Source organism: Taurulus bubalis (genome assembly GCF_910589615.1).
Source record: "Taurulus bubalis genome assembly, chromosome: 7".
Lineage (NCBI taxonomy): Eukaryota > Metazoa > Chordata > Actinopteri > Perciformes > Cottidae > Taurulus > Taurulus bubalis.
This window is the reverse complement of record NC_136595.1, coordinates 9,256,598-9,373,089: the sequence shown is the minus strand read 5'-3', so window position 1 is coordinate 9,373,089 and position 116,492 is coordinate 9,256,598. Positions and strand designations below refer to the sequence as shown.

The 116,492-nt window shown below is 41.9% G+C and overlaps 3 protein-coding genes across 3 annotated transcripts in view; 1 reads left to right on the top strand and 2 right to left on the bottom strand.

Annotated features, from left to right (window-relative positions):
• The window catches only part of LOC306739328 (calcium-activated potassium channel subunit beta-2-like), a 14,940-nt gene extending 8,096 nt beyond the window's left edge, over window positions 1-6,844 (bottom strand). Inside the window, exon 1 of the mRNA XM_079221321.1 lies at window positions 6,752-6,844. Coding sequence (XP_079077447.1) covers window positions 6,752-6,801 — 50 coding nt within the window. The 5' untranslated portion in view covers window positions 6,802-6,844. The remainder of the gene's footprint in view (window positions 1-6,751) is intronic.
• A 63,832-nt stretch (window positions 6,845-70,676) lies between these two features.
• On the top strand, window positions 70,677-90,052 carry LOC306739210 (F-box-like/WD repeat-containing protein TBL1XR1). The gene is made up of 15 exons (XM_079221177.1): window positions 70,677-70,744; window positions 82,471-82,572; window positions 83,498-83,643; window positions 83,724-83,949; window positions 84,234-84,366; window positions 84,741-84,882; window positions 85,629-85,692; window positions 86,625-86,722; window positions 86,877-86,937; window positions 87,028-87,149; window positions 87,368-87,442; window positions 88,121-88,248; window positions 88,451-88,616; window positions 89,320-89,421; window positions 89,515-90,052. The coding sequence occupies exons 2-15, from the start codon at window positions 82,515-82,517 to the stop codon at window positions 89,539-89,541; spliced, it is 1,548 nt and encodes a 515-aa protein (XP_079077303.1). The 5' UTR covers window positions 70,677-70,744; window positions 82,471-82,514; the 3' UTR covers window positions 89,542-90,052.
• Window positions 90,053-98,408: 8,356 nt separating this feature from the next.
• LOC306738645 (nardilysin-like) lies at window positions 98,409-115,645 on the bottom strand (the record flags this gene model as incomplete). The annotated part of the gene is made up of 30 exons (XM_079220527.1): window positions 98,409-99,382; window positions 99,938-100,027; window positions 100,181-100,388; window positions 100,628-100,711; window positions 100,791-100,843; window positions 101,424-101,471; window positions 102,789-102,927; window positions 103,274-103,305; window positions 103,857-104,019; window positions 104,547-104,674; window positions 106,119-106,269; window positions 106,376-106,427; window positions 107,009-107,128; window positions 107,310-107,396; window positions 107,818-107,941; window positions 108,040-108,144; window positions 108,637-108,691; window positions 109,075-109,133; window positions 109,429-109,549; window positions 109,632-109,709; window positions 109,981-110,050; window positions 110,322-110,395; window positions 110,537-110,594; window positions 111,249-111,371; window positions 111,562-111,657; window positions 112,546-112,619; window positions 113,320-113,473; window positions 113,661-113,742; window positions 114,844-115,117; window positions 115,452-115,645. 30 exons carry the CDS (start codon window positions 115,643-115,645, stop codon window positions 99,170-99,172), a joined length of 3,309 nt encoding a protein of 1,102 aa, XP_079076653.1. The 3' UTR covers window positions 98,409-99,169.
• Window positions 115,646-116,492: the final 847 nt, after the last annotated feature.

The window sequence follows — 116,492 nt, the reverse complement described above, 5'->3', positions numbered from 1 at the left end:
CATATTTCCCAAAGGTTCAAACTATTCCTTCAAGGTTTGGGAAAGATTGGGGTTATAGCAAGTAAAGTATGGTTTAGTTTAGGCAACTAACACACTAAATGTTTGAGAAAGATTGTGGTTACAATTTTAAATAAAAAAACTATAACTGCTTGTGTGTCCCCACCAAAGTCCTGTCAAGTCCATCCCACATCTTGACCTCCACAACTGCACTTTCCCTTTTGTAGCATAAAAGGCATAAAAAGCAACGTGCAGATTCGTCCAATATGGATGTAATTCTCAGGGATAAAGCGATCAAACTACTGTATATGTAATACTGGAGTTCTAGAAATGAACTGGTATTGGTATAATAACGTTGCTGTGCGTCATCAGGATATTCATGGAGACAGCTGCTCGCTCACAGTTGCCCACACATCCGCTTATGTATTCTTGTGGCCAAAGATAGTGTTTTCCACATTCAAAAGCCTGGCACCGCGCTTCTGTGGTCGCAGCAGTTTGAGACGCACTGCCTTTGACCTTTTATTGGATGTGAGGTATCTGAAGCAATAGCTTTGTCTGTATGTTTATATATGAGGGTGGTGTTTTCAATGTCTAGTAGCTCCCTATTGTTCCAAAAGCTGTGCCATATATGGATTCAAACAGCATAAACAGGTGATGTAAGTTGAGCATGAATGTAAAAAGGAAGGAGAAGGAAAAGTGATTATTTCACTTTGACAGGCGTGCTGTCATGCAGACCACGTGCAAAGAGCTATTTATTCACTTTTCTTACAAGTGTTAAAAAGGTCATGGGCAGCATGTCTTGAGCTGTGAAAACCACGAGAGGAATGCTCTCTGATGTGGTCATTCATCCTACGCCACACATACACTAACGCACATACAGTCCCCAACTCTCTGACACATGAACCCCGAGGCTTTTCTGGAAGGCGAGATCGTCAGGTGGCGTGGTGACGGCACAGGTGCTGCCACTCTGTGACAGGGTTACACACACACACACACACACACACACACACGCACACACACACAGACAGAGATCTCAACATATCATTCCTTGTAGTCATATTTTGTATTTTTTTATATTATGTAGGGCAGAAGAAGCAGGGCAGCCGAGTTTTGCGCAGTGTTTTGACGTAGAAGGTTTGTGCTTTTGTAGTCAAACGGACGTGATTGACGTTGAGAAACGGTCGGGGTTAGGTTTAAAAAAATAAAAATACTTGGTTAGTGCGTTTGTTCGACCTTTCCACAATCCCTCCCTCCCTCCTTCTCCCACTCTTAGCGGGCTTTCTCGCTCTTAATAACACTTCCTTTACTCCGATAATGATGCTTATGGAGTTAGTGGAATGCCCGGTACGTCTCGTACAGACGCTACAGGTTCCTTCTGCGTTCACACACACACACACACACACACACACACACACACACACACACACACACACACACACACACACAGCTGTGATGTCATGGTTCTGTTTCTGGAAGGTTATCTGGATGGCATGCGTTTCAGTTGTCTTTCACCACCTGGCTGATTGCAGAACAGACACAGCTGTTGTGGAGAAACAAAGAGCTTGAATGCAGATTACAAAACGTGGCTGCTGTAAAATAATAGATCAATCCTGGAGATACACATGTAGGATAAAATGGACTGGATATTGCTGCTGTCGCTGTCAACACTGGTAGATATCTACGTCGACAAGGGCAAACGTGCGACAACGGACCAACACCTTTTCATGAGGAATGTGCTTTAGAAACAATGCCCATGAAAATCCAAAACTAATAGAAACATGCTGCAAAGGAAAACATTTACTGAGAAAGCCAAAACAAAGACATCTACAGCAAAGATTCTGCAAATACAGAAACTGAACCCTGATAAAATGCTCATATCCACTCGACACGACAGGCAACTGTGGCTCCATCAGAAGATCGGTGGTTCGATCCCTTTCTCCTCTAGTCCATGTCGACGTGTCCCTCGGCAAGACACTTAACCGCAAATTGCATTGGAGTGAATGAGGACGTGTGGTGTAAAAGCACTTTGAGTACGAGTCCATATACCAATTTATCATTAACATAATGAAAGGTCTCCAGGCCTCTGGGGGGAGAGCCAAGTGGAACAGCTTTGATTTTTTCAAGAGAAAGAGACTGTGTGAGAGAGTGTGTTTGTTTTTGAACGGGAAGATAAGTGGAGCAAAGAGGTGAAGGAAAAAAAAGGCACAGCTATATTTTTTGCATTTGGGCTTGGTATTCTTGACCTGACCTGCCAGATGGTTTGTTACACAGAACCATCTCAGAAGCCGTCATTAAACTCTTTTAAAAAGATCAGCGCTTTCAAAAACACATAGCAGGTGATTGGATGAACCAGTCGGGGGAAGAGCAAAAACATCTGTTTCATTGAGAAAAGCCTCCAGTGGCCGTTCTTTGTTCTTCTGTCAATGAAGAAATACTCCCCAAGTCTGATAGAACTGATGCTATTGCAGCATCCAAGCAAACCCGTTTGGGAACCGCCATTTTTGTTGAGAACCAACAGTCACCTCGCCGTGTTGTCTCACACACACACACACACACACACACACACACACACACACACACACACACACACACACACACACACACCAGGAGCTGCCAGGAGCTCCTCACAGGACGCTGATTGATCCGTGCTCTGGCTTGCCGGACACAAACGCGCTACTTGAAGCCTGACAAGATGGATTTTTGTGTGATATGTGATCCCGCAATACTCTGATTATTGTTTTAAAACAAATTACATTTTAATTTTTTTAAGTCAACAAAAAACAACAACCATGCATATTTACAACGAGGCAGTGGTAATTGCTGGATTCTCCCCCTTATTTGAGCCCTCAGCCAAATTTGTCCACTTAAATGCAAGATTCTTTTACCAGCCAATGCTGGCAACTGCTGTTCGAAAGCCAAAACTTGGTTGATTGCAATTATGACACATATTTCTGAAGAAATGTCTGTTTAATCAGTTACTATAAACACATTTGTCATAGAAAAGCTGGTGGGTATCAGAAGCTCCAGGCAAAACACTGTATAAGGAAACTGCCGTGTGTAACCACCCATCCTCTCGTGGGCTTGTTATTGCCAAGAGACAACCCATCAGCACACAACATGGTCGGTTTGATCCTGAATATGAGTTATCATAAATACTTGAAATAACAGAAAGTACATTACAGGAGTAATAATAATTTATTAAATTAGCCTAATTAAGGGGTAACGTCTGTCCATCTGGGATGGTGGAAGGGACCACTATGATATTATGTAGTATTGACACATAACACAGGTATCTTTTTGTGAAGCAAAACCTCAATGATTAATTGCCAAACTTTGTTTGAGAATAGCATAAAAATTAATGAGACTGAAACAGGTGGAACACAGGCAGAGAGTTGGGAAGACAGTATAATACGCTGTAGATTAGAGTTTGCTTGTCCGATACATATTTTGATATATGTTAGAATGAGTGCTAATGGCAGAGAGGTAGAGACAGCTGCTGTTAATGGTTCAGAGCAGACTTTGTGTCTCTCCACACTGAGATACCTTTAATGGAATGATCCAGACTGCTGGGAAGTAATTTTAGTACATGTAATTAAATTATCCGCTACAGTTTACAGTAGCTTGCTTGCTAACTGAATTAAAATTTGGAGAAACTATTTTGAGGCCTAAACAGCTATTTCTGGATTGACACATCTTGATATTTTCTTTCTGTTTTTGTTTGTAACATTGTTTTTATTTATGACGTAGATTAGTCCCAAACGGTCGACTCAAAAAGTGCTGATTTAAAACAGTAGATGACGTAATGAGCCATTTTCTACCAAAACATTTTTTTTCAAGTAAATGTCACTGATATAACACTCAATGATTAGTGAAAGCCTTCACATGTTTTGTTCTATACTTCCAGTCTCAAGGGCTCTCTATAGAGAGACAAAGTCCCGCCTCTTCCAGTGGACCAGTATGGGAACTCATTTTTTGGAAAACAAAATTGCCACAAATAAATTTGTATCCCATTTGAATTGTGACATGAGTAACACATATGCCGTTTGTCGATTTAAAAGATAACTTTGCACGTCAAGAAAGTTTCATTTTGTCATACAACTGTGGAAGTATAAGACTGTGAAAATATGTAATTTAGAAGGACTACACGCCCAAAATCAGTGTAAGCGGCGCCAATGCCATTGTGTTTCTCAACGGGATTCACTCACACGTACAACGGCTGAGTAAATTCTTGCTCGTTCTTTCAAACAAAACAACAACAACAAAATCACATGTTTGTCTCCAAAAGTTGTTGTGACACATGGATAAAGCGGCCTCTTAACACACATTGAGATAAACATGGTGGGAAAATCTGGAACATCGCCCTCATCCGAACGCTTCAAACTGCTGTGTGCCATAACTCCCTGCTCATCACTCTTAGTCTCTTGAAACGCTGGCAGGGCAACAGTTTTAAAAGGAGTGACTCGCATACACTGACATGCACGTGTGTGCGTCTCCCAAAGCAAAGAGAAGCTCGGGTTACAACACACACAGAGAGAGTGACTTCATTCTCTGCTCAGGTAGACAATACTCTTCTATATCTTTAGCAAATAGTCTCATAGCTGGACCTGGCTGAGAGTTTGGTCTGTGCGGAAACATTGTGACAACCAGCATTTAAACCACCATAATGCGGGCAAAGCCTGGATGTCAGAAATGACAACCAATATAAGACACATTGCATTGATGTTGTTTTAAACTCAGTGATCGACAAAGGCAGCCAGAATTTATGGAACTTGTGTTATCTACTCATACTAAATAATCCTGAACTGCCCAAACTTTTGGGCAATGTGGTCAAACACCTTCTCGAACACCAAAATGCCATTGAAGGACTTAGCTCCTCTAAAAAGGTTTTTCCCGCCTTTCTTCATTTTGTCAAAACTGTCTGAGCTTACCTTCAAACGCTGCTGAAGTCAAAAAGTTTCCCGGCTGCAGGTTTTCATTTTGTGGCTTAATCCCAATGCCCTCTAAACTCAGCCAACACGCTATATTCTGCCTACCGGGGACGAAGCAGCCCTCAGCATGCCTCCCATACTGCCGACTGAGGGACAGCAACGACAACACGGCCCCTCCCTGCTCACTGCAACGATCCGTGTGTTATGATGATGGTCTGTGGGATCTACTGGTGGAGGGAAAAGGGTGAAAGGGAAGGGATGAAACTTGTGGGGTAAAAACCAACAATATAGGGAAATTTAAGGACGAAATAACTAAAAGAAAACACATGATAAAGCACTTTAAAGCTGCAATAGAGAACTTTTTCTCATTGAAGCGCCTATAATAATCAAGCCTGGATAGATGACAGTTCATATTGACTGATAGCTTGTTGAATGTAATTTTAGCTCTATTTCTGGCCTCAACCATCTCCTGAGGGAGTTTAGCTGCTGAATGGTCCACTGTGTTCACCAGCATGTCGCTCAATGCGTCTGCTGTTTGGCATGTAGTGGACAGTGAGCATTTATACTGAAAACAGCTGCCGGCCGCTGGAAACAAAGTTGAGCGATGGAAGTAAAAACAAGTTGTAAAAACTATGACCTGGAATACGCTAAAATGCTTGGAGGAGCTGAAGGGAACCGCAGAGTTTTTGTCAAGTGGCCCCATAGAAATATGAATCAGTGCAGCTTTGATGTAAGAAAATACTGTCAGTTATTCAGGAAAAGAGCGCCATCACGTTTAAGGACCACCACTTAACTCCCTATATCGCTCCACTTTCTGCTTTCTGGGTTCCACCCCAAGACAAGACAAACTTTAATTTACATTAGAAGACACCAGAAGACAAAGCCACAATCTCAAACCAAAAAGACAAATGACCAGAAAAGCACAACAAAGCCATCTTCGAAGGACGGAAATAAGATAGGACACAACCGGCCTAAAGATTAAGTACCACTGTCTAATCAGCACAGGTGTTTTCACTTGTGCTGATTAGATCTCTCAGGTGTGTGTTAATAACCATAGTTCACTGACATATCTCTCACTCTCCTGCTTCCCCGTACGGCATACAGATGTACACATTCCTACGTGATCCTCTTGTGGTGTAATTTAATTTATGTTGAAGTGCCATTCTATCTCCTAATCTCTAAGTCGTTGACCTTACACATGGGTGAAGCCACACACTCTCGTGGCAGCTAGCTGGCTCCTGCAGCTAGAACACAGGCCAGAACACAGCTGAGCATTGAATTACGACATCTGAGGGCACCGTGCTGTCGGAAACCACAAATGGGATCTGTTCCGGACAAAAGACGTTTAAATAGTAGTTTGACATTATGGGACATATGCTAATCCGCTTTCGTGTCGAGAGCTCGATAAGATGATTGATGCCACTCTCGTATCTGTCGGTTGAAAATGAAGCAGGAGCCGGGAGGCAGTTATCTGAGCATAAAACCTGGAAGCCGGGCGGGGGGGGGGAGAAAACCTACCAGCACCTCTCAAGCTCAATAATTAACATGCTACTTGTTTTTTACATTTCAGTTTTTGGAGGGATTAAATTAACGTCCCTTTTCCGTTCATGCTAAACACAAAAGGGCCAAAAAGAGTGTTACAGTTCTTAAAGGACCGCTTGCAGGTTAAAAAATGTCAAGTGGATACTTTGCTCAAAACGTCTACTTTTGCCACAGAATCTCTGCCCGTATGTCTTGGAAACATTTTCAGGACAAGGTTAAGAATAAAAAACTGAACCGCAGGTTTATCTTTAAGAAAAAAGCTGTCGATGAGAGCGGTGGCTCACCCTGTGGTGCAATGGGCGCTGGCCTTTCTGAAGCTCCTCTGGTGTAGCATGCTCTGCTGGGATGTCTGATTGTCTGTGACTGAGAGAGAAAGAGAGAGTGCCACACACTAGACACACACATTAGACACACACACACACACACTAAAGGAACACAGGATGAAGTGCAATCCAAAAAACAAACAAAGAGAGAATTGAAGGAAGGGGAGGCAGGCGTTGCTGCTTTTCCTGATGGTGGCAGAGGGCAGCGGTGATCAAACTGGCTAAGTTTGAACTTTGACTTGGTGAAGGCGGTTGTTGACAGTGTTCATTGAGTTCAGACACTTGGAAAAGTCCTTTTTAACAATAACAAAAGGGCCTTTTATATTGTCATCTTTCATTCATGTAAAATGTCGCCGCATTCAAGTGTGTAATAATAATTGTTCTGTTATTTTAATTAATTAATGTGGGTTATACACGTCAACTAAGGGGCAGGGCATATTTTCTACTGTGAGACATCTCCACAATTTTCCATATCCACTTTCAAAAGTGAGTTATATTTACTCACAAAAAAATGGTGTACAGGGTTTCGCTGCCCTCTCATATCTTGTTGGGGCTGTAACAGGAAGATCTGCCAAAAACGGACTAATGACGCATTTCCACAGCGTGGCTCGCCTGGAAACGGCTGTTTTTCGGTCTTCCGTGAGTAAACATTCACCCATCCAATAGTGGCTGAGATCTCTCAGTCTGGACCAAAGGAGGGACCAACCAACAGGCCAGCGTTCCTCGAGCCACGCCACTAGCACTCTTAGATGTATGTGCATTAATTACCAGGCGACAGAATGCATTTAGAATCCTCCTAAAAAAAAAAGACGGTAAACATGAAGATACGATTCTAAAGGAGGGTGCTCTTTTTATTTTTGTAAACACTGTTCAGCTATCATAAAATAACAGGCGAGAGAAACTATGTGATAATAAGAAGGGTTAGTGAATTATTCACGCAGCGGTTTCAACCTCTCTAATTGTTGTTAGTCTACCACAATCAGGAAGAGCACAATATCCAATTTCACTATCGTTCATTTTTTTATTTTTTTATTTCATAGAAACACAGATGACAACAAGTCATCTATTATGCTGCAAAAAAGTTCCTCCAAACATGATTTATTAGGTAATGTGTCAAATCAACAGATACCGAGCCATCACCACGTGGTGGAAACAGAGAGGTGATCTGATTGGGACGTGAAAATATATTGTGGTTGTAGTCCTGAACGAGGCCCAGCAGGTGGCAGTGTGGAGTCATACATGTCAACGTGGAGGGGACGCTGTTTGTCCATAGGAGGCACTATGTCCCTTACCTTCCCTATACTCTTTCTCACACACACACACACACACACACACACACACACACACACACACACACACACACACACACACACACACACACACACACACACACACAGGCATATACAGGCGATGTCGGGTTCACTCAGGGCTTAGCTTGGCATTCTATTTTAGCACTCCACCCTTAACAGCTCTAAATGGACTTAGTGGCTCCACCCCATCCTGCTGCAGGACTGTGTGTGTGTGTGTGTGTGTGTGTGTGTGTGTGTGTGTGTGTGTGTGTGTGTGTGTGTGTGTGTGTGTGTGTGTGTGTGTGGCTTTTAATGTGTGCAGAGGTGGGAAAGAATAAAAGACGGGGGAGAAATCAAAGGACTAAGGCATGGGGAGGAAATGTAGGTCATGTTAAATAGGAGGGAGGAAGAAGTGAAGGGAATGGAGATAGAGAGAGACAAGAGGGAGGAAGAAAGAGAGGGACAAGACACTCGGCCTTCCAGTATCCCCCAAGTGTCCCTTGGCAAATGAACCGCAGAGATGGCGAGCAGCACTGGATCAGTATTCTGTGTGTGTTTGCGAGCGTGTCTTTGCACGTGTGTGTGTGCTTGCAAGTGTGTGTTCTGACCAATCAACAACCGATACATTGGGAAGCTCCTTCCCTCCTCCTTTTCTCCTTACACAAAGAGGTGACCTATATACTAAAGCCTCCAAACTGTTGGAGAAAAACTAAAGGAAGGGGAGAGAGAGAGAGAGAGAGAGAGAGAGAGAGAGAGAGAGAGAGAGAGAGAGAGAGAGACGGGGGTTATGGTAAATGTTGCATCAGTCATGAAGGCCCAGTACTGCAGCTCAGAGCTTTAGTCTCGCTTGTTGGCATGGCAACCTCTGAGTCAAACCAGGATGATCAAAGAGGGCCTGATTACCCTCTCTCTCTCTGTGTGTGTGTGTGTGTGTGTGTGTGTGTGTGTGTGTGTGTGTGCGTGTGTGTTTCTGCGTACATGTGTTTGTTTAACACGCTACTGCATACAGAATATGATGTATCAATGGTACCAAATTGCTCGAACTAGTAACTAATGAATTGCGTATCCTACTGAGTGTTTTTTTTCTATAGGTAATAATGAGCTGGGAGGTACGGGACTCTGATCTAGTCCTAAGCGACTAAAACCACTGCCCTTAAGGTTGGTGAGCGATCCCATTCATTGTTAAAATACGCCAACATTGACTGTTGCTCAGAGATAGGACACACGCTGTGCTCTCCATTACACTGTGTTTTTGTGTTCTTTGTATACATCTGTTTTCATCAATGGGATGCAGCCCTTTGACGCACACACACGGAATATTTTACGAGCATCTGCACACTGCGCCCCTGTGTACTGGTTTCAGTCTTAAAATAACTCGGTGGCTCTTTAGCGCACACCTGTGCAGCTGAGAGAAATGTGTGCAGAGCTATCTGCAGACAATCTGCACCAAGATCACAACCGACTCACGGAAACAAATCTACAGGATTAAGGTGCAGTACCCTTAATGCTCAGTCCAAGTAGAAGCCGAGGCCATTTCACATATTACTGTTCATTCGTATTGCCTTTCAATTCTAATGCTGGTTTACAGGATCACAGACGTCGTTGGCTCAGTAAATCCACCTTGCTACTTGATTTTGTAGCCATATTGGAACATGTGTTATTCTTATTCGTCTGTTCCTAAATTTCTATTTACAACAGACAACAGTCCAACCGTTAGTATTCAGGCAGCGTCTGGCTTTCGTCTCATCTCGTTCTCTCTGCGGACACACTCGGTTAATGACATAACACCAGAGAAAGTGTCCATTGGAGGGTTCACGTTGTCCTTTTTCCTCACGCGTGTAAGAAACAGAACGCCAGTGAATGTGGAATAAAATGCCTCCCTTTGAATCGTGAGGAGCACCAGCACGTACAGGTTCGACGCGTTTGTCAACTGCTGTTTTTGTGTGTGTGTGTGTGTGTGTGTGTGTGTGTGTGTGTGTGTTTTAAGTGCACGTATGCCATCATTTCTCAGAAACCACAGAGCTGGTTGCCATGGGAATGCTGCAGGGAGCTCCTCATCCTCCCACCAATGGGCTTCAGTGATTTGTTACCGCGGGAAACCTGGCTTGTTGCCTAGGAGACCAGAGGCTGTGAGTGGTTTCTGCTCGGCTGCTGCTGAAGATGAAACACTCAGTGGTGGAAATAAAAAACAGGTTTACAGAGATATATGGGTCTACTGGTGCATGGGGGCAATATGGATCTGTTAAATTAAAATTGGATATCAGTGAGCGTTGTGTATGAATTATTTATTGCAGCCTTATTGATTCTGGTTTGTGGAACAATTTGTCACTATGACTGTACACTGTCTTTGTATGATATACATATCTTAAAGGAAGAATCCGCACATACATATGGGTAAAAATATACAATGCAGTCAGAAGCATACAAATGAAAACATCCACATTAAACAGTAACGGTAGGAAGCGTTGCATTGTGTTAACTTGGTTCACCAGCCTCAGGAGTTATTTGTAATACAAAGCTTGGGATAAACCTGAAGACTATATATTGAACCTACGAGGCCTGCACAAACCACATAAAGACCGATTCACCGATGTTTTTCAGCGATGTTGTAGTCGTCACACCCAAATCACATTCATAATCCGCTTAACAGTCGCAATGTGTGTCGCCTCCTTCACCCTGATAGCTGCGTTTACAGTACAAAGCCTACACCGCTCACTGGAGGAGTCTCCTCAACATCCTTTTGGGATGTATAGACTCAAAACCAATGAATTGTAAAACCCAATTTGATCAGATGTATCCATGAATTAAATGTAAGCATTTGTTGGTGCAAAAGATCAGTAAAGAGGAGATAGATAATGTTACATATAGGCAGAGTTTAAAGGCTCTTCACAACAGCATTTACAGTAAATGTGTAGCAAAGAAACAATTTCTATGGAGTCGTGGTGATCAGTGGACTGCGATGCAAAATTGCATCGTCGACCAATTGCGAAACACTTTGACAGTGCTGACCTTTGAAAACAAGATGAATTAGCGGTGTTGAATGGTACAAATACACCTCTCGAATGAACTTTGAACGTGAGTTGCCTTCAACCGACCAAGCAATTATCCGGAGGAACAAACTCCAGCATGTTGGCAGTTAGCTGGTCAGCGTGTCGTCACTACAGCAACCAGACGATGCACAGATGAACTCTGTTGTGCACATTTCTGGTGAGAATGGGCTGTAAATCACAAATATTGAGTTGAAAAGAGTCTTACTTATGGGTGCAGATGTGCCCTGGCTGTTTGTCAGAGCTTAAAGAATAAGGCTAGGCTTATTTCATGGTTTTCTTATCGGTCTTCATGGTTGGTTTTGGTCTTTTCATGGGATTTGTTGGCAAGAAGGAAAATATAAATATAAAACCCTACCATGTGACAAGCATTCTGTATCTGTGACGATACGTTGACTGATTTAAGCGTGAAACACATGAACACAAGTGTCAGTTTTGATCTACAAGAATCGTATGATGAGCTGGTTTTGACTGATAAGTATAAGTATCCTGAAAAATTAGCTGCATTGTTTTTTTTGTTTGTGAAAAAAAACTTTGTGTTTCAAAGAGTTGTTTGACAGATTTCCTCGGGAGCATTTTACGTGAAAATTCAACATCGAGATGTTTCAGTGCAAAGAATGAAGTGCAAGAGAAAGTATTCAAAACATGATGAATTATTGATAAGTGAGCCATCTGGAGATGCAAATAACCTCCTGCTAATTCACCAAGGACATCACCTGAGCGCACGACAGCACTGCATTGCAGAGGAAAAAATGCCAAAGCATATTATATATGAATACTTGTTGACGACATGTCTACCGTGAATACAATGTGGGGACAGAAGCACCTGGGGACTTTTGTATTTCAGTGTTCTCATAAGCTCCCTTGGTGTGGCATAACTCAATATGTTGAAGTTTCTAAGGAAAATAATGCAAACACACAATGCCCTTGGACACATTGTGTATATATATATATATATATATATATATATATATATATATATATATATATATATATATATATAACTCCTTTTTCTAAACCCACCTTTTTAACAATAGTTCTGTGGCAGGATCTATTTTTTTTACTTTGAAGCTTTTTGTTATTTCCAAGAAGATTTTGAAAATAGCAGAGGAAATCACTATGAAACATTTTGTAAAGCATTTCATTTCAAAGTTCTCAAACAACCGTGTGTGTGTGTGTGTGTGTGTGTGTGTGTGTGTGTGTGTGTGTGTGTGTGTGTGTGTATGTGTGTGTGTGTGTGTGTGTGTCGCAGGTATCAAGTCACACCTGTTGATACACAAGGTCAATAAAATGCTGGATTTGAAATTGCTAGTGTTTTTGTCCATTATAAACTGAAAAACCTTTTGGCTTTACAGAGAAGTGTTTGCACCACTTCAAATAAATAAAAAAAGAGCAACACTTATCCACACCCTTTTACACGTTACGCGTTCAAAATAAAAAATGCATCATCTTTAAAGTACACTGAATTGTGAGCTTCAATGGAGAAAGGGAACTGGCCCGTGACCCTGTGTTGTGCAACGCGTATGTCAGGGCAGATTTCGGTGTGTGGTGTTTGTGGAGCGCTTATTTCTTTCAAGAGAAAGAGGTCATTCTACTCCCCTAAGTATTCACTGTGCACTGACACAGACTGACAGAGACAGGGGAACGGGGATAACAGGAAAGGAAAGGTTTTGGTAAGGCTGGATCCCAGACCGGTGCGTGAGAACGAAACCACTGAACCATCTATTCCAGAAGCTCTGTGATCAGATGGATATCCATCTGATCACAGAATAGATGCCTCTGCCTCTGGAATAGATGGTTCAGTGGTTTCGTTCTCACGCACTGGTCTGGGATCCAGCCTTACTGCTGAATGTTGGAGGTGTTTTTTTTTCTCTGCAGAGGGAAACGCTTCGTTTGCGTCTGTGTGAATGTGTATGAGGAGAATTGTCTGTTAATGAAGCCGTCAGTACACAGTGACAGAACATCATCTGACTGGTTGGAGGTAGCGCCTCTTCATACTAGAAAATACACGTTCATTTGTGTGTCAGGTGGAGATAGGACGTGTTTGGCTGTGTGTGTAAAGTGGCTTTATATAAGGAAAGGTCTCCTGACATTGTACTGCTGATATGATAGTCTTTTCCATTTTGGACGTTTAAATTTTTCTCCAACCCAGCCAGAACTTTGAAGCTGTGATTAAAAATGAGGATATCTTACTAAATAAATGCTTATCCAATCCATATATTTCTTCAACTTTCATATAAGACATTAAACCTGCAATATAATTGTCTGTGGCCACCAGTGTTTTGGTACATTTTGGAAAAAGAAAAGAATATATCAGAATCAGAACCATTTATTTACCAGGTATGTTACACATGCGAGGAATTTGTCTTGGCGGGTGGTGCATACATTAGACAAACAACAACAATCAACACAGTGCAAGAAATAGAAACATATACAATTTACAATAGAATATTAAATAAAGTGCACAGCAAAACAGATAACAGTATATATGTTTAATGAAATCTTAAATAAAGAGGTCAAGATTAAACACCAAAGTATGGTTCACATGTTGTATGTACTACCTTGTCATTTGCAAGTGCCTTCATCATTTCAAGTGTTGATTGTAAAAAGTAAATGTTATTTCTGTTATATGTTGCTGCAGATTTGGGTGATACTTCCCTATAGGTTCATCACTACCAGCGATCCCTTTCACATCGTCATTTCATACAAACCATATTGATTAAAAGTACATTTTTAAGTACATACTAATAGCTTCTGCAACCACAGCGCCCACGTCGATCTGAATCAAATATATATAATCAAATAACTGCTGTCATTCACTGGTTGCATGCCTCTGTTATTCTTTTACACACTGACAGGCTGCTATAGTTCAAGGTTACCTTGATGTGACCGGGTGGAGGCTTGGGGTGGGCTTTGATCACCCGTGTGAGATGGGATAAAGTCTACACCTCCTCCCACTAGAGGTCAATTAAGGTCATAAATGACTTAAAGCCCTTTAGACTTCACTTGAACCATTGAGACCACAACAGAGATTGGAGGCTTGAGAACGCGACTTAACAGTTGGAAACAGCTAATGATGCCTCAACAGTTTAAGAGACGTCGTGGGGAGGCTTTCCACCACTTGCCGCCTCTTCTCTCTTTGTCGACCTCCTCCTGGCTCTCCGCCTGAGTCCTGTTGAATATTTCAGGTTATCCCTAATGAAGGAAGTTATCTGTCTCTCACTGCGGCAGGAGCTTTTTATAGAACTGGAACATCAGCTCACTGCTCGTAATGTCTGTGTGTGTGTGTGTGTGTGTGTGTGTGTGTGTGTGTGTGTGTGTGTGTGTGTGTGTGTGTGTGTGTGTTACAACATGGCCTGTCGTGACAGTAAAACAGAGAGAAATGAATGACATAATTGAGCACATGTAACAGATTTAAATGTTTTGTTAAAAACTGCCCTGCAGTCTGATGATATTAACTATAAGATCAGAACAAAAAAAAGGTCTCCGAAGCTCTGCCGCATTTAAATGAAGAGGCGGCGGCTCCTGATAAATCAAGCACATATTCAGATCATCAGGGCTCAGATTAAATCCCCACAGATGAATGTGTTTCATTTTAACGCCCGGCTCTGTTGCGCCCCTGTGCTGCCGTGTGGATAATTAAACACATTGCGTGTGGCGAAAAACACTCATGTGAGGACCAGATGGAGGATCGTTATATCTGTCAATTTGATAATGTCATTGAGCATTTGTTTTTATCTCAACGGCATTATGACGATTCAGTGTGCTCTACCACTGATTTGATGGACTTGATGCAAGTTGATTTATTACATACACGTTCTTCACTGGAAAACCCAGCCGAACCTGAGGCGCATTCATTGATTATCAAAAAAATTAAGACTTGATCGGAAATGGACCTGAGGATGATTGGACCTGATCCCAAATGCAAAATGCAACCAATGCACTCAGACAAGAGTGAAATGGTAAACCCCACAGAAGCTTGCGTTCATTTTAAATCCTGACCAAATATGAAACAAACTGTAAACCCTGTTTCTCAGTCTTAACACTCAGCTTCTCTCTGTTTCTCCCTCCCTCAAGAGAGAGGGAGAGAGAGAAATAGTCTTCAGAAGTGCTCAGTATCCAACAGAGACACAAGTTGAAGAGACAGACAGACGCACTGAGCATTGCCAGCCTACAGAGATGAAGGCAGGCAGTGAAGAAAAGATGGCGAGTCTGCAACACACAGATTTCCAGAAGAGAAGTAAAGGAAAAAGAGATGATGATTAAAAGAGAAGCCTGGCTAAAGTTCAAGCTAAGTTAAGATGTCCAAGCAAAGTTCAGTGGAGCTCGGTGAACTGAGACGCCTTCATTTTTTTTTCCCCTCTTTCATACTGCGTCATAAACTCTAGCTTCACGAGCGCCACATTTAGATCGCCACTTGGTCATCGCACAGCGACTGAGAAAATGTCCTATCAGTCAGTGCAGGTCCACAGTCGACCAGTTCAATCCAGTTGGTGGCTGAACTACGCCGTATAAAGTATTAAAAGTGCCATCAGAAGGATTTAGTCAAAGCAGATCACAACAGCCACATGTGAGGACATTATTATGCACAATCTATTCTCAAGCAGCGTTTTCATGTGCATGCGTGTGTGTTTTGGGGTGTGAGCTGTGAACACCCTCGGATACATTCCTATTTATAACCGACTTTGGCAGAGTTGCATAAGGACACAACAGCACATTACACTGAGGAAGACAGTAAGGAAGATGCAGAAGGAGAACATTGGCAGCGACTGGTGAACTGGAAATGCCCCGATTCTACTTTAGCTCTGGATTGTAAAAGGAAAATGTCCAGTACTGATTTCATCCACGACGATCGGGTTTTAATTCAGCAGACATTCCTCAGTAGCACAGCAGATGTGGACATGCAGATTCCCTTTTGTAATGTGACAAGTTTGTTCCCCTAAAAGCTTGAAGCTTACAATATCTGCGTTGTAGCTGAGCAGCGACTGCTGCAACGTTCATCACTGTTATGCAACACGCTGTGTATTGAAATGTGTATGGCGGTTCCTTTTAAAGCTCCAGCAAATCAATATTTATCACATTAATGAATCAAATCCACCTAAACAAGCTATGTGACAAGATGGTGCTGCTCCATAGAACCAGTAGGCCTCCTCAGCTATGTAGTTTAGAGAATGTTATGTTATGTTTTCCAAGACAAATATGTCTTGATGTATCAATACACAGCTCAGATAGTCTACTGGTATAAACCTAAAAAACCTAAAAACCTAAAGCATCCGGCAGGAGCCGGGCAGACGAGACCAACACATTCAAGGAAATGTGTTCCTGCACTTTATCTACTCGGGCATGGAAGGTTAACAAGGAGGATCCCTCCCTCTCCTTCAAATCGCCTCCTGGTTCTGACAATCCAACAGAGAATAAACAACCAACACTGCAGCTTTGCAAAGCTGTTAGCATCGTTAGCTGCTCGCCGTCGCCATGTCGAGAGCCGGTGAGAGGTAATAGGAATGCTCCCAGTTTCGTATTCAGCACCTTTAACCATTTACAGCAATTCCAGCCAAAAATGTCAAACATTGCGGAAAAGAGTGAATATTGGATTTGACTTCATCAGGTGGACAGTGACACGAACATTTTGCTACGCTCTCATGAGCAAAGTGTGAATAATGACAGTTTAAATTTCCACTGCCTTGCTGAGTAATTGCAGATTGGCAGACAGGTGTTGTGGATGAGATGATTAAGAGACGCACACTATTGACTCCTATAGCTGCCAGAATTCAAACACTTTTTGAACTTAAATGTGTAAAACACTTCTCCTCTGTCTGAACAGTCACCCTCATTATTCAATGTCAATAAGCAATTGAGGCTATTAGCAGCAGTAGCTTGTATTGTTTCACTCTGACCTCAAATACAAATCAATCCTGAGAGTATCAAAACAGAGCGGCTACTTAAAGGAGGTAAGTGGCAAAAATTGATGGATGTGAATGCGTTGGTGACGTCTAAAAGGGTCAATAGATTTAAAATGACATGCATGATGGACTACAAGAAAATGACACAACAATTACACTCCATTCCAGGTATGAAAAGTAGCTGACCCTTAGTCTGAACCAGAGAAGACGTGAGGTGAAAGATATGGAGACGTCCTTGCTCGGTCCCATCAAGGCCTGACGGTTGTACATGTCAGCACAAACAAGGGCACTCTGAACAATAGTGGAAAGCTAATGTGTGGTAATAACTATCCGTCTGGTCTCAGTTGAGATGAAATGAAGTGAGCCACACCGGGTATTGCTCCATCAACACCTGAACTAGCGTGTCTCTAACTAAGGCCCCAATGGGAGCACAAATGAAAGGAGTCAAATTAGATATTTGCTCTGCATTCAGACGACCACAACTTCATTTGCAGTCAGCAGTCTGGCTGACTGCCGGCTTTGTGGTCGGAGAAGTGTCGGTGCTGTGAGACACAGAACACAGAGACAGGAAATGTTCAAAAATAGAAAAGAGTTCATCCTGTCAAGGTTCAACATACAAGCAGAACCACAGACTGTAAGAGGAGGAAGTAATCGTCGTGACCTCACCCATCGGTCAATGGACTGCCGTTTTGAAGTCTTGAGTTTGGCCTTTTGTCCATGGCCATCTTGGATTTTATCATCCTGGTTTATTGGAACCAGTGAAGCGACCATATTTGGACTGCAGAGGAATGACGTAGAGACACGTCTACGGCTCTGGTCAATCACAAGGTGGCCACGTCCTAAAGCGTACTCCGCTTTATGGTCGATTTGACTGTATTGAAGAAGACAAAACGATTGACACCATAAGCTCAATTTTACAATGTTTACTGAGGGAATAAATCAAGTGAGAAGTAAAGTTATTTTCTCATTGACTTTCAAACAATCGGACCTCTTTTTGCGAGCCGTGAAGGGAATACAAAATGAAGACACTTCCGGAGTGGCTTAACTTGTCAGAACCTGAGGTTGCCACCTGTGCAGGATAAAAGATTCATTTCATTCCCTGAAAGAGAAACTTACAAAGCATACTGGCGCGACAACGTGAGACCAGGATCAGAGGTTGAAGGTTCAATTGAAGCTTTGTATAACTCGACTTGGGCTTGTTTTGAGACACACTCATCGCTTGTTGACTCCAGGGAAGTGAAGAGTTTGGTTGTTACACTAGTACATCCACCATCCAGCATCCAGCAGTAAAAGGGAACAGCAGTCAATGAAAAAAGGCCAGCTGTGGATGACATGCTCGACTCAGTCCGCAGAGACCTGAAGCCCCGCCCCTGCTGCTGAACACAGTGTCCATTCAAAGTTTATTAATGTTGGTCCAAATGGACACAGAACCCCCAGCAATACACCCGCCATGTGTGAAGTAGAGCGGATCGACAGTTCTCGGGATATGCAAAGGACACACACACACACACACACACACACACACACACACACACACACACACACACACACACACACACACACACACACACACACACACACACATTAAGACAGAGATCCCTCGCTTTATACTTAAATGTTACAGTGTGATGATGAAAAGTCAGACCTTTCTGCAGATCCATTTTTGTTCATCTGTGTCTCCTTAAGCGGACTGGAAGTGTTGAATGAAGATTAGGTTAGATTAGAAAGCTTTATTAATCTCCAGCGGGGAAACTCGTTGGGCAGTCTGTCACCTGCTGTGACTCTCTCGCTCCTTTAACTCTTCATCATCAATAGTGCAGTGAACTTGTCTGAGGTTGTTTCAGCGCCCTCATTACAGGCTCTGTGACCTCGACACAGCAGCAGGTTGTTAAAAATTAAACCACCACCTTTTAAAATCCTAAGAGAAAATAAAATGTGATAGTACCGTATGTGTGTGTGTTTTTTAGTGTGAGTGCATTGCAAGCACATGTACACACCTTTCATCCTGTGTTCAGGCATTAGTGCAGCTCCACTGTTAATCCCAAAATCAATAACAAGAGCCACTCTTTCATGATCGCTTCACAGTGGCCTCGATCTGTCACGTGGCATCATGTCAGTGCCTGCTTACACACACACACACACACACACATTCCTAATTCTGAGGCAGATTTGATTCGCTATCTGTTTATTACTGTTCTTATTTACAGGTGGACTGACCAAGGTCTTTGTCAGCCTTACATTAACCTTCACTGTGATGCTGTTTCCTGTTACGACCACATCTACTATTCCTGTGCTGCAGCATCTTTAAAGGCACCTTAACCCGAAGAGAGGCGGTTACTCATTCACTTTCCATGCACACACCTTCTCTGGCAGGCTGATAATTTGTCCTGGCACCGTTGCAACTTGCCAGTTCTCCAGCGCTTACATAAAAGTATTTTTATATTCTGGCCACATGGCAGAGTACAGAGAGAAATACCACCTGGCAGGCTCCGCACTTTCATTATTTGGCTGACGACAATACAAAGAAAAAAAAACGTAATACATAAAGCTTGAGAAGCATTAGTAAAGACATCATACCGGCTCTAAACACACCAGCAATTCATTTGTCATTATAAAACAATTAAAGTGATAGTTCAACATTGTGGGAGCTTGTTCAGTCGTGTCTTGTTAGGCTACTCTGACACGATACATTAACGTAAAGTCTCCACATCTGTGACGATGTCAGGTCAAGTCAACTTTATTTGTATAGCACTTTGCAAACATAATGACACTCAACACAATGTGCTTTACATATAAAACAAATCACTGCAGAATATAGGCCAAAATATACCAAAACAACACACACACACACACACTGCTTTTACAAGTGTTCAGTGAGGAGGCTTTTCTGTCAGGTCCTCAGGCAGGACGTCCCATATTTGGGGCAAAAATACAGAAGGCAGCCTCTACTGCTTTAAAGTACGAGGGATATAGCTACAAAGCTGTGGACCAGAGGGCTCCTGGTAGGTAGCATGTTTTTATATACTGAGATGTAAGGCCATTATTGTTCAGTAATGTGCTCAAACTCTGTTTAGTTAGGAGCAGCTGCATTTTTAAATGACTGAAGTCGCTCCACTGCTGATTATGTGAGTCTGTTGAAAAGTCCATCATGATACTAGTCTCATCTGCTTGTTATGAATGCATGGGTTCTCCTCTCAGTCTGACTTAGATAGAAAGCCCCTTAGTTTTTTAATGTTTTTTAGATGGTGGAATATGCACAATACATAGAAATGACTTATATACTGGAAATACACCAAGACCGTGTCCGCTGAATTGGTTAGAGGTCTGTATAGTTTCCAATATTTAAGAAACGTTCATCATTGACTAAACGTTAATCACACGGCTCAGTCTAATTCATGTCCACACTACAACATTTCTATATTTATTTATTTATTTAAAACGCACATCTTTTGCTACGTTTGCACTGAGCCTCCACTCCAGGCCGGAGTTTTAGAGCACCGGAAACAGTTACAATTCCCTCTTAGTGTGGATGGCTACTAGATTGGGTCTTAGGAGTCACAAAATGAAACAAACAAACAACAGCCTACAAACAACAACAGCCTTGATTATCGATCGGCTACCAGGTTCATTTAACATGGATAACTGATCACAGGCGTTGCTGACCTTCTTGTGTTCATTTTGAAGTGTGTGTGTGTGTGTGTGTGTGAGAGAGAGAGAGAGAGAGAGAGAGGGAGAGAAAGAGAAAGAGAGAGAGAGAGAGAGAGATCAAGCTATACCTTTAAGTTTGAAAAATAAATATTCTAAAATTTTCCACCAAATTTGTCAGTTTGAGTCCATGCAGGAAGATTTTAGAGGAATATCTCAAGTATCAAGCACTACATTTAATTATTAAAGACTACTATAATACTGTGTCGTATTTTCTGTAACTAAGCAACAAATCCACTTGGCACCGGTATATCCAGTGTACGTGAATAGTCATGCGATATTCGTTTTTGAGTACGGACGGAAATCATTTCGCAAATGATGCTAAAAACGGAGATCGTATTTCTTTTAAAACCCCGGTTTTGAAAGAAAACGTTTTAGTGTGGATGTAACCTCAGAGGTCTGATGTCACCTGAGCTGCCAAACAGCTGCAGCAGCACTTCTCTTTTTCATCCCCCCGCCTCCAGCTTCCTCTCTCAGCGGCTGTTTCTGCATGATGACTTTTGTCAGAGGGGGAACAAAAATGGAGCTCTGGCTGTAAACTAGATGTGGCGCTTTGGTCAACAAAAGTCAACAGCTCGCATAAACATTGAGCCTCGAGCCTCGAGTCTTGTCAGATTCCCTGATATAATACAAGGACACTGCCAGAGCACGATATGAATTTCATTTGGTGACAGTTTATGTTTTTCTATCATGAGAAATACTCAAACGTCTCCCAGTTCCTGTCCTCCAACCAAACCTAGTGTTGATACAGACACTGTTGGCACTGAGCCCATCTCAACCTCCTTCACATGCTCAATCTGCTCCACACCAGCTATTTCTGGTTCTATCTGCTTCTCTCCTTCTTCCACTGTGTGTATCTCTTTCTGTGTGTGTGTGTGTGTGTGTGTGTGTGTGTGTGTGTGTGTGTGTGTGTGTGTGTGTGTGTGTGTGTGTGTGTGTGTCTCTTTCAGACTCTCTCTCTGGCCGCCTTCCTGTGCAGATTCATCATTAATTCATCCAATTTCTTAATGTTCCTCCTCTTCCTCGCCTTCACATGGCCTCAGTGTCCCCATAGCTCCTCAACCACCCACTGGCTGCTCTCCATCTGCACGACTTTTAGATTGAAGAGCTTCTCTCTACTTTATTGCCTTCCGTGTCATTGAGTTCCTCCATGAAGACCGATGACCGAGCCTCTTGTGCCTTTTGGGGAAATGAGGAAATGATGTTGGGATTCTTTTCTTTCCGCACCACATGACTCGCTGGAACAGTTCCTACTGTATATTATGCAACGAGTGGGCAGCTAATTATGTAGAAGAGAAGTCAAACATGATTTGCATATCACATGTTGATATGTGTGTATGATACTGACACAATATTTACATGGGATATGTGTTTTGACAGATATGTATTCTTCCATCAGGGGACACTGTCATCTCCTGTTCTGTTTCATCACTGACTGGATACAAGTGTGTTCATGTTTTCACCTTTCCCTCATGATGATTATTCCTGGTTCAAACATTGTCAGCCAGCTCACAATCTGACATAAAAGAGGAACTAACATGAATCTTAGCTACTAGAGTCTGCTGTCAAATTCCCCACTGAGCTAATAGTTCTATCAATACTATGAATGCACAGACAATGAGTTTGGTCATTATCAACAAATGGGGCATCTTAAAATAAAACATTTTAAAAATATCTTGAGGGAAATCCAATTAAATTATAAAAATAACAATGATAAAATAGTTTTTTTCATAGTTAATATGTTCAAATATATTATAAATGTAATTAAATATAATTTAGTCTTGTTTGGTTTTGTTGAAATAGTTTTTTTATATAGAGATTTTTATGTTTGCTAGATATATGTATTACTACAAAGAAAATTGATTCAGAAAAAAAAACAGCCAAGAGTTGCACTTCCATAATTCCATAATATATAACTTGTGTGCACTTGTATACCTTTTTTTCTGAACGCTCAAATATCCTTATCGGTATCAGCCTTCAAAGTGCTTTATAAAGGATTCAAGCATGCTGAGGGCTCAGTTGGGAACCTTTTTAAATTCATTGATACTTGCATGAACTTGCAAATCTATGATCCCACAAAAACAGAAAACAAGTGTGATACCTGAGTTATGCATAACAACAAGTTGCAGATGCTATTAAAGGAGCTGGAGTTGTATTCTTGCTTCTCTATTTATTTGGTTGTGATAACATTGTTCAAACTAAAGCATTTGCTGAGATCTCACAACAATGTAGCAAAAAACACAAGCAGTAATATTATCTTCCAGACTTTCTAAGAAAATAAATCAAAGTTGAAGAGAAATGATCTGAGCATTAGTTTTATATCGATTCTGGAAATATTTTCCTGAGATGTAGCCAAATGCAAACAGTGTAGCCTATACTTTTACAATGATGTTACTCATTGTTGTAGTTGTGGATAAACTGAGCTGTATTTGTCGGTGTCACTGTTAGACATTTAATCAGTGTAATAATACTAACAAGCACCAGCTAAAAGCCCTGGAGTATTTATTTGTGAGTCAGAGCGATCCAGCGTGAGCTGTTCCGATTGGATGGAGGGTGAGAACGTAATGTGAGACTTTGTTTTCACACCGCTCAACTGACCTTGACACTGATGATTGAATCTGCTAAGAAACAATGAGAAGAGGATGCAACACAGGAGAGGAAGGATGGATCATTGTCTCCCCTAACACAGTATCCCACCCTGTTTAATTAAGTATTGTGTTCTGCCTAACCGTCTGTCTTTGTATGGTCAATTATCACAGTAAGCCCGCCCTAAAGCGTACTCTGCTTTATGGTCTATTTGACTCTGCATGGGGCCATCATTTACTTATCATGCTGTATTGAAGAAGACTTGAACTAGAGATTGAGACCATAAACTCATGTTTACAATGTTTACTGAGGGAATAAATCAAGAGAGAAGTAGAGTCATTTTCTCATAGACTTCTATACAATCAGACTTCTTTTGACCTGCTGGTCAGAACAGAGAGTGCAAGTTTTCATCGGCTTCACTTGTCAGAACCGGAGGTTGCCTCCAACCGAGTCCAGTGTTGTTAATGTGCAGTAATGCGATATGACAGGACGACTGTGTCAAAAGTCAGAAGCCTACAAACACATGGCTTACAGATCACTGAGAGCTCAGCATGGTCTCCACACTAATCCTCTTCGGCCATTTGATCACGGCCCGAAACCACTGATACGTATTTACTCGCACTCTTGGGAGCTTCAATTGCAGTTTAATAAAAAAAAAAGGGGAGTTCACTGGAGTGTCTTCAGTTTGCAATGTTGGCATTTTTAGTAGTCTTGCTTAATACCTGCTCACGGCAACCATGGTGTTAAGTGGAGAGAAGACAAATGAGTTGTCTAACTTTTACTTTAGCACTTTAGTAGAACTTAAATGGCACTTACTTATAGCCCTTTGTAGTTTGGCTTTCTTGAAGAAATTGTACTTTCTTGATTCTTGTTGTTCTGAGTTTGTACTCATGGTTGAATGCACTTATTGTAAGTCGCTTTAGATAAAAGCGTCAGCTTAATGAAATTAAATTAAATGTAAAATGAAATGAAATAAAATTAAATTAAATGTCGGCAAACAAACAACTAAAATATTTGGTTGTAAGGTTCAGGAAATATAGCTATGGTTTACAAAAGGTCTAAAATGGGACACAACCCTATTGTTCTGTGTCAAAGTCCAACTCTGTCCTCCACACCCTAAACTGTTCTCATTGCGATACGAAGGCAACACGACTTCCTATGCCACGGAAAGTTGGCTTTATCCACCGTGAGGTGTAGAAACAGGAGGAAGCTTTAAGGAAAGACGACACAGAGAGGAGAACACTAAATATTAGAAGACTAAATCAATAGTCTGTGCTAAAATAACAAATGGAAAAATAAAGTAAAGAGCAAAATGGTACTTTACTCTGACCTATTCAGTCCAAAATCTGAGCAATTGTTGCCAATTTAATTTAATTACTTTCTGCTGCTTTACCCTTCATTATCTTCTGAAAGGCAAGGCAAGGCAAGTTTATTTGTATAGCACATTTCAACAACAAGGCGATTCAAAGTGCTTCACATAAAACCATTAAAAGCATCAAAACATAATGCAGATTTAGAAACAGTTAAGAAAACATTAAAACAGTCAAAAAGCAAAATAAAAGTAGAAAAAGCAACATAAAAAATAAAAGTTGAATAAAAGTTGCAGTGCAGTTTAAGAAATAAAATGCAGTAGTGAGATGCAGTAATTGAATCTGGTTCAATTAAAGGCAGCAGCAAACGTCTTCAATGTGGACTTAAAGGAGCTGAGGGTCTCAGCAGACCTGCAGCTTTCAGGGACCTTGTTCCAGATATGTGGAGCAGAAAAGCTGAACGCTGCTTCTCCATGTTTAGTTCTGACTCTTAGAACAGAAAGTAGACCAGTCCCAGACGACCTGAGTGGCCGGGATGGTTCAAAAGGTAGCAGTAGATCGCAAACATACTTAGGCCCTAAACCATTCAGTGCTTTATAAACCAGCAGCAGGATTTTAAAGTAAATTCTTTGTTTGACAGGAAGCCAGTGCAAAGACCTCAGAACTGGAGTGATGTGATCCACTTTCCTGGTCTTAGTGAGGACTCGAGCTGCAGCGTTCTGAATCAGCTGCAGCTTTCTGATTGACTTTTTACAGAGGCCTGTGAACACACCGTTACAGTAGTCAAGTCTACTGAAGATAAATGCATGGACAAGTTTCTCCAAATCCTGTTGAGACATAAGTCCTCTAACCCTTGATATATTCTTCAGGTGGTAGTAGGCTGATTTTGTGATTGTCTTGATATGGCTGTTCAGGTTGAGGTCTGAATCCATAACTACACCTAGATTTCTGGCTTGGTTTGAGGTTTTTAACATTAGTGATTGAAGCTGAGCACTGACTTTCAATCGTTCGTCCTTGGGACCAAAAACAATTACTTCTGTTTTATCTTGAAGAAAATTCTGGCACATCCAGTTATTGATTTCTTCAATGCATTTAGCCAGCCCTTGTATGGGACTATAGTCCCCTGGTGATATAGTTATGTAGAGTTGTGTGTCATCTGCATAATTATGATAACACACTTTGTTGTTTTTCATAATCTGAGCCAGTGGAAGCATGTAGATGTTGAACAGATGAGGCCCCAGTATTGAACCTTGGAGAACACCACATGTCATCCTAGTCAGCTCTGATGTGTAATTAGCTACCGACACAAAGTATTGTCGGTCCTTCAAGTAGGATTCAAACCAGTTAAGTGCTGCGCCAGAGAGTCCTACCCAGACTTTCAGTCTGTCTAGTAGTATGTCATGATCAACCGTGTTGAATGCATTATTTCGGGGTCTAAACTAGCCTTCTATAGAAGTGGTTTAATAACTGCAGTTTTTAGGGCTTGTGGGAAGATACCTGAGAGAAGGGATGTGTTTACAATTTGCAAAAGATCAGCGGTCATGCAGTGTGAAATATTTTTGAAAAAGTGTGTTGGTAGAATATCCAAGCAGCAGGAGGATGTGTTCAGATGTTGTTTAATGTCTTCTAGGCTTCTTTGGTTAATTGAGTGAAATTGTGTCATGATATTTGAATGGATGCTATTTAAAGATGGGGACAACACATATCCTGTGGTTGGTGTGGAGCCACCGACTGTTTGTCTAATTTTCTGAATTTTATCAACAAAATAGGAGGCAAATTGATTGCATGCCCAGGTGGATTAGAGCGTAGCCGTTACCGACACAAGAGGGTTTGTTAGCCTGTCCACGGTAGCAAATAAGGCGCGTGTATTGTTTTTGTTTTTGGTTATGATGTCAGAGAAGAAGGCCTGTCTTGCATTTCTTGCAGTTCCAAATTATAATTGTGAAGTCTCTCTTTATAGATACCACAGTGAACCTGGAGATCAGTTTTCGCCACCTGCGTTCAGCTTTCCGACGCTCTCTTTTCTCTATTCTGACCAGTGTGGCATTTCTCCAAGGGGATCTTTTCTTACCCGAGACAACCTTCACCTTAGTGGGTGCAATGGCATCAATAACATTTTTAACTTTAGAATTGAAGCCATCCACAAGCTCATTGACTGAGATGCAAGAGAGGCCTGGTGTGGAGCAGAACTTCTGAATAAATAGTTCACTGGTGTTTTCAGTGATGTAACGCTTTGTCATAACCTTGGTTTGGACATTTGTGTGCAGGGAGATTGCACTCTCAAAGAAAACACAGGAATGATCAGAGAGTGCAACATCCGTCACAGCAACCTTGGAAATGTCCAGACCTTTGGTGATGATTAGGTCTAGAGTGTGCCCCTTGTTGTGGGTGGGACCTGTTACATGCTGAGTCAGATCATAGTTATCAAGGACACCACATAGCTCTATAGACCCTCTGTCCTGGGAATTATCAACATGGATATTAAAATCACCAACAATGACAACACAATCGAAATCAATACAGATTATAGACAGCAGTTCAGTAAACTCATCAAAGAAGGTTGCACAGTATTTAGGTGGTCTGTAAATGTTGAGGAATAAAACTTGCGTGGAATTGAGAGCCACATATTCAAAGGAAGTAAAATGACCAAAAGACATCTGCTTGCATTGAAGAGACTCATTACATAAAATAGCAACTCCACCTCCTTTCTTATGCGCTCTTGTTTCACTCATGAAACTGAAGTTGGGAGGTGTTGCTTCATTAAGAACAGCTGCACTGTTATCTTGGTCTAACCAAGTTTCGGTTAAAAACAAAAAATCAAGTTTGTGCCTAATAATGAAATCATTGATTAAAAATGTTTTTCCTGACAGAGACCTGACGTTTAATGTGTTTAAAACTATATTTGCCCTATTTCATTGGGCAGGCTGACGAGGAATGAATGTTAAATTGGATAAATTTGCAGATTTACTAAGGGAAGAGAAAGACTAAATGTCCTTGAGTTATTTTTCACTATAGCTACTGCTGGACACCACTGAATACAGAATACATTATTAGTACGGACACATTACAACACAAGTACAATTACTTATCCACACTAACCATATACATAACTGATTAATCTATATTATCAATGCAGAGTAAAGCCTCGGTTCTACACACATACACAAACTGCTGCAGGCATCATGGACGTCTGGTTTTGTTTATACTGCCTGTTTGGAGGACTTCAACACAAAACTCTTTTATTACCATATATATGTATATGTAACTCAGTGGGTGGTCCAGCCTTTCCACATGCTGTCTGGCATCATTCTGTCTTAACCAGTTCAGTTCTGTAAGCAATATGGAAGACTATTCAAGGCTCACTTGTAAATGCTCACTTTACAAGTACAACACAAGTGCAACACATTCTCACACCAATGCGTCAGATACGTACAGCTTGGCTAGTGTCCCAAAGCTTCAAACTATGATGCTGAGTGACAGCGTGTCAATACATGCCCTTTAAATGTTTTTTCAAAATAAACAGGAAGTTAGGTTTAGGCAGCAAAACCTCGAGGAAACTGACAAACTGATTACCGTGTGACTAATCCTCAAGTAATTACATGCACTTGAAAGCCTGATTATAGGTACCGAAGATGTTTTATTTTTTTATAAATGTAACTATTTCAGTGTCAAATGAATACCCCCAATTAAATCTGGGTTAAAAAGGAGGACCCTGGTGGCCTTGGGGTTTAGAGTGCTGGCCATAAACTGCAAAGTCCCCAGTTCGCATTTGGCCAGCGGGCCTTTGTAACATGCCATTCACCATCCATCTCTCTATCTTCTCGCTTCTTGACAAGTCTCTACTATTGTCTATCAAAATAAATGCCAAAAGAGCAGGTTGTCATAGCCTCACCCTGGCTAGATCACACTGCTTCCAAGAGCATTGTGACTTTTGAATGTCATTACTCAGTGCGGCAAACAGTAAGACAAAAATAATAGTACAAATGGGGATCGGTGAACATATTGGGACCAATGTTACATTCTGATTTACACCCAAAAAAGTTATGCAAGTAGCCCATCTCTGCACCTCTGAGCACATTGGGCCTGATTGTCAGATTGTCTGTTGGCACTTTTTTTTTTTGACCTGAATACTTATTTACTGCATTGCATGTGCAGATATTATCTGTATGAGCAAGAGAACAAGACAGAATCTGAAAAAGCCCATCTTTTGTGTTTGACTCTCAGACTGCATTCAAAGAGGCCCCTCTTTTCTGAACTGGGTATAACGTGAGACTATATTAAGGCTGATAATAGCGCAGGTCTGCAGGTCTACAGGTCTGCAGTAATGCTGGACTTGTCTTCCTTTGCCTGTTTCCACAGATCTATAAATAGCAGTGCTGATCATGCAGCACAGCCTGCCATCACCCTGCATGTTCCTTGAAGCTCACACACACACCTACACACTTCTCCCAATGTTTCTTCTCCTATTCTCTCCTCTCCACAATTTCACACTCATTTGCTCAGACTCCTCACTCCTCCTTCCCCCACTCTTTCCTCCCTCCTCTCGTTATCTCATTTCCCTCCCTAACTATAATTTCTCAAGACTCCACAAGACTCTCTCTCTCTCTCTCTCTCTGTCTCTCTCTCTTTCTCTCTCTCTCTCTCTCACTACCCCCTGTGATACTTTCCTTCCATCTCTCCACATGGTTCCTTCTCTCTTTCTCATAAGGCTGTTAACCCAGCCTGTCGCCTCTTTCATCTTCACACACAGAGATGGATGGATGATGGGAAACGGGAAGTGGCAGTATTGACTGATTTGACAGTAAAATCTCTACAGCTTGCTGGACTCAGTTTCACTGGAACTATGTAACTTCTAATGAAACTTTCGAGCACGATAGGTGCCAATCGTGAACACAGTGTCAAATAATTGAGATATTGGGAAACAAGTCATGGAGTCTACAGACATGCTAGCAGCTTTGTGAAGCTGTAATTAGGCACAGGGCTGCTTTGAGCTGATAGACAGAGCGCAAGTTATGCCCTGGAAACAAAACCCACCAGAGCAGAAAACAATCTGTGCCGCGACCAGGGCCGGACCGCTAACAAAATGCCTGTAGCTAGCTAAAACATTAGGATTTAGCATGTAATGTAATTTTAGCACCCATGTACCAGGGCTCGTTAGTTGTACGATGATGATGGATGACGATGAAGACCATGAAGGCAGCTGTTAGAAAGCTAATGTTAGCGAAGTGTTAACAAGCTACTGTAGTTAGCGGAGGCACTTGCAAACATATTACTGCTATATATTATTCTGCTATATCCACAAAGACTGCTGTAGGGATGACAGATTTTTGTCGGCCAACCCGGAAGTTAGCATGGTTAGCTCTGGTTCCTTTGACAAAAAAACAATGATATTTTTCCAGAGGGGCATTCACTGAAGTATTTTATGTTGTAGAACAAAACGCTTGTGTTTACCACAGACCTTATTTCAGGCATTTACCAAAATAACAGAAAATATTTAAAAAAAAACATTAACTCCGAGACGAGGGAACTGGAAATGCAAAATAGCTGATTCATTTTCCGATTTTAGGACTCATTCCTGCAGCACTCGATTCCACTCTTAACACAATTTGAAACCCAGTCTCATTGCACTTCGTGAAATGGTCACAAAATTGAAATATAGTGATTTATGTACATGGACACTAATGTTCAATTTTTTCCCTGCAGGACGAAAACAATACCAAAGGTAAGTTAATTTGTATCTTTTTTAAACTCCATATGACTATGCAACGCTCGTTTTGCTGCCTAAACCATAAGTTGATCTTATTTTAAGCCCAACCATGATGTTTTTCCTTAACTAATATAAGTTGTGCAGGCATGGAAAATACTTCCAATTGGCATTTGAAAGTCTTGCTGAGCACCAAGGGGAAAAGGGGATCATTTCTGTGCATGTTGACATTATAGTTATAAACCAAATGGAAAGATACTACATTTCAGAGCATCCTGGACTAAAAAGGTAAACCGTCGACTGACGGATTGTCACTGCCATCCCTAATAGATGGATTATTTCAAAAGGCTTGCTCTTACCAAAGTGCCTTGTCCTCGAGTAATATAATTACCTGCTAAGTGTTTTCCTTTATATTAGATTCTGCAGCAACATTGAAAGTCATTTTTGACACACTTGGCCAAGATGCTTCCCAGCATCTCTAATGTGAGCTGCTTCATACTTGACCTTGAGTCATAATACGTGGAGTGTTCTCCAGTGCTGGCAGCTCCATGTGCAGCTACACTTCGGTCTGCTAGACAGAACAGCTTCTCTTTACTCTTTGAATCGACTGCATTCATTCATCTCAGTCTGGAAACTGTTCAGTTGACAGATGTTTCCTGGTTTCTGATTTTAAATCAAACTACTTTTTATTTTTTCACTTTCAGATGTCAATTTCGTGTTGATTCAGTAACCCTACCCTGTATTCGCTCAATCTGGGCAAAGATCTAGTTTGTTACCTCTAACTGTACCAGTATCTCAAAATGAATGTACTATTTTTTTAATGATGGTGAAAAAGATAAGTTACAAGCTAAGTCTCCTCAATGCCACCGTTTCTTTTCGGCCACACAAAGCTGTAACAGTTGTATTAGCTCATGTGACCTGAATGATGAGTGCACTCCAGATAATACCAGTCATGTCTTGTTGGAAGTAGTCTCTGGTCCAGGGGGACGTTATCCATTAACCCTGACCCAGCACTCAGCTGTCTGCCTTCTCTCCCTCCACTCACATCGTCCCATCCCCCCATAAGTGCTGGCAAAAAAAATGAACCAACACGGGGTTTTTTTTTCCATGTTTGGTATGTACTCGGTCTCCACTGACTGCTTCCAGGAAATAGCCACAGCCTCGCCCCCCGAGTCCAACATTGACAAAAGCTCTTATCTCGCCCCGTCCACTAACTGCTGGGGATGGAAATGGGAGCATTTAACCTTTAAACAGTGTTACAGACTCAGTCAGTACTGTGTGACAGTTTCCCTTGCTTTGAGTGGGTCGTGAGTGACTGACACATTGTCCCCTCAGGCCTTACTGTAGCTGTTTGCGCTCGCTACTGAGGTTGCTAAGTATATGCTCAATTCATCCTGACCCGTACATACTCGCTTCCCTCGAGACTTCCTGTAAATACCCAACGTCTGCCAAAGAATACCTAAGATACCGCCTAACAACGTCGGGGCTTGCTCAATTTGTTCATGTCACAGAGAAGAGATAGTCGACTCTGTGCTCATTAGCCCGCAGGTTCTATTCATGGCTACCTGTCGAGCTTGGCGAGACTCACTGCTGCAGTTTGGATAATAGTTTGAGAACTTGAAGTGCGAGTCAGTTTTGATGTATGTTTCGCCGGTTGATTTCAATGCTTTTAAGGGGAATTCCACCCTCCGGCCTAGTTGCACTGTGGGTAATTTAAGGGCCAAATGTTGATGATTGCGTGAATAATCTGCATCTGCAGCATCGTTTTGAAACTCTTTTTGTAATTGTCTGTCGGAGGGTGACTTGTTACAGATGTGCTGTGCCAAATCGCTGCTGGACTCTTGTAATTATCTCCATTCCTTATTTATGCGTCTGTCATGACGAAGGTGAGAAAAGTAGGTGGGGTTTTATCCGCTCTCTTCTTTTGCTTTTCATGTGATCAAACAAGAGCAACACAATGAATGCCTTCGAGCTATAAATGTACTGTGGTAGAAACTAGTTTATCTCAAGCACACTGACACCTTTCTATGATTTGACACATTTTTATATGTTTTACAACCTTGTTTATACTTGCGTATACATGCTCTCAACTCTCACATATTTTTTCTACCCTGGCATATTTATCTTATAGTGATATAAGCTCTAGCATAGGTCCAGTCAGGACGACTATATATGTGCACTAGGCCTCTTGTTTATATCAGGCCCCAATTAGCCTACATGTGCTACAAGGGTATATCTGTAAGGCTCATTTGAAGCAGGGATATTCAAGAAACGGAAAATGGCCGTTCAGATGTATTCAATCCCTCCGTTTCCTACGGGTATTAGATTATCCAGCCTTGTTTGATTCTTATTTGAAAACTTCATGCCCTCACAACCTACAATCCCATGCCCTGTACCATAAAAGCCCTTGACCGTCTCACTTATGTCCGTCAGGGTAAAAGGATTAAATTGGAAGGTTCTTTATTGTAGACGTCTCCATCCTATGGCACTTGACCGTTAATACAATTAAGTACAGTTGTTTGGGACTTTTAACTCAAATACACAGAGATCAGAACAGAATCAACTTTATTGGCCATGTGTGTTTACACAAAAAATGGAATTTAACTTTGGTTTCACGTAGCTCTCTCTCAGTGGCGTTTTATTCTTTTATAGTTTTATTATTTAATTGTATTATTGTTCAATTTAAAATCAAGCAAAGGGAAGTACTTCATGCCAAATCGGCACGCTCATTCGTGACGTACACAGAAGTTATTCACATCATCAAGTCTGTACGCAGTATCACGCCGGCCTCATTCAAGGGCTCTGGTCATTGCTGACCTCATCACAAACCACAATGACCATGCTCAGTTGGCATAACGGCATCTCTCTTCCACGGTGCGCCGGTGCATTCTTCTGACTGGAAATCCTGACGATGTGTCCATTTGTGGGCTTTTGAAGGAAATCCGGTGAGTGGTTCTCAGACTGCAGCCTCCCTCTACTCCGGATTTGATGTCATCTGCATCGTGTGAGATGTCTGACCACTGAAGCTCTCATGCCTGGGGCCAGCAATGGAAACACAAACGTGTCTCTCTCTCTCTCTCTCTCTCTCTCTCTCTCTCTCTCTCTCTCTCTTTCTGTGTCAGCATCCCGCAATGTGAACATTCCTCTTCAAGATCCATGCGATAGTGTCACGCCGTTAGTCGCCACTCCAGTCATCACCACAACCTTTCACGCTCGCTCTGTGCCTGACTCAGATTATACTCACTTATGCACATGACTGGTGATGGAGTTGTTTTGTACGTCACAACTACCTCACATGCTCTTTGTCCTCTATTTATTATATTGTGGCTAAGTATTCATTACTAGCCTCCTTAGTATCCTTTTGAGTCGTACTCTGGTAAGTGGGTCACTGTCAATGCAACGCGACCTCATACCCTGCATCCTGGTCTATTGTGTCCTCACACTGTTGCCATGTCTTGGATGCTTCTATTTGACCCTGTTTGGCTCGGTCTCACCGTAAAAAAGAAGTTCATTGACATTTATTGCATTTCTACCTATCGTAAGCCCAGTCATTGCATCATAGTCCCCGTGACCTCACGTGCTGGTAACTTCATTCTGTCATGAGGTTTCACATTCATTGCAGCAGCAAATTAATTGCTCCGTAATCATGCCCGCCCACATTCTGGATATATATGCATAAATGTCGTTTTGGCTCAATGGCTACTTTGCTGCAATTCTTTCTCTATTTTTGTCCATATTCATTGTTTTCTCATTTGTGGTGTCATATCGATCATATCGGGTAAGTGGTGTTATATCATCGTATCCGGTAAGTAGCGTTCTCCTATCCATGTTATTTTTTACAAATGGTTCATATTCCTGTATTCTCCTAAATGTCGTCATTAGCCGCCACATTTTCATTGCTTCTGTAATTACTCACAATCATCGTATTCTGAGAAGTGGCATCATAAACATTCTATATCTAAGTGGTGTCAGATCCATCACATTGCTACTTCTAAGGTAACTGCTGACCTCTTTTGGTTAAATCAATTCTCTGCTGAATTTCAGGCCTTCAATGTCTTGTGAGTGATGAATGATTCATTAAAAGCAGGTAACGGAGACAGACTGCTTCGCCAAATCTTTATAATGTAATGCCATGTCATTCCAAGAGACTAGTCACATTGTTCTAAGCTCAAACTGTTCCTACTCTGGTGACCGCTGTCCTCAAGAAGCTAAAAAAAAGAAAAATTAGAAATTCGTGGAGTAGTCATTGCAGCGCTGTTGTTTCTGCCTACGCATTCATGGAAAATCGCTGATTCTAATCTCTTAACCTCAAGTTTCTGTCATGCTCCTTATGCTCCATCTCTGAGCAGCAGATGCCATCCTCATCGGTCATTGTGACCCATTTCATTCCCTCTTGGGAAGTGAGCATTATTTGGGGGGATATATTAGGCTGTGGTTATGTGGGCTATATCTTGCTGCTGCTCAGGGCAGACGCCCCTCCATTACAAATCTCTCTTAGTCCAAGAGTCAAGACTTTATCATCACAGACCATCTGTCAATAAACAATGATATTGTCTTCATCTGACTTCTCTCCTGATTGAAATAGACCTCACAAACTTGAGTTTTTTTTATTTTGTAGCGTGTCCTGCTGACCTGCAGCTGCCATTTTATCGTGTAAATGCTGAACTTTGAAAAAAAAAAAAGTACTTTGTGTTCTTCACTATTATATGTCTCCACGTTCATCATTTGTTTTCATTCGCAGCCTTTTTCTTCATTCATCCGGTTAGCATTTTGGTTCTGCAAAAACCAGCTCTCCCCCCAATGGGAATCATTAAACATTCATCCAGTCTAATCCAATCCATCTAGTGCCGCTCTCTGTCACCCCTTCCCTTCTGTTGCTGTCTTTCACCCCCTTTTTCTTGTCGGCATGCATCCCCTCCACCTTCCATCATTCTTCTAGGATTTGTTTGCCGGTCTTCCCCCTCCCCACCACGCTGCTCCAGCTCTCCCCTCTCACACACACCTCCTGTTTTATTAGGCCATGCACTTAAGGGAATCACTTTCTCAGACCATTTATTCCTTCTCACCATTCCTCGAACACTAACACCACCGTCCCCACCCCATCTCATCTCACACAAACACATACAGATGCTCTTTTAGAAAATGCTCCGAGAGCACAGCAGTATGAGGACATCAGGTTTAAGATGGTTAATGTGTAAATCCCGGGTTTAAATGCATAGTTTCAAAGTATTAGTATTAGTTTCAAAGCACGTTAGTTTAAACGTTGTCTGCAGAATTTCTAGTTTTACTGACGCATCAAAAGTCCATGTTAGTTTTAGTTCTAGATGTTGCAAATAGAGTACATTTAGCTGCATGGAGCCATTCAAAATCAACAATACCTGACTGTCATATTTTTAATTGGGCAATTATTTTGTACATGCTTTTGCAAGTCTAGCATTTGTGACACTCCAATTTAATAAATGTGTCTTAAGCAAGCGTTTATCCAATTTAGTTGGCCGGCTACTGCCTTTTAAAGGCTAAACCCCCTTACACAAGAAATGTCCCATTGATAGGATATATACTTTATTCAACCCCAAGGGGAAATTTGGTTGTGGCAGCAGCAATCAGAGTTACATATAAGACATTTAAAAAAATTAAATAATAAAAGTGCAAAAACGCAAAGTATATGAAGTGTGTAAATAAATATTGTATATACAGTGAAAGCGGTGCTAGGGTTGTTGATGTTGATGTTGACGATTCAATTGACGGAGGATCTGGCCAGGGATGATTTATTATACAGTCTTATTGCAGTGGATGCTAGCAATAAATAATGTTACATATATTTTTAAACCTGGTAAGCTTAAGTTAATGGAAGTTAAAAAGTAATGTAACATTATTAAACATCTTATTGCATTTCAATATCTGGTAGTTGGTAGCGAGCACCAGGCTTTCTGGCAGCTGGCAGTACGCTGCAGGCGTGCAAGGTCACCGGGAAGGTGATAGCATGCAGGAAGAGAAATGTGCAGGCATCCAATGACAAGGAGGGGATCTGGGTTGCGTGATGTTATTCCTTTTTTGTCAAAAATGCTGTATGAAGTCACAATATAAGTCACAGCTATTGTGCATCTCGTCTTTGTCATTAGGGGGGAAAAGGTTCCAAGGTTCCAAAAAACTATTTTCGTCGCTGCTCTGCCATGTCAAGGGACATCAATGTACAAAACTATAGGCTTTCAAAACAAATCAGATCTTAGACTGGCATCATGCCAACCACATAGTTGACATACATTTGTGTCAAAAATTCTCATGACATTTTTTATTATATTAAACATTTGTGTCATAATTAGCACATTAATTCATGAGATACGGTCAAACATATCAAAATAATAATTTGAATTATTTGAAATATTCACATTAACTGAGTTGCCCTTGAAGAGTAACTACACTCAAACATGTTTTTTATTTAGCAGTCAACCTACTAATATATTTGTTATTATATAATATATTTATAGAACAAAAATGAAGGTTGCACCGGTTGCAGCCAGTGGGCTTAGTAACTGGTTAGTCTGGTTAGTAACTGGTTAGTCTGGTTAGTAACTGGTTAGTCTGGTTAGTCTGACTCAGAGACTCAGAGAGAAGCTCATAAATGTCACAGGGCACCTGTCAGCATTGGGCAGCTACCAGGCTTAATCAAATGTGGAACCAAAGGGTTTCCTTCAGCATTTCCTCAATAAAGATGTCTTGATATTTCAGTTTCTGTGTGTTGCCCTTTGTTTAGTATTGCTGTTTTCGTCTAATCCTGTGAGGCAAGTTGGCCTGAAGTGACCTCAGCCTTCCTCGTCTACCTCCTTCCCCCATCTCCAGTCAGCAATTAATTATCTGACCTAACCGAGCACACAAGCCCTGATTCATTTTTTCTCCTTCCTGCTAAACCTCCCCCACCACCACGCCTGCCTGCCTGTAATTGTTGATCGTCCTTTCCAGTTTATGCCTGCAGCCAACTCACATAGGCCCTCCCCGCCCCCCCCCCCCCCCCCCCCCCCCACACACACACACACACACACACACACACACACTGAATCTTTATCTTTTTATAGCTCTGTCTTGTTGAGCAGTGAAAGCAGATTTCTCCCCAGTGAACAGTAAGCCTCTCCTGCAGCCAAACTCCTCTGTGTTATATAACAAGGGACTTAAAAGTATGCTCGAAAAGTATGAGCAGTTCATTCAAACTCCAGTCTTATTATGTATGTTCTCTCAGGAGGAACTACATGAATGTCAATGTTATGGTTGTTTGTGCTGTTTGAGACAGATGAAACCACCAAGAGGAAGTTGTGGTGTTTGTCTGGCGGTGTTTATTTATAGCCTCTCAAGCCCGAAAGTACATGACGTATTCTCATCTGCTGGACAGAAATGAATGAGCACATAAAACCCAGTGTCTCCTAGACTAGGCAGCTGATCCAGTCAGTAAAAGTCTTGCATTTAGTTGTTCACACATTTGTTTCTTCTTTTTCTTTAATATGTGTTTACACTCATACAATATTGTGTCTCTCAGTCTCAGCCAGGAGGAATTGTGACATCAGTGATAGTCAAGCTTGTTTGTCAAGCTAGCTCAGTTTTGTCTCCGAGCAATTGCTGTCAGCTGTATGTCTCATATTGTGTATGTGGGCTTTAATAGTGAGTCAGTCAGTCAAGCAGCAATGTAATGTCTTGATGATTGAAGAACCAGCACAACGGTTGAGAAAGAAAAGGAAGTTTTGGGGTCAAAGTGAAAGGATTTAAGATTTTAACATGTACACAAAGAGGCCTGAGACTCTGTGTATTTAGTGCACATACAGACATAATTCATTATTAGACTATTAGGCCTTTTGGTCTTATAGATATAACATTATGTCATCAGCGTATAGATGTACTTTGTGTTACACAATTTACAGCAGCATTTAAACCATATACGTTATTATGATGGATGGTAGCACAAATGGTTTCAGACACAATCAGAAAGAAGTGCGGATAATGGACGTCCTTGATCCTCTTTTTGTGGTAAATACCAACTCCTCGAAACTGTTGGTGAGTAATGTTGAACTGTGACATACAGTGTTGTGTTTAAAACATAGTGAGCGTACAAGAGGACAATATATTTATTTATTTTACCAATATATAGCTAAATGCACAACTTGCATATGACATTTTCAACCCCTTTTGGCAAGCTTGGGTTTGAGAATGAGCACATGGATCCAGCTGCTGTTCTCTTTACAGCCCCATTTCAAGGCCACAGATGTGATACTTATAAATATCCCATCTTGAGAGTCCAGCAGAAACTGCTGCCTTTACTCGAAAAGTTAATCAAGTGACTTCCGTATCTTTCTCTCACTGCCCTCCCCTCCTCTTCCCACATCGATCCGCCTCTCCACCCCGCCCCCTTGGGAAAGATGGCGGGGGAGTGTAGATTATAGTTTATACGTGCTCTGCTCGACTCTGCACTGCCTCGCTCTGACAGCAAAGCCCTTTCACCTACATTCACTGAGAGCCTGCCTGCCTAGTCACACACACACACACACACACACACACACACACACACACACACGCACACACACACAGTCTGCCTGCCTGCCTGCCTGATCTTGTCATGCAGTGCAGCAGTGCTCTGCAGTCTGACATGGCTCCCTACAGGAGGGAAGTATTTACCATCTGTCTACATTTGCATACTCTCTCTCTCCCTCTCTCTTTTCTCATTTACCCGTTGTCTTCCTTTCTCTCCTTCAGCTCTCCCTCTCTCTGCAATAGATACAGGCAGTAGGAGTAAAATAAATCAGAGAAGCAGAGAGAGACGAAGGAAATGCTGTAGGAGAGAGCATGATGAAACAAAAGGAGGGGAGGCTGTGTGCATAAAGCAAAATGGTGATTATACCTGAATGTTACTGTCTAACATGCATTGTCGAGGATTACATCTAAGGAGCCAGTATTTGCTTCGCCAAAATTAATCTTTTAAGGAACATTTAAATATATAGATAATTGTAATTAATTTAATATCAATGGATTGGTCAAATGTAAAGTCTCAATTTATATATGTATATATATAGAGTTAACTCAACACAACACTCTGTGGAAATGAGCAGTAGGATGCATCATCTCTCGAAGATGAATACGAATCAGACGAGTGATGTGGCAACATTGGATTTTTTAGAACGAAAATGTGATAATGATTACCGAGGTCCAATCGCCTCCAACGTGTTTGTAAGGAGAGCTGAATGTATGCAACAAGTTTTGTTTCAGTAAAGGTTGGAGCCAACTCAGCTGTTGAAGTTAAATGTTTCTCTGTACCATATTTAGAGCATTAATATAGCAGTAAACAACTATTTGCAATGTGAAGACACAGTGGAGTGACCTGAGCAGAGAATGAAATGCTCTCCCTCTGTGTGCTGTAATCCAAGCCTCTCTGTCACTCATTGGTCTGTTGTATCCCTGAGCACTAAAATAAATACCAAACTTTTGCATTTCATAGTTACTATCATCAAATGGAAGAATCAAAAATAAACCAACGTTAATGAACGACAACACCTTGTCCTTGTAACACAAGCGCCAGCTTCCTTTTGAGTGATCATTTTCACCCGCGTGAACACAAAGCACTGTTTTTTTATTTCTGGAGGATATGAAAGCTTCTCCGCAGTGCCTCTGCTAATTAGATCCTCTGCATGTTCTTTGTGCTTTTCTTTCTTATTTAGGAATGATAAAAGTCAGTGTGTAATTTCTACCCCAGGGAACATCATCTCTGGTGTGCTGTTGCACAGATCAGAGTGTGCACAGGCCTCTGAAGTTTATACGTCTTTCTCAGAGTAGTTGAAGTGTGTATAGCTACAGTAAACTAGATCCATCGACCAATATAGCACTGCTTCTCCCCAGGTGCCTGTCGCACGAACATATTACGTCAGTTGATTGTATTGATTGGACAGAGTTGCCTTCGAGTTATAATAATAAATAAAGATAATTCAACAACCAAAACGGGTCATTTCATCGCGAAGATAAACAAACAACATACTAACAATTTTGCTATCCATGAAGCATTCAAACAGAGGAAAAATACAAAGTTTATCCTGCGGGTGATATTCAAGAAAAGGTAAATACTTTCAAAGGGAGCACTGCTCGAACATAAATATGCAAAAAAAAAAAAAAATTGGCATGCTCCCTTTTAGATTAGAATATACTTTGTGTATAATGTTGACCTTTTGACCTTAGACTGGTGCTGAGAAAGGGTTCATCCTCTTTGGAGCTTGACGCTCATTGGATTTAAAGTCAACCTGCCTTAAAGACATTGTTGTATCTTATTTAAGTGGAGCATATCTAGCTCATGAACAACATTTAGATGGCGGTTAACGTCAAAATCATTAGGCATCCTCTGGGAAACAGCAAATGTACTCTGGACAGTTGCTGTTGGCATATCTTGCTCTGGCTCAAAACGTATTTTAAATCGCTGACAAACCCTCTTTCTGATGGCGCCCGTCGACTTGGGCTTTATGTAACACATTTAGTTACTTTCTGGAGAATAAAATCCGACAATCCAATTGGCCATCGTGATTACTTGTTAAAGTCCCCATCCTGCTTTCTCTGGGTCACAAGTCTGCAGTATGTATGAACGGGTTGATCAATTAATATGAGTGACAATCTAAGTGCTGGGAGATGCTATCTGTTGTAGCGTGTCAGGTGTCAGGTCCTTCTACATAATAACCAAGTGTGATGGTGCAATTTGTAAAAAGGATCAGCCCCAACATGTCTCCCTGCAAGACAACTGATTGTTAGCTCTGTCTTCATTAGGTTCAGCTGAGACTGAAATTAGACCGTGCTGTTTTGGCCATCCTCCACATCTCACTGGCTCACACACACACCTGGCACCTTATCAATATACTAATGAGAGCACATTGCATAAATTGAAGACTATACACGGAAAGATCGCTTTACCAAGCTCTTCATGCATGCAAATTCAATTTTGTAGAAGTTGAAGGATTGCTGAAAAAAAAAAAAGATTTGGAAGTGGGTGTCAGCTATGGAATGCCATTTCATTCAATATTAAATAAGTCGATACATAAAATGAATACAAGTCTGAAATAAAATCTCCTGCAACCATTTAACTTTCAAATGTACAAAATGTCACTCCCCTAAACATGCTCTGACTGATTGTGTTCTGTGTGATATTCAGAGCAGCAGCCAACAATTATTATTGTAAAGATCTAGTGGAGTGATGTCTACCTGAACAGAGAATGTGTGGTTAGCCACTGTTGCTGTTGTTTGCACTGTTAACATTGTTAGCATTGTTGGCGCTCTTAGGTTTAAAGAAGTCAGGTGTTGTAGTTTAAAAGCGACCATGTCCGCAAAAGGGAAGACGTCAGGATGGATGGATGGGCCAACAGACAGAGGACTTTCATTCATGAGGCTGATGTTCTTGTCCCACGTGAAACGTTGTCTTATTTGACCTTACTTTTGTTATGTAAAAATAAAAACATACAGTGTTTATGTGAAATATGTTCCGCACTGCAGGGGCTTGCCTCTAGGAGCACTGATCGCTTGTGTGCTGGACAGTAAAGCACACACAACTTTTCTGTGAGGCATCATACAAACCTTTGTCTGAGCATTACTTATGAAAGTGATGTGTATTACTGTCATGCGCTCAAATAAAAAAACTAAAATAAGCAGAGGATGGAGACAGATGTGGAGCGCTGTGATAAGTCTCTTATTGGCTGACAGTATTCTCCCTTCTTCCTGTCTCCCTCTGTGTCGCTGCTAATTAAGAAACAACAGCAAATCGAGGTCAAACTAACAAGCCACAAAATCCTGATGAAAAGGTTTTGCGGAAGAAAAAAAACAGTGAATCGCCACAGAGACCAGCGGTCCACTGATATGACATGTGATTTCATACGCGTTTCGTGGCTTTAACTGTAGTGACATGATACACGTATCAGTGTTGTTCATGCAACTATTTTTGGAATAACCCTGGAGCAGAAGAAAGTACTGTACACATGTCTTTCATCCTTTTGATTCTCCTACAAATAGCAGCCTCATTCACAGCAAAGGTTGCTATAGTGTTGCCAAGGAGACTCAGGATATGTCTGTTATTGGCTCAGCTGTATCCAGGCAGCCTGCATTAGCACAGACACACACATATACACAAACACAATCATGCCCTCCCTCTTACACAAACTCTGTGCATACGCTCTGGGGATGCAGCGAAATCGACAGAATTCACAGGTCCTTTCAATTTGTTCTGCTCGTATCACATACTGAATACATTTTACATTTGACTTCTTCATGACTGCGGACACAGACCTGTTCTATCCATTTTCAATTCACAGTGTCGTCAAAGTATAATGTTTAGGCTTTTTCAGAATAAAAAATGTAGCTTTGCCTAATTTTGATGAACAAAAGCAGTAATTTACAGCTGAAATCAAATCAAATGTGGATGACAAAAACAGGGACCCTTAGCACAAGGTGAATACGTCTCTATTGTGCATTTAAAGAGAGTCATCACAAAAGTATAATATGCACAAATATGTGCTCTGTGCTGGTACTTAAATAAACGAGCATGGGCCGTTTATTGTGTAGACTGCATACTGTTAGAGGGAGTGTCTCTTCTCTCATATTTAATGCATTTAAATATACATCTGACCAACTGCCCTTCTCCAAACCGCCGTCTATCGCTCGGTGAGTTATTCCTCTTGTGTTCGGTCAATGGTGGGGTTTCAGCTAGTATCTTTGACCTTAATGATGAATAATAACCTTTACAGTTACAGTCACACAGGTCACTTCATTCCACAATAAGTCTGCAACGAGACACAGACCCCAAAAAAACAAGAGTAAGAGTCTACAAGCTAGCCCTGCTAACATCTCTGTGAGGCTGTACTTGGACCTGGCAGTGATTTGTGCTAAATGCTAAATGTCATTCGTTTTGCAGGTATTTGGTCGTAAAACAGAAATTCTGGATGCATTTCAATTTCGACCTGGCGATGGTGTTATAGGAAAAGCCATCAAAGTTGTTCCACAGTTGTCTGTTCCAAATTAGAGTTTTGGAATCCATCCATTACTTGACCAGATATTTGACCACAAACGTCATTCTGTGTACTGTGTAATATTGTTTTTTTTGTGTGTGTTATTTGAATCCACTGCTTCTAATGATGCTCCTCATGTAGCAGCCGATGGCATAAATCAAACCTTGGATAACTGGAGGACAGGTTAAAGGCATGAACAGGATTTGCTTTACCCGCAGAGCTACAAGGCAGAAGTGCGGTCTTAAAAATCCACTCGTTGATCTCGGGAGAGATGCTGTGACATTTGTCTTTCTGTCTCGAGCAAAGGCCAAACAAACTGAGTAAAAACTGATGAAAGAAAGAGACGATATTTCCTGCCTTTCCATAGGTTATCTGCTTTTCTTTTCTTTTTTAACGAGAAAACATGATATTATAATAATTGTGCCCTTTCCACTGAATGTCCCGTTATCTTAAATCCATCCTTGATCCTTGTTTCCTTTTTAGTTAGTAAATCATTACATCAGAACTAACCAGGGCAACAATAGTCCTTTTTGTTTGGCCACAACTTCACTGTCTGTTGTTTTTACAGTCTTTTTCTCGAAGGTATCTCCAAGACTGCTCTATAGGTATAACAGTGTTCTGTCTGAACAGATTGGTTGCATGCAGAGGGATCCTGAACTGGCCTTCCCGGGTTTGAAGCATCGCAGACAATCCCATTCAAGTGCCAAACGTAAACCCGAGGCTATTATTCTCCCGAAGAGACGGATCTAAAAACTTTGCCCTAATCTCCCCAGTGCTCGTAAATGATGAGCTGTTATGAAAAAGAATCTGGACCTCTCTGGAGATCCCAGGGTTTGTGATGAAACCACTGTATCGTTGCCCGGATAATCTCGCCCGATCGCATTACAGTAATGTCAGGACGCTGCAGAAGGGACGGGGGCTTGTGAGAGCGACCACGAGGAAGACGGAGTGAAATGAAAGAGGGCAGGGTGGGTGGAGCGAAGGTGGATGTTAATTTGGTTAAAGCTAAATTCATGCAGACAGGGAATGTGGGGCATCTTTGTCAGTCACACCTATTCAACCTTCACACACACACACACACACACACACACACACACACACACACACACACACACACACACACACACACACACACACAGTACTAAAAAGCTGTCAGTGTACACAAAGGGATTCTCTTGTCAAAGAGAAGGCGTTGCTGAAACACCCGAGGAGATTTCTCCTAATCTGCCTTTACAGATTTCAAATATTATTGTGTGTGTGTGTGTGTGTGTGTGTGTGTGTTTTGTGTGTGTATTCATGAAGAGGCAGCAGAAAGTGCCACGGGACAGACCTTGTCGGTGCCAGTTTGATGCTGATATTTCACATCACTCTGTCTATGTGTGTGTGTGTGTGTGTGTGTGTGTGTGTGTGTGTGTGTGTGTGTGTGTGTGTGTGTGTGTGTGTGTGAGGATGTTTTTGGCTGTATTTATGGTTATCGGAGAGTGTGTGTGTGTGTGTGTGTGTGTGTGTGTGTGTGTGTGTGTGTGTGTGTGTGTGTGTGTGAGGATGTTTTTGGCTGTATTTATGGTTATCGGAGAGTGTGTGTGTGTGTGTGTGTGTGTGTGTGTGTGTGTGTGTGTGTGTGTGTGTGTGTGTGAGAGTGTGCAAAGTGTAAATACTTTGATCTCCAGAGCTCCCTGGAGTTAAGCTCTTCTCTGCTTGAAAACAGCCTCTTTGCATAGAGCTGAGAAAGCGAGGGGGAGAGAGAGGAACGGGTGGAGTAACAGAGATCCGCTTCAGAGGGAGGGGGTTGGGGTACGAATTCAATGTCTTCTGTCAAAATAAATTGTACACGTTTAAAAACATAAAATAAAACAAAGCCAACAGGGAGGTCACAGGACAGGGTCACACTCATAACTCCCAGGGCTGGTGACAATTTAGTGTTTTGGACCTCGCCAGAGACCTCTGGTCTACATTCAATGCACCAGCATTTCCCTAAACAAGTCAAGTTTAGACTTCCTTTTAAAGTAAACCAATTGAGAGTAAGTTGTAGACTTTTGTAGACGTTTGTAGTAACGACTAAAACGAGCAGTGGAGAAGGAACGTTACGAAGAGTGAAGTCAGTGAACTCAATGCTTCAAACTTACTCGTAAACAAAGATAGCAAGGGACAGCGTTGCCATGTCTTATATTGAAATGGCTATTGCTTTAAGTTGTAAGATGTAAATCTTGGTTTATAGGGATAATCATCACAGAGCCATTAATGTAACATTTGACCCTGATCGCATAATCTGTTGTACAGTGATATACATATCCACTGACGTTTTTTCTTTGCTCTTACTGAACTGGATTTGAGAATATTCATTTACGTCCAAGGATAATAGTCCGTCAGCTTACACAATGAAAGAAAAAGAAAGACGGCTCTTTCCCAGACACGCCTTGGCGTTCTGAGTCTCACATTCTTCTCCAGGACTGTGTATTAGAGACCGAGCCTTTTGACTGAGGGAGTGTTCACACCGAGCATGTTGGAGCAGATCATATGACGGGTGACTAAGTTTGATTTGCTTGGCCAAGTGGGACGTTGGGTGGCACCAAGGACTGCAAGACTGGGAGGAACGTCTCTGTTCACTTACAAGACTGTGGTTTGTTGAAAGTGTTTATTAAACAGACATGCAAGGGTTTAGGGGTATAAGGAGACAGATGTTGATATCTGATAGTCAGGGGTTTGTCATGCTTGGAAAGTCTGGCGTTGCAAAACCCACGGAGGTTAGACCACAGTCTGGAGTCTGGGATGATGATAATTATCAGCTATTTCTTCATATCTCTTTACCTTTTAGGAACACAAGAGAGGCGAAATCCCCCTGTAATGTATGTTTACCGGGGTGTTTGGTTTAAATCTAATTGGAAAGGGTGAAGCTAACTGAATTAAATTAGCAGTGAAACTCTGCTGATGGCCTTGGTTTTGAAACAAATGCAGAGTACCATGTGCACTGCATGACTGGGCCCCTGCTCTCGGCTCACGTTGTCGAGGCAGGCAAGTTGAAAAGAAAAAAATCCATGCGCAGCAGCCCACAAGAACCACAAATCATAATGCCTGAAAAGAATCAGCTGACGTTCGTTTCCCCCAAATGAGCCACTTCTTTTTAAAGAAAGGCTTTTCTTGAAATTCCATCCAATCCAGATCCAGTACAAGGTGCTCGCTAAGGAGAACCATCTGCGACAAAAGAATGTGTGGCTTGGATAACAGGGCGAGTTTTTTTCTTCTCCTTTTTCCTTGAGAGGGTTTTATGGCGGTTCGTGTTCTGCCAAACATTCCTGCCAGCATGATTTCGAGCAAAAACATTTCCCCAGGCCGTTGGCATTTAAAGACACCTCTCTCTCTCCCTGTTTCCAACTGGTTTAGCTTTTTTTCATCCAAATATGGCAGACATTGCATAACAAAGCTGTGAATGAAGTCATAGGCGAGCCATTACCCACAGCACCGACACTTTCTACCGAGTATTGAGGCCAAGGAGGTCAAGCTTCACTGGTGCACCATGGATAAAGAAACACTAAGAAGTTAAACTGAACTGTAGTAGTTGTGCAACTATGAGGAGGACATAGGTCTATCTGTGTACTTCATTTCACAGTGTACACACACATTTGACTTTTTGAGAAATCAGAGTTAGCAACAACAAGCTAGTTTAGTCCGCTAGCATGTGCAATAGTTGGATACTCAGGGTCCAACTTCTACCGTTTTCCAGAGCTTTCAACCGCACCTCACTTTCTTTTTCATGAAGTAGGGGGGTTGGGGAATTGGGAACTGAGGCAGAGCTCATCATCAGTCTGGCAGGGACAGCTAGAGAGCTGCAAAACTAACAAGCTGGCTTGGATCTGTTTCTGAAAAGGAACATATGGCTGTCACAAAGCAAAAGGCCAATTTACTGCTAATGTAAAATATTAATCAGAGCAGCTTTTGAAAAATCCCATTAACGTGAAATGAATGGAAATGAGGAACATCACCTTCAATGAGAGGGTGACAAAAATACTTCATCCTTCAGTAAGTACAGTACTTAGCAGGCTGATGATGTTTTGCAGTGCTTCATTCAAACTCACATTTTCTTTGTAAATTAAAATCCATGTTAAATAGGCCACTGAAACAAACCTTGACCATTTGATAATACACTCATAAATGCTGTGTAACAGCTCCCCCTTTCCCTCTGTCCTCCAGGAAACACACACATGCACACACATCCTGTGTGTTGCTCAGTTCTTCCAGTTGGTCTTTCTGGGTCTATGTAGGTCACTACTCTAGGCAGGCCATCTGGGCTATCACTTGCCTGGCTGAGGTATCCGTTACTTGGCACTCTGTATATGTGAGTGTGTATGTGTGTCTGCAAGATGCTATCCTTGTAAGTAGGTGTAGGCCTATTTCTGTGACAGTATACATGACTCCATGCTGTTGTGTCTGGAGGTCTCCAGCTATTCAGTATCTTAAGGAGTGCTTCTAATATTGTCGCAGACAAATTTTTTCTCCCATGAAGGCCATGTCCAGACAATAGCACTGCTTGAGAACCGCTCAAAACAATACAAGGTTGTCCAGCAAAAAAATTGTAATCTGCTTTTGCGGCAACCATGTTCTGCCGAGTGCAGCCGATGCAGAAGTGTCTTAAACCTACATTCTCTCTACTGGCCAGCAGGGGGCGACTCCTCCGGTGGCACAAGTTAGTCAGATTGTATGGAAGTCTATGAGAAAATGACTCTACTTCTCTCTTTATTTATTACCTCAGTAAACATTGTGAACATTAGTTTCTGATCTCAATCGCTAGTTTCAAGTCTTCTTCAATACAGCACGATGTTTGGGGCTTGGAGTTAGTGCTTCTGTGTGTTTCAAGCACACATCTAGAATGTGGAAATGTTTGTCGACAGAATGAGCAGCTTCAGAGACGTTGGTACCCGCAAACAATCAGGCGACACTGATAAGCACAGGTGAATATTTGGGTTTAGTCAGGTTTAATCAGAATAAAACCATGAATCCTCTCTGTAATTGTCTCAATCCAGAAGTCAAAATGTATTAAAAAAGGATAATCGTCAATCATTTCCAAGATTCACAACATGTGTTCATCTAGCAAAATGTTCTTCTTATCCTTATTCATATTTGTTAGCGTTTAGCCTTTCTGAAACAACACTGCGGTCAAGAAACAGTTTGCTCTCCCACACACACACGTCTTAACAGGGCGGTGTGGCAGCAATCTAACGGCACCATACATTACATTTAAATAACCACAATAATACAAAATCATAATTTCCCCATTATTTTAGGGTGACAACATTGTAACATGTGACAGCAAACATTCAAAGCTTCATTCAAAAACCTCAATCAAAAAAATGACAAAAGAGCCCGAGCCTACAGTGACCCGGCCGGTACCTTTGGCTGACACAATGTCTGTATTGTTCTGTAGACTTCAGTACGGATGATTAGACAATGATTATGTGACTTGTTTTTGGTGCTGCTAAACTGCAGTCATGAGTGAGTGATTGTTGATGCATTATCGCGTGCAAATTAAGCCTGGCTGATGTTTGTGCATATCAGATAGGGCAATAGTTGAATTTTGAGGATGCTTGGGTGAGTGGGGTACTTCAGTATTTCAATATGCCTTGGAGGTTGCACAGAAAGCTGCCGGCGCTGAGAGAGAACAGAGCGGCTGCAAAATGTGTGCTCTCACAAGGTGTTTTTCTGCTAGGGCTGTACTGATTAAAGGGGCTGATACAGACCTCTTTTTAAAGATTACATCATCGGTCCAATCGGCGTCCTCATCTTCTGGCAAGATATTGTGCAGTTGGAATGATGACATGGTCTATTTATTGTATAATGTGATTTCTTATTATTTTTCTACAGCAGAGGTAATGGCAGCGCTGCCAGTAATCTTATTTAAAGGCAGACATGAATACATGCTGAGATCTGAACCCTTCTATTTGTTATCCAGTTGAATTACATTAAATGGGTCCAATTTGAATAAATAAAAAAATATTTCCTAGTATCAGCTGTGAGCAGCTTATATATTAGTATTGGACCTTCATATCTGCTATACACACTGTTGACTGGTTTTCATTTTGTGGCTTTTGCAGTAGTCAATGCCATCCACAACAACTTGTACATATCACTGCTTGTACTCTGACAGGAAAGCAAACAGCTACAAGTCAGCTTCACTTGGCCGTGAAATTACCTTAATTTTGTCCACTGTGTAGCCTACAACACACACACACACACACACACACACACACACACACACACACACACACACACACACACACACACACACACACACACACGCACATCATCATCTTCCCAGCCACGGCTGAACGAACACACACCATCTCAGTTTTTCCTGTGTGAGGGAGGTTGATTGGGATTGTGTTTGTTTTTTATCATTTGACATGTCTCCTGATATTACTCTTTATGTGGGTTAGCCGTCACACTAGAGATTTGTGGGTGGGTGTCTGGGATTATCCAAGTGTTTGTGGTGTTTTAAAGCCCAAGCATGTATTAATTTTTACTTTTTTGGACATTTTGACAACCGTCCACTTTCCACAACAAAAACAGTATTCACCTGTTTCATTTTCAATTTGCGTGCAAAAGTGGAAATGCCAACATTTTAAAAGTTCTTTTTTTATATTATAGTCATATTATATTTCGAAAATCAGTTTTAAACGCTGGACCCCTTCTAACGCTGGACACCTTCTTTTGTATAATGTGGCACAGCACCGAAACTAAATGTGTACAAACTTGACAATCACGCACACAATATAAAAAAATAACACACTGTTAAGTTTGTGTTCTCTCTGATGTGCCAGCCACACCACACGGCCCGGAATAAATGTACCAATTGTGTTGACAGTTTGTGGGAGCTCACTTTAGTTTTCTCCATTGCAGCATTTCTGACATATCCTTCGCTGCCAATACCCAGCAGTTTTATCATTTCTTTTGTCCCAGTTTTTTTAGGATTATGGGGCACAATCTTCGGCTCATTTGCGTTTTCCTCCCCATATTAAATCATTAAAGCGCTTTAAAGCTGTTTACTGTAAACTAGTGTTGTTAGTGTCTTCTTACAGGAAACACAACAAGAAAAGAAGAAGAAAAGAGCATTACTTAGAGCAACTCTTTGGCTACTGCCTCCTGCTGGTCAAGTTGCAGCAAACAGACTTTTGATTGCAGTTTGGGGGAGGCAGAGTGTTGCAGCCGCGGATTAGCAGCTGAGCTCGGGGCAACTGATCTGACAGAGAAAGCCTTTCACTGGGCCCCCCTGCTAAAACAACATCGAAAGCTTTTTACACACACACACACACACACACACACACACACACACACACACACACAGCTTCCTGTGTGCAGTGGGACGAAAGAAACACCAGGCTGGAATGCTGAACCCTGTGGAAAATTGATTGGAATGTTGTGTAGGGTGTGTGTGTGTGTGTGTGTGTGTGTGTGTGTGTGTGTGTGTGTGTGTGTGTGTGTGTGTGTGTCTGATGGGGGAGGGTAAGGGAGTTATGGCTGAGACACTGATTGCGTGTGTGTCTGCCTTAAAGGAATCGTTCAACTTGGCTCATTTGCCTTCTTTACGAGAGTGGGATGGGAAGTTAAACTACTCTCATGTGAGTACGGCTGTGGTTCCACTGGTGCAGCATGAAAGCCGGAGGAAACAGCCGGCCCACCTCGGTCTGAAGTTCCAAAACATACCGAGCGACAAATCTAAAGCTTCTAAATGTATCTACTATTTGTTTTACCTTGACAGGTCCATGAAAAGGTCTAGTCTTGATGCTAAGCTAGGCTAATCACGTCCTGGCTCCAGCTCTGAAGCATTTATGTTCAACACGATGTGTTGAACATAAATGCTTCTTCTTCTTCTTCTTCTTCTTCTTCTTCTTCTTCTTCTTCTTCTTCTTCTTCTTCTTCTTCTTCTTCTTCTTCTTCTTCTTCTAGCTTAGCATAAAGAACAGAGGCAGAGTGAACAGCCAGTCTAATTTTCTCCCACATTTGCCCGCCAGCACCTCTAAAGCTAACTAATGTAAGCAATGTGTCTTGTTTGTTTAACCCCATGGATGTAGAGAACTGGATACAGCGTTGGAATTCATGAAAAAAGTTTGACTTCAGAGTATGAAATTACCTAGATCTTAAAGCAAGCGCACTAGCGTTTCCTTTGACGCAGCCTTCCAGCTCTCGGTCTCGTCCTCGCACTGATTCACATGGACGGAAGAAGATGAACGCTAAATTCAGCTATTAGGGCACTTTACAACATTAAGGGCCTGATCATTCAAATACGGGCTATTTAAATTTTACTGAGAAATAATTAATTAATTAATAAATAATTTAAAATCTTTTTTTTTAATGGGCGGCTGATTTACAGATGTGTCGTTCCCAATGCACGTCTATGGCAAAAAAGAATTGTGGGCCCCATGGCATCAGTTGTAGTTCCACCGTTTGGCCACTCGGTAAAATTAGCATTGAAGCGCTCTTCTTTGGGGCTTAATTAATGATCAGAAATGTAGAAACGATGATTTGGCGTTTTTTTTTTAAGGATTTTCGTGTATTCCTCTGTACTAGCTTTTAGTTTTTTGCCCAAGCTAGCTATCCAAGTCCAGCGTCGTACTGAACACAAAGACATGAGATTGATACCGACCTTCTCTTCTTACTCATGGAATGAAAAAGCAAATAAACACATTTCCTAAGATGTTGGACTATTGAGTGTGTGTTATAGCATTACAGTGTGTATAGCAGCATGTGTGAGTACGTAGGTGCGTGTGATTGTGTGTCCGTGTGTATACCAGAGTGTCCCTCTATGTGTGTGTGTGTGTGTGTGTGTGTGTGTGTGTGTGTGTGTGTGTGTGTGTGTGTGTGTGTTATGCATCTTGGTCTGTGTCACTGATATATCCAGACAAACCAATATTGCTGCTCTTCCCATCCCCCATCCAGCCATCTCTCTCTCTCTCTCTCTCTCTCTCTCTCTCTCTCTCTCTCTCTCTCTCTCTCTCTCTCTCTCTCTCTCTCTCTCTCTCTGCCTACCTATCTCTACCTCTGCTCTCTGACCTGCATTCGGTGCTCGGCCCCTGGCCTAATCAGTGTCTCTCTCTCTCTCTCTCTCTCTCTCTCTCTCTCTCTCTCTCTCTCTCTCTCATATGGCTGCTACAATAAAGGCAGCACTGTATCCTACAAAACCAATGATGATGTCAGCTTGTTATTGACTCTCCCAGGTCTGAATGACTGAGCAGAGGATAGGGGGTGGGGTGGAATCTATCTATTGCAGTGAGGTGACCAGCCAGGCACAAATGAGCTCTAGTGTGTGTGTGTGTGTGTGTGTGTGTGTGTCTCTGCGTGCCTGTGTGTGTGTGTGTGTGTGTGTGTGCCTGCCTGTGTGTGTGTGTGTGTGTGTGTGTGCGTGCCTGAGCGCGTATGTGCCTGTGTGTGCCTGTGTGTGTGTGTGTGTGTGCTCGTGTCTCTGCGTGCCTGTGTGTGTATGTGCCTGTGTGTGTGTGTGTGTGTGTGTGTGTGTGTGTGTGTGTGTGTGTGTGTGTGTGTGTGTGTGTGTGCTCGTGTCTCTGCGTGCCTGTGTGTGTATGTGCCTGTGTGTGTGTGTGTGTGTGTGTGTGTGTGTGTGTGTGTGTGTGTGTGTGTAGTGTGGGGGATGGGTGGGATCCTGCAGTCCTCGTTTCCGCAGACATAATCTGTCCCAGTTGCTGCACACCTCTTACAGTTTACAATAAGCTCTCTCTCTCTCTCTCTCTCTCTCTCTCTCTCTCTCTCTCTCTCTCTCTCTCTCTCCCCCCTCCCCCACATCTCTCTCTCTCTCTCTCTCTCTCCTTCTGTGTTGAGATGGATGATTCCATCTGAGTAGCGAATCACAGAGATGGCCATTATGGGCAGTAAGACTGAGCAGACTAACAATAATAAAGCTAAGATACAACGTCTGGTAAAATGATCTTGCTTCGAAGATTCCACTGCTTACAATTTGCTGTATCTTTTATCTATTTATAAATCTGCAGTAGGAAGTACTATTGTTTTAATGATGAATGTACTTTTACTATGCTGTTCTAAGAAGTCATCGGTTTGCCTCCATTTCCATTCATAAAACATGAAAATCTTAAGTACAAGCTTTGTACTCAGGGAGTTAATACAAATACATTATTATCGTCTTTTAAAGTCAAACTGTAAATCAAGTTTGGGTATTTCTTTGGATGTGTACTGTGGCATATTTAGTCAAAATATGTCATTAGAAACTTGAATTCCATGTATTTTTCTCCAGTGACAGCGCCCCCTACATTGGCGTTCTCCATGCAGCATTCATATTTTGGTACCACAGATGATGTTCGGTCCTGCACTCGATTACTGACTCAGCAGGTATAAACGGATATCTGCATGGACATGAATGCAGATATCCATCCAAAACATTGACAATTTCACATATTGTATGTTCTTCCTCGGTAGCCTTCGCAATACTATTGTGCGAGCATTGTGTCTCTTTCCGTAGTTCTCCTGTTGTGTTTGAACCGAGCTGGTATGAAATATTTACGTAACAGAGAGCTGCGATTGAAAGGCCAAAAGCAATTACTTTTCCAGACAGATAAAGCTAGCAGTGTTATAAAAATCCCCGTATAACAGGGCTTCAGTTGGATGGATTGAGATTCACACATTTGAGCGGCTCCCACACACTATTTTAAATTCACCACAAGGTTTCTCGGTCCTGTCTCCCTGCCTCAAAAAACCTTGCTGTGTGCTCTCCATTCTAAGGGCTTTTCACCTTTTGTGTCTTGAAGCAGATGCATTGCCTTTACAAAGAGCACCTTCAGCCCTGTTTTGTTTAGATGAGCAAATTCTGCCCTTGGGATGTGAAAGCGCAAGACATTTACAGAATCTGATAAACATTATGGACGTGGTTGGAAATCAACAAAAGACCTTGTATTGGAAACTGTTTCAGAATGCATTGAAGAAGAACTCACCCACGGTTGTTTTTTTAACGTGAAGAGTGAAGTTAAAGGTGCTAATTATGAGATTGGAAGCATATCTATTGCCCGTCAACAGCTCTCAACGTGGCGAAGGCTGAGCCGGTGGCTCGCAGCTAACAGCGTAAACAGTGCAAACTATGTAAAACAGTGCTATGTAGAGAGCTAACAGTCAGCTACGTCAACAAAGAACGCACACAGCGGGAGAGGGACTTTATTGTCTTTATTGTACGTTATACACTCCATATTTACAGAGCAAATAGCTGATTTGATTTTGACTGATTATTTAATTTAACTCCATTAAAGTTCTGTTGTCGAGTTTCAGTGCTGTTTTTTTCTTTTCTTTCCACTATATCCACCACATTGAATTCCATTTCTATAAATAAAAAAATCACAGTAAAGGGGGAATGGGAACATTTCCCCCATAGATCATCATTATGAAATATACTGGTTTAACCAGACCAAGTGAGGCTGTCATGGCAAAATACCGTGAGAGCATTGAACTGAACAGGGTGATTGTGTAATGTCTGACATGAAGAGGCACACAGTCTCACTTGAAGAAGCAGAGGCCTGACATACATTCATAAGTCATGCTATAGATTTATATGACATGTGCATCAGTGTTCGAGATGTAAAGCATTACTGTATGATCGATAGAGCAACAATACGATTCTACAGCTCTGGGACAGAGGTCTTGTTTACATACAGTTTGATGCTGTTTTCTTGTGTGCTTTTAAAGATCTTTTGAAAATCAAAGCACATAATTGGCAGCCAACATCACTGTTGTTGAGCAAAGTCATAGAACTGCTTTAAATAGCGTTGTACTTTGTAAAGGGAAGGTTTTGTTGGCCTCTAGGCTTTTGAGTTCTACGAGGAGTTGTTTAGTGAGCGAGAGTTAAAACAAACTGAACTTTGAAACCCTGGGTCACTGACCTGTCAATACACTCAGTGGCTTTTTCTTTTCTTTTTTTTTACAGTGGGCGGTCGGCATCTCTACCGGCTTGTCATATAATTCCCCAAAACTTGTCCGACAGCTCTGTGCGGAAACATTCCGACACCACGCAGGGAGCTCTGGTGAATAGTCAATGTTTATCCAGAGGTCATGTTCAGCCTCCACAAGGTCATCTGAGCTGACTTCAGTTTTTACCATGTGCTCAAAGCAATAATCAACAAGAGCCACAGCGGCTGCTTGGTGGCCTCTCAGGTGACATACTGTATACTGTTATATTATTGTTTTTTTATAATCCTTGATCACTTTAATTAAGGTGATTTAAGGTGGAGCTAGTTTGAGTTACTTTATATACTGGCTTATCATATACTTACTACTTACTACTTATACATCATTATTTATTTGTTGATATTATTTTTGATCGATAATGTGCAAAAGAATTGTAACTAAATTCATAAAATAAATGTAAATGTAAAATGTAAAGTGTTTCCCGCTGAAATGGAGCAGAAGTATAAAGTAGCATTAACATGGAAATTCTCGAGTGAAGTACAAGTACCTCAAAATTATACAATATTTGAGTAATACGTTCCTTTCTGCCACTGCTGCTAGAATAGCTGTGGCTCCTGTGCTTCCAGTGTTTATGCTAAGCTAAGCTGCAGCGTCATACTTTGTAGGCACAATGTATTTGTGTTTGGTTTATATATTCACTATCTCAAGGGGAACCATTGGGTCACAGTAGGAGCTAACAGAAAACATCTGGTTATAGCTGTCAGACATTGCCACCCCTAAATAATGTCCACAGTTCCTTTCTGTAATAGTGATATAACACAACCTCCAGTGAGCATATGCTCAACATTTTTGTATCTTTCTTCTCTGTTATGGGGAATTATTGGTGTTTCAGTGGCGCACTGCTCCTCATTTTAAGCAGCCAAGATGACCAGCGCTGACACTTGGTCGGCTTTATAACTCAGGTTTGTTTACACACTCTGGGATTTATTATTGGTGTTTTCCTCTCCTCCCCGCTAAGAGCACTCCTTTATCTTTTCATCTCCCTTTCACCCAGGAGAGTCCGTCTGTCTGTCTGAATTGTATTTCCTCGTCGTAAATGTTACTGTGTAACGAGGTGAGCCGGGATCGATGAGGATATTAAACCGACTTTCCTCGCTTTATCTTATCAGCCTGATGAGGCAGAACACACTATGACTCTTTTTTATTCGTACGCCCACTAACATGTGCATACATAAAAAAAAAGATATATAATATATACAAAGTAATTTCTTCCACTTTTTCTTCACCCCCACCTTACACACCGACTTAGCCCACACACACACACACACACACATATACACGCACACACACGCAGTATCTGTTTGTCTCTGTCTATATCTCTACCGTGCTAAATAATCTAATCACTTAACGGCAACAGCCAACTATGCTATTCCAGTCTCGACCATGGAAGATAAATTATCGCTCTAAAGGTAGAGAAAAGCCATTACTGTAAGGCCTTATGAAGACATATTATGGAGCCATGCTTTGTTGAGACCTTGTCATTGTCAAAGCACTAAATATGCCAGAGGTGGAGTGAAGTATTATATGTTCTGTGAAGTGGATATAGTATAATACCGGTATGGGTTTTTAAAGGCCAAGGCTATTATTGTTGGATGTGCAGTGACTGAAAAAAGAGGCCAAATCAAGTGTGTGCATCTGTATTATGAAGTGTCTCGGCTTCTGGTACCTCTTACAGTCTGTGAATGCCCTAACCAGGTTCTGTAACCGGGGTAACGAATGTATTCAGTCATGAGTCATTCGGTGTGAGTGAGTGAGTGAGTGTGTGCATCCCGGTGTCCGTCTGTCCACGGCTAGTCTCGCGTTCTACAGGGCCGTCACGTTCATATTTTTATTCATAAAATTTACATTTTATTTTGTGTTTATTTGCTTCAGTGGGTGCAGTGTGTGTGTGTGTGTGTGTGTGTGTGTGTGTGTGTGTGTGTGTGTGTGTGTGTGTGTGTGTGTGTGTGTGTTGGCAAAACTACAATGGAGGTAAGAGGAGAGCTAGCTGTTAGCAGCCAGTGTCCGTACAGTCTGATTGGCTGAACACCCAACAAGACAACAGTCACATCGTGCCAGTGTTGCTTTTAGTTTAATTATGAATTATGGGTTTTGATGGTTTTACGATCTATTTATTTCTTCATTTTTATGACTATGTGTTCATAGGTTTCCTTCTTTGAACTGTTGTATTGTCTTCTTTGTCTTTGTATGTGATTGCTGAGCCAACGTATTGCTCAGTCGATAGCAGCTGTGTACAGCACATTGCCCAATCTCTTTTCTTATCAGCAACAGATTGCATGTGCCACGTGTAAATGGGGTATAACTGTCCCAGTAAGCCATAACAGCGTGAAGGTGATCCAGCACGCACAATACCAGCACCATAAAACTAAAACAGCTAAATGTAAATCAGCCATCATTCATTTGATTACTCACTCCCGCCTGAGCTATTCCTGCTGTTACATGTCAACACGTCTGCTGTGACAAACGCCTGATCACTGAAGAACTGCTGTGAAGTATAAATTAGAGGTACTTCACTCGAGTAGTTCCATAACTTTATATTCTACCAGTAAAATCACAACAAGTTGCTTTTTGCATTTTACACTAACCTGCTTGCTCCTGCGTCATATTTGCCATACAGAGTGGTATCGGTCTTTTCATCTAGTAAATGAGATTATTTCCAGAAATGCTTAACTGTTCCTTGAAATGCAATTGCGTGACGCCGAAACCACTGTGGGGAGTATACAAAAAAATACCATTTGGTCTTATGCTAAACAAAGTAAAGCACGGTTAAACAGATTATGTGAACCAAAGTAGAAAAATACCTTTAAAAGTATCTCTTCTATTTCCCTTAATTAAGCTCACAATAATGCGGTTCACCTATCACCATGTGTGTGCAAATACTGGAGCGCTAATAGTATCTTGGGTAACCAACTGTAGCCAAAGAGTTATTATTTCAGGATTTTAAAATCCAGTCCCACATTACAGTATTACAAATCATATCTTTCACAAGAGACTGTATCAAAGTAAAAACTCATTAGCAGTGGAGGTGGTGTGCTGCTGCTGCAGAGTGATCAGAGAAGAGGAAAACACTAGGCAGGGTGCTGCATATAGATGGTGTGTTGTGGTTTCCCAGAAAGTCATTACCCAGACAGTGGACCGCTGCGCCCTGAGGTGTTTCCCTTCACAATTTGCCACACTGGAGCTGTATCCACACCACTGTTTTTCTCCTCATTCAGTCTGCAGCGATAGGACACAAGAGCAGCAGTAGAATAACTCAAGTGCTGGGATAGTGCTATTTCCTCCCAAAAAGAAGTGTGCAAATACAAACAACGTAAAAGGGTTGTAACACTATCAAAATCGTATACAGGGGCCCTCTTGTATTTACAAGAAAAAAACACTGATGCCACCTCACCCTGTAAAAAAGTAATCACCCATCCTCCACTCTCCTGTTACAGTCACGCTGAAGCGAACACCACACACCACCCTAGAGCTTTGTCTCAGCTGGACCTTATGTATGTATGTATGTATGTATGTATGTATGTATGTATGTATGTGTGTGTGTGTGTGTGTGTGTGTGTGTGTGTGTGTGTGTGTGTGTGTGTGTGTTGACGATTGTATGCTTCCAGTTAATGCATACTCCTTAGTAGATATCAACTTTTCATTGTTTATGTCTGCAGAACATACATCTGTGTCTGGCAAAGCCTCGCCTTATATGATATATGATGGGTTCACGCTGAAAAGATGCTGTCACATCCAACCGATGGCTGCAGCTTTTTGTTGTTGTTTGCCTGCTTTTAGTTAAATATAAGCTTGCAAAAAGATACAGAATACTACATTGTAATAGATAAAAATAAATAAATAATGGAAATGAATATGGAAATGAATATGGTTCAGTTATTTAATTTACATTTTAAAGACAATTTCGTGTTTTTACTAATAACCGATGAGCAAGCAAACAATAAGTTTCACTGTATTGTAACACGGCTTACATTATTTACATTAAAGGAAACAAAAGCCTTAAAAGCTGTCCCACCTGTCAATGTGAGTGCAGACCTTTGATGTTGAACTTAGAGTTGTTTTCGTGGATTGATCAAGAGACAGTTTTTTAAAAACCAACCTTGTGAGTTCGCCCAGACACATGGTGCTATGACGTCATGGCCACACCCACTTACGAAATATGACGTGTACACCATTAAACCTTTAAAACTATTGGTGGAGGCTGAGAAAAGTATTTATGTTGCCTGCTTTTACTATTCGTTTTTGAAATTATGTAGATAAAACACAAAACATACACAACTACATTAAATACATGTTGGTGTAAAATAAATGAATTTAACACGTAGACAATCTATACCTTTCCTTTACTGTAGATTACATGAATAACAGCAAAACTAGCACGCCTACAGCTCCAATCCAAAAATAGATACGTACCATTAATCATAACACTGAGCTGTAAATAACCATATTGGTCTCAAACAAATTGATACTCAAAACTTGTATTCTTTATTTTTGAAGAGTTACCGCCAACCCTCAACTCGACTACATCATCCTTACTGCGACACCCATTTTGATGTTTATGTGACTGGAGTGTGCTTCCTGCAGCGAGGAGCTCAGGCCTAGCTCATTTTCGCCTGGCAGGTCAGCTGCTCTGTGTTTCAGACTGAAGCCGTTGGCTGCTACTGAACCGTTTGGCTCTTTTCTCTACTAGCGAGCAAACCTACAATCTAGACCCAACTGTCCATCCAGCTCATTTTAAGGGGATTTATCATCATATATGCCCGTGTATCCAAAACACATCGGTCATTGGGGATTCCTAGCACCGGTTGGCCGGGTCTGAAGGCCGTTATAACGCTTTTTTCGAGGTTTAATTAGAGCTAGAAAACAACGGTGGTGGAGGAGGAGGAGATTCCATATTAGGAGCACAGAGGAGAAGGCACCCCCCTTGAGTGATTTGGAGCTTTAGGTGAGTGTTTATCGTAATTTTACGTTATTATCGCCCGTATAAATTATACCCACGTGTGGCGGAACCACGTACGGTTGTAAATGCGAGGTTTGGGCGGTTTATTGCAATGTTTTGACCGTTTATTTTTATTTTTTCGCTCGTAGTGGGGGATGGGCAGCGTCAGCGCGTGAGTAGACGCGCGCGCGCGCGAACACACTGTGCATGTGTTCGTAGGTCTGCTCTCGTGGTAGGTTTGTTTGTGAGCGCGCCCTTCCTTCCTGCAACTCCAGCTAGCTTTGAATTAAACTCACTTTAGTGATTTTTGTTATCATCTCCACCACGAAGACGTGATTCACCACATGTATTCATGCTATTATAATCACCATAGGAAATTAATTTGTTTTACTCGGGGATCTAACTTTTTTAGCAACTATTTTATTTTTTAAATTATTCTTTTAGATACTTTTTCAATGATGGATTCAAGCTTTTACTTTTTATTTAAATAAAACTGTGTTGGAAGGTACTTTTTTTTTGTATAATACCTAAATGTTCCATAAGTTAGTGTTGTTAAAAAAAACAACAACAGTTATGAATCAAAACTGAAACTGTACTTCTAGCAATGTAAGCATTTTGTCCCATAGTGGTACTTACCAGTTCTAGGTGGTGTGCTTTGCAGGCCCATAGTTGCCTCCACGGTTCAGATAACGTTGCTGTTTCACCTGGTTTGTCTGCAGCACACAGTGGATTCACATATGTGCCATGGTGCATTGTTTATTATATTATTTGATTACCTTTTGTGTCAGTCTCATTCAAAGCTTTCTACAGTGCTTTGCAGCTGGTTGTTCCAAGCTGTGGGCGGTGTGGGGGAGGGGTGAACACGCACACACGCACGCACACACCCAGGAGGGCCACTTGCCAACCTTGTGAAGCTCAACTCAATGACACAATGTACCAGTCCCAGATAAGCCTTGAGTATCTGTGCTAGCATAGAATAGGTTGCTCAGCCAAAATCACGATAAGATAAGATATCAGTTGTAACATGGAATTATAATATAAGCATGTGTTTGTTTTGATCACACAACTTTTATTTTGCAATTTGAATATTTTCGATTACCCTGCTCTGTTAAGGCCTGTGTGGTTTTGTTCTTTGAATATTGCAGTTGCTCCTTAAAGTAGGTTATGTAAATAATAGTGAATGAGGTGTGCTGATAATGCTAAGGGTGCTGAATCCAATATTTGATATATTGGACAACCTTTGAGTTATCACACTTAAACCCCTTTATCAAAGGTGTGTGTGTGTATATATTGTATTGGCCATTTGTAGTTCTGAATACTACTTTCCAATATTAATATTGGGTAATTATATCGTTGTAGTTTTATTTATTTATGCAAAACCTAAACAACGGACACCATCTGTGGACAAAGGTTGCCTCTAGCTGTTGCGGTTTATCAGGCACCATTGACTTGAGCTGGCCATTATTATCAGGTGTTCAGCTGGTTGTACTTGTTGAATATATTTACTACATTTGCATTTCTTTCCTACCATTCGACAATAGTATAACGGAATTCGTTTATTGGGGGGAACGGGGATTAGGATCACTGACTCCTGGTTATTTTTTCTGACAAGTGCACAACATATGTGCGTGTCAGCTGGCTGTCAGTCTTTGTCCTGTATTCATTGAAGGTGCGCAGCAACACATCCTTCTTTGTTTGTGCATTGAGGTTGGCCTTGTGTTTCAAGCAAGGACAGCTGCCAGACACACAAACAAGCAAGTGTTGTTTTTCGTGGTCAATGACGTATGTCATCTGTAGCCGTTTAATGCAAACTAAATAATCGTTACCACATCTTGATGAGTTGGATGTTGAAATTGTCTTAGGGCAGCTGCAGGATCCGTTTAGCTTCGACCACATCCAAACAGCAGATTATGTTTTTTAAATATCCCCATCAAAAGCCCTTCTTTTTAGTGCTTTCTTTATTTTCCGCTCTGTAGTGATGCTCCCAGGCTGAGAGGAGAAACCCCCAAAACATCTCAAAGCCAAGCTCTGAATGTCTGCTCGGTGGTCCTTCAGAATACATTAGAGACTGAGTGAAGTAGACGCTTCATGGAACATTTACAGTTTTTGTTTTGTTATCATAGTGTGTTTTACAATGACGCAAATAACCTGTTATTGGAATATCCCGTTTGTGTTAAAGCATGTAAACACAATGTCCTGTTTTCAGAAACCTGGATAAGCCCTCATTTGGAGTACCACTTTTTTTCCCAGACCGAGAACAAGTACTTGCACTAGTGCTTGCTGATATCGGTACTTAATAATACCATTACAGTATAGCTTTGAAAACATGTTTGTATTTTTATCAGATGTTTCTAACTCTTCGACAACGACAAATTATTCGTACGATGTGATGCCGTGGAGGACATTTTAACATTCAACATTGTGTTTTCATGATACACGCAAAGCAATGGAGCAGTGAAAACCCTGACTGAGTGAAGCGTAGTTTGTACTCACCTCAGTGACGTCGGCGCGAAAATGACGTACCCTCGGCTGGTTGGTTTATTGCTTTATACTGATTACACCAACAGTCTATGGGTTACTCGTCTTTTGGATTATTCAGTTCCTTTTTTTGTGTGCGCCCTCTGGCGCATCTCGAGTATAAACAAAGTCTAATGTTATTCCAGGCAGATGCACAGCTGACACCTTGCGGTGGGAGACTAAATGCATGTGTTTGGGACAATGCCCACAAACGTTGTGGCTGCTAACTCTTCCAGGCGGCCAAACAAGGGGCCGCTTGTTTTTCGCATTCACAGAGGCTGGCTATAAATGAAGGATTTAACCAGGGCGGCCGCAGTGGTATCGGGTGCGGTTGTATTTGAGTAGATTTTTACAAGTACATGTACACAGTAGCGAACTGATACAGGTATCGCTATTAATGCATTGCCGTCCATACAGGAGTAGCAGATAGGTATGAGACTATATGGAGATTTCTTGCAAGGAGTATTGAATATGAAAGTAAAAGTATATTGCTAGTAACAGAACATTGTGAACGGCACCTACACAAATAGAAAAAAGTAACCTCATAAACAGGGTTTTCGCGTCCATGTAAATGCACTAGTTGACATCCAGAACATGCATTAAAACGGCATAAAAAACAGCAAACAGTATCGATGGCTCCAGTAATAAAAATGTGAAGAAAACTTTTCCGTCAGATTTTTCAGCACATTTTGGGACATTGTTGAAAGTAGTAAAGAAATCATGAAATAAATGGAGTGATTACCGTTTGCCTCAAATTTGAAAGTAGCTAATCTTGTAAAATGTCGGGAAGCTTTGATTGGCTATAATTTACAATTTCATCAGCTGACAAAGTGGGGGAAGGCAAAGATGCATGGAAATCTGTCCAGCATTTCTCATTGGCCCATCTTCTCCAACAGTGTGGCAATAAAGGTTTCTGTAAATGACCACGCTGTACTTGACACCAAATTTTGAAGATGAGAGTAATCTGTTGCGTCTCTGTCTGCATAGTGGCCGGTTTCTTTTTTGCAGCTTCACTTTGTTTCTGTAGACTGGGGAAGAGAGCAAGACGTGAACATTTAAAGCTTCCTTGGTGCCGCTGAGCTGCAACCAGAAGGATCCTTGAAATATAAAGATGTGATCGTTAATAGTACTCTGGATATGCTTTAGTTTGTCCCCGACGCTGCTTTCCCACGGTGAATGTTGAGCACAGGACACAGGCATATGGTTAGCTACAGAGCAGGCCGCTGAGTCATGTTATCTACACGGGACACATTGATTAGCTGGCCTTATTAAATCACAGAGGACGAGCGGTGGAGTTGTACAGTTATGTAACCGCCACTCGTCACTGTTGGGAATTGAAAAGGGAAAGACAAAATGGAAAAGAAAGTGCATTGAGTGAAAATCTGTCTTTTTGTTGGGCAACGGCAAACATGGAGCAGCTCCGGATCATGAACACGTGCAACAATAAGGATACATATTTGCTGTATTGTATAATATAAGTGTGTGTGGAAAAATACTGTATACGTATAACTCTGTACATCAACACCACAGTATGACCTCAGAAATGATCAAATTAGTTAAAGTCGCAACCCGCTGACACATTCTTATTAATAAGTCATTCAGTGAGCTGATATTGTGGGTCCTGGGAGGACTTGACATAAATCACACATTTTAAACAAATGCATTTTTTAGTCCGACAACAATGAGTAAAGAGCACTTTGTTTATATGCTGCAGCTAAAGGATTTGGAGGATCCTTTTCAAACTGCCAAAGCCGCAGTGCCAATTACAAGCTTCATTATGTTTTATGTAATCTTAACGGGTTTGAAAGAGGTGAAAGCCCCGAGGTTTGCTCTCGTGTTGAGATAGTGAAAAGTAGTATGTGCTTTTGGACTTTTAACATATCTGATTACCGTTTTAAGGGGTTTAAAGCGGCTTGCTCAGCAGGTTTATGAGGATGACTTGAACAGGGCTGCAAAAACACAAACAATAGATTTTTTGATTATTTTTTTTTTTAATGTTATGATGCACGGCACATGTTGCTGCAGTGATGTCTCCTGCGGTGGGAACAGCCGGCCAATGCTGTGGCTTGTGTAGCTCAGGTGAGGAATTACAGGAAATTAGGGCTTTTTTTTTCTTTTGATTAATCTCTCAATGATTTTACCAAGGAATCAATTTATTTCAGTGATACATTTTCCTGCAAAAAAACCCCCAACAACTAAATAAACCATTTAATTTAAGTTCCTTTTTTATTTTGACGATTAAATCATTAATTGATTCAATCTTTTTGTTTTCGTGTCCTCAGGGTCCCCTGCTGTACTTGGTCAGGTGAATCGCCTGTAGCTGTGACCGGTTGTCTGTTTACAACACTTTGATTGTTCTGGTCCGCTGAAAGTTTCGTGGAATTGAAATTGGTAATGATGATTATCTTAAAATGGCTGAAGAAATGAGGAAGTTGTTGTGTAATAGATAAAAAGCAGAAATAATATAGTTTTTGTCGTCAAAAATGCATGTCGGCTATTGTGGTTCTTTTGAATGTATTCCCCCCCCCCTAAGTAAATGCAGAACATTTCTATAAATTGGGAAAATTAGAGTGCTCAAACAGCTTTAAAGGAGTAGATCAACCTAAAGGCAGGCACACATGCAGACCCACGCACACACCCTTGACAGCAGTCACATGGTTGGGGTGTGTGTGTGTGTGTGTGTGTGTGGGGCGCGGGGGGGCGCAACCTCAGGGGTCAAGTTCAACATTGTGAAGAATGTCCCCCACTTTACCCACAAGGCTTTGAAGTTTACAGGCCTGCAGCCCGCTCGCCCTCACGCTGCAGAAGAACTAAGGGTGATTATTTGTACTACAGCTTCCGTCCTAACCTCTGGAAAATCCCAGTTTACGTGGCCATATAAATTATAGATGCCGGATCACTGATACATCTGATATATAATAGAATAAAAAAAGTAGATCAGCATATTTGTTGAAGTTGATGTTGAGTTATTCTTGCACTCTTTTTGCACCCACATGGTTGAAGGCACTTATAAGTCTGCTAAATAAATGTAATGCATGATATCTTCATCACAACCTGTACAGGTATTGATGATAACCCAACTAAATTACTGCTTGGTTAATAGCGATTGATCCAACTGTAGCCCAGATGTTTTTATTTGCGTCTTGTGATCAGCTGATTAGCTCTAAACGGTTTCTGTGGCGAGCAAAATACGTTTTTGTGCCACTTGGACCAGCGTTTAACACGCAGAGGGCTTATATGCTGGCTACCAGTGAGGTTAAACTAGTAAATTTTCACATTTAGGCAGCATTTAAACCAACAATAGTGCTGGTTAAAACAACTTTACCTAGCCCATAGTGCAGTTTAGGGCTGCAACTAACAGCGAGGCCTCTATTTTCTACGATCAAGCGTGCAGCCGAAAAAAATTATCATTGGGCGGAATCAAGTTATTCTGCCAGTGCAGTGGAAGATCGCCCACTGATACCTGCAAGATGTGACATTTTTGTTCTTGCTTAATGTGGTTCTTTTTCCCCCTCATATCTGGATCCCTTTTCTGCTTTTCGTGACTAACTTAAATGGTTGGTATTGCTAAGATTTGCACGACGCGTAGGTCTTCGTTGATAAGAATGATGGCAGATTGACCGCGGCAGTAATTCCTCTTTGATTTCACATGGGAGTGGACAAAAAGAAGCTGTTTCCTTTCGACAGCACGGCAGTCGCTTGCAGATTTCATCAGCTGAAGATTAATACCTGGTTAGTTAACTGTTTCCAACTCATAAAAAAAACACACTACTTGTATGATTACGTGCCAGCTCGTTTTCTACATATTGAATTTTTGCCAATATGTACCCCATATATTTCTGCCATTAGGCTAAAACTGTATGCAGCATAATTTTGATACAGGGTACATTGCAAAGAGCTACGGCCCAAAATGTCCCACCAACCGATCCCACCCGCAACAAGCTCTCCGTAACTTTGATTTTGTGTTTTACCAGACAGGATTTCTCCACTCTGATGAGGAGGCTGCTTGTGTACTTCATGAGAGAGAGAGAGACAAGGTGTATTTAACTCCAGCTAAATGTCATGGGATCTTTGCAGTGTTCTGATGCGTCGTATTGTATTATTATCTGAGGCAGCCGGGGCTCAGCACTGCATCAGACAGAAGTTGATGTGTTTATCTGTGATACAGGGTTGAATCTGAGCCGTGTCTTTGGATCGGCCAGTATCAAAAGGAGACCTCAGCATAGATTTTGTGGCGGGTACATGTACCAAGTGATTATGACCCATCTTTATGATGTGGCTTTGTTGTCAAGTGACAGGCCTGTGGTCCATAAGCTATAGCACAAGCAGTTTTGGTGTGTTTTCAATATATACGTCCGGAACAATCTAGCGGTGTAACGGACCACGGTCAATCCGTGATCCGTACGAACCGTGAGCTTTATGATCCGTTGCACCACTAATCAAATCTAGAAGTAGAGCGAACTCAAAAAGGTCTTTTGTGCAGTTACCCTGCCTTAAATCATAAAAAGAGAAAAAAGCTAATTGAATTTCTTTGATAAAATAGAATCTATATCTCAACCATTTTTCCAGGTGCTCACAAGTGTTGCCAATGTTGGAAAGATGGAGGCTCTATATGCTATGTACACTGAACTATTTACATGTTTACAACCTCTGCTGACAGCCTCTCTTCTCTTCTATGCAATGTGCTCAGCAGGCTGCAGTTCAGTTCTAAATTTCCCAGAAGTTTTGTAACGTAACTGAGACTCGGGTGACTCTCAAGCATGGCTTCCTAGTTGCGCAGAATTTAATTTTTTTTTTTTTTTATTATTTTTTTTTATAAACTATCTGGTTCAAGGAAAAGGTTTGTTCGGGGTGAGATTTTAAATGAGGCATGTAGAACAAAATGTTTTTGATAAAATCTAGCAATTTTGAGCTTTGTTTGACTTGCTATTTCGGAAGCGTTCCTTGCACACGATTTGTTCAAGGACTGGCGCTAAAAATCTGATGTTTTTCAATGCGTATGGCTGTGATGCACGGTGTAGTTTTAGCAATTTGTTTAAAGAAAACATACTTTTCAATCTCGCCGGTGGGATTTTAGGGTCATTACAAAATAAGAGGGTACAAAAGGAATCCAGTGTTTTCCACGGGATTTTGTCAGACTGGTGGGTCTGAGGGAATGCTCACCATTTTAAAGTTAATCCTGACCCAAATTACAGATGTAGTTGATCACAAAACTCACAATAGGGAGCGTATCATGGTTACTGAATCAGCAGAAGAAGAAAAAACAAAAAAACTTTTAGGGGAGCGGTCACAGCTTTCTTTTCCCCCGCCGATAGCGGTTACCGATTTAATCCCAGTCCCCCCCAAAAAAATCATGTCATCCGCCCTGAAGTCGGTGTAAACCACCAACAGTCCTCCATGCGATCCTTTTTACTTTGTTATAGGTGGGTAAAATGCCATGGACATGTATGTCAAGCAGCTTGCCCTTCACTGAAACTTTGAGAACATAACACAAAAATAAAATAACACCAAAAAGCCCGAGTAGGGTTTGCTGTCGAGTGTCGGAAAGTTCACTGGGAATTACTGTGACTGCAATGTTTGTGTCTCTTAGACTTGTGTGCTCTTTGCAATTGTTCTCGAGGTGCTGTTGGGCTTGACGCAAAAATGATTTACTGATATGCTTCTTTGAAGACAATTGTCATTATAAAAGAGTTATTTCAGGGTCTGCGATGCTCAGAAAAAAACATTAATTTAAGGTGGGCTGACTTCAGTGAGGGGGGGAAAAAAAGATATTAGCACTGCTGCCGCTGCCGTTTTGAAAGTGTGTGTGCACGATATGCTTATAGAGCACTGACTGCATTTGTGGGTCTGTGTCTGAAATACTTCCACACTTGGCTTTTAAAGTGCAGCTTGCTCCCTGGGTGATCTCGTGCTTTGACCCAGCCATTCTTGCAACACGCAGACACACGTTATGCAAATGTTGTGTCTTTGTAATTGAACCACCCCCAATCCTACTGTACTTTGCAGCTCACTTGCTAATGTTTTGCAGTGCCACACCGCCTGTGGATCGGCTGGATTGGGCCAGTAGTAGCGGTAGGCTGGCAGTCGAATACAATCATGTGTCTGAAACCCCAAATACCCCCAGAACCCGCCCTGCCGGCTTCACCACAGAGACCGCCCTCTGGTGCCGTGTGCTGTGCTCTATAACGCATCACATCAATGCAGCATCATGGAAGCTGAGCGTCTTCATTTGTGATGTTATTGAAAATCATACCGTTGGAATTTCTAAATATCCTCGTAATATATTGTTATATGCTGTAATATAACGCCCGAGCCTAGCTCGTGCGTTTTGTAGCAGTATGGAACGAGCAATGCATTACGTCCTGTAAACGAACCACGTACCCATCAGCTGTGCGCTCGACCCCAACCACTTAAAAGATGGGTCAGTAGTAATTGTTATCTACACATTTTCATACCAAACAGAAAACACAATTTGTATTGTGATGTTTACTGGAAATGGCATAAAGCGTCCTTTGCGAAGGTGCATTTCTGCTCCGCATCCACGTGAAAGTGTAACTCTCATGCTCTGCTTACAAACCTCATTCCCGTCATGCCAGGGCCGTGTCCTTCGTTCAGCCCTTGGCAGCCCACAACACTTTCAGCAGTTCCCCTGGCCGCACCCAACTACTCCTGCTTTCCTTGTGGTAACACTATATCTCCCTTTTGCTCTGCAGTCTCTGCCTCACCAACACTGCGAGAGAAAGAGAGGCAGCAGATACAGTACGGAGGAAAAGGATGACTAAAAGAAAAGGAATTGAGGGTCATGGAAAATAAGGGAAGGAAGCAGTGATGAAAGAGAAGGAGCCGGGAAATGATCAGTGATTTCCGGTTCCACTTCTTAACATTATGCAATCCAGCGACCCTCTATCTCCACCCCAGTCTGCAGCCGTAATAATTACCACAGCACTGAATCACAGTACGTCCACAAATGGGGCCCATAATGGACTTCACAAAGTTAATGTTGATCGCATGTTTTTTTTGCAATGCATTGCTTTAAGTCTACACTTATGTTTAGATTTATTTAACGGTGGCGACATCGTCGTGGGTGTTTGCAGTGAACGTGTTCTAACGGTGGGACATCGCCCTCTGTCCTCGCGCTGAAGAGGTGAACCATTGTTCAGGCGTCTGAATGAGTGAGTCACATGATTAGACCACTCAGTGCCCATGTACGGTCGGCTGCTTCATGGCATTAGTCACGACGAGACGTTTTGATGGTGTTTAGATAGGCTCCTGGTCCCTAGTAAGCGGCATGCAAATTTAAAATCCGCTTTTTGTCGCCCGGTGCAGTAACGTAGTTATGTTTGTGTGTTTGAGGCCTAACAGAGATGCATTTCTGTCACCACTTGCAGAGTTTATAACCAGCTTTGTTTACATCCGATATCCCCCTTTCTTTTGCTGCCCTTTGTCGCTGTATGGTTATGTTCATTGACTGGTAACCACAAGCAACTGTCAGTAATTGGAATAATGTGAGCGGGAATTAGTGTTGCATTGTTGCCGTTTCTAACGTTTTTGACACAAATGTTCTCAATTGATTAGTTGCCTGCTTTAGGATTTCCCAAAAAATAGTGAAAAATGACAAGCCCAATTTTGTAAATTGCAAGAGGATGTCGTCAAATACCAAATATATGACTCTTCCAGTTCTGTCAGTGATCTGTCAGATAAGGTTTGTGTGTTGAATATTCTCATATGGTAACTCACCATCAAAACTCTGAGAGAATTTGGGAGAGGTTAAAATCTCAGTGTATAATGTGACCTTTTTGAGTTTGGGTGCAACAGTAACGCCGATTTCCAAAGCGTTCTCCGAAAGTCTTTGGTTGTCTCCAATCTAATCTGGTTCAAAAGCCCCTGACCGTCTCCTTCCCCTTGTTGCTGCAGGTTCTGAGCCCATGGTACAAGGCCCTGACTGAACATACTGGTGGGCCATACAGACTTACTACTGTGGTGAGTGATCCCTCTGGAAAATGTTTTCACCTGCCTGTTCACATCATAGGTCATGCAGAAAGTCACAATATGGCATTTGAACAACCTGTCAAACCTCTCCCTTTTACGAAACAAATACCTGTGATCTCTTTGTTTGCGTTCTTTAATCGTCTATACTAGGTCATCTGTGAGCATCCTTTTGTCACTTTATTTGAGTTATTTTGGAGTTGCTGGCTTATAGCTACATTAGGTATATTTTATGTTCCCGTCAGGAATATAGCAGATACGTTGCAGGATTTAAATAGAATGGACATCGGCTGTTCAGTCGCCTCTACAATCGGATGCAGCTCACTACGTGTTACCAACATCAATAGCGAGAACGAACAAGTTTACTCTGGGCCTTTTCAAACCCTCTAATTAGTTTGCTCTGGTCCAAATTAGTGAATGAGTTGTTTTCCATTCGGCCGGTTTCTTCTCTCTTTTTTTTATTTTTTTGAAAGGATATGTCGCCCATTGTCTAAATGTGTGGGGCAGGTCGAGAAAGTAAACACAGGAACAAAGTGTCAAAATATGAGGATGGCGACTAACTTCAATGCCATGGAGTTTAGTCAGATCGAGGTTGGTGTCTCCATAACACAGATGTGGTGTTGTTACTGCCACTGCTCCACATTCGACCGCATCTCCCATAAACTCTGTTGCTTCCTGTATCCCTTCCGCTCCCATGTGTCTTATTTAACTGAAAGAGAACAAATGTGTTGTATGCAAGTTTATTTTTTGCTCTTGGAACAAGTCTGATTTCTATTGAGAGAGAAAAAGCACACTCTTCCTGTTTTGAACTGTTAAAGAATTCAGCAGATTTCCTGCGAACACTAACCCGGCTCTGCACAATGCAGGACAGGATCCATAGAAGCGCTCGGTCTCCACAGTGACGGTCGTGTTTATGTGCGCTTGGGCAGCCAAGGACTTTCTGACCGACTTACTGACATTGTTCACTTGGTTCGCTGGTCGAAACCAAGATGCTTTGCTGTGACAGCTTCCACCCATTTTGGCAACTGGCTGTGTTAGTGTCAGGTCAGCCACATTGGAAGGCTTTGTTTCCCTCACTGCAGAGCCCTCGGCTCTGTTTGTTTATTTCACTCATGATGCTAAAACGCAGCACTGTAGTACTTAGTCATCCAGTGTGCTATTTACATAACAAGTCTACAAGCACGGGTGCACAGTTCTCCTTTTCACAGTTTCACAACCAAGAAATCCTTTTTGCAAATGGCACAGGACGTAATAGTCTATTGTCATATGTAATGATTTGTAATGGAGGCAGCATATTTTACAGTTAAACAATGCACTTTTTTTTGGTCAAACTATATCAGTGCACTGAAACAGTGAATTCATTCATTGGGAATTAGATAATTATTCGTAACCATAAATAACAACAAATTGCCTCTCGTCAAAAGTCATGCGCTCCAAAAAGAAAATGAGCATCCATTTCCTGACCTCATTTGGGGCATGTGTCATAGTTCGTTTACATCAGGTTTGCGGTGTTGTGTTGCAAAATGCATGTTACTTTTTTTGTTAGTATAAACAATGTGTCTCTTCATTACATGCTGGCTTATGTTGTAGTTGGTTTATGGTTTATCGGCCAAAATCGCATTAACATTTAGCGTGTCAGATTGGGAGCCTTTTGAATGCCTCTCAACGGCTCTCGACATGGCGACAGCTGAGTCGGCTTCATTTGCTGCTTAAGTAGACATCTCTCCACTATATCTTTAGATAGCAGATCGCTGTTTGCTGCTATATTAATGTTCTCAATAGCTAATTTAGCACCTTGAATGACATGCCAATTTTGTTGCCATGCTGAAACTTTTCAAAAACAACTTTGTCTTTTAATTTCACACTGGCTGCCATGATATCAGGAGCACGAAAAAATGTGTGATGAGTGATGTCATTGCAGTCTTGACTTTCTTATTGGTTGTAGGAAAGTTGTCAGGGTGTCACATTTCTCCTGAATTTCTTAAAACACGCCCTCTGACTTCATGATGCTTGATGGTTTATTTCTGCAGTTCTGTGGTAGAGAGCGAAGACGTCTTTGTTTTAAATAATTGAGCCCACAGTATTGATCAGTGCAGCAGCTTGCCTCTTCCACTGGCCCGATTCTCAAAATACACCGCAAATATTTCAGACATTTCTCCAGTGCTATTTAGCTAAAGGAAGCTAAATATTCGTCCCTGGTTAACCCTGATTCTCAAAACCAATTTAGTCAGAGTGGAAGCTGAAGCCGAGAGGAATGAAGAGGCAGAAAGTGAGATGGTTAAATACAGATAAGACCTGGATAATAGGGAGATACGGAAATAGACGTCTTGGCGCTTGGTAAGAGCCGAAAATGTAGTTTCATTCTATTTGAATGGAGTTTGTTTTACAATCACCAGCGAGGTAAAATGATTGTTTCAGTCGGTGGCGTCTGGTAGCTTTAGGGCTTTGGCAGTCTTTTGCTAGTGGTGATAATGATTAGCTTAACATATTAGCTGCATTATTGGCCCCCTTTTTTGTGTGCAAATTACTTAATTTATCTAGATTTTAGTGCCATATAAATATAATGTATTTTGCGCTACTGTTGGTAAATACATTGCTGTTTTTAAAATGACAAAGATGACAGTTAAAACAAATTAGACACTTGTTTATTGATAAATGCAGAACACAGAAGTGCAATTAGGCGCAATGTTTTTGTCCTTAGATGTGTCTAGTTGTTACGGAATAGTAAAAAAAAGATGTCGGCATGAGGAAGATACTTGCTCTGGACAAATGAAGGCTGAATCGGTTGGTGAGAGAAGACAGACTTTTGGGTCTATTAATTTCTCCTCCGTTGTTGATTTTTGTTCAGCACTACATGTAGGATGTGATGGGTGGTATTTGTATTTCTTTCATTTATTTATAAAAGTGACGATGACGAGCAAAGCAATTTCCCCCAAAGTTTAACAAGTTCGAACTCTCGGCAACCAGAAAAAAAGAAGAAAAAAGCACATTAATTGTATGTGCGGTACAATAATAAATAGTAATAATTGTCAAGATCTCCTCCACATCAGTTGGCGGTTGTGGCAAGAGGCCCTTTTTGTTTTTCAGGGTTTCCGTCACCGCCATGGACGTAAACTGAAACACGACTGGTAAGCTGAGGCATATAACTGTCAGGCGGGAATTCTTGTGTATTATGTTTATGGTTCCGTAAATTACCGTTGATTGTTCCTTCTCCTACCGTAGACAAAAGACAGGTGTTAGCAGGTTTTTTTGTCCAGTCGGAAAGGGTTTTAATACGTAAAATATATCGTACGTAAAACATAACCAATTCACCATTCATTATTTTTGTAGTTGCGTTTTTTATTTTCTCTGCTTCCTTTCGAAGGAAGTATCTTCTAAACATCGCATGGATGAAAGGTGTGTCCGACAATGAGCTATAGGAGACAATTATATGTCCAGATCAACACGCTGTGAAAAAATACTTCTTTGATGGGCAGGAAGGCGTTTGACAGCAGGCAGTGAACTGCAATGATGACAACAGCTTGGAAGATAAGGCCCGAGTTGAAAACTATTTCTTTCATCCGACAGAGTTAGTCAAGGAGCTGAAGCTTCAGTTGCTCAATGTGTGCTCACCTCCCACCCAACCTCCGAGCTCTGTCCTGTTTAGTGTCAACCGGCATGACTAATACATTTGGGTTTTACAGTAAGCCATATTTGTTTCTCTCTGTATACAAGTTGTGCGCTTACACAGGTAGTGGAGTTTGCCACATCTTCTTCTAACCCAAGACTCCAGCCTCACTCCCCGAGGTCACCTAATACCCCCAGCTGTCAATAAGTGGGCTCATCCTGTTTGCCTGTCGCACTACCTCTGCTTCCTCAGTCTGTTGCTGGAAATAGATGCTCGTCGGGTTCTTAGGTAAGGGTACGTGGATTAACAGCTTACTACAATAAAACCACTCAACAACTGAAAACAAGGCTTTAATCTGGGACCTCATCGCCATATAAAGCCTGAAGAATAATGATAATAAATACATTTAAAGTAATGGCTTCATCAGCATCTGTTGAGTGGGTGTGATAATATGTTAGGCACTTATAGATCAATTAGCCAAACATAATTGAAATTAGTGTCGAGAGGTATTATGACATTGGTCTAGGTCAATGAACGCTTTAATGATTTTTGGCATCGCGTCATGATCTGCGGCCTGATGATAATTTTTCATCCTGAAATTTTAGAGTTTTGTCAGCGGATCCTCCTAAACCTAGCTTGAGTTGTAGTTTTTAGTTCTAGTAGTTTATAATTGTCGTCAAGTAGTTCTTTTTTGTTTTTATGTCAATGATTGTAGTGTCATACCATCTAGAGAGATTCTTTTAGCGGTCGGGATTCTGACCTTAATAAAAATCAGAGCACGGGCGGCATCTCGCAGCGAGATAACCACGGTTGATTCCGTGGCCCTCGCTGACCCGCTGCACTCACGGACACGGGCTGCCCAGAGCAGGTTTAGCTGCCCATCAAGCGAGGCTGGCTGGCAGGGCCTCCATGACGCGCCATCTGTCACCGACAGACAGCCAGTCTCGCTGACCTCACATAGGCCTTGTGAGGCAGAGCGGGGCTTGCCAATGCAATCTGTCACTCCAAGAGACCAGTAACCCTAGCGAGGGGGAGGGGAGAGCCGCATGCAGACGAGTTCATGTCTGTTGTCACTGCACCTCACACGTTTGCACGGCGGAAGTAAAGAAAAGACTTGACCGTACAGTGCTGTCATTCGGTATCAAAGTGTGCGTGTGTGTTCAACAGCCTGTAGTAAAACCTCCAGCACAATGGTATACAGTATCCCGCTTCTTTTAGTTTCAGCTTGGAAGCAACGTGTGACTCTAACTGGGAACCAGGACAAGCCTTTTGGATGCGTTTTAGAGTGAGAGACTGTGATGAACTACGGTTTCCCTCAAATCATCCCATTCTCGCTGCCTGAATTTTTTTATTTTTTTTACTACTACTTTCTGCAAATCAGCCCACACACCATCAGGTCTCAGACAAGTTCTATAGGAATGAGCCCCATTTCCACCTGCGGCGCAGCACTGCGTGGGTCTTCCTTCCCCATTGATGCAGTAGTCTTCAAAGAACACGAAACCTACACGGCGGATATTATTATCACAAGCCGGGAGGGACAAAAGGACACGCATGGTGCAGCGAGACACAACGGTGTTGGGCAGCAGTTTGTAATTTGTTTTCTTCTTCTTTACCTCAGTATGTGCCTGTCAACATCACACATGCAGCCAGTACTAACAACCCAAAAAGAGACTTTTAGAGACTAAAAGCAGTTCATGCACAAGTATATACATAAATTGCAATGTACAAGTATGCATTAATGTAAAAGTACATTAATGTAGAATATAAATATTTGTGCCATTCTGTCTCAGAATGCTGTGATGTACAAATAGTATTGAAGTGACACCTTTTGTACATAATATGGCAAAGGCAAGCCTACACCTTTTTTAAAAAAAAAAAAAAGGTGGACGTATTTGTTGCTCTACGTGGTTTGTTTCCATTACGTATGGTAAAGCCTGCTGCTCCCTGCGGCCGAGTTCTCTGCATTCATCATTGCTGCTGTTGAATTATTTCACTTTCAGCTTGAGTGAGAGTGTTTGTCCACGCCTGATCTCGTATTCCGCTGCAGCAAACCTCATAATATTTTGGGTGCCCAGGACATCTCGTACTTGCAGTGACTCACACTTTCTCATACACCTTTTATTGCCTGTTTTATGGGGGAGGGGATTGATTCTTGAATGCCTTCTCTCTTGAACGATTATGACTCAATGCAGAAAACGTAATAAGCGAAAATGTCCGACTCAATTCTCAATGTTATGATCGCCTGTGAGAATTCTGTGACACCGGCGGTCTGTTCACTACCGTTGCCCCTGAACGCAACAGACGTATTACATGGATCCATTTTTTTTTTTGGGCCAAGCGCCCCTACTCGGTCATTGAGAATCAGAGCTTTCTTGCTCTGTCGCACACTTTGATACAACATTCATCTCAACAGTTTTAACGGACACCGTGATACTGCTCAACCAAAGCTAAATTCATGGCGTCACTGAGGAAAGCGGAATCAGATGGTAGAAACACGCTATGAGTGAACATCCGTTGCCACAGGATCTAGTGTCCCCGTAAACGTGCACTTTATTACTATAGTTTGACCACATGCTGAATGCTCAGTTCCTGTAATGGGGAGATTTGTTTTAAGAGAAGTCTGTATTATTTATTTGTGACTAACAGCAGCTTGTTATGTCAAATTACTCAGAACCTGCATTCTGTGTTTTTGAGGATGCTGCTACGGGCCCTATTTTAGTTATTGTTGGTTCTCTTTGTTGTGCTTGGAACTGTAGCCCTCCAGTTGACACATCTCTTATATTTGTTACTAATATTGAATTAATAAAAGATAATGGAAGTAAATTCATCTGTAAACATTTTTTTTTAAATATGAATCATTACAAATATGCAGCGTTTTAATTCATAGCAGAAAAACGGTAAGACAAAAATAAATCAAGTACAGAAAAATGTCAATGCATCAAGACTCAATCGTTTTATAATCGCACCGTAGCCCTCGGAATCGAATCGGAAGGCGCCAGGAGATTCTCGGCCCTCCTGTTTTATGCCGTCCTTGACTGCCTGCTGACTCCTCACTCACTACTCTTAGGGGCCACTCGCGATAACACAGCTGAGAGCACCTCAGATCCTCAGCCGCTGCTGTCCGCCCAAAGACCCAGCACTCATTTTCAGGCTACATCCACACTCCTACGTATGCGTTTTAAAACGCATATCTTCTGCTACGTTTACACTGATTGTCCACACTAATCAGGAGGTTTTAGGGGCACCGAAAACAGGAGGAGGTAAAAAAAAACACTCCAGAGGCTGGATAGGTTTTGAAACTCCGGGGTTATCTCGTAGGGTGGACAGGCCAAACTGCATAAGTTTGTAAATGTTGACGTCGACTCTCACAAAAAAAACCTCCAGGTCTACCAGGGATTCATTTTAACATGGATAACGGATTATAAGCATTACTGGCCTTGTTGTCTATGCTAGCAGCTATTTGCTTTTTTTTATTTTTTATCTTCCGACTATTCCCGACAAGTGGAGGAAGCAATCTGTTATTGGAGCAATTTGCGGCTGTGAGGAGGGCGATGGACACAATACGTATTCCGTGGTGGTGGACTGTTGGCTAACGGCTAACAAGACTACCAGTCCACACACTGCCGAGTACAATGCGGTCACTCAGCCGCTCGGCAAATTTAATTTAGTCTTTGGCAAGATTCTACAACGTGTTTTTATACAACGAATTCAATCGATTGCCTGCATGCATCGCAGCTTGTTCTTGATTGTTGAATAAAGTGTGTTGCGAAGCCTTTACAGGCCATTGTCTACAGCAGTGGTCATGCTGTAGCACCTTTCTAGTTGGTATATGTAATGCAGGAACAGGCAGTAAAAACAAGCGTCCCTCGTCCTTATATTTGCATATGCATCAGTCGTGCATGTTGTCACTCCTGTTGCTAAGATAAGTACTCGATCTGATAAGAAGGTACATGTCTTGTGACGGCGAGCAGCGCATTACCACATACTGATAATGTGTTTTTTTTACCCACACCTCTTTGAGTGAGCTAAAGCCTCTGAGCAGGTCCCTGGTCAAAGTCGTGTTTTTTGACAGTGTTCAAATTGTGTTAAAGGTTATACAGTTATTATGGTCGAAAATGTAGGCCGATCTGAAAATGACTGCGTACTTTCAGATTAGAATGTGTCAGAGACGCAAGGTGCGTACTTATAGCAACATCACTGTTTTATTCAGTCTCATGAATGATGGTCTTTGTGGGTCTCTCCTTCTCTCATTAAGCTGGGACTTGATTTTAGATGTAGCCTACTGTACAGGCCAGTTTGGGAGCAGTCACAAGGGGAGGGAGGGAGAAGGAATGCAGAGACAGAGATTCCCTTCTCCTCTCCCATCCCCCCGCTGTTCACCCACACTGTCAACACAGACTATCCTTGCTGCGGATGGTGGCTCCACAGCGCCACTGCAGTGGGATGGCGGTGGAGGGAACTGCAGAGTTCTGTTTACAAACCAGTGGTCCCCCCCCAGGCAATGCTGCTGTCAGATGGGATTTGAGCAGAGGGTCTTGGTGATCTGTGGCTCAACAGTCTGCAGGTTTTTCTTTTCAAACCAAACACAACAGCAGGCGATTTTACTTTCTACTCGGCCTCCCATCTTGTTTTAGGTGTATTGATCAAAGCTGCTGCTGTTTGAAACAAATAAATTCCTGCATGCACTTCAGCCAATACTCCGCTTCGATTACTAAATGTAATGAAATGCATTGTCTAGATGTAATGAAATGCATTGTCTAGATTATCTAGAGGAATGTTGTGATCTGTCTTAGATCCAGCCTCTATGACAAATCTTTTCTTAAAACAAGAACACATTCGGTCATGAGACAATTACTTTGTGCGGTGTTCTGTGTTCGAGGGCTCTGACTGGACACTGGAGCAGATGAAATGGAAATATCCTCACTCTGTTATACTGCAACTGTTTGCTGGTTTTAAGAAGACAAGATATTTAAACCCACAGTTTAGAATACAAAATAAAAATACAACTTTGGCGCCTCTGGGTTGTAGGATTAAAAAAAAAAAAAAGACCCTTTGGAAGATTATTATTTACACTGCCACTCTCAAGACGGTGCCTGAACGCGTCCAGATGGATGACTGAAGCTGCTGCTGCTGTGCAGACACGGTGTAAATCAATGGGCCTCGGAGTTGCATGTCAGTGTAATGTCGCTGCGGTTGCTTTAATTTACAGTGGACCATCATACATTCATTGGGTGATTTATGCCAGTTATAAGCTACAGGCACATTGTACTAGCGTGTGTCGATCTTATCCAGCTTTGAGCTGGTTAACTGGCATCCCGAATAGATGGATAGAGAGAGAGGGTGGGTCAGGGAGAATGAGAGCTTGTCTTTTCCCACTTACAGTAATATTAAAAATAATATTGTGCAGTGTAGAAAATCAGCTCTAATAACGTAATTTGAATCCGAATAAGTGGTGATCTTCGGTGTAAATGTTGCATCAGAGCCAAGTCTGCAGGAAACATTGTATCTCTGGAGTTGTCGTTTTGGTCAAATGTGAGGTTGTGTGAGCCAGTGTATTTATATTTGAAGTAGAGTTATTGAAAATGTATACCAGCAGTGGCTGTCGTACATTTCTATCCTGAACACACACCAACCACAGTGTTGCATGTTAGTAGGGAGCCGCAGTGTTTGCAGCATGGAACTGTTGCCTGTAACTTACGAGCAAACGCAGCCCGTCAGCTGCTTCTGATTTAATAATGGGTCTAATTTGGAGCACAGTATGTCTGCAATGCCAGTGTTTCATAGGGCGGTAGTAACGGCTCATGGCAACTGGGCGTGAGACTCTCTAGGTACCTCATGCTTATGAGTATTATTTTAGCCTGGCGTCGAACGTAAACAAAGACGCACGTGTATTACGTCTGTTGCGTTCAGGGGCAGCGTTAGAAAACGGACAGCTCTGTGTCAGAGAATTACGTTTCTGATTTATTGAGTTTTCTGCATCAAGTCATAATCGTTCAAGATGGAATGCATCTAAGAATAAATCCCCCCCCCCACCCCCCCCCCCCCCCCCCCCACACACACACACACACACACACACACACACACACACACACACACACACACACACAAAAGAGGCAATAAAAGGTGGATGAGAAAATGTGAGTCACCACAACCACGAGATGTTCTGGGCATCCAAAATAATTGGAGAAGATTTACATTATTTTGTCCGGGAACAATCTGCTGGCTGACAGTTAGTCTCTATGGGAAAACACAATCCCGTCTCACCAGAGAAGTCCGCGAACAGATAAGTGTCGCCGAGCCAACGTGCTCAGGAACATCATCGCCTCTTCTTCTGCTGTCTCGGCCACAGAGTCGTTGCTCGTCTCTTGGGTCCCAAAACGGCCCCCGCCATGGCAGCCTGGTGCAACTGGCTCTATTGTGGAGTCTGCTGTTGTTGTTGTAGGTACATTATGCAGGAATAGCTAAAGTTGTTAATGGCTGGAGTGGACACATTATGACCCTTTTTTGGGATCAGCCCTCAGTGACTTTTTTGAAATTGTGGTTTCCAACCTTTGTAGTTCATGAAACCACAGACAAAAGCAACGTTGAGTCATGATCCCCCTGCGTGTGCTTGGATGCACAAACTGAAGAAGTCAAACCACAGGATGTGTTTGAATCCTGATGCCCCCCCGTGTTTTTTTGTTGATAGTATGTAGTGGATTGGTACTTAACCCTTTGGAGTCGGGGGTCATTTTCTTGATTTTACATAATTTCTTAAATTCACTTTTTAAAGTCACTTGCATATGATATATACCCATGTGTTTTACATCTAATTGCAGAACAATCTCAGCTCTCTATATAATGAGGCACCATTGTCATAAGGCAAAAGTGTAAAGAGAAATATTACTCGAAAGCTGAAAAATGTAATCTAGATTTTGGAAAATCTTCATATCTCTTGTGAAAACATAGCTTTACTAAGGAGGTTGAACGGAGCAGTGAAATATATGAATACAAAAATGGTAGAAACATGTAAATGTCTAAAATCAAATTTATTATTATATGATGAGGTGATGAGCTGTGGCCGGCGTTGTGGCCTGCAGTGATATAACGACAATATTTTCAAAACGGCAGTATCATATAGCGCGCGCTCGAAGATCTCGAAGCGTTAAAGTAGGCCGTTAAATGATATAGATGTAATTAGGTGGAGAAGAAACCGCTTGGGGAGAATGCTGATTGTTAACACGAAAGAAGCACGGCTGAATAAAATATTCAATCCATTCATTACTGCTCCTCCTGAGAAGCAGCGAGCGCCTAGTACACGTGGGAGTGGAGAGCGGTTCATCAAAATGTTGTCGTTCCAGTCAACACAACCGCCTCTATGAGGAAATACACCAGCTTAACCTCAAGCTACACAAAGTCATTCATCGTTTACCTCAAGAAAAGCTTGTAGAGTCGTATGGAACGACACATTTGACCGTTCAGCTGATCCTCATTGAAGCTGTTGCGGCGAAACTAACTCCACGGAATAAATATTATCGCGGCGGTCCAAAACCTGGAATTACTTTCTCGTTATATCGATTCTGCTTGCATTGTGATTGGATCTCAATTTTCCACAATTTGTCGTCGGAGCTTTAGCTTTTTTGTTGTGAGGTGACGGTAGAAAGCGTTCAAATTACAAAGTAATCGACCAAGAATGTGTGCTTGCGTGCATTTGATCTGCCAACACAGCACCTGGTTGGACGGCATTCCAGCAAAAGATGACATTAATGACATTATAACATTTAAAATGGATGTCCATTCTTATAATATAACAATTTTGGGAGGACAACCTACCCGGTTCATTGTAAACCTTTTGAGAGACTGGATTTTGGTGCTCAACTGTTTTCTCCATTTCCACAATATTTTTTCGTGGTGAAATGACCTTTTTTGTTGGCTGAAATAAAAACATTTAAAAAGGCTTCATTTTAGACTGATTAAATTGCAGACTCTCTGATGTTCAAACACACCTGGCCGTAATCAGATTGTCTTTATTCTGCGGTCGTCACACTTACGTGTACATTCAGGTATGACATGCATGGAGCAGGAATGTTTTCCTTCACTTGACTGACTCTTTCTCTCTCTTTGTGTTTTCCAGGCTAGGTGTGTGCGTGCTGACCTCATGGTGTAACAGAAGTAAAGATGAGCATTAGCAGTGATGAAGTCAACTTCCTGGTCTACAGATACCTACAGGAGTCAGGTATCCTCCCAAGTCCTTGTTATGGTCATCAATACTGCATTTGTTTCATCTTAAAATACCATACTTTCACTAGTTTTTTGCTTCCTTATTGATCCGATTTTTACATCCAATGCCATGCAAACACAACTGCATTGAACAGGCATATAAACAGCAGCCTGTGGTGTGTGTGCAATTCTTGTAAGAATAAACCATGCAGTGGGATAGAGTGAGGGGCCGATCCACTACTAATCGATCAGAGATGGTTAGTAGTGTATATCTATATCTCCCACACTGGGAGTGAACTCGTGACTGACTCAAATCTTACGTAGTTAAAATGAGTCTCAGAATATGGGTCATTAATAAACTTCCAGACTTCCTGCCCTTTTGTTTGACAACAACCTTTACCCAGCTATGATGAGCAGTGTGTGAACCAAAAACCAAAGCTGCCAGAAGGCTCCGTTCTACTGGTTCTGGCTACACGCGGGAATCACTTGCCTCATATCATATTTATTGCATCATATATTTTGGAAGGCTCATGTAAATCAATGTAGAGACCTTGTTTGTTTACAGAAAACATTGTAATTGTCGCATCGCATAAACGGCACCACAAGTATTCAAACATTTGACTACATAGCAACCAGCACAAGGTCTGATGTTTTATGCATTCAATTCAATCATCTGTAGACTCTGCCGGAGGAGGCGGTTGTAGCCAGAGGTCGCAATACAAGCTGTTTCATTTCTATTTTTATAACCTCGAAAACATACAAGAGGACAGAACAATGGCAGTGATGTGCAAGGAACAAGGTGGCTTTATGGCAGCAGAGAAAAGCACAAAATGTAGTTCATGAATTAATCATGAGGGGCATATTATTTACTGTATATAATGTGTGTATGCCTTACAATGTTCAAAAATATCCTCCCCTCCTCCCGCTCTTCGTCTCTCCAGGGTTCTCCCACTCAGCGTTTACGTTTGGTATAGAGAGTCACATCAGCCAGTCCAACATCAATGGTGCTCTGGTTCCCCCTGCTGCCCTCATCAGCATCATCCAGAAGGGCCTGCAGTACGTCGAGGCTGAAGTCAGCATCAATGAGGTGGGACACAAACAAGATAAGAGAACCTCTCCGCTCTCCCCTCTCCTCTCCTCTAACTGGGTATTTCTCCCCCACGGCAGGACGGCACATTATTTGACGGGCGGCCCATTGAGTCTCTGTCCCTGATTGACGCTGTGATGCCGGACGTTGTTCAGACGAGGCAGCAGGCCTACCGGGACAAAATGGCCCAGCAGCAGGCCGCCGCTTCAGCGCCGACATCGGCCACCGGAGGCAGCATCGCAGGCAACGCCAAGAACGGAGAGAACACTGCCAACGGGGAGGAGAACGGAGCCCATGCCTTAGCTAGTGAGTGATGTGTTTACAAATGGAACAGGACGTACACGTGATGGTCGGCTTCCTGCAATGACGCAGCAGGACTTATTATTAAGGAGGAAATATTATTTTGGCCCTGGGCAAGAGTAGTCGGATAAAAAACAAAATGGAGTTCTAAAGTGAATTTAAAGTTAAGATGTTTGTTTTTTTAAGTCATTTTAGTCAGGATATTATTCTTCACATTGCATATGTTCGCTCACACCGAGGTAAAGAATGGAAACCTAATATCTTGATATCCGGTCTCACTCTATGCCTAGACAACCACGCAGACCTGATGGAGGTGGACGGAGATGTGGAGATCCCTCAGAACAAGGCCATGGTCTTGAGAGGCCACGAGTCGGAGGTCTTCATCTGTGCCTGGAACCCAGTCAGCGATCTGCTGGCGTCGGGGTTGGTCACCTTTTCCTTTCCTTCACCGTTATCCTCGGGCATTCTGCATTACTCGAACAAATTAACTCAATTTATATGCTACCACTGATTATTTGGCTGAGAATGGAGAGATTAATTGAAATAAATGTCCCCTGCTGGACTCAAACCCAGGACACATTCTCACATTTGAGAAGCTGGAACCAGCCAGTGTTACTGGTTTACCTTAATTATAATTCATTTTCTGTTAACCCAAATCAAATAATGAAGAATTACTCACATAATGCTCAATGCTGGTGTTGATAACAATTCACATTGTCTGACAAACCTTGTTAAAGAGCAACCTGTCTGTCTGTGGAACATTGCGCATTGTGTCTAAATGCGTCCGCTGGTCTCAGGTCGGGTGATTCGACGGCTCGTATCTGGAACCTGAGTGAAAACAGTACAAGCAGCTCCACACAGCTGGTCCTGAGACACTGCATACGAGAGGGAGGGCAGGACGTCCCCAGCAACAAAGACGTCACCTCGCTGGACTGGAATGTAAGTATACCAACACACCTGCAAATCATGTAACATGTGAGTCCCAGGTCAAATTCGTAGGACTGGTAGAAATCTCTGTCAAATATGTCAACGTGCTGTTTCATGTTATCATGCTCCTTCACGGCCAAAAAGTATGGTTATTTTTAAGATACTCTTCAAGGTCTTCAGAAAAATACCTTGGTTTTCTTTATTGTTTCAAACATTTGAACACGCAACAGACATTCATAGAAAGCAAAAACACCAAAACATGCTTTGTACTTGTACTGCATGCACAGTGCTGTGTGCAACAGAAAGGCAGATCGCAAAAAACAAATGTCTCATCACAGAGAAACTCCCAGAGCGCTCAAACTGTTGTTGCTGTCTAACAGTGGGAGATCATCAGAGAGTGGAATTTTCCTTTAGTTCAGCCAATGGATTGTAAACCCGAGCCAAGGGGCAGAGGCAAAAGAATTCCTGGAAAGCGTCCATGCTGATGGAAAACACAGGCCTCTCCTCTAATCCCAGCTGAATCCCAGCAAACGTCCATTCAGCCCAGACTCCATAATGCCAAGTCTGCAAAAGACAACATGCGTCTGTAAAGGTGTCCAAACTGGCTTTTCCATGCTCATCTGTTCAGCACACACACACACACACACACACACACACACACACACACACACACACACACACACACACACACACACACACACAGACGCACACTAAGCCACTCTTAACACGTCTCGCTCCGTCTCTCTTTCTGTTTGCAGAGCGAGGGCACGCTGTTAGCAACAGGCTCCTATGACGGCTTTGCCAGAATATGGACGAAGGATGGTGAGATGTCTTTGATTTAATGTGCACGTGTTGTTTGATATTAGGAAATCAAAGTAATATTATAGACTTAGGGCAAAGTGTGATATTAAGTTGAGTTATTGTATATTATAAGAGTGTACTTGTATACAGATATGTGTATATTAGAAACCATTAGGGAGTGAACATAAGTGTTGCTTTGGAAACTCTTATCAATGATCGTTCTTTGGTGTTTTTGTTTTCCTGCCTACCCTGTACTACATCCTGTGTGTCACATGGTTTAATTAATCTGAACAATGTTGCCCCCTAGAGGCAGGTTTTTGTATTTCCAGTTGGGTGTTGACCCACTTTGTGTTATTTAGGTCCCCTGACCCTTGTAGATCAAAAGGGCCGTGTTTTTTGCCTTTTGTTAATGCATGAATTTTGGCAAGGGTAGGAGGTTTTTAATTTTTTTGAAAGTTCAACCTCAACTCTTATAACAAGTTTATAATAAAGTGTGTAGCCAAAATACAGCCACTACATCATAAAATCATGCATTCTTATTATATCAGGCTTTTCATCTAACTTCAGAACTAAATGTTTACTCCTTTACTACTTGATACTATTATCCTGGTTTCCACTAGAGTTATTGCTGCTGTGTTATGAAGCACTGCAGAGTTTGATGCAATGCTTAAAAATCAATGTTGTTGCTATTCATTGGCATATGTGTGGAAAGAAAAATCTAGCATTTTGTGTTTTTCTCCAGTATAACAACGTTAAAAAACGGCATTTAAAGGGTTAACATTCTAAAGTCTGTCTGAGTATTGGGTCGTTATGATCAGTATGAATGTTGGTTGAAAAATGGATTCTGTGAAAGCGGACAATTATTTTAATATGTAATAATTTGTAAAAGGCTTGTTGTTATTCCAGATTTGATACTTACAGATTTTGCTCCCTCTCCGTTTGTTTGCCCACAGGGAACCTGGCCAGTACACTTGGTCAGCACAAAGGTCCCATCTTTGCCCTTAAGTGGAACAAAAAAGGCAATTTTATCCTCAGTGCAGGAGTAGACAAGGTAAACCAGGAACTGTTCTTTCAACCAGCTCGAAGTCGACATGTTAAATAACCTCTAGCATGACTTCTTGTGTAACGTTTGAACAAGTTGATCAAATACATGTACTGTGTAGTCCTTGTTAGCTCTAACTATACATGTGCATGTGTCCTGCCAGACAACAATCATATGGGATGCCCATACAGGAGAAGCCAAACAACAGTTTCCCTTCCATTCAGGTACGGGAAGCATCACTTCTTCTTACTTTAAGTTCATTTTAAATCTTAGCTTTTGATCTCGCTAACGTCCGCCTCTCCATCACTCCACAGCGCCAGCACTAGACGTCGATTGGCAGAGCAACAATACGTTTGCCTCCTGTAGTACAGACATGTGCATCCACGTCTGCAAACTGGGACAGGACCGGCCCATCAAGACATTCCAGGGACACACAGTAAGTGGGTTGTTTGTGCACGTTTCATTGTGACGCATGTGTACCCTCATCACTGATAGGTAACTTGTGTAGGGATTGAAGAGGTGTTACTGTCACTGTTCATAGGAATGGTCTAAACTGCTTTTAGATGGCGGTATTTGTTAGCATTGATTTGAACCCAGGGTGAACATAAATCAAGATATTGTCACAAACAAGGTTTCTTCTCTCTCTTTCTCCAGAATGAAGTAAATGCAATCAAGTGGGATCCCACAGGGAACCTGCTAGCCTCCTGCTCGGACGACATGACATTGAAGGTGAGAGCCAAACTCGGCGAAACGTCGGGCATCTTGTGTCGTTAATATCACTATCGCTGAGACCTGTGACATCACAGTGCCGAGCCATATGAAAGTAATGAGGCGTTCATGATGACTGGGAATTTTGAAAAAGGGGAAAGTCCACCTCAATGCCACTTAAAAGGAAAATGTGCAATCTTTTATGTGGACGTCTAATCAGTGTTGATTGGACGTCCAATGGAAGCAATTTCAATTCCTAATTGCTCGCAAATATTGATGGAGATCTGCCACATCCTACTCTACCTAACGCGGCCTCTGCATCTGCATTTCTTCCCACTCTGGCACGGAAAAACATGGCTGCACATCTTAGTCAGCCCAAAAGGCTGTAAGATTGATCCTCATCCATAATATCCTCTGCGCTCATATTTTGGGATGTCATACCCGCTGTTTGTAACTACAACTAGTTTGCAATACAACCGAAGAGCGCAAGGCAGTTCTGTTTTTGAGTGACATCTACACATGCACGTGCATCTTATGCTCTTCATTTCCCACTATGTCAACGTGCTATGTTTCCCGCTCTGTAAAAAAAAAAACATTTTGTGTGTGTGTTGCATGTTTACACACCTGTGATTTAATGATCAACCGCAGTAAATAAAAGTTGTGCTGTGTTTTTTTTCATTTGTTTCTTTCTTTCTTCAGATTTGGAGTATGAAGCAAGACTCGTGTGTCCATGACCTGCAGGCCCACAGTAAAGAAATCTACACCATCAAATGGAGTCCCACCGGCCCTGGAACCAACAATCCGAGCGCTAACCTCATGCTAGCTAGGTGAGTCTGTGTATATATTTGACTCAATGTTACGCATGGAACAGGTTTTGTTTCGAAGCGCAGCAGAGAAGCAGAATGCTTTACTTTGTCCTGGTTATCTAAACTTTGTGCAATAGGTTTTATTACATTTTAAAGATATAGGAACAACAAAAAAAGTAAACGCCTCTTTAACCCTGTTTCTCCCGGTGTTCTACCCCCACAGTGCATCGTTTGACTCAACAGTTCGTCTTTGGGACGTGGAGAGAGGCATCTGCATCCACACGCTGACTAAACACCAGGAGCCCGTCTACAGCGTGGCTTTCAGCCCCGATGGTCGGCATCTGGCCAGTGGCTCCTTTGACAAATGCGTGCACATCTGGAATACACAGGTAGGAGGAGGGACTGTGTTTGAGACCTGTACAGCATGTTGTAACCTTGGCAGCTATTTAAGGCAGGCGTCATTTCAGATCATATAGATTGTTCAGCAATTTCACGTGACCTCACACAAACGTAATGAAGAATCTAAACATATAGCCGCATTTTTGTTGTTGTTTTTAACAGTGTACAGAGATTTTAGTAGCCATTGTTGTGCTAAAAGTGGTACCTCAAAGCTACACAAATCAATATTTGTTATATTATTGGCTAAAATGTGTCACAAACCAAAAAAGATTTGAACGTTCTCCCTCACCTCGATTGAGCTTGTTATTATCAAGCTAACTGTTGTTACAATTTAGCTCATTGTTTGGATTTGTGCTGCAAGCCGTCGGCCACCTTATTTCCTGCAGCAGCATTTTTCATTGAAAAAAAGAAAAAGATTAAACCGACAGTCTATCTCTTTAGCTCCTAAATGGGTGCAGACAATTGGGCTAATGTTCATCAGGTGAACCAATGCTTAACTGCTACCACAGTGTGGCCACAACAATTATTGCAATTCTAAGGCTCCTGCTGGGGCTCGCTGTTATTTTATGTTCACTGTTGGGTTGAGTAATAAGTCAAAATACAGCAAACGGTGTTTTTTTCTTTAACTTTTTCTGTCTGGAAACAGCCTAAAGCCCACCTAATATCTGTCCCTTCACTCTCTTTGTGCTACAGACGGGCGCTTTAGTCCACAGTTACAGAGGGACGGGAGGAATCTTTGAGGTTTGCTGGAATGCAGCAGGGGACAAAGTGGGAGCCAGCGCATCAGACGGATCTGTAAGTATACGTTTGGATTGACGTTCTCAAGCTAATTACTGTGGACGTTTTTCATCGGTCCTACAGATTGATATCCGTCCTCTTCTCTCCCAGGTGTGTGTACTAGACCTTCGGAAATAGTGCCGCTGTTTGTTGGAAGCCATGGACCGACCATGAATGTGTACATAGCCAAATGACTGTCCCTGCCTGCCCAGCGTACTGCTCTCGCTTACGACTACGGCCCCGCCCACCGACAGACAGGAAGCAGGAAACGGGAACAGGAAGCAAGCACTCGACACAGCAGGTCCAGACACGGGGAGGAACGGATGAACAGACCGATGAACAGACTACAGACGGATGGATACACGGGCGGATGGAAGCGCCCCTCTCTATCTGTGCAGACTCTTACAGAGATGCAGAAGGGACGCAGAGAAAAAAACCAGGAAAAAAAACTGATAGACAAAAAAAAAAGTATATGTACCAAAATTTGGAAGCTATTTTGCTTTTTTGATCTTTAAACCATGCTCATCGTCATCAAAATGAAAAACAATGAAAAAAGTGTTGATCTTTGTTACTAGTCGGATCTCATTGTGCAGACATATCAACTTCTCCACCATAAGATAGGATGGCACTTAGTTTTTTTAAATTTCAGATTTCTCGTTTCAATGTTTTTATATTTTTTATCTTCGGGGCGGGCGGGGGAGGGGCGGGAGGGTCAGGTGAGAGTTTCATTGGTTAACGCGCTCGGACATGCACACCAAGCAGCTCTCAAGAACGGTGTCATCGTCATGATTTCAAAACAATGTGGCAAATCCGAAGACTTTTTTTTTTCTCCTCCTGTATTTCAGTAGTGGTTTCCTGCAGTTGTGAGTTGGGGTCAAACGGTTAACCTCAAAATGCAGTAGTTCATGTGCTGTCGTCTCCAGAGGATGAACCCTGGACTCCCCTTGTACATCAACTTGGTCACGTGACACAGTGGATGTACATCTAGATGCTTTAAAAACGGCTCCTCTGTGCACTATTTGATCTAGATGTTTTACCCACAGTTCTCCTCTCTGGAGCCGCCGGCCAATAGCAGCTACTTGTGTGATGGGGGAGGAGTTTTAATTGGCAAGACGCTGACCTCCGCTTATCTAAATGTTGGAGGCTGTTCTGGATTTGATTAATGTGACAGTCGTCAGGTCCCATCTCAGATTACATTCTGTCCTCAGCCAGTAGGATTCCAGCAGTTCTGTTTTTTCTTCTTTTTCTTTTCTTTTTCTGATTGTACGCATCATCCATCATTTCTAATTGAAATCGCCCTCAAAGGCCTCAAATCAAGTGGTGTTGCTCCACGTTTAGATAATGCAGATGCTTAGAGGTTGATGCTCTGGAGGCAGAAATAATCCTGTTGAATTAAAAAAAAACAGATGGGTAGAGCCAAAGAAAAGCCCATCGAGTAAAAGAGGTCGACATTGTCACCGACTTCAGAGCGAAGCTCTCTTGCTGCGATCGAGTCGCCTAGCTGAGCTCTTATCTTCTTATTGTGCCGTAAAAGAGTGAAATCCAATGCACACAAACGGTTTTAGCTGAATTGTGACAGTTTATAGTTCAAACTTGATTATTTGCACGTGACTTTGCAGTCGTTATGCGATGCATTCAACACTTTGTGTTTGAGTTTAATAGTTGTTTTTTACACCAAGCTGTCTGAAATTCACGACACTCATGCGTTGCCACAGTGTATGTTTTCTGCAATATTCCAAAATGTAAAAAAAATCCCAGAGGCCCTTTTGTATTTTAGATTGGGTTGAACGTTAGCATCGCACCGTTCCCCTCTACAAACAAAAATTGCGTCATTCCTGCACCTGCATCTTTTTCTAATTGTATTTCGAACAATATTTAGTCTAACTTTTCCACTCTAACTTGTGTTGCTTGGCTCTTCCTGTTATAATACAACTACCCACATTTCTCTGGGATGGAAACGAGGGCTTCAGTGTGACTTTTGGCTGCCTTTACTTAGGAAGAGAAAGCTGCCACATCCTCCTCATACTTTCTTATGCCTTTTTTTTTTTTTTTTTTTTACCCCTGTTGAATCTTACTGGCTGAACCCTGGCACAAGGATGCTATTCAAAATCGAGCTCAAAAGCAGATCCAAACATTAAAGCAATATCTGGACATTTTAATTTTTTGTCTGTTTTTATTACCAGCTCCTTGTCATAATGTGGGGATAAGTACACTGCAAGAGGACGTGAACAATGCAGAGATCAAAAAGATCTGAAGAAGCTAAAGGTCAAATGTAAAGTCTTTTATCCACAGCATGGCAGTCCTGGTGAATGACAAACTGAAAATGTCATGCTGTGCATTCAATGTATTTAAATCCATATTCCCCCATCACCTCCATTCGTGTTGGTTCTTCACCTTCAAAATTCTGCTCACATTTGACTGAGGTTCCTTACTGATGAGACATTTTATACTCTTTTAAACACAAATTATAGTTACATTTTTGTAATTTCTTTGTAGATTTGGAAAAAAAACTGTAAATGAATGACTTATTGGCAGTGTTAATTTACATGTTGGATACATTTTAAAGGTTTTGTTTTGTTACTTTGATGCTATTGCAAATGGTAAAGGTTGACCCTGTTATGGAAGGCTTACCGAGCTGGAGGCGCCTCGCTGGGGAAGAGTTGTCCCGAGAGTAAATTACCACTAAATTTGTCTTATGTTTTAATAAAGGAATGTTTTGGGGAATCTTGGTCCCAGATGAAAAGGACTTTCTCCTTGGCTTACAAAGAAGACAATTTAAAAAAAAAAAAAAGTTACTCTTTAAATTGAATACAATTGTAAGTTATTTTTAAATTTTTTTTATTAAGCCAGGACTCTTGCGATAGTTGGGACTCGGAGGGAGTTGCTCTGGAAGCGGATTTAATCCCATTGGTTGAATTGGACCTAAATTTGCGTCTGAATTGCTTGTGTGCAATCGGATATTGTGAGCACAGAAAAGTATAGTTTTTGCATAATCGATTTATATTTTATAAAGAAACTTTTAGCACCCAAAGGATTTTCTTAGAAAACACAAAACAAAATCTATTCTCTGCTCAGTCGATGTGATTGTGTGGTTGCTCTCGTCCACATGAGTATAATGCTGTGCTCTCACCACGTCTTCGTAGGTCCCCACTGGCCGTTTAGTCTCCAATCCGATCATTGGTGCGATCACCGGTCACATGGGAGGTTAGGGAGCACTCTAAGAAATATAAATACGCAAAGATACATATTCTTTTTCCTGTGTGAGAGTTTAAGCTTTAGGTTGGCTTCACTCAGGTTTAATTAAACCAACAATATTAAATCTGCCTCCAGAGCGCTGCTTCTGACAAACGGTTGTACAGCTACAAATTCGCTTCACTTTCTCCTGTATCCATCTGTAATACATTTGGCGTTTTTACTAATGGGCTTAAAGAGATTTTGTGTGTTCCCTTTACGAGTCCTGTGCGCTATTCAAAAAGAGTTTTTCCTTCCCTGTATTTAAAGCACTTGAGCCGACAGTTATGAACATTTCTCACGTGGGCAAGTTCATGCCATCCTTCGGTCTATGCCGTCACAGTTTGTCTGGGTAAACGTGGCTAATGTCGCCGAGTCAGCCTTTATTTGCGCCGCCACACAGACATGTCGGTCTAAACAGCATCGCGCCCATGGGGGTCTCAAAGCCTTTATGAATTTGTTTCTTCTTCTTTTCTTCTGCAACTCGCATCACATTGGTCTGTTATCATTGAAGTCAGATCGGTAAAACAAAAGTCCAGAATAAAATATATTTTGATAAGAGTTTTGAGTTTTTATTTGTGTGTGTATTATATGGTGGGGCCTGAAGCATGTAAGCACAGTCGTAGCATGGGGAACCAAAACCTTGACCTCATCACTTTGACATCAGATTCAGTGACAACAAGGTCAAAGAAATGCCCTGTGACGTTTTTAGAGGTTTCCTCCCACGATAAAACCAACAGTTTGTGCTGAAGAAGTAACTGCGCATCTGCAAGCAGCCAACTTTGATTGAGGTTAAGGCCTTGATTAGCTGCTAGCATTAAAAGATAACATTGAGGTATTAAATCAATAAAAAATCATAAACAGGGTTCTTATGGTCATGGAATTCTAAAATGATCATTTCCAGGCCTGGAAAAGTCCTTGGGAGAAGAAAAAAAAAATACCCAAAGTTTTGGAAAAGTCATGGAAATGTGTTATTCATGTGTTCATGTCATTCATTTACGCTGAGTTTGAAATAATTAATATGCTTTTAAAAGAAAGACGCTCAAAATATAAGCAGGCATACATACAGGCATCTATATAAATGTTTAGTCTTTTAATCAAACTATTGTCTCATTCATTTGTGTCATTTAAAGATGTATGCTTTGGAATTCTCATTGTTAGTTTAAATACTAAATGTTATCACTTTTTCATGTTTACGCCGAGATTTCACAAAATGTTTGGTCATGGAAATTTGGTTTATAGTCATGGAAAAGTCCTGGAAATCCATTGGTCAGAATGTGTATGAACCCTGATAAAGGACTTGCTGTCAGCACTGAGTAATATTTGAACGTAGGTTTATTGTAAGTACAGTAACAATATCCATGATAATATCCCCACATAAAATGAATGATTAAGATACAAACTTATAATTAACCTAGTTGCGCCTGTCAGTATGTGTACAATGGCTATAGATATATATCATGGTATCATGGTGCTGTTCATGTTTGATTTCTACAGGTTAGAAAAAGGATATTTTAAATTAATATTTTTTTCATATTCAAAATCAATGTGTGATATTAATTCAGTCAGTTAAAACAGTCACTAAGTAGTAACTATAACCATCAGTGATCCTGTGTTGCAAAGGTTATGCCGTCAGGGCCTTTTTAATAATTAAAAGTTATAGCTATTTTATAATTGTATTGTTTTTCACAAATACACTACATGTATTATAATTATTTTTCTCTTCAGCCTTCACAGCCTTCAGCCTGCTGTGTGGCACGGCGCCGCTGCTTGTTAAGGGTCTTCTCATCCAATCACCTTTCACCTCTCTTTCTCTTTGCAATCGAGAGCTGGTTAAACTATATGGAGAGGCCTGCTGATATTATGAAACGTGTGTTTGGCCACAGGGCCCGCGTGACCATTAACGTGCGCTGTGATTGGTCACAAGGAACTCCTCAGGGACCGCCAAAACCGATGGCGGGAACGGTAACAGTGTTTTTACGGAGATAAGCCAGACGCAGTTCCTGGAGGAATCGGTGAAATTCACCAAGCTGTGTGTGGCTACGGATGGTGTTATGAACCCAAACACGAGGGCGTTTTACGCTCCGACGTTTTTGGGACTTCCACAACAAGTATAACGCAGAAATAATGGTTATTTATTCCGTGGTCGATAGCGGAAATGAAAGCTCTTTTCACGGAGACAAGCAACGGAGATAAGCCACGCCCCCTTTGACGCATTGTGAATATTCGTTCCTTTGGTGTGAACACAGCTTTTATTGTCGAGCGAGTAAACTGGCGCGGTAAAAATTCGCACCGCGTTTGGTGTGAACGCAGCATTACTCAAAACCAACTGTTGACAAATACAATCAATAATTTGATTATGTGAAGTTTTATATGTGACTTATGATCATTTTGAAGTGATGATGGAGCTCAAGAAGATGGCGGTTTTGGAAGACTAGTCAACGATGACCACTACCATCCAAAGTGCAAGATGAAGAAGCCACACCTCATTGTCTTTGCTCTGATGGACATTATAATGACGACGGAGACCTCGCTGGCCTTCTGAGTTGAAAAGATTATTGATTGAGCATATTTTCCTAAATGTTAACATCAGAATGGTGCAGTTTTTTTCTTTCCTCAGAATTGTTGCTGCTTCTGTCTTGGTTTTCATTTAGTTGGTTGCCTGTTTTTATTTATTTTAAGGTTCACAGCCTCCTGTGTCCACTCCACTTCCAGCCGTTGCATGTTTCCCGCCTTTGTGATTGCATGCCCCGCCCCTGATTGAATCCTCCCGCGTCTAATCACCTGCAGCTGCCTCGTGCACGTGTCAGAGCTACCTGATCCCGTTTTGTGTCGTTTCGCTCGTTCTGGTTCCTTGGATTTTGAGTTACTGCTTTTGTACTCACCTGGTTTTGTTTTGGACATTTCTTTATTAAAATCACTGTTTATTATCCTTCTGTTACGCGTGTCCATCTGCATGAGGAGGTGACCACATGAGGAGGACGTGACCACATGAGGAGGAGGTGACCACATGAGGAGGACGTGACCACATGAGGAGGAGGTGACCACATGAGGAGGAGGTGACCACATGAGGAGGACGTGACCACATGAGGAGGAGGTGACCACATGAGGAGGAGGTGACCACATGAGGAGGACGTGACCACATGAGGAGGAGGTGACCACATGAGGAGGACGTGACCACATGAGGAGGACGTGACCAGCATGAGGAGGAGGTGACCACATGAGGAGGAGGTGACCACATGAGGAGGACGTGACCACATGAGGAGGAGGTGACCAGCATGAGGAGGACGTGACCACATGAGGAGGAGGTGACCACATGAGGAGGTGGTGACCAGCATGAGGAGGTGACCAGCATGAGGAGGACGTGACCACATGAGGAGGAGGTGACCAGCATGAGGAGGTGACCACATGAGGAGGAGGTGACCAGCATGAGGAGGACGTGACCACATGAGGAGGAGGTGACCAGCATGAGGAGGACGTGACCACATGAGGAGGACGTGACCACATGAGGAGGTGGTGACCAGCATGAGGAGGAGGTGACCACATGAGGAGGACGTGACGACATGAGGAGGACGTGACCACATGAGGAGGAGGTGACCAGCATGAGGAGGAGGTGACCACATGAGGAGGACGTGACGACATGAGGAGGACGTGACCAGCATGAGGAGGACGTGACCACATGAGGAGGAGGTGACCACATGAGGAGGACGTGACCACATGAGGAGGAGGTGACCACATGAGGAGGAGGTGACCACATGAGGAGGACGTGACCACATGAGGAGGAGGTGACCACATGAGGAGGAGGTGACCACATGAGGAGGAGGTGACCACATGAGGAGGACGTGACCACATGAGGAGGAGGTGACCACATGAGGAGGACGTGACCACATGAGGAGGACGTGACCAGCATGAGGAGGAGGTGACCACATGAGGAGGAGGTGACCACATGAGGAGGACGTGACCACATGAGGAGGAGGTGACCAGCATGAGGAGGACGTGACCATATGAGGAGGAGGTGACCACATGAGGAGGTGGTGACCAGCATGAGGAGGTGACCAGCATGAGGAGGACGTGACCACATGAGGAGGAGGTGACCAGCATGAGGAGGTGACCACATGAGGAGGAGGTGACCAGCATGAGGAGGACGTGACCACATGAGGAGGAGGTGACCAGCATGAGGAGGACGTGACCACATGAGGAGGACGTGACCACATGAGGAGGTGGTGACCAGCATGAGGAGGAGGTGACCACATGAGGACGTGACCACATGAGGAGGACGTGACCACATGAGGAGGAGGTGACCAGCATGAGGAGGAGGTGACCACATGAGGAGGACGTGACCAGCATGAGGAGGACGTGACCACATGAGGAGGAGGTGACCAGCATGAGGAGGACGTGACCACATGAGGAGGAGGTGACCAGCATGAGGAGGACGTGACCAGCATGAGGAGGACGTGACCAGCATGAGGAGGACGTGACCACATGAGGAGGAGGTGACCAGCATGAGGAGGAGGTGACCACATGAGGAGGACGTGACCAGCATGAGGAGGAGGTGACCACATGAGGAGGACGTGACCAGCATGAGGAGGAGGTGACCAGCATGAGGAGGAGGTGACCACATGAGGAGGCGGTGACCAGCATGAGGAGGAGGTGACCACATGAGGAGGCGGTGACCAGCATGAGGAGGTGGTGACCAGCATGAGGAGGTGGTGACCACATGAGGACGTGACCACATGAGGAGGAGGTGACCAGCATGAGGAGGAGGTGACCAGCATGAGGAGGACGTGACCAGCATGAGGAGGACGTGACCACATGAGGTGACCAGCATGAGGAGGACGTGACCAGCATGAGGAGGTGGTGACCACATGAGGAGGACGTGACCACATGAGGGGGAGGTGACCACATGAGGAGGTGGTGACCACATGAGGAGGACGTGACCACATGAGGAGGAGGTGACCACATGAGGTGACCAGCATGAGGAGGAGGTGACCACATGAGGAGGACGTGACCACATGAGGAGGAGGTGACCACATGAGGTGACCAGCATGAGGAGGTGGTGACCAGCATGAGGAGGTGGTGACCACATGAGGAGGAGGAGGTGACCACATGAGGAGGAGGAGGTGACCACATGAGGAGGAGGAGGTGACCACATGAGGTGCCAGGCTGTTGTGGCTGTGCTACTGAGGCTCCTGACTGTTTGTTAAATGAATATATTGTAAAGTTGCCAATGTCTGGTTTCTTCCTCGTTACCGATAGACATTAATCCACCAAAGGAGTCACAAGCAACAGCAGAATCAGCTGTTCATTGGCAGAGAAGATTTGGCAAATTTTTAATGGCCACAACCCAAATACTCAGCTGTGCTGCTCAACCCACAAATACATGTTTCTTACAAATGGGGCATCGTTTAAAAGGGAAATAAACAGGCTTTCCAATTGTATACAATGCATTGCCAAGAAGCATTGTTACATTAGAGAAATCTACCAAACACTAATTTCCGAACTTTTTGTTCGATGTTTGAGTCTAAGACTCTTTCATGGCTTTGTTGGCATACTTGGTTACTGAGAAACTTTTAAATTGTTATGAATCAGTCTCAATTGAATGCCTATGCCTCTATATGACCATCAGCAAAACTATTTCTCTGACAAATTACTTCCTTATCCATCTCGTCGGTGCCATTGAGCAGGACTAGCTCTAAATCGTGCACCAGAAAGTCCTTCAGCTCAGACTCCTGCAGTAATACTAAAAACAAAACTCTGAACTCAAGCAATCAATTACAGTAGTTTTATTAGAATTGCAGTTAATGAATTGATTAAAATAATGTTGACAGCATTGTCCAGTCTCCACAAACTACTGCCCAACATTCTGAGTAAAAACACAACATTTTTCTGTCACTGGCCACCAGATAGTTAGTCTACACATTTCTTTCCTTCACATCATCCGTTATTAAAGTATCATCACATAAAGTCCTCGGCTCAAAACAACAATTAACAATCGGACTCATTTAAATCCATCATAATGCTTCGATGTAGTTTTGTGTTCAACGTCTTCGAAGTAGCAATGAAAAGAATGTACATAATACTTAGTCTGAAGTTCCAAGAATCATATTACAACTGAAATCTGAGTGGAACAAGTTTTAATGACCATGGACACCCTTTTATCAGTGAGAAGACATTTTAATTGTTTATACTGTATTTTGTGTTGACTGTATACATTGAGCCTTTATGCCACATTAAAAAAAGAAGTTTCACGTGTATCATGTCATCCGTCATAAAACGTTTGCGTATGAGATGCTTTAAAAATACATGCCCAGACTTACACTTTTTTTTCCTTTTCTTCCAAAGGCATGAGAATGCAGTGTTTTAATAGCGTTTGATTTCTTTTGTTTTATGCAAGTACATGAAACAAAAGGAACTAAACACCTGTGAAATGCCCATCCTAAAAATGTCCTCTTCCATCAAACATCGACGCTGGCTGTTAAAATGATTATGTAACTGTTATTATTAATAACTCAAGGAGGCCTCTAGTGCGAGTGGCCTAGCTGAGGATCTTGTGGTAGGGGTGCAGCGGGAGGGAGGAGGTGAACGCTCGGATCTCGGTGATGAGCGCGGTGTCCTTGAGCAGCGGCGAGGAGGCCGGCACGAAGGTCAGCTTGCACACTTCCCCGTAGGACGAGGAGGGCGGGTTGTCGCCGCTGTCGGTGGCAATGTGTTCTGGCGGGTCGTTCTCCTCCACCCCAAAACCAACGACCTGACCGAGACGCAGAAAACAAAACATGTTGGCGCTTGCTTATCTGTTCTTCCTCGGATTGGAAACAGTTGCTGTCTTGATAGTTAAACTTTAATAAAGAGGGCGTGTACAGGTTTGCATGTTTAGCCCATTGATTAAAAACTGTGAATACGTTCAATTCCTTCTGACATCACTTTTTAGTAGACTTTCTTGAAAGCAACGGCCACTGGTTTCAGATTATTTCTATAAAAATAAAAAAATATCAACCTGAAAAGATTAAACCAAACATGCCGATAATTGACTTTGTGGTCTCATCTCGACCTTTTCTTGTTTGTGTAAAACTTGCGTGATACATTTGGTAAAAGTGACAATGCCTGCATCACTAAAATCTCAAACCATCTATATTTCCTGTGCTCTTAATATTTGCAAAAGGCGTTCTTTAAATCTGGCTTTGTCACAGCATTTTTCTGTACCGACACAACAAAGACGTAGCACAAGGGAACTCCTGACTACAATAAAAAAAAGTACTTATTGAAGATGTTTGTCTACAATTCATGTGATCACAAACACTCTTACATGAACACTGAGCTTCCTGCTGTTGGCGTTTCTGTGTTCCAGGAACCAGAAGACCAGCTGCTCCTGAGAAAACAACTTCAGAGCCTCGATCTGCAGCGGAGACCACAACAGGTTAGAACCACAGACCAGCATCCAATAGATTCAGTTGGTTTTATTTATACATACTACATGACAGGGAGAGATACAGAAGAGACCGGGGACGGCGGGAAAGAGAGCGAGACGGGGAGAACAGGCGTGTCTCACCTCCTTGTTGAGCCTCTTGAAGACGTACTGCTGTGTGACCACCTCGAACCAGTTGCGGTCCACTTCCTCTCCTAGGTGAGCGTCCTCGCATTCCTTCAGCTTGATGAGCGCCGTCACCTGGGTCCTGAAGGCCTCCTCGCTCAGACCGGACAGACGCTCCCCGAAGCTGACCAGGAACTCCTCGATCTTAGCTTCCACCAACTCGGTGCTGCGGGGAGGAAGGGGCGGGGTTTTAGAAACAAAGTGTGTGTGTGTGTGTGTGTGTGTGTGTGTGTGTGTGTGTGCTCGGTCTGTGGGGACTTGGCTTGCTTGTAGCAAGTATTCATTTTGATCAACTACACACACTTTAACTTTCATGACTGCGTCGAAAGTCCTTCCACTCAAAACACACACAAAAGCAAAGCCAGCGTCGCTGTCGCAGCTCATGCTTTGGAAAGGTCAACTCACCTGAATTTAGTGGCCTGTGTTTCCACGGTAACGGAGAATCCCAGCACTCCTGAGGTGTTTCTGCAGGTCGGGTACACTTGGTACCTGGGGATCGAGAGTTTTTTGGGGATTAAACAGCTGCGAGTGCGCATTACTAATCTGTATACTAACGACTGACACCGACCCCAGCGTCTCCTTCGTCCTGAGGAAGTCGAAGCAGGGCTCCTCCATGTGCATCTGTGGAAGCAGACGAGTCGAAGTCAGTTCGATGACGTGCACGCTCAGCCTGAGATGTGCACAGTGTCCAACAACAGACTTGGTTTCATTTGAATATCGACACCAAAGCAGCTCGAGTACCTTTTTACCGTTTAAAAGAAAAGATAGAAAAAAAGTGCCTGATTCAACTGCTATAAATGATTTGAGAGAATCATTTATAGATTAAAAATAATAATCTAGCGTTCTGATAGTGCTACGCTCTTGTGAGTACTCCGATTAAATAATACAAATAAATAAATTCTTTGATTTTGAAACGGCAGCTTTATCATGTTGGTATTTAACCCTTCTGAGGCTATAGCTAGGAGGCTGCTCCAGAAAGTGCAACTTGGTCTACATGGTGATGTATTCAAAGCTATGTAAACTCAGACACCCCCATACTCCAAATGGACTGATCCGTTGTTTCAGAACCACATTTTTCCGCCACTACGAGAAAATCAGGTATTCTTTTAATGGAGAATCGTGACTCTCCCAGCAGAACTTAGACAAAAGTGTATTTAGTCACTTGTGTTGGTGAGCTGGTAGTAAACATGTCCTCACTCACCACCATCAGCTCCATCAGAGCGTGGTCTTTGAGGTTCTTCAGCCCCGACTGCAACAGAACCCAAATGTAGACACATCAACAAGAGCAGAGAATAAAAATAATCTTTCTAAAAGAAGACCTCAGTGGTGGAGGAAGCATTTAGAATATTTACTGAAGTAAAAGAGCTAATGCCACACTGTAGAAATACTCCTGCATTTACAATGTTACGGAAGTAAAAGTTCTAAAGTTAAATCAGGAAAATGTACTTCAATTATTAAAAGCACCAGGGAACCATTCAATGTTTTTACATGAAAAATGACTTAAACCATCAAAATAGTTGCCAATAATTTTCTGTCAATCGACTTATTGATAAATGGACTAATTCAGCTGTAGACATAAACTACATTGCATAAACTGTTGGGTAGTTTAATTTACAACCAAACATCATATTTTAATATATTGTGTGTGCAAAAAATAATTTGAAAAGTAAGTAAAGTTGTCAGATAAATGTAGTATAGTAAAGTAAAAAAGTACAATAGATGAATAGATGTGTGGAATAGTTTAGATTACACTTCAGTCAAACTGCAATTATAGAGAACATGATAACAAATGACAAACGATCATTATTGATACATTTCTAAAACTAAAATTAACGCATCAGTTGTTTGTCATGTTGCAGTTTACGTCCGTGTTTTTACAAAACGTCACAAATTCATAATTTTATCCTGCAAGTCATCTTTGTGGAATTGTCATAATTAGCCAAACACGTGTTTCGTGAGGTCACAGTGACCTTTAACCTTCATATTCTCATTAAGACTGAAGACCTTCCTAACAGCTCATTTTAACGAGCTCCTAGTGTGCCAATTTCAACTGATTTGTTATTCACAATGTTGCATTATCGGGGATTTACAAATAGAAATCAACAAATGTGATCAAGTGAGAAATGTTTTCTGTTGCCTTCCTTGTACAGTTTTGATTTTACTTTCTGGAGTTGGAAGATATCTGATCAAATGACATTTTTGTTTGTGGCGCTCGAAGAATTGAAAGATTAGGTCTCAGTGACTCAAACGAGCATCAGATGTTGATATAATCCCTCTGAAAATGTCCTGCAGAGTTCCCTGTGGATTACCCAAAGAAACAGGGACACTTTCTGAAAGAGAGACGATGTTGTTGAATGTCTAAACACACCATTATTATACCGACATTATGGCAGGCTGACATCTTGGCATTTAAAACTGAAACAATCTGCACGACCAGACTGAGCAAGGGGCGCGTGTCAAAAATAAATACCCCTTGTTCAAAAACATGATGGATGGCGAACAAGTGTGCATCTTAGAGGGTGAGAAGCGTCCTGGTGGTACTAAATAAATAAACGTATTATTATACCTGATAGTAGACCGTGACCTCAGAGTTGGCGTCTGCTTTGTTGAGAGACTTGACTTTACAGAGATGTTGTTTCTTAGGGAGCTCCACCACCCGGAACAACACAGGGACCTCTGCTGACAGAGACTGGAACTGCAGCTTACTGCAGACAGACAGACAGGCAGACAGACAGTATGAAGTCACACTCCCTCTGTGTGTGAAGTAGTCTGAGCTTCTCGTGGCCTTGTTTACGTCGCACTGCACCCTCACGGCGGTAATGCAACAGATGTTTTTTTTTTATTGTGGTAAATAATAAAAACTAATTTCAGCGTTCTTCACATCAAACTTTAGAAACTGCCTTTACCCTTTTTTTCCCCATATAGTATAAATTACAGTTAAACACTGACAATTTATAAAAAAAAGTGTCAACATTTAAGTAACTTCTACTTTAAAACCTCCCATACCAGAAACAATAAAAGTGAAAGAAAGAAAAGCCACAGAATACTCACTCAATGAAGTACTGCAGAAACTCTTTGGACTCCTGTTTAAGAAAACAATGTGTGAGATTACAAGTTTTCAATCTGGTTCCCTCAACATCAAGTGCACAAAAAACAACATATGTGCATGACCCGGAAGTAAACTGAACACCTGTGTGTTTTAAAACAAAAACAGGTTTAATGACCTTGAGATTTTTTTGATAGACCCCACAATTAATCAATAGTTTAGCTAGCACCTGTTAATGCAATGCATCATGCATATCTATACACAATCACCAAGAAGCAGGTTTGAGATCTGAGCAACCTCTGATCCTTACTATTAACCTATTTATGTGTGGATATCTGTTGTATATTTGTACTCTTTCCTACTTTGTACTGCAAATGCTGCACAGCGATTTCCCTCCAGATGATAATAAAGTTATAGCTCATCCGATATTAGCGCAGCACAAAATAAACTCCCCTCCATAGTATTCTAGAGGGAGGTGTCTGAACACATGGACACTTAAAACTAAAAATAGAGCGTACATTTTTTTTTGTTATTTGGGGGAACTGACTGTTTTGCAGCTGTACATTTCTGTTTGCTTGTGTGTCTCACCACGCTGGTAAAGTTCCCCTGCACCAGCCCCTCAACGTACAGCTCCGCCTTCAGACCGGTGACAAAGGTCATGAGGTCATCGACGGTCAGCCCCTTCATGACGGCCTGATACTTCTGAATGACTGACCAGCGACAGTGCTCCAGGATCAGCAGACGGACGTCCCTGGAGAGAGACGGGTGGGGAAGTAAACAAGGTAAATGTCTTTACAGAGCCAGCTGCTTCTCAGTGAACCTCTCTGGAGTTTGTTCGGTCACGTGATTTGTTAAATCATAAACTATGTTGGAGATGCGTTAAATCTGAAAAAGAAAAAAAATATTCAGAGATACAACTACATTGATATACTATACTTCTATTTGTGTATATATATATATAATGTGTATATTTGTGTGTGTGTGTATATATATATATATATATATATATATATATATATATATATATATATATATATATATACACACACACACAAATATACACATTCATTAAATATACATTTAATAAAGAAAATAGTATATCAATGAAGTTGCATATATATATCCTCATTGTATCATAACAAATTTATCTGGATAGTTTTTATATCAGATTGTGGATACCATTAGAATGTGTCTCACTCATACTCCATGATGGTTATATAGAAAGACGTGTGTGTGTGTGTGTGTGTGTGTGTGTGTGTGTGTGTGTGTGTGTCGTACTTTCCCAGTCTCTCAGGCTTAATGAGGATGTTGAAGTAGGTTTTCTTCAGCTGCTCAGAGAACATATTGAAGACGCTCGGCTCAGCTCGGAAGTCTGCAAGATGATCGACGATGAGTCTCAACAGTAGCTGCAACACAAGCAAAGAGGGAGGTCAATGAGGTGGAAAGAAATTAAGTACATATATTGTACTTAAAGATGGAGTCTAATCAAATAGACTTTTTTTTTGTCAAATTTAGCAAGTACCTCCTCAGTCACACAGCTTTGACGAGGGCTTTCAGTGTGCTTGTACTGGAGATATTCTTCCTCGGTCGAGTTCCACGTCAGAAAGATGCTCCTCAGCCATTAAAGCCATTTATTTTCACAGCTGCTCGGACTCCACTTACTGTGCTCACCAGCTAGTCTCCAACTGTGTCTTAGCGTGTACTAGAGATATGTTGATTGCAGTTATGGCCACGGTTACTCAGCAGATTGGGTCATAATTATCACCATTCTGATATAATTCTAGAAGTGAAATAACACATTATAATACGGGTAGATCAAATCAAGCATTCTGATTGGTTGAGAGTGAGTCACGAGGTGTGGTTTATTCAGCCATTAAGTACTGTACAGCCTGTTTACATTTAGAGCGTTTCATATCAGTGCGCACTTAAAACAACAGGTAGATTTAAATTGCGCGACCGTTAGTTGTCATTTCAAGCTTGACAGTTACCAAACATGTTCGTGTAAACTTTGATATTGTAACGTCCCGCAGACGTTGGTTTCCTTAAGTTGCAGGTGTATTGCTTGAGTGTTCACAGTATTGCAACGGGGTTCTTCGCTAACAGTAACGTCAGCTCAAACGGAACAGCTAACAAGCTCACGTAGCATCCCCCACACTAGCATAACGAACGACAACACAACGTCACTTCCTCCCTAAAATGAGATGAGGAATGAAAAGGGTTTGACCACAAAATCGTGATAATTTCTAGTGAGAGATAATTACGTCGGTAATTTCCGACGCGAGGCAAGTTCTCTAAACATCATGGAGGAGAAAAATGACGGAGAAAAGACGGACAGAAGCAGCGAGAGCACTTCTTTACATTGGTGTCTGCGTGTCATCCTCCACCTGCTTCCAACCGACTATAAAACTGACTGCCTGGTCAGTAAATCTGCGATTTACTGACCAGGCAGTCAGTTTTATAGTCCCGTATGTTCGTGGCGGTTGCTACGCAACCGCCATACACGTATGGGACTATTTTCTCTGTTGCTGAAATGCGATACACAACGCTTGGTGGCTACAACTATTTTGTGCTGAAAGGGAGCTTACTATTACTATTTATAAAGTCGCAGGTACCCGTATTATAAAAGCAATAAGGTACTCGAGGCAGTACTGTGTCTACAATAATGTACAGTTCAAGGGTTTGCCGGACCTCCGCTGCGCGTCGGGCCTAACAACTCCCTTGAACAGTACATTATTGCACGACACGGTACTGCCTCTCGTACCTTATTGCTTAAATGAATGAGGAAAATGTGACGAAGACTCTCTAAAATGTGAACATAGCAGAGAGCAGAGCTGCCGTGTGTCTTCTCACCGGCAGCTTGTGGTTGAAGCCCTTCAGTCGGATCACCATCCCGTGCTCTCCGGCCACAAGCTTGTACTCCAGCTGAGCCACGTCGGCCTCGTAGGCCGGCTCGGCCAGGTTGTGAGCCAAGACGTTCACGAAGATGTCAAACAGAACCAGACTGAAAGAGGAACAACGCGGGTGAACACAACCGCAGCAGCGTTTCCCCCGTCGTCACCACAGGAAGACAAATCCTTAATTATTTATTTTAAGAAATCATCTCTTACTTCTCAGGACTCTTCTGAATGATTGGGGAGATTAGGTTGAAACGGATATAAGCTGAAAGACAGAAGAAATGTGAATCATGTTAAATTATTAATTAGTGAATGACTCAGTTTATTATTTTATTCATCTAAAATCCCAAGTTTAAGTTTTTAGTTATTTATTGTCATAATAATTGAAGAGAACCAGCTGTTAGAAGAAAAAAAATGTTCAGAGCTTTCAGGCTGCTTCTAATGATGCTCATTAAATATGTATAAAAAGACAATCATGGGAGATTTTTTTCTTCTTCATAAAATGGTGGAGAAGTTAAAATGCCGGGATAAATTAAAACATATGTAAAATCATATTGATTTGTGGGAGACGGTTGTACAGTAATTGCCAAGTGAATGAACTGAATGAAAATATATTTTTTGCACGTTTTATGTAATGTTAATGCTTAAAATAATAATAATATTAACAATAATGAAGTTAATCTATACAGCCTTGGCTGAAAAACTGTTCTGGAATTAAAAAAAGGTAATATAATAAAAAGATTTTAGACGTTATTTAAAAGATTCTGCAGCCTCACCATCAGCAGATGAATTGAAAATGTTTAGTTGAGTCGCAGCCCAACAAACATTCATGCTTCCTGTGTTTACCTTTGGGGATCTTGAACTTGTTGTCCTTCTTGTACCACATACAGCCTCGCTCGTTGTTCAGTATCCTGACAGGAAACTCAGTGTCCGGACAGTCGGACTCCTTCAGGCTAAAATCCGACGCTGTAGCACGAAGAAGATGAAGATGATGATGGTGGGGAAAACAAGAAAGAAAAAGGAACAGAGGAGGAGAAGGAAGAAAAAGAACTTCATCATGAATCTGATGGAGCAGCTGATCGTGTTGGATTCATGTTTCTACTTTTTAATCTTTTGTGGCATCATGTACAGTTGTGATTGTACTGACCGATGAATTTGTTCTCAGCAGGAAGGTGGAGTTCAGGGTGGAGTTTGAAGTCTCCTGACCAGCGCTGAGCCCACTCGTCCAGGATGTCTGACGAGACAAAACAAACACGTCCAAGTTAAACTCGATGCAATGTTCTTATAACCCTGGTAAAGATTCTCCTTTCAAGAGTAAGCAAGAGGACACATGGTGACACTCGGACCAAATTATTATGCAAGTTAATTATTCTCACTACACAGCAGGAAGCGAGCTGCACTTAACACAGACATTTTGCTGGTTGAAATGTGAAATGTGAAATCTGAAGCTTTAACGCTCATTGTCTGCAGCACAAATTTCCCACCAGCTTTCACTTTCCTCGTCTGTAGGTGTTGCACACGTGTGCGTCTACAACTTAGGATGAATATGTAATGCATAAAATTAACCATTCAATATTAAATTCATGTCAACTGACATTAAATATAAGTTTTGTTTTACTCTCAGCCGGCCCGCAACAAGAGTGTGTGTGTCGTACCCTCCATGTTGTAGCAGGTACCGAACCACTTCTCTTTGAGTGGACATTGGCCTTCGTTCTCTGGTGACAGGAGCAGCAGATTTGCTCTGTCGGGAGTCAGCGGGGCAAGAGCGTCACTGATCACCTGAACACACAAAAAACACATTTTATTACCTTTCCCTTCTACTTATATTCGACTCATGCTGATTCTGGATCAGATCTCGGTCTTTCGGCCCTGGTTACCTTCGGGTCAAAGTCAAACATGAGCATGTCTCCGGTCAGGTAGTCCTCTTTGGGAAACAGCTGCATGTTCTCGCAGATGTTCTCCACAAACTCGATGGGATCCGTCTGTCGGCAGAGACAACAGCACAATATTAAATCACATATTTAGGTTTAATTCGAGACACACATACATGTTTTCGTTAACTCTTCAGTGTTCATGTCTCTTTGCCTTCATCAATGCTTCAACAAGTGTCAGACATTTCATATCAGATCGGTTTCGGTTAAATTTGAACCCATTTTAATACAATTTCTAACTTAAATATATTTAGATGAGAAAGCATCCATGCTACACCCACACTATAACGCTATAATTTCGATTATTGTCATTATTATCATCATCATTGTAGCTTTAACAATCACAACTGATGATTCTTTCCTCAAAACCGTCTTCAGAATCGTCGGAACAAAGATGATAAATTTGCATATACAACACCATCTGATCAGTAAATAAAGTCAGCAGTAAACCTGCTGACTGAACAGTGCGTTGTTATTTGGTTGTAAACACTAATTTACCAACAAAGGGGTGTTTCTGTTTACAGTATGTCTGTGCTGCAGTACCTGCTCCTGATAGTGGAACTCGTTGGCTTCAATTTTCTGAATTTCCTCATAGATCCTGAAAAAGAAGTTTGCTGAAATATGAAACAAATAGAGACAAACAAGGACAAACATGCACAAATACCTGTGTGTTTATATTTATATGCACAAAATATGATTATTGTTTGTGTTCTAGAGCTACTTGACGACTTAAAATAACGTTTTTTTTTATGTTGCTGTCCTGAAAAATCTATTTTTTAAAGAACTTATGTGTACACGACTGAATTTCTGCCACTTTTTTTTTCTGGTTCAGGGATTAACAGGAAACAAAAACATCAACATTTACTTGTGTGTGTGTGCGCACACACACGCACACGCTTGTGCGGCAGAATAAGCGGTAAAACTGTTACTACAACGGTGCATCGTAGTACCCAAAATAAGTGTGTTGGTAAGGAGACTGACCTCTGCTGGGGGCCGAGAGTCTGTAGCATTTTTAAGTACTGGAACACAAAATGGACCACCTGCACAGACATAAATCATGAAGCATTTAGAAATAAAAAACTAATTATTCTTATTATGTTTTAGTGACTACTTAAACAGCACCATCAGTTTAAGGTGCTTTAAAACCACTGTCAAATTCCATTTAAGTGTGTGTATGTCTTTGTGAGGACCAATTTCAGGTTTATACTAGCGTACTTTGACTTGTCCTCACTACATCACAAGATTGTTTGAAGTTTAACACTTTTAAGGTTGAGGTTGGGGGTCCTCACTAGTATAGACAGACAAATATGACGGTGTGTGTGTGTGTGTGTTGACCTCATAGAAGTTCTGGTAGCCCTGGTTAGTGAGGGTGATTGAGATGGAGAAGATAGAGTAGGTGGTGTTCTGGTCGAAACCCGTCTCACTGTTTCCTCCGAACAGAGCCAGAGCCCAGCACCTGAAAACACACACGATAAGTCCTGTGCACTAACTTAACATTTACTGCCAGTTTACAATCAGTTAATTTCGTCATGACTCACTTCTTCCTGAGCAGAGACAGGATGCTGCCGGTTCCTTCGTGTCCTATCAGCCAGGAGATGTAGTGAAGAGGCTTCACTCTGGCAAAATAAACAGTCTAATTAAACTGAGAAATGTCTAAGTGTAGGCAACGGTTTGACTTGTCTGTACATCAGCTCAACTCCACGGATTCATCCGTCTCGTGAGTGCAGTACACACCCAGGTGAACATTTTCCCACAACGTTCCCAAAATTTGAGTATCTAAGTGGACGGCTTTCGTGTCTCCAGCTCCTCCCCAACTTTGTTCTTTTTCTTTTATCCGTTACAATTTTTGTACTTCTTCCTAATATACTGTATTGGAGGCTGACTCACCTGTAGTGTTTCCCCTGCGGCGGCACGGCCCAGCTGATGGTCAGAGCATGAACCTTCCTCACAGGGATGACTGCAAGACACATGTTGAAATTAGACCTAAAAATCCTTTTAATAATTATCAATCATATACCTGCAGTAATAAATACATGAACCCATGACTATATGGTTAGATTTCTACAATTATTACCATAATTCATGCATGTAAAAATGTTATTAGTAGAACTACTACATTAAATAATTTACAAAATATATATACAAGTAAACATTAGTGTGTAGCGTACTTAAAAGAAAAACATATCCTAGTACTACTACTACGACTACTATTACCATTACTATCTGACCTCTGTAGAGTTTGTTGAAGGCTGGCGTGTCAAACGGCTGCAGGAGGTGAGAGAAGTCGGCTCGCGCTTTGTTGCTAAAAACAATAAAAAGATGTTACGACACAAACCTGTTTTCATTCATAAGTCTGATGAGTACAGAATCGGCTGTTCGGCAAGAGTTTTTGTTTTGTTTTGTAGAGCTGTACACTTTACTTTTATACTACAAAGTGTCTTACTTGTTGGGAACTTTGATGAAGATTTCTTTCACCCACTGCTCCAGAGTGTCCAGAGTCTCTAATCAACAACAAAAAAACAGTGTCAGAGAGCAGAACATCTCATTGAGCTTCACAATCATACCAACAGCAGCTTACTGGTAGCATAGCAGGCTAAAGTTAGCTGTCCATTAAAGAGCATCTCAGATGAAAACCTTGTTTTTTCTGACCTCCAGCAGTGCAGTGATGTAGAAGTATTCTTCATGGTGTGTCAGTAAATGATGACATCACTGTTGTGCGAGTGGTTACAGACCCAACAGTGATGGCACTGCTGTTCAGTTACTCTTTACGTTGGATGTTGACATTAGCATGATGCAGTACTATACTGCAGGGTTTTTCATAAGCGTTGGTCGGACATTAAAACATTTCCAGCAAACTACTTTCTTACAAATGTTTTTTTTTAATTTATTGCGAGTTGCTTCTTGCCCTATTTATGTTAGGAGCCTTGCAGCCGATTGAGCGACCCGACGTCATGAAACTAAAAGGAAACTGCGGCGCGGCCAAAACAGGATAGATTTTAGCTCATTTTGTTGAACAGCAGCAACCCAAATCAACTGCCCCGACACCCAAGCACTACAGCCTCACAGACCTGCGGAGGGCTTTTAAACACTAAAACAAGCTTGCAAAATCAGTAAAAATATTGGAATAGTCGTCTCTGGAGAGTTTGTGTAAGTACCTTTGGACTGAACGGTGAGCGTCATGTAATGAGCAGAGTAATATCTCCTCCAGAAGTCTCTGAGCCGCTGGTAGGTGTTGATCTGCTTCTCTTTGGGGTCGTGCTTTAATGTCTGAGCGTTACCTGACAGGAGAAGATGTTCAATAGTGAGGTGAACCACTTCCACTTCCAATTCCATCACCTCAGAAATAGGACTTTTTAAAACCCTGAAAAATGTCTTTAGAATGAAGCTTTTATCATGATATAAAAAAAAAAACAGAACAAGTCACAGGGATTCAGTGGGAAAGGCACAACAGTTGTGTGTTGTTCTTACCCCAGCAGAATTTGCCCATAGGGTGTCCTGGTTTAGCCAGACTCCCAAACAGCATCTCCTTACGATGCGAGTCAGACGGCCTCGCTAGCTGGTACTCTGAACAGGAAATCAGAAAAGAGAAAAAGAAAGAAGAAAAAAAAAAGAAAAAAGTGTGACTCGAGCTGAAAAGTCAGGTAGTTAGTTCAGACCTGGTATAGAACAGAGCATGAGGAGCAAAATGTGTGAAAACATCTCATCTCAGCAGATTAAAGGTGCACTGGTGGAGTTTTATGATGCTATAGAGCAGGGGTCCCCAAACTTTTTCCTGTGAGGGCCACATCACTTTTCCCTTTTCTGATGGGGGCCGGGGTCAGTTTGTAACAGAAAAAGTGTGACGATCGCAGGGGTGCCTAAATGCAAACATTTATTGTTTTTCAGAAAGCCACACATAACCAAATATTAATAACCTTTTCCGGGATCAAGGGAAAAAAAGCCGAATGGATGACTGGTTCAGCTGAGTTTGGCGTACAAATGTATTCTGCTGAGCTAACAGTCCACTTTTTAGCTTTGAGAGTTTGTCTGCTCGCATTTGGCCTTGCAAGTTATCATACTTGTCTTTGTGACGGGATTCATAGTGTCGGCGAAGATTGTATTCTTTGAATACCGCCACAGCCTCTTGACAGATGAGACAAACAGCCTTTTCTTTGCATTGAACAAAAAAATAATCGTTTGACCACTGCAGGTTAAATACCCTGCATTCTGAATCAATTTTTCTCTTACCTAACCTTTTCGCCATTATTCCGTTCTATTTGACAGGGGCTAGTCTAGGATTTACGTGGCCAGACTGAAAAAAAAAAATCATAATGCGTCTCTGGTATTGTTCAGGGGGCCAGGCCAAATGTGGAGGCGGGTCGTATCCGGCCCGCGGGCCTTAGTTTGGGGACCACTGCTATAGAGTATGCGATTACAGAAAATAATTGACGATATGTAATTTGTGTCACTCACCACTGTCCACAGCCTCCACCTCTCTATCGATGGCATCTTCTATCATCAGAGGACAGATGAAGAACTGAGCCCACCTGGAACAAACATGATAAAAGAAAGAAAGAAAGAAAGAAAGAAAGAGAACAAAAGTTGAAAACGGGATAAATCACTTTATTTGTATTTAGTTCTATTGTATTTTATTGATGAACTGGTTTATGTCATATAAAGACGTCACATTGGACTCTGGGAACACGTTCCTTTTTCACAGTTTGACATTTTATCAAACAAAAGATTAAATGCTTAATAAAAAATAATTAAAAAACAAAAAACAAACAAACAAACAAACAAACAAACAAAGGGATTCATTGATGAGTAAAGGAACGACCACACTGGTCACAAATGTTCACCTGCACAGGTAACATTTTAGCAGCTGCTTTATGCAGACGTCAATGACTCAACCTGCAGGACAAACTGCAGGGGTCTCCTCACATGACATGTTGGCATACACCGACGGCAGGTCCAAAAACAGCATCAATGACCTCCCGTCAGAGATCCAGATAGCCGACAAGCAGCTGCCATCAACACAAACACACACTGGACACCGGCCTTCACGGCGTGGAGTTGCCTAAGATCTCAATGTTTCGACAGGAAACCACGTTTACTGGCCTAAGTCCCATTCTGGGCCAACTCGAGCTCTGCCACAGCTTCAGAACTGTGTTTGTTTGTTTCGTATGATAAATCTCCAAAAGACGTGGTCACAAAGTTTGCGGTTGTCTGCGCCGAAGCCGGCCTCACCTGTCGAGCGCTTCTCTGAAATACTTCTTCTGCACGTCAAACTGAAAAATGGTCCTCTCACAGTCGGTGGAGGCGTTGTCGCTCCCACCGTGCTTCTTCAGGAAGGCGTCAAAGCCATTCTCTGCTGGGTATTTCTCACTGCCCATGAACACCACTGAACATCAGGGGAGGAAATAAAAAGTAATGAAGAAATCAGGAGACACGATTAATAGCCAAAAACACACAACATGATTTCTTTGCAGTAAGACGCTGCATGCAAATAACACAAAACTATAAGCTAAAAATGTGCAGCTCTAAAACAGCTCTCTCAGTCAGAAAGCAGCATTAAAAGGTGGACTCACTGTGCTCCAGGAAGTGGGCGAGGCCGGGCAGGTCGTCCGGGTCACTGAAGCTCCCCACACTGATGCACAGAGCAGCTGCTGCCTGGAAACGCACACAAACTTTCAACTTGAATATTCATTCAGCACAGTGAAGACTATCAAGGGTAACTACAAAGTTTATAGTTGCGTGTTCAGGACACAAAACAGCAGTCATCTTCACTGTACACCTTTCACTCCATGTTAGTGATTCAGTGAATAAAACTATTCAAACACCATTACTTTAGATATTCAGCTTTATCTTTAAAAACACTTCACAAATACATAGTTTCAATGCAAAAAATAAATAAAAATAAACCCAGTAATCTAAAAACAGCTGGTCTCTGTAGTTTTATTAAATAGTTAATTTGTTGAGGACTATTTATAGCAGTGGATTAATCCACATTTGGTGGTGATTTGTGATTTAGTGATTTGTGGCAGCAGGACGTGGGATTGAGTCAAAATAAACTACAGTGTTTGTGTGTTCATGGTGATGAAGGAACCCACCGCTACAGTGTGACTCATTGGTGTGTTTCTGGACAACAATGGAGCTTTATGACTCAGAGGAAGAAGATACATCAGGCTGTGATACACACAATACTTAATAGTATAGTATAGATAAATACATTCAGTTTTGGGCTGAGTCTGAAAAAAATACATGAATGAAATATATAAATAAGGAAAATTAATTGAGAATATTTCAACAAAAAAATAAACCAACACGTGTTAAAAATGTGTATAAAGTGATATTAATTTAAAGCTACTACGATGAACATTCATTTTGTGTTGGCAGCACCAGTGTCCCTTCAGAAAACCTTTTTACTGGCGGTCTGCCCCACAGTGAACCTGCAGGATTTTACCTGGTAGCATCAGGGACAAACATTAAAAATAACCATGTAGAAATAGACAATATTCTCGCTGATGGTCCAGTTTACATCCGTATTAAACTGAGACTGTTTAGTAACCTGTAAGAAGTTCCTCACGGTCTTAACTTTTGATAAAAGTGTTGACTAAATAAATGTAATATATTGTGTTGAATATAATATTGTAAAATATATTAATTACATTACATTCATGAGAAGAAAACAAAGCCTTGTCACACACACACACCCGTTGCTTAATCTGACACATCTGATACTTTTGATCGGAGTATCTTTACTTCACCCACCTGCTTCTCAGAGCTCCCTCTCTTCGTCTTCTCTGCGTTATCCTCGTCTAGCTCATCAAAGTCGCTGTCCTGCTCTTCCTCTCTGTTCTCCTCCTCTTCCTCCTCCGACCCCTCACCGGAATCCCCTTCATCCTCAGCTTCCACCCTTTCCTCCTCTTCCTCCCCGTCGTCCGTCTCCCCCTTGTCCTCTCCGTTTTCACTGCCTCCCTTTCCGTCCGTCCTGCTGAAGTCGGAGATGAGGAGCACTCGGAGGCCATTACTCAGCTCAATGCATCTGCAGAGAGCGGGACAGCAACATTCAAACATTGTGGCTTACTCTGTCTTAGTAGCTGTGAAAACAAAGGGTGCTTTCACACCTGTAGCTCAGTTACTTTATATTTAATTCCATTCATTTGGCGTTCATGGACACATTAGTGCACGATCAGAGCTTTTCAAACATGACTGTCACTCATATTCACAGATAAAAGCACTTTTAACATCTAAGAATTTCACAAAAAAAAGCCAATTTGTTCTTGAATGCTTTAGAAACCGGAGGTCTTAAAAATAAAAATATCGACATTTAAGTATATATTTTTACATTTTAAACCAGACACCTTTCACTCTCCCACCTGTATTTCTTTGGGTCACTGGGTGATCTGATGATATCCTGGTCTCCCTGGTCTTCCACAGCGCCTTCATCACCTCCACCTCCAGCTTCAGGTGGTGGTGGTGGTGATGGTGGTGGCGGTGGCGGCTCACCCTCTGGGGCAGATACCTGACCTTGAGCACCGCCACTGCTCTCTGATTTGTTTGTCTGAGGCATTTTGAAAGAGACCCTCTGGAGTGACAGTGCTGGACATGCGGGAGAACACAGACAAATATAAATAACAATATTGTAGGTCATGTTGTCATGTCAACATTGTGCATTTTCTATAACCCCAACTGATCCCCCAACATCAGCGTTGGACATCACTAACGCTCTTGTGGCTGATAGGGAGCAAACCTAGAATAACCGATAAACAGTAAATTAATTGGCATCCATTTTGATTATAGGTCAATTGTTTCAATAAGTTCGGGGTTCCTGAAATGTGAGGATTTTGTTGAGCTTTTCTCCGTTTTATACAATTGTGTGTGTGTGTGTGTGTGTGTGTGTGTGTATATATATATATATATATATATATATATATATATATATATATATATATACCCTGTTACTTCAGGTGAATCAGCCAAATCATTTAGTATTTTTCATACTTCATATTTGTATGTCTCCTATGTAACTTTGCTTGCTGCTGCCACAAACTAAAGTCATCATTAGCAGGTATCCAGGGATAACGCGTCAATAGTAACTTAGTTGACAGGAAACGCTGGGAAGCGAACAAGCTAAGTGTTTCTGCTAACTTCCTAAATAACGTCACTTAAAATACTGCTGCTTTGAAGACAGGAAGTAATTAAGTTGGACCCTTATAGCGGGTGGTAAATTAGCTAATTAGGCAACGGAACAGCTTCCGCTAATCCTGTGGTTGAGAGCGACACAACGCCTGTTAACAGATAATTAGTTTAGCCACACGAGCTACAACACGACCGTTGAGTGGAGCCGTTAGCCACACCTGAACTCACGGGAACGTTACGAGACGCCGCACGTTGGTCGGTTCCGCTCCGACAAGTGG

Coding starts and splice junctions, on each gene's coding strand:
- LOC306739210 (XM_079221177.1), top strand. CDS start 82,515: ATGAGCATTAGCAGTGATGAAGTCAACTTCCTGGTCTACAGATACCTA. Junction 83,644..83,723: donor CTGAAGTCAGCATCAATGAG/GTGGGACACAAA, acceptor CCCCCACGGCAG/GACGGCACATTATTTGACGG. Junction 84,883..85,628: donor TCACCTCGCTGGACTGGAAT/GTAAGTATACCA, acceptor TTCTGTTTGCAG/AGCGAGGGCACGCTGTTAGC.